Source organism: Ovis aries, chromosome 1 (genome assembly GCF_016772045.2).
Source record: "Ovis aries strain OAR_USU_Benz2616 breed Rambouillet chromosome 1, ARS-UI_Ramb_v3.0, whole genome shotgun sequence".
NCBI classification, from domain to species: Eukaryota; Metazoa; Chordata; class Mammalia; order Artiodactyla; family Bovidae; genus Ovis; species Ovis aries.
The window spans coordinates 112,011,077-112,155,255 of NC_056054.1; the positions used below are offsets into that span (position 1 = coordinate 112,011,077).

The following is a 144,179-nucleotide window of genomic DNA, read 5'->3' on the forward strand; positions in this document are numbered from 1 at the left end:
CCGCCATCTTTCCCTCCATTCAACATGATTATTCTTAAAGGTTAATACTTATTTCTCCTATATGCTAGTTATATTCATTATAAGGGCAGGGAATATGGAGATTTAGCAGCAAACATCAGCCCAACAAATGAAAACCCTTCACCAATGTTCCCCTTAAGATCTGTTTAGTCTTAAGATAGTGATAAAGTTACATTTTTACATAGCAAGGACACAGTGATTTATAACAAAGTACAGTGATCTATAACAAAAGAGAAAATTCATTAACTCAAAAAGTCTAGTATTGCTAACATCAAAAACTACTATATTTCCTTTTCTATATTCCAAATACATTAATATATTCCCAGGTGCCTAAGGATATGGAGGCCTGGCGGCAATCATTGACTCAACAATGAGAAAAGCCCTATGCTAATTAAGATTTTCAAAATACTCCAAACTCTCTGTGCTGTTTATGGCTGAGAGGCAGTAAACAATCATGTGCGTAGTGGCAGGAGTATGGATAATCCTGTCACACAAACTAGTCTGCCAGCAGAGAGGTTTGACCTGAGACACCCTTGTCACACCCAGGACAGGAAATATGGAGACTTAGCAATTATTGGCACCACAAATGAAAAACCCTTCACCAATATAATTCCTAACCAATCCGCTATACTAATAATTTCTAATTTCCCAAAAGAATCTGCCTTTAATAAGTCTAAAACATCTCATGCCTCTCACATTTGGAAGGCTGTAAACAATCACATGTGGCTGGACAAACCTGTACAGGCAGGCTAGAGGACCTTCAGAGGAGTTCGTAAGTTGAAACACTCTTGTCACGCCCAGGAATTTTTATTGACTTGGAGCTGTAACTCAACTCCTTCTCTGAGAGAGGTAATGGGGGTCAGCCCCCCATAAAGTCAGAGGTGTAGGTGAGAGCATGAAACAGTGAAGTAGGTGGACTCTGCTTTGGGGGGTAGATGCTCGGGAACAGGGGGTTTCCTGAGGCTCAATCCCACCTTTGCATAATGCCAAGCCTCCTTCCTCATGACCTTTGCCATGGGCGGAGTTCCTCACGCTGGCTCCCGGCAGATGGCATTGCCGACTCAATGGTTATGAGTTTGAGTAAGCTCTGGGAGTTGGTAATGGACAGGGAGGCCTGGTGTGCTGCAGTCCTTGGGGTTGCAAAAAGTCAGACACTATTGAGCAACTGAACTGAACTGAATGGAAGAAAGCAAAGAGGAACTAAACCTCTTGATGAGGGTGAAGGAGAGTGAAAACCCAGCTTAAAATTAAATATTAAAAAAACTAAGATCATGGCATCCAGCTCCATCATATCATGGCAAATAGAAGGGGAAAAGGTGGAAGCAGTGACAGATTTCCTCTTCTTGGGCTCTAAAATCACTGTGGATAGTGACTGCAGCCATGAAATCAGAAGATGGTTGTTTCTTGGCAGGAAAGCTATGACAAACCTAGACAGTATATTGAAAAGCGAAGACATCACTTTGCCAACAAAGGTCTGTACAGTCAAGGCTATCATCTCTTCAGTGGTCACATATAGTTATGAGAGCTGGACTATAAAGAAGGCAAAGCACCAAAGAATTGATGCCTTTGAAGTGTGATGCTGGAGAAGATTCTTGAGAGTTCCTTGGAGAACAAAGAGATAAAATCAGTCAATCTTAAAGGAAATCAACCCTGAATTCTCATTGGAAGGACTGATGCTGAGGCTGAAGTTCTAATATTTTTGTCACATGATGTGAACAGCTGACTCAATGGAAACGCTTGAGGGCAGAAGGAGAAGAGGAAGTCAGAGGATGAGATGGCTGGATGACATTGCTGATGCAATAGACATGAAGTTGGGCAAACTCCAGGAGAAGATGAAGGACAGAGAGGCCTGGTGTGCTACAATCCACAGGGTAGCAAAGAGTCGGACAAGACCAGGCAATTGAACAACAAGAACTTCAAATCTCACTATCAAGTGTTATATATTTAATTTCCTTTTAAAGGTTTGATCAACAAATAAGCCCTCCCAAATACTTATAGAAGGCTTGTAAATCTAACCTATTAAAGTTTTAATTATGGTAATTCTTAATTTGTTTTAAAATATTCAATACCTCATATATACTTGATAAGATTTCCAACTAAAATCCTAAATGTAAATCAATTACTCAACTACATAGTTCAAATCAGAACCACAAAGTTAACTATAACTTTAATAAGCTAAATTTCTCAAACAATGCATATACTTAAACAAATGTATTAATTAATAACTTGAACATGTCTATTCTGAATTCTTTGTCTTTCCAGGACTGAAAGATTCATAACTACAAAGGAAATAATAGTCTCAAGACCAGTTATTCCTTGGGGAACCTTCTCAGCCAAGTATTTTAGTCACTCAATCACATCCCACTCTTTGGAGTGGGACTGTGGCCTACTAGACTTGTCTGTCCTTGGGATTCTCCAGGCAAGAATACTGGAGTAGGTTGCCATTTCATTCTCCAGGGAATCTTCTTGACCCAGGGATCACAGCCGCATCTCCTGCATTGCAGGCAAATTCTTTTACCACTGAGCTATCAAGGAAGTCCTCTCAGCCAAAAGCAGTTGCTTAATGACCAAGCATCACTGAGAAGTTAGCTGAGGTTCTATTTACTTGCTTTGCTGATGCCCTCTAAAACGCTGGTCTCATAGCTTGTGTCCTCTAGACTCAACTTGCTCACTGTGGTGTTATCTAATTCTTCCCCTCCCTGCAATTACAGAACTTGATTTTTCTTTTGCATTTCTTTTGTTCTTAAGATATTTAACTCTATTTCCTTTTAGGTGTAAAGGGTTATGAACTTGTCAAAATTCTATACTCTTTTCATATTCTTCCAATCTTTAGGAGTTTATACATATTAAAACCCCACACAACATTAAAAGTAAAGTCCAAAAAAGTGCAGTTTTGTAAAATGCAGGGTCAGCCTAATTGCAGAATTCATGAAGAACTTACTAAGGGCTTATGGTGAGTCTATGCAACTAAATTTAGGGCTGTGGCTTCAGGATCCAAATCATAGCCCAGGCTGGGGTTTGATGCTCTCTGAGGGCAATGCGCAGTAGATAAAAGCCTATGACTGGCTGGATTCCAGGACAGCAGCAGGGATTCAAGACATTTTCCAGGCATTTTTACCCTTTGCTGGTTTGGTTCAAGGACACTGAGAAACTGGAGATGCTGGGACCAACCTCCCTCCTCTCTGCCTCCCAGCACTAGGTGCCTTTGCATTAACAGCCAAATGAGAACATTAGCCTTCCTGTATGTGCACAGGGGCTAGGAAAATACAAGACCCCATTTGCTGACTACATTATATCAAAATTCACATTACTTTAGATTTTTACTGTACTTAATTACTATACTTAAATGATACTTCATTTGGAGTCTGTGTATCACAAGACTCATCTATGTTCATAACTTCAAAAAAGGTCCTCCCAATGACATTTCCCTCAATAAGCCTCAGGTGGCTTCCCTGGTGGCTCAGATGGTAAAGCGTCTTCCTGCAATGCAGGAGACCTAGTTTTGATCCCTGGGTCAGGAAGATCCCCTGGAGAAGGAAATGGCGACCCACTCCAGTATTCTTGCCTGGGAAATTCCATGGATGGAGAAGCCCTGTAGGCTACAACCCATGGGATCGCAGAGTCGGACACGACTGAGCGACCTCACTTTCACTTTTCCTCATCTCTAAAATGCGGATATCAGGAGTATCAATGAAGTAGGGTTGATTTGAGAATTGAAAGAGAAAACATATTAAATTTTTGAGAGAAATTAAAGATAAAAAGAGAATTGAAAGAGAAAAGGAGAAAAAGCTCCAAGCACAAAGCCTTACCTATAGTAATTACTCAACAGATATTAGTGATTATTTTTATTATTATCAATACCTTTGTTCTCTCCTCCCACACAGGCTGTCATGCTCTTACCTGGGCTCCCTAAAAGCCCCTTACCTGTCTTCTCATACTGCAGTCTCATTCCTTCCATACACCTTTCACTACTGCTGTTGGAGTAAGCTTTCTACAAGTCCTTGAATCATGCCATTCCTCTGCTTAAAAACACATGCTAGGGCATTCTCTGCTGACTCAGTGGTAAGGAATCCATCTGCCAATGCAGGAGACATGGGTTTGATTTCTGATCCAGGAAGATGCCACGTGCTGCGGAGCAACGAAGCCCACGCACCACACCTACTGAACCCACATGCCGTGACTACTAAAGACCAAGCACTGTAGAGCCTGTGCTCCACAACAAGAGAAGCCAATGCAATAAGAAGTTTGTGCACCACAACTAGAGTAGCCTCCACTTGCCACACTGAGACAAAAAGTCCAAGGAACAATGAAGACCCAGCAGAGCCAAAAATAAATAAAGTTGTCTTTTTAAAAAAAAAAGAAAAACACCTGCTGGATCACCACTGCCTTTAACCTGTTGTCTTAGTCCATTTGGGCCTCTAAAACAAAAATACCATAGACTGGGTTCCTTATAAACAAGAAATTTACTTCTCACAGTTCTGGAAGCTAGGAAGTCAAGGTTTAAGTCACCAGCAGATGTGGTGTCTGGTGAGAGTCTACTTCCTGATTCATAGACAATCATCTCCTCATTGTGTCCTCACATGGCACAAACTCTGGGATCTCCTGTATAAGGATGCTAATCCCATTCTTGAGGGCTCCACTCTCTTGACCTCATCATCTCCCACTTCCTAATACCATCATATTTGGAGTTATATTTCAACACGTAAATGTTAAGGAGACCCAAACATTCAGTCCCTAGCTCCTAGGTTGTAAGACCCTTTATATGGGCTTGGCAACCATTCTTGGCCCCACATCCTGCAGCTCCTCTCTAGACAGCTATGTTTTAGCCACAGGGCCAGTACTAGAGTGAAGTGATAGAGGCACCTAGAGCAGGGGTTCCCCACCCCTGGGCCATGGCCTGTTAGGAACTGGGCCATACAGCAGGAGGTGAGCAGTGGGCAAGTAAGCAAAGCTTCATCCGAATTTGCAGCAGCTCCCCATCGCTCTCATTAACACCTGAGCTCCACCCCCTGTCAGGTCAGCAGTGGCATTAGATTCTCAAAGGAGTGCAAACCCTACTGCACTTGAATCACCCCAAAACCATCCCCCACCCCCCACTTTGCAGAAAAATTGTCTTTCACAAAAAAGATTGGGGACGACTGATCCCCAAATTTAAGGAGACACAAATTTAAGGAGACATTCTCTCTCTCTGGATTGCATCATCAGCATGACCAGCCTCTGGAGAAGCTCTCCATGGGCAGAGGCTGCTCTTCTAATTGTCCTCCCCTTCCTCTCCATCCTCTTAGACTTCCTAGGTTCAAATTCTCATTGACTACAAAACTCAGAGCGAGCTACTTAATCTCTTTGTACTTCAGTTTCCTGTTCTATTCAAGCTAAGTCACTTCAGTTGTGTGACTCTTTGCTACCCTATGGACTGTAGCCCACCAGGCTTCTCTGGCCATGGGACTTAGAGTGTTGACTCTGTCTATAGAGTAGAAATTATTTTTTAAAATAGCCATCTCATAAAGCTGTTGTGAGGACTAATGAATTAATACATGTCAAATATTGGAAGAGAACTCAGCACCCAAAAAGCACTCACTGAATGTTAACTAAAACTACACATTCCACCATCCTGAAGTTTTCAAGTCCTCTAATGTTCCAGCCTAAGTAAATATATGAATCTCAAGGTACAAGAAGTTACAGCTATTACACTGTCAGTTCAAAAGAAGCCAGCATCCCAAGGTAAGATAAAAGGAATTATGTCACCCCCAACCACCAGGACCCAGTGACTCCACAGAGACTGAGCCAGACCTGACTTTGAGTGTTTGAGTGTTTCCTGTGGAGGCACAGGTCAGCAGTGGCCTGCCACAGGGACAGGGGCTCTGGCTGCAGCAGACCTGGGACATGAAGCATGTGGCATAAGCCCTCTTGGAGGAGGTCACCATTAGCCCCACCATAAAGCCGCCAAGCAGATGATGCACAAACTGCAGAACAATTATATCAAAGAAATTCTCTCACTGTTAAGAAAGTTCTTAAGGACTCACAACAGATTTCCCATCCTGGGAATCTGGCAAAGGGGCTGAGAAATCTCAGGGAATTTGACCTTGGAGGCCAGTGAGATTTGATTACAGAACTCCCACAGGAATGGAGATACAGACTCTTGGAGAGCACAAGCAAAACCTTGTGTGTACCAGGAGCCAGGAGAAAGAAGCAGTGTCCCTATAAGAGACTGAGCCAGACTTGCCTGTGAGTGTCCAGGAGTCTCTAGCGAAGACATGGGTTGACAAGTGGCCTGCTGTGGGGTCAGGGGCACTGAATACAGCAGTACAGGAGTAAGTCCTTTTGAAAGAGGTCCCCATTACCTCCACCATAGTTTGGTCTCAGGCTAAACAACAGGGAGGGAACACAGACCAACCCATCAACAGAAAATTGATTAAAGGTTTACTGAACCCAGCCCATTAGAATAAGACACAGATTCTCCCACAGTCAGTCTCTCCAATCAGGAAGCTTCCATAAGCCTCTTATCCTTATCCATCAGAGGGCAGACAGAATGAAAACCACAATCACAGAAAACTAACCAAACTGATCACATGGATCACAGCCTTGTCTAACTCAATGAAACTATGAGCCATGCTGTGTAGGATCACTCAAGATGAACAGGTCGTGGCAAAAACTTCTGACAAAACGTGATCCAGTGGAGAAGGGAATAGCAAGCCATTTCAATATCGTTGCCTTGAGAACCCCATGAACAGCATGAAAAGGCAAAAAGATATGACACTGAAAGATGAACTCCCCAGGTTGGTAGGTGCCCAATATGCTACTGGAGAGCAGTGGAAAAATAACTCCAGAAAGAATGAAGAGATGGAGCCAAAGTGAAAACAACACCCAGTTGTGGATGTGACTGGTAATGAAAATAAAGTCTGATGCTGTAAAGGAAAATGATGCAGAGGCATCTGGAATGTCAGGTCCATGAATCAAGGCAAATTGGAAGTGGTCAAATAGGAGATGGCAAGAGTGAACATCGACATTTTAGGAATCAGTGAACTAAAATGGACTGGAACGGGCAAATTTAATTCAGATGACCATTGTGTATACTACTGTGGGAAAGAATCCCTCAGAAGAAATGGAGTAGCCCTCATAGTCAGCAAGAGTCTGAAATGCAGTACTTGGGTGCAGTCTCAAAAATGGCAAAATGACCTCTGTTCGTTTCCATTGTAAACCATTCAATATCACAGTAATCCAACTCTATGCCCCAACCACTAACGCTGAAGAAGCTGAAGCTGAATGGTCCTATGAAGACCTACAAGACCTTCTAGAACTAACACCAAAAAAATATGTCCTTTTCATCATAGGGGCCTGGAATGCAAAAGTAGTAAGTCAAGAGATACCTGGAGTTACAGGCACGTTTGGCCTTGGAGTACAAAATGAAGCAGCACAAAGGCTAACAGAGTTTTTCCAAGAGAATGCACTGGTCATAGCAAATGCCCTTTTCCAAATACACAAGAAATGACTCTACACATGGACATCACAGGATGGTCAACACTGAAATCAGATTGATTATATTCTTTGCAACCAAAAATGGAGAAGCTTTATATAGTCAGCAAAAAGAAGACCAGGAGCTGACTGTGGCTCAGATCATGAACTCCTTCCTGCAAAATTCAGACTTAAATTGAAGAAAGTAAGGATAACCTCTAGATCATTCGAGTATGACCTAAATCAAATCCCTTTAGGATTATACAATGGAAGAAACAAATGAATTCAAGGATTAGATCTGACAAACAGAGTACCTGAAGAACTATGGATGGAGGTTTGTGACATTGTACAGGAGGCAACTGTACATAGTCAAAAAAGTGATCAAAACTATCCATCCCCAAGAAAAAGAAATGCAAAAGGCAAAATGATTGCCTGAGGAGGCCTTACAAATAGTTGAGAAAAGAAGAGAAGCTAAAAGCAAAGGCAAAAAGAAAAGATATACCCATCTGAATATAAAGTTCCAAAGAATAGCAAGGAGAGATAAGAAAGCCTCCTAATGTGATCAATGCAAAGAAATAGAGGAAAATAATGGAATGGAAGACTAGAGATCTCTTCAAGAAAGTTAGAGATACCAGGGGAATATTTCATGCAAAGATGGGCACAATAAAGGACAAAAATGGTATGGACCTAATAGAAGCAGAAAATATTAAGAAGAGGTGGCAAGAATACACAGAAGAACTATACAAAAAAAAAAAAAATCCTAATGACTCAGATAACCATGATGGTGTGATCACTCATCTATAGCCAGACATCCTGGAACTCAAAGTCAACTGGGCCTTAGGAAGCATCACTACGAACAAAGATAGTGGAGGTGATGGAATTCCAGGTGAGCTCTTTCAAATCCTGAAAGATTATGCTATAAAGTGCTGTTGTAGCCACACCTTCCGGGAAACAAAGTCACTTCAGAAGGACGATGCAGATAGTGAAGAGCAGTTTATTACACCAGCGGGCCCAAGACAGAGTCTCCTCTTAGCCAAGGACCCTGACCAGCTTCTGTGAAAATCTTTTATACCCTTTGTGTAGGTGTTCAAACCCATCTCCCCAAATTCCTTGAAACCTGCGTAATCAAAGAGAGGTAGATCCAGTCACAATAGCCCCATCACTCATGTGTCATGTGCTTAAACAGTTAAACAACTGGTCATTAATCGATAAGCCCAAGGTTGCTGCTAAGTCACTTCAGTCGTGTCCGACTCTGTGCGACCTAATGGACTGCAGCCCACCAGGCTCCCCCGTCCCTGGAATTCTCCAGGCAAGAACACTGGAGTGGGTTGCCATTTTCCTTCTCCAATGCATGAAAGTGAAACGTGAAAGTGAAGTCACTCAGTTGTGTCCGACTCCATGCGACCCCATGGACTGCAGCCTACCAGGCTCCTCCATCCATGGGTTTTTCCAGGGAAGAGTACTGGAGTGGGGTGCCATTGCCTTCTCCAGGGAGAACATTATACGGAGCCATCAAGTCCCTCAAATACTTTTAAAATCCCCTGTTAGTAGTTTAGCCAAATCTACTAAAATCACACAGCAATGAGCCCTTTACTTTTTCCTAATAGTAGGATCACAAAGCACTGAAGAAAAAATTACTGTGATCAACACAAAGCAATGCAAAATGACTGAAGACAAATGTGTTCAGTTACTCTTTTAAAATCTAACAGTTGTTAATATTGTTTTAAAAACATCAGGTTTTAGATTTAAATCTCTTACACAAAATTGATGATTCTATCATGTCAGAGATGGATTAGAAAAATGCAAGAATTTAGTGCCTACATCCACTCTCATAGTCCTGTCTGGGAAACGATTCCCCTCCACCTTTTTTTTTTTTTTTTTTGGCCCTGCAGTAAGTTGTCCTGAGATTAATGATGAAACATTAGGTAAAATTAGCAAGCCTTTTTCTTCAAATTATATAAAATCACCATTTAAAATATTCTTTAAAAATATTAACAGCTGTTTTCTATCTTGTGCTTGATTCAGAAACAGGTATAAATTTGCTCCTTATAGATCAGAAAAACCCAATGTTACACTCTGATAAGTACAGAAAAAAAATTATGACCTGTCTGGAGATAGGGATGATTAGTAGATGTTTTCTCTTAGGTGACGAGTAATCTAGGTATGACTCTCAGGGTTCCTTTGTCCGGAGTGGGTCTTATCCTTCTGCTGGTGTGTCATTTCCATAGGCACTAAGCACAGAGTTCAGAGTCCATGGAAAAGGCAGCCGCACATGGCCAGCACTGAACAGGCCTAGGACAGAATCCAGGCCCTATGGTCTCCTCCTTCAGTGCTGCACTCAATATGCCAGCAAATCTGAAAAACTCAGCAGTGGCCACAGGACTGGAAAAGGTCAGTTTTCATTCCAATCCCAAAGAAGGTCAATGCCAAAGAATGTTCAAACTACCACACAGCTGCACTCATCTCACACGCTAGCAAAGTAATGCTCAAAATTCTCCAAGCCATACTTCAACAGTACATGAACTGAGAACTTCCAGATGTTCAAGTTGGATTTAGAAAAGGCAGAGGAACCAGAGATCGTATTGTCAACATCCATTGAATCTTAAAAAAAAAGAAAAGGCTGAGAGCTCCAGAAAAAATCTACTTCTGCTTTACTGACTATGTCAAAGCCTTTGACTGTGTGTATCACAACAAACTATGGAAAATTCTTCAAGAGATGGGAATACCAGAGCACCTGACCTGCCTCCTGAGAAATCTGTATGCAGGTCAAGAAGCACCAGTTAGCACTGGACATGGAACAACAGACTGGTTCCAAATTGGGAAAGGAGTATGTCAAGGCTGTATATTGTCACCCTGCTTATTTAACTTGTATAAGTCCATCTTGCAGAGTCCATCATGAGACATGCTGGACTAGATGAAGCACAAGCTGAAATCAAGATTGCCAGAAGAAATATCAATAATCTCAGATATGCAAATGACACCACTCTTATGGCAGAAACCAAAGAGGAACTAAAAAGCCTCCTGATAAAAGTGAAAGAGGAGAATGAAAAAGTTGGCTTAAAACTCAATAGTCAAAAAACTAAGATCATGGCATCTGATCCCATGACTTCATGGCAAATAGATGGGGAAATAATGGAAACAGTGACAGACTTTATTTTCTTGGACTCCAAAAGCACTGCAGATGCTGACTGTAGCCATGAAATTAAAAGAAGCTAGCACCTTGGAAGTAAAGCTATGACCAACCTAGACAGCATATTAAAAAGCAGAGAGACATCACTTTTCTGACAGAGGTCTGTCTAGTCAAAGCTATGGCTTTTCCAGTAGTCATGTTTGAATGGATGTGAGAGTTGGGCCATAAAGAAAGCTGAGCACTGAAGACTTGATGCTTTTGAACTGTGCTGTTGGAGAAGACTCTTGAGAGTCTTTTGGACTGCAAGGAGATTAAACCAGTCAATCCTAAAGGAAATCAGTCCTGAATGTTCAGGGGAGGGACTGATGCTGAAGCTGAAACTCCAGTCTTCTGGCCACCTGATGTGAAGAACTGACATCACTGACAGTATTGGAAAAGACCCTGATGCTGGGAAAGTTTGAAGGCAGGAGAAGGGAAAAACAGAGGATGAGATAGTTGGATGGCATCACAGACTCAATGGACATTAGTTTGAGCTAGCTCTGGGAGTTGGTGATGGACGTGTCCATGGGGGTCACAAAACGTGATTTTGTGACAACTGAGTGATTGAACTTACAACCTACCTTTTCAACTCAATTATACAACTGTCACTTACAATATCCATCCTAAGTGCAGTTTCCCTGGTGCTTTTTCCGGACTAGTTAAGTCTTTCAGTTGCATTGCCAGAAATTCAACACAAACTGGCTTAAGTAAAGTAGGGAATTTGTTGGGTCATAGTATTATTTGTCCATTGCTAGGTAATCAGTTATTACCGGGGACCAGCCCCAGTTGGATCCAGGGTATCCGAAGCGTGGACGACGTTGGCGATAAGAGAATTATTTATTTAGAGATATAGAAGGAGATAAGGAAAGAATGTTGCAGTTAAGAAAATAGAGGAGAGAAAGAGGCTGATATTCCTTGGTTTACACAGAAAGCCAATAAAGTCCCAAGACAAGGGACTTACACCGTTCACGTAGGCTACAGGGGCCTGCTTGAATAGCGGAGGGTGCCCCGCCTTGGGCTCCCTCTCGCAAGGGTCTTAGAAGCCTGGGCAGAGAAGTGAACACAGCGAGCCCCTGCACTCCAAGGGATCAGCCTGAAAAAGAGAGTAAAAGAGAGAAAGAAAGAAAAAGAGAATTGACACGGGGAGCCAAGCAATGATGAGGCGAGGCCCAAAATTTTATTTTTTCCAGGGAGCTTATATACCTTAAGCTGTACATAGAGAATAATGGAAAATACAAAGTCATGCAGGGTCAGCAGTCCTGACCCTTATCGAGACCAGGCTTTCTCTCTGCATACCTATCTGTATACACAGGTCTTAGGTGATTTACATCATCTTCTGGCCAGGAGGCCTATTAGCATTTTATGACCCTTTTCTGATAAAGGTCCGTCAACCAGAAAACTTATTTGCCCTAAAAGTGTTGTTCTTTCCAAAGTCTGGTGCCACTCTCAGAGCACTAAATAAAATTACATTCTTACATAGCAAGGATACAATGATTTATAACAAAGAAAGAGGAGTACAGTGATTTATAACAAAGAGAAAATCCATTAACTCAAAAGTCTAGTATTGCCAACATCAAAACTACTATATTCCTATTTCTGCATCCCAATTACATTGATTAATATCCTCCCAGGTGCCTAAAAGATAAAGGATATGGAGGCCTGGCAGCAATCATTAACTCAACAATGAAACCCTTCACCAATATAATTCTTAGCTCTTTAAGAGACTCTATATCTTTAAGACGTTTTAAGCTTCTGTGCCTCTCACAGTTGGGAGGCTGTAAACAATCACATGCATAGTTGTAAAAGTCTGGGGAAACCTGTCAGGCAAGTTAGAGAGCTATCAAAGGGGTTTGAGCTGAGACATCCTTTTATTTGTAAGGCTCCCCCAGACAGCCATTTTGCTTTTTTGCATTTCATTTCTGTGGGTATGGTCTTGATCCCTGTCTCCTGCACAATGTCACGAACCTCAGTCCATAGTTCATCAGGCATTCTACCTATCAGATCTAGGCCCTTAAGTCTATTTCTCACTTCCACTATATAATCATAAGGGATTTTATTTAGGTCATACCTGAATGGTCTAGTGGTTTTCCCTACTTTCTTCAATTTAAGTCTGAATTTGGTAATAAGGAGTTCATGATCTGAGCCACAGTCAGCTCCTGGTCTTGTTTTTGTTGACTGTATAGAGCTTCTCCATCTTTGGCTACAAAGAATATAATCTGTCTGATTTTGGTGTTCACCATCTGGTGATGTCCATGTGTAGAGTCTTCTCTTGTGTTGTTGGAAGAGGGTGTTTGCTATGACCAGTGCATTTTCTTGGCAAAACTCTATTAGTCTTTGCCCTGCTTCATTCCGCATTCCAAGGCCAAATTTGCCTGTTACTCCAGGTGTTTCTTGACTTCCTACTTTTGCATAAGAAGAGAAGCAAAAAGCCAAGGAGAAAAGGAAAGATATAAGCATCTGAATTCAGAATTCCAAAGAATAGCAAGAAGAGATAAGAAAGCCTGCCTCAGCCATCTATGCAAAGAAATAGAGGAAAACAACAGATTGGGAAAGACTAGAGATCTCTTCAAGAAAATTAGAGATACCAAGGGAACATTTCATGCAAAGATGGGCTCGATAAAGGACAGAAATGGTATGGACCTAACAGAAGCAGAAGATATTAAGAAGAGATGGCAAGAATACACAGAAGAACTGTACAAAAAAGATCTTCACAAAGCAGATAATCATGGTGGTGTGATCACTCACCTAGAGCCAGACATCCTGGAATGTGAAGTCAAGTGGGCCTTAGAAAGCATCACTACGAACAAAGCTAGTGGAGGTGATGGAATTCCAGTTGAGCTATTTCAAATCCTGAAAGATGATGCTGTGAAAGTGCTGCACTCAATATGCCAGCAAAGTTGGAAAACTCAGCAGTGGCCACAGGACTGGAAAAGGTCAGTTTTCATTCCATTCCCAAAGAAAGGCAATGCCAAAGAATGCTCAAACTACCACACAATTGCACTCATCTCACATGCTAGTAAAGTAATGCTCAAAATTCTCCAAGCCAGGCTTCAGCAATACGTGAACCGTGAACTTCCTGATGTTCAAGATGGCTTTAGAAAAGGCAGAGGAACCAGAGATCAAATTGCCAACATCCACTGGATCATGGAAAAAGCAAGAGTGCTCCAAAAAAATATTTATTTCTGCTTTATTGACTATGCCAGAGCTTTTGACTGTGTGGATCACAATAAACTGTGGAAAATTCTGAAAGAGATGGGAATTCCAGACCACCTGACCTGCCTCTTGAGAAATCTGTATGCAGTCCAGGAAGCAACAGTTAGAACTGGACATGGAACAACAGACTGGTTCCAAATAGGAAAAGGAGTACGTCAAGGCTGTATACTGTCACCCTGCTTATTTAACTTATATGCAGAGTACATCATGAGAAACGCTGGACTGGAAGAAACACAAGCTGGAATCAAGATTGCTGGCAGAAATATCAATAACCTCAGATATGCAAATGACACCACCCTTATGGCAGAAAGTGAAGAGAAACTAAAAGCCTCTTGATGAAAGTGAAAGAGGAGAGTGAAAAAGTTGGCTTAAAGCTCAACATTCAGAAAACGAAGATCATGGCATCTGGTCCCATCACTTCATGGGAAATAGATGGGGAAACAGTGGAAACAGTGTCAGACTTTATTTTTTGGGGCTCCAAAATCACTGCAGATGGTGACTGCAGCCATGAAATTAAAAGACGCTTACTCCTTGGAAGAAAAGTTATGACCAATCTAGATAGTATATTCAAAAGCAGAGACATTACTTTGCCGACTAAGGTCCGTCTAGTCAAGGCTATGGTTTTTCCAGTGGTCATGTATGACCACTGGATGTGAGAGCTGGACTGTAAAGAAGGCTGAGCGCCGAAGAATTGATGCTTTTGAACTGTGGTGTTGGAGAAAACTCTTAAGAGTCCCTTGGACTGCAAGGAGATCCAACCAGTCCATTCTGAAGATCAACCCTGGGATTTCTTTGGAAGGAATGATGCTAAAGCTGAAACTCCAGTACTTTGGCCACCTCATGCGAAGAGTTGACTCATTGGAAAAGTCTTTGATGCTGGGAGGGATTGGGGGTAGGAGAAGAAGGGGATGACAGAGGATGAGATGGCTGCATAACATCACTGACTCGATGGACGTGAGTCTGAGTGAACTCCGGGAGTTGGTGATGGACAGGGAGGCCTGGCGTGCTGTGTTTCATGGGGTCACAAAGAGTCAGACACGACTGAGCGACTGAACTGAACTGAACTCCTTTTATATGCAGGAGACTATTAACTGGAGTGCTAAGTTAACTTTTTCCAGAGAAAGGTGGTCGGGGATAGCCCCTGTTAATGTCAGAAGAGTGTAGTATAGCAGACAGTAAACAGACAGATTTTGGTTTCGGGGTAGATGCTCAAGCAGAGGACCCCTTGAGACCTGACTCATCTTTGCCTTTCAGGCCTCTTCCTCATGACCTTTGTCATTGGTGGGATCTCCCGTGCTGGCTCCCGGCAAATTATGAAACTTGGCAGCTTAAAACTGTAAACATTTATTATCTCACAGTTTCTATGGATCAAGAATTTAGGCACAGCTTAGCTGGGCGCCTCTGGCTCACAATCCCTCACTAAGCTACAGTCAAGGTGTCAGCCAGGACTACAGTCATTTCAAGGCCCTCCCAGGGGAGGATTCACTTCCAGTTTCACCTCCATGGCTCTTGGAAGGCCTCAAGTTCTCATCAACTATTGACATTAGTTCCTTGCTGGCTGGAGGCCATCCTTACAATGTAATAACCTATCTCCTTGCATGAGGTCAGGGAAGGATGGAGGTGTGAAGGGAGGGTAGAGAGGGTCAGCCCAAAATAGAAGCCACATCTCGTCCCTTCTGACACATTCTACTCACTAGAACCAAGTCACTAAATCCATCTCATACTCAAGAATAGTTCATTGCACCAGGGCATGTATTAGTTATCTCTGTCAGGAGGTAGAGATTTTTAAGGGGCATCTTCAGAGCCAAGTTTAGAACCTAATCCTCCTGAGACTGAAGCAAGTTATGCCAGTTATAGGTTTGCAAGTACCGTGAAGGTTAGTAATAGATTTGGGAGCTCTGCCCCAGCCTGAGCATATGGGAGGAGTCTGTGGTGCTTGGTATAAACAGCCCTCGCTGGGACACACACACACACACAGTTGCGGAAGCTGTGGTAAATGCTTCTTCCTTCAGCCCATGATCTGAAAGTAGATCATCATGGCGAGCCCAAGGAGACACACAGATGACTGGGCTCTGCAACCTTTCTCCAAAAAGCCACCGAAGAGTCAACCACACATATTCTCTCCCTACCGAAGAGTCAACCACACATATTCTCTCCCTATCTATGGACCCCTCTCCTCTTCTTGCTCATGGGTAAGTCCACACTGGGGCCACTGGTATTCCCATGAGGCTGGTCACATTTTTGCTGGGGATTCTAGTTATTTAAGGACTTCCCAGGTGGCACAGTGGTAAAGAATCTGCCTGCAAATGCAGGAGCTGCAGGAGCTGCGGGTTCCATCCCAGGGCTGGGAAGAGCTCCTAGAGGAGGATATGCCATCCCACTCCAGCATTCTTGCCTGAAAAACTCTGTGGACAGAGGAACCTGGTGGGCTACTGTCCTTGGGGTCTCAAAGATTCAGACATGACTGAGCAACTGAGCGTGGCACACAGCACTAATTGTTAAAAGCAGGAAACTGTCTTCTTTTGGTAATTTTTCTGTGGGTTCCACCTTACTGTGAGCTGTGTGTGTGTGTGTGTGTGTGTGAGAGAGAGAGAGAGAGAGAGAGAGTATACATAGTTACACACCATGAGTAGGTAAATTTCTAGCCCCAGACTCAAATAACCCCAGGTTCAGAGTCTATTCCTCTTGCTCTCACATTTTCAAGATAAGAAATGCTGCACGATGAGTTTGTTCCCTGTGCAATGTGGGTAAGACCTGCAGAGGGATACAGGAAAGTTGTCCTGATAACAAATCACCTACCAGTTTCCAAGGGAGGGATAGGACTGCTGCTGCTGCTGCTGCTGCTGCTGCTGCTGCTGTTGCTAAGTCACTTCAGTCGTGTCCAATTCTGTGCGACCCCATAGATGGCAACCCACTAGGCTCCTCTGTCCCTGGGATTCTTCAGGCAAGAACACTGGAGTGGGTTGCCATTTCCTTCTCCAATGCATGAAAGTGAAAAGTGAAAGTGAAGTCTCTCAGTCGTGCCCAACTCAGCAACTCCATGGACTGCAGCCTACAGGCTCCGCTGTCCATGGGATTTTCCAGGCAAAAGTACTGGTGTGAGGTGCCATTGCCTTCTCCGGATAGGACTGCTGGAGCTTCTTTTTATATCCTGCCTTGTTTATCACATGTTTGGAGGCTTCACTGGGGATCTGGAGATGGTCTGGTGGCCCTCAGCTAATTGGCTTCTATCTGAATATCCTTTCTTCCCAACATTCTAGCTCCCCCTGAAGGCCCAATTTCTGCTAGTTTCTGGGAACTTTTCTCAGGAACATGGCCTGAGCCACCTCTCTCCAGTGGGCAGAACTGACCCAGTACCTAGAAAGGGTCTCAACCACTGACACAGTGGCAGCTACTGTCCCTCTGGAATTCTGCTTCCTCATCAGGGATTTAGGGAGGATAATGCAGGACAGGGACCTGACAGCAGTAAGGATGAAGTTAGTGGCCAAGCAGTGAGGAGAACTCTAGAAAACTCTCAGATGCATATATAGGGTAGAGGGACCCTAGACCTCAGGCTGCATTTCAGTCTAACCTCTCTTCACTTTCTATTTCATCTTTGTTCACCATAAGAACACAGGTAGCAGCAAGGCTATTTATATTCACACTCAACTCTTGGGGTGCTTCCTGGTTGTGTTGGATAAACCTGGAATTAGCCACATTCAACAGCATCCAGATGGTCAACACAGTGAATTTCAAACAGTTTGGGGCAGAGAGACATCTCCCTCTGTCTGACATCACCAGTTAGGGTGACCTCAAACCTCACTGTTTTGGTCTAGAAGGCAGTTTTCTTGATGCTTCTGTGTTTCCAAGGAGTGATTTCAAGAACTTAGGAGGCAGTAGGGTGAACAAGTCCAAACCCCTGCCCCCAGCTTTAATATAAGGAATATTCAAAATTAAGTCCTTGTTTCATCATTTATCAGGTGTGTGAGATTCTATTTCTTAAGTGTAGAATACAAACAATAAAATGTACTATGCAAGACTGTTTTATAGATTAAGGATGTATGTGTAAATGCTTGGCATACAGTTGGTGGAAGCTATGTTTGTTATTATAATAATCACTGTTATAAGTACATTATTCAGAAAATATTAAAGGATGGGCAAGTCAAATTCAGTTATCACAATCTTTAAACCCTCCCTTTAATAATTTGGCAAACGATGTAGTTTAAGATAAGATGGATGATACCTGCAACTCCTGTATGGGACCTATGTAGCACTGCTTGCTGCTATAGGATCTGACCTGTGGGAACCACATCCTGCTCCTCCCACTGACATGTGTGTTTTTGTTTACCATTGTGTGTGAGGAGAGACAAGGTCAAGACACATTCATATGCTCCCAGCCAAGACCTACCACCTTCTGGGCTCCCAGGATGGGGTGTCAGTGCTCCCAGCCTCTATACCCCAGGGTATCATCTACCCAGAATCTGGGTTCTGCCACTGATCAACCCTGTAATCTCAGGCAAGTGGCTTAAACTCTCTAAATTTCAGCTCCTTGTCAGAAAAAAAGGGCTGCTTATGAGATTAATTTTGAGAATTCAAATGAATGATTTCTACAAAGTGCCTAACACACATAGCAATCATAAGCAGGGTCTTCCAGATCACAAGAGCTCTTTTCAGTTCAGTTCAGTTCAGTCGCTCAGTCGTGTCTGACTCTTTGCGACCCCATGAATCACAGCATGCCAGGCCTCCCTGTTCATCACCAAATCCCAGAGTTCACTCAGACTCACGTCCATCGAGTCCGTGATGCCATCCAGCCATCTCATCCTTGGTCATCCCCTTCTCCTCCTGCCCCCAATCTTTCCCAGCATCAGAGTCTTTTCTAATGAGTCAACTCTTCGCATGAGGTGGCCAAAGTACTGGAGTTTCAGCTTTAGCATCATTCCTTCCAAAGAAATCCCAGGGTTGATCTCCTTCCGAATGGACTGGTTGGATCTCCTCCCAGACCAAGGGACCCTCAAGAGTCTTCTCCAACACCACAGTTCAAACGCATCAATTCTTCGGCACTCAGCCTTCTTCACAGTCCAACTCTCACATCCATATGTGACCACAGGAAAAACCATAGCCTTGACTAGACAGAACTTAGTTGGCAAAGTAATGTCTCTGCTTTTGAATATACTATCTAGGTTGGTCATAACTTTGCTTCCAAGGAGTAAGCGTCTTTTAATTTCATGGCTGCAATCACCATCTGCAGTGATTTTGGAGCCCCCCAAAATGAAGTCTGACACTGTTTCCACTGTTTCCCCATCTATTTCCCATGAAGTGATGGGACCAGATGCCATGATCTTCGTTTTCTGAATGTTGAGCTTTAAGCCAACGTTTTCACTCTCCACTTTCACTTTCATCAAGAGGCTTTTTAGCTCCTCTTCACTTTTGGCCATAAGGGTGGTGTCATCTGCATATCTGAGGTTATTGATATTTCTCCCGGCAATCTTGATTCCAGCTTGTGTTTCTTCCAGTCCAGTGTTTCTCATGATGTAATCTGCATATATGTTAAGTAAGCAGGGTGACAATATACAGCCTTGACGTACTCCTTTTCCTATTTGGAACCAGTCTGTTGTTCCATGTCCAGTTCTAACTGTTGCTTCCTCACCTGCATACAGATTTCTCAAGAGGCAGGTTAGGTGGTCTGGTATTCCCATCTCATTCAGAATTTTCCACAGTTTATTGTGATCCACACTGTCAAAGGCTTTGATATAGTCAAGAAAGCAGAAATAGATGTTTTCTGGAACTCTCTTGCTTTTTCCATGATCCAGCGGATGTTGGCAATTTGACCTCTGGTTCCTCCACCTTTTCTAAAACCAGCTTGAACATCAGGGAGTTCACGGTTCATGTATTGCTGAAGCCTGGCTTGGAGAATTTTGAGCATTACTTTACTAGCATGTGAGATGAGTGCAATTGTGTTGTAGTTTGAGCATTCTTTTGCATTTCCTTTCTTTGGAATTGGAATGAAAACTGACCTTTTCCAGTCCTGTGGCCACTGCTGAGTTTTCCAACTTTGCTGGCATATTGAGTGCAGCACTTTCACAGCATCATCTTTCAGGATTTGAAACAGCTCAACTGGAATTCCATCACCTCCACTAGCTTTGTTTGTAGTGATGCTTTCTAAGACCCACTTGACTTCACATTCCAAGATGTCTGGCTCTAGATTAGTGATCACATCATCATGATTATCTCTTTTAGGCAACTTCAAATCACCACCACATCAGCTGAGCTTCTGTCTTCTGAATCTGCCCCAGAGTCTACCTGAACAGACCCTCTCACATCTAGGGTGTCTAGTCCTGTGTCCTCCCTGGCAGCCTCTCCAGAAGGTCCAAGTGCTCAGCTGATGGGGGTCTAGGCAGAGACCACTCCCTTGGCCTGCACCAGGCTCTACTCTGCATCTGTGTTTTCTGTGACCTTTAGGCTTTAAGAACACACTTCAAATTTTTCCCATCCTTCCCAGCTATTTTTTGGCCTCTCCACTCTCTCCAACATTCTCTACATATTTTTCTTTTTTTCTTTCTTTCTTTCGAATATAAATTTTATTTATTTTAATTGGAGGCCAATTACTTTACAATATTGTATTGGTTTGCCATACATCAACATGAATCCACCACGGTATACAGGTGTTCCCCATCCTGAACCCACCTCCCACCTCCCTCCCCATACCATCCCTCAGGGTCATCCCAGTGTACCAGCCCTGAGCATCCTGTATCATGCATCAGACCTGGACCGGCGATATGTTTCACATATGATATACATTTTTCAATGCCAGTCTCCCAAATCATCCCACCCTTGCCCTCTCCCACAGAGTTCAAAAGACTGTTCTATACATCTGTGTCTTTTTTGCCATCTCACACACAGGGCTATTGTTACCATCTTTCAAAATTTCATATATATGCATTAGTATACTGTATTGGTGTTTTTCTTTCTGGCTTACTTCACTCCTTATAATAGCCTCCAGTTTCATTCACCTCATTAGAACTGATTCAAATGCATTCTTTTTAATAGCTGAGTAATATTCCATTATGTATATGTACCACAGCTTTCTTATCCATTCGTCTGCTGATGGACATCTAGGCTGCTTCCATGTCTTGGCTATTATAAATGTGCTGCAATGAACACTGGGGTATATGAGTCTCTTTCAATTCTGGTTTCCCCAGTGTGTATGCCCAGCAGTGGGATTGCTGGGTCATATGGCAGTTATATTTCCAGTTTTCTAAGGAATCTCCACACTGTTCTCCATAGTGGCTGTACTAGTTTGCCTTCCCCCCAACAGTGTAAGACGGTTCCCTTTTCTCCACACCCTCTCCAGCATTTATTGCATGTAGACTTTTGGATAGCAGCCATTCTGACTGGTGTGAAATGGTACCTCATTGTGGTTTAGATTTGCATTTCTCTGATAATGAGTGATGTTGAGCATCTTTTCATGTGTTTATTAGCCATCTGTATGTCTTCTTTGGAGAAATGTCTGTTTAAGTCTTTGGGCCATTTTTTGATTGGGTCATTTATTTTTCTGGAGTTGAACTGCAGGAGTTGTTTGTATATTTTTGAGATTAATTATTTGTCAGTTGCTTCATTTGCTATTATTTTCTCCCATTCTGAAGGCTGTCTTTTCACCTTGCTTATAGTTTCCTTTGTTGTGCAGAAGCTTTTAATTTTAATTAGATCCCATTTGTTTATTTTTGCTTTGAGTTCCAATATTCTGGGAGGTGGGTCATGCTGTGATTTATGTCAGAGAATGTTTTGCCTATGTTCTCCTCTATGAATTTTATGGTTTTTTGTCAGATCCTTAATCCATTTGGAGTTTCTTTTTGTGTATGGTGTTAGAAAGTGTTCTAGTTTCATTCTTTTACAAGTGTTTAACCTGTTTTTCCAGCACCACTTGTTAAAGAGATTGTCTCTTCTCCATTGTATATTCTTGCCTCCTTTGTCAAAGATAAGGAGTCCATAGGTGCGTGGATGCCAGGGTCCTTCCCCGGTGGATCCAGGGTAATTTGAAGGTGGGGACAGAATTGGCCTCCTAGGAAAAAACTTATTTAATTACAGATAGAGAGAGATTAGAAAATTAGCGGAGCAAAAGAGGCTGAATAACTTGGTTTACATGGAATACCAATCACCACCTACATAGGCCACAGGCATCTTTCCATTCTCCCGAAGGAGAAGAGACACTGAAGCCTCCCCAATCTGATCTTAGAAGCCCAGGCAAAATTAGTAGGCTTGGTGAGTACCCACGTACCAGATGGGAATTTGGCCAGAAAATAGTAGGAGAGAAAAAGAGGCTGAATAACTTGGTTTACATGGAATACCAATAAAATTCCAAAGCAAGGAATTTGCACCATCTACGTTGGGCCACCAGTGCCACTTGAATATCGTAGGTGCCCCTCCTCGGGCTCCTTTTCGTATGGAACTTAAAATCCAGGGCAAGTAAGTAGACGTGGTGGGTACCCACGCTCCAGATGGGAATTCAGCCAGAAAAAGAAAGAAGCGACATGGGGGAATCAGTCTTTCCAGAAACTGATCCCATTTCTTTATTTTTTAGGTTTGCTTATATATCTTTTGTTACACATAGGGATGAATACAGAGTCACATGGGGGTCAGCAGTCCTGACCTTTATCAAAATCAGGTGCTTCACATAAATGTATTTTAAAAAGGTCTTAGGGGTTTTACAACATCTTCTGGCCATGAGGCCTGCTGACATTTTATGATTTTTTCTTTCTGATAACCAAAAACTTATTTTTTCCAAGGGTGTTTTTTCTTAAACCAGGCACCACCCTCCAAATAAAGTTGCATTCCTATAGGGTGAGGGTGTAGTGAGTTACAATCAAGAAAGGAGTTTATTTAACCCAAGGTTAACATGATTAATCTTAAAGGTTAATACTTATTTCTCCTATATGCTAGTTATATTCATTATAAGGGCAGAGAATATGGAGATTTAGCAGCAAACATCAGCCCAACAAATGAAAACCCTTCACCAATGTTCCCCTTAAGATCTATTTAGCCTTAAGATAGTGATAAAGTTAGATTTTTGCATAGCAAGGACACAGTGATTTATAACAAAGTACAGTGATCTATAACAAAAGAGAAAATTCATTAACTCAAAAAGTCTAGTATTGCTAACATCAAAAACTACTATATTTCCTTTTCTATATTCCAAATACATTGATTAATATATTCCCAGGTGCCTAAGGATATGGAGGCCTGGCAGCAATCTTGACTCAACAATGAGAAAAGCCCTATGCTAATTAAGACTTTCAAAATCCTCCAAACTCTCTGTGCTGTTTATGGTTGAGAGGTAGTAAACAATCATGTGCTTGGCAGGAGTATGGATAATCTTGTCACACAAGCTAGTCTGCTGGCAGAGGGATTTGACCTGAGACACCCTTGTCACACCCAGGGCAGGGAATTAGCAGCAATTATTGGCACAACAAATGAAAAACCCTTCACCAATATAATTCCTAACCAACCCACTATACTAGTAATTTCTAATTTCCCAAAAGAATCTGCCTTTAGTAAGTCTAAAACATATCGTGCCTCTCACGGTTGGGAGACTGTAAACAATCACGTGTGGCTGGACGAACCTGTACAGGCAGGCTAGATAACCTTCAGAGGAGTTCGTAAGTTGAAACACTCTTGTCACGCCCAGGAATTTTTATTGACTTGGAGCTGTAAGCTAACTCCTTCTCTGAGAGAGGTAATGGGGGTCAGACCCCATAAAGTCAGAGGTGTAGGTGAGAGCATGAAACAGTAAAGTAGGTAGACTCTGGTTTTGGGGGTAGATGCTCGGGAACAGGGGATTTCCTGAGGCTTGATCACGCCTTTGTGTATGCCGAAGCCTCCTTCCTCATGACCTTTGCCATGGGTGGAGTTCCTCACTCACATGGATTTATCTCTGGGCTTTCTATTTGGTTCCATTGATCTATATTTCTATCTTTGTGCTGATACCATACTCTCTTGATGACTGTGGCTATGTAGTAGAGCCTGAAGTCATGCAGGTTGATTCCTCCAGTTCCATTCTTCTTTCTCAAGATTGCTTTGGCCACTCGAGGTTTTTTTGTATTTCCATACAAATTGTGAAATTACTTGTTCTACCTCTGTGAAAAATACCATTGGTAGCTTGATATGGAATGCATTAAATCTATAGATTGCTTTGGGTAGCATACTCAACTTCACTATATTGATTCTTCCAATCCATGAACAAGGTATATTACTCCATCTATTAGTGTCCTCTTTGATTTTTTTCTATATATACGTCTTTTGTTTCTTTAGGTAGATATATTCCTAAGTATTTTATTCTTTTCGTTGCAATGGTGAATAGAACTGTTTCCTTAATTTCTCTTTCTATTTTTTCATTATTAGTGTGTAGGAATGCAAGAGATTTCTGTGTGTTGATTTTATATCCTGCAGGCTTGCTATATTCATTGATTAGCTCTAGTAATTTTCTGGTGGAGTCTTTAAGGTTTTCTATGCAGAGGATCATGTCATCTGCAAACAGTGAGAGATTTACTTCTTCTTTTCCAATTTGGATTCCTTTTACTTCTTTTTCTGCTCTGATTGCTGTGGCCAAAACTTCCAAAACTATGTCGAATAGTAGTGGTGAAAATGGGCACCATTGTCTTGTTCCAGACTTTAGGGGAAATGCTTTCCATTTTTCACCATTGAGGATAATATTTGCTGTGGGTTTGTCATATATAGCTTGGAGAAGGGAATGGCAAGCCACTTCAGTATTCTTACCTTGAGAACCCCATCAACAGTATGAAAAGGCAAAATGATAGGATACCAAAAGAGGAACTCCCCAGGTAAGTAGGTGCCCAATATGCTACTGCAGATCAGTGGAGAAATAACTCCAGAAAGAATGAAGGGATGGAGCCAAAGCAAAAACAATACCCAGTTGTGGATGTAACTGGTGATAGAAGCAAGATCCGATGCTGTAAAGAGCAATATTGCATAGGAACCTGGAATGTCAGGTCCATGAATCAAGGCAAATTGGAAAGGTCAAACAAGACATGGCAAGGGTGAACGTCGACATTCTAGGAATCAGCGAACTAAAATGGACTGGAATGGGTGAATTTAACTCAGATGACCATTATATCTACTACTGCAGGCAGGAATCCCTCAGAAGAAAAGAAGTAGCCATCATGGTCAACAAGAGTCCGAAATGCAGTACTTGGATGCAATCTCAAAAACAACAGAATGATCTCTGTTCGTCTCCAAGGCAAACCATTCAATATCACAGTAATCCAAGTCTATGCCCCAACCAGTAATGCTGAAGAAGCTGAAGTTGAATGGTTTTATGAAGACCTACAAGACCTTTTAGAACTAACACCCAAAAAAGATGTCCTTTTCATGATAGGGGACTGGAATGCAAAAGTAGGAAGTCAAGAAACACCTGGAGTAACAGGCAAATTTGGCCTTGGAATGCGGAATGAAGCAGGGCAAAGACTAATAGAGTTTTGCCAAGAAAATGCACTGGTCATAGCAAACACCCTCTTCCAACAACACAAGAGAAGACTCTACACATGGACATCACCAGATGGTCAACCCCAAAATCAGATTGATTATATTCTCTGCAGCCAAAGATGGAGAAGCACTATACAGTCAACAAAAACAAGACCAGGAGCTGACTGTGGCTCAGATCATGAACTCCTTATTGCCAAATTCAGACTTAAATTGAAGAAAGTAGGGAAAACCACTAGACCATTCAGGTATGACCTAAATCAAATCCCTTATGATTATACAGTGGAAGTGAGAAATAGATTTAAGGGCCTAGATCTGATAGATAGAGTGCCTGATGAAATATGGACTGAGGTTCGTGACATTGTACAGGAGACAGGGATCAAGACCTTCCCCATAGAAAAGAAATGCAAAAAAGCAAAATGGCTGTCAGGGAAGACCTTACAAATAGCTCTGAAAAGAAGAGATGTGAAAAGCAAAGGAGAAAAGGAAAGCTATAAGCATCTGAATGCAGAGTTCCAAAGAATAGCAAGAAGAGATAAGAAAGCCTTCTTCAGTGATCAGTGCAAAGAAACAGAGGAAAACAACAGAATGGGAAAGACTAGAGATCTCTTCAAGAAAATTAGAGATACCAAGAGAACGTTTCAAGCAAAGATGAGCTCGATAAAGGACAGCAATGGTATGGACCTAACAGAAGCAGAAGATATTAAGAAGAGGTGGCAGAAAAACGGAAGAACTGTACAAAAAACATCTTCATGACCCAGATAATCATGATGATGTGATCACTAATCTAGAGCCAGACATCTTGGGAAATGAAGTTAAGAGGGCCTTAGAAAGCATCACTACAAACAAAGCTAGCGGAGGTGATGGAATTCCAGTTGAGCTATTTCAAATCCTGAAAAATGATGCTGTGAAAGTGCTGCACTCAATATGCCAGCAAAGTTGGAAAACTCAGCAGTGGCCACAGGACTGGAAAGGTCAGTTTTCGTTCCAATTCCAAAGAAAGGAAATGCAAAAGAATGCTCTAACTACCGCACAATTGCACTCATCTCACATGCTAGTAAAGTAATGCTCAAAATTCTCCAAGCCAGGCTTCAGCAATACATGAACCGTGAACTCCCTGATGTTCAAGCTGGTTTTAGAAAAGGTGGAGGAACCAGAGATCAAATTGCCAACATCCGCTGGATCATGGAAAAAGCAAGAGAGTTCCAGAAAAACATCTATTTCTGCTTTATTGACTATGCCAAAGCCTTTGACTGTGTGGATCACAATAAACTGTGGAAAATTCTGAATGAGATGGGAATACCAGACCACCTAACCTGCCTCTTGAGAAATCTGTATGCAGGTCAGGAAGCAACAGTTAGAACTGGACATGGAACAACAGACTGGTTCCAAATAGGAAAAGGAGTACGTCAAGGCTGTATATTGTCACCCTGCTTACTTAACTTATATGCAGAGTACATCATGAGAAACACTGGACAGGAAGAAACACAAGCTGGAATCAAGATTGCCAGGAGAAATATCAATAACCTCAGATATGCAGATGACACCACCCTTACGGCCAAAAGTGAAGAGGAGCTAAAAAGCCTCTTGATGAAAGTGAAAGAGGAGAGTGAAAAAGTTGGCTTAAAGCTCAACATTCAGAAAACGAAGATCATGGCATCTGGTCCCATCACTTCATGGGAAATAGATGGGGAAACAGTGGAAACAGTGTCAGGCTTTATTTTGGGGGGCTCCAAAATCACTGCAGATGGGGATTGCAGCCATGAAATTAAAAGACGCTTACTCCTTGGAAGCAAAGTTATGACCAACCTAGATAGCATATTCAAAAGCAGAGACATTACTTTGCCGACTAAGGTCCGTCTAGTCAAGGCTATGGTTTTTCCTGTGGTCATGTATGGATGTGAGAGTTGGACTGTAAAGAAGGCTGAGCGCCGAAGAATCGATGCGTTTGAACTGTGGTGTTGGAGAAGACTCTTGAGAGTCCCTTGGACTGGGAGGAGATCCAACCAGTCCATTCGGAAGGAGATCAACCCTGGGATTTCTTTGGAAGGAATGATGCTGAAGCTGAAACTCCAGTACTTTGGCCACCTCATGCAAAGAGTTGACTCATTGGAAAAGACTCTGATGCTGGGAGGGATTGGGAGCAGGAGGAGAAGGGGACGACAGAGGATGAGATGGCTGGATGGTATCACAGACTCGATGGACGTGAGTCTGAGTGAACTCTGGGAGATGGTGATGGACAGGGAGGCCTGGCATGTTGCGATTCATGGGGTCACAAAGAGTTGGACACGACTCAGCGACTGAACAGAACTGGTGTTGAGGTATGTTCCTTCTATTTCTGCTTTCTGGAGAGTTTTTATCATAAATAGATGTTGAATTTTGTCATAAACTTTCTATGCATCTATTGAGATAATCATATGGTTTTTATTTTTCAATTTGTTAATGTGGTGTATTACATTGATTGATTTGTGGATATCGAAGAATCCTTGCATCCCTGGGATAAAGCCCACTTGGTCATGATGTATGATCTTTTTAATGTGTTGTTGGATTCTGATTGCTAGAATTTTTTTGAGGATTTTTGCATCTATGTTCATCAGTGATATTGGCCTGTAGTTTTCTTTTTTTGTGGCATCTTTGTCAGGTTTTGGTATTAGGGTGATGGTGGCCTCATAGAATGAGTTTGGAAGTTTACATTCCTCTGCAATTTTCTGGAAGAGTTTGAATAGAATAGATGTTAGCTCTTCTCTAAATTTTTGGTAGAATTCAGCTGTGAAGCCATCTGGACCTGGGCTTTTGTTTGCTGGAAGATTTCTGATTACAGTTTTGATTTCTGTGCTTGTGATGGGTCTGTTGAGATTTTCTATTTCTTCCTGGTTCAGTTTTGGAAAGTTGTACTTTTCTAAAAATTTGTCCATTTCTTCCGCGTTGTCCATTTTATTGGCATATAATTGCTGATAGTAGTCTCTTATGATCCTTTGTATTTCTGTGTTGTCTGTTGTGATCTCTCCATTTTCATTCCTAATTTTACTGATTTGATTTTTCTCCCTTTGTTTCTTGATGAGTCTGGCTAATGGTCTGTCACTTTTATTTATCCTTTCAAAGAACCAGCTTTTGGCTTTGTTGATTTTTGCTATAGTTTCTTTTGTTTCTTTTGCATTTGTTTCTGCCCTAATTTTAAAGATTTCTTTCATTCTACTAACCTTGGGATTCTTTATTTCTTCCTTTTCTAGTTGTATTAGGTGTAGAGTCAGGTTATTTATTTGACTTTTTTCTTGTTTCTTGAGGTATGCCTGTATTACTATGAACCTTCCCCTTAGCACTGCTTTTATAGTGTCCCACAGGTTTTGGGTCATTTTGCTTTCATTTTCATTCATTTCTATGCACATTTTGACTTATTTTTTTATTTCTTTTGTGATTTGTTGGTCATTCAGCAGCGTGTTGTTCATCCTCTATATGTTGGAATTTTTAATAGTTTTTCTCCTGTAACTGACATCTAATCTTACTGCATTGTGGTCAGAAAAGATGCTTGGAATGATTTCCATTTTTTAAAATTTACCAAGGCTTGATTTATGGCCCAGGATGTGATCTATCCTGGAGAAGGTTCCATGTGCGCTTGAGAAAAAGGTGAAATTCATTGTTTTGGGGTGAAATGTCCTATAGATATTAATTAGGTCTAACTGGTCTATTGTATCACTTAAAGTTTGTGTTTCCTTGTTAATTTTCTGTTTAGTTGATCTGTCCATAGATGTGAGTGGAGTATTAAAGTCTCCCACTATTATTGTGTTGTTGTTAATTTCCGCTTTCATACTTGTTAGCATTTGTCTTACATATTGTGGTGCTCCTATGTTGGGTGCATATATATTTATAATTGTTATATCTTCTTGGATTGTTCCTTTGATCATTATGTAGTGTCCTTCTTTGTCTCTTTTCACAGCCTTTCTTTTAAAGTCTATTTTATCTGATATGAGTATTGCTACTGCTGCTTTCTTCTGGTCTATGTTTGCATGGAATATCTTTTCCAGCCCTTCACTTTCAGTCTGTATGTTTCCCTTGTTTCGAGGTGGTTCTCTTGTAGACAATATACATAGGGGTCTTGTTTTTATATCCATTCAGCCAGTCTTTGTCTTTTTGTTGGGGCATTCAACCCATTTACATTTATGGTAATTATTGATAAGTATGATCCTGTTGCCATTTACTTTATTGTTTTGTACTTTATTCGAGTTTATATGCCCTTTTTGTGTTTCCTGTCTAGAGAAGATCCTTTAGAATTTGTTGGAGAGCTGGTTTGGTGGTGCTGAATTCTCTCAGTTTTTGCTTGTCTGTAAAGCTTTGATTTCTCCTTCATATTTGAATGAGATCCTTGCTGGGTACAGTAATCTGAGCTGTAGGTTATTTTCTTTCATCACTTTAAGTATGTCCTGACATTCCCTTCTGGCCTGAAGAGTTTCTATTGAAAGATCGGCTGTTATTCTTATGGGAATCGCCTTGTGTGATATTTGTTGTTTTCCCCTTGCTGCTTTTACTATTTGTTCTTTGTGTTTGATCTTTGTTAATTTGATTAATATGTGTCTTGGGGTGTTTCGCCTTGGGTTTATCCTATTTGGAACTCTCTGGGTTTCTTGGACTTGGGTGATTATTTCCTTCCCCATTTCAGGGAAGTTTTCAACTATTAACTCAAGTATTTTCTCATGGTCTTTCTTTTTGTCTTCTTCTTCTGGGACTCCTATGATTCGAATGTTGGAGTGTTTAATATTGTCCCAGAGGTCTCTGAGATTGTCTTCATTTCTTTTAATTCATTTTTATTTTTTCCTCTCTGCTTCATTTATTTCTACCATTCTATCTTCTACCTCACTAATCCTATCTTCTGCCTCCATTATTCTACTATTTGTTCCCTCCAGAGTGTTTTTGACCTCATTTATTGCATTATTCATTATATATTGACTCTTTTTTATTTCTTCTAGGTCCTTGTTAAACCTTTCTTGCATCTTCTCAATCCTTGTCTCCAGGCTATTTACCTGTGATTCCGTTTTATGTTCAAGATTTTGGATCATTTTCACTATCATTATTCGGAATTCTTTATCGTTTAGATTCCGTATCTCTTCCTCTTTTGTTTGGTTTGGTGGGCATTTCTCCTGTTCCTTTACCTGCTGGGTAGTCCTCTGTCTCTTCATCTTGTTTATACTGCTGTGTTTGGGGTGTCCTCTCTGTATTCTGGCAGTTTGTGGAGTTCTCTATATTGTGGAGTTTCCTCACTGTGGGTGGGGTTGTACGGGTGGCTTGTGAAGGTTTCCTGGTTAGGGAAGCTTGTTTTGGTGTTCTGGTGGGTGGAGCTGGATTTCTTCTCTCTGGAGTGCAATGAAGTGTCCAGTAATGAGTTATGAGATGTCAATGGGTTTGGAGTGATTTGGGGCAGCCTGTATATTGAAGCTCAGGTCTATGTTCCTGAGTTGCTGGAGAATTTGCGTGATATGTCTTGCTCTGGAACTTGTTGGCCCTTGGGTGGTGCTTGGTTTCAGTGTAGTTATGGAGGCATTTGATGAGCTCCTGTTGATTAGTGTTCCCTGGAGTCAGGAGTTTTCTGGTGTTCTCAGGATTTGGACTTAAGCCTCCTGCTTCTGGTTTTCAGTCTTATTTTTACCCTAACCTCAAGACTTCTCCATCTATACAGCACTGCTGATAAAACATCTAGGTTGAAGATGAAAAGTTTCTCCACAGTGAGGGACATTCAGAGAGGTTCACAGAGTTACATGGAGAAGAGAAGAGGGCGGAGGGAGATAGAGGTGACCAGGATGAGATGAGGTGGAATCAAAAGAGGAGACAGCAAGCTAGCCAGTAATCACTTCCTGATGTGCACTCTACAGTCTGGACTGCTCAGAGATGTTCACAAAGTTACACAGAGAAGAGAAGAGGGAGGAAGGAGACAGAGGTGGCCAGGAGGATAAAGAGGGGAATCAAAAGGAAAGAGACAGATCTAGCTAGTAACCAGTTACCTAAGTGTTCTCCACACCGCAGAACACACAAAGAGATTCACAGATTTGGGTAGAGAAGAGAAGGAGGAGGGAGGAGATAGAGACGACCTGGTGGAGAAAAAGGAGAGTCTATAGGAGGAGAGAGCAGTCAAGCCAATAATCTTGCTCCCAAGTAAAAACGGGTACTGAAGATTGGGTTCTTAAAGGTACAAAATTGATAACAAAATTGATAACAAATACCAAGCAAGATTAAAAATCTAGAGAAGAGGTTGGATTTTCAAAAATACAATATTAGAGAAAAAAAGTCACAAAAATTATTTTAAAATATATATGTGAAGTTTACTTTTAAAAATAGGGTCTCTCTCTCTCTCTCTCTTTTTTTTTTTTTTGCAAAGTAATAGTAGGTTATAAAAATGAAAATTAAAGCAATAATAAAGTGAAAGAAAGTGAAGTCGCTCAGTCATGTCTGACTCTTTGCGACCCCATGGACTGCAGCCTACCGGGTTCCTCCATGGGATTCTCCAGGCAAGAGTATTGGAGTGGGTTGCCATTATAGAGGACTTAAAATTTAAAAATATAAAAAATTAAAGAATGATAGTAAAAATATATCTAGACCTTTGTCTGGTGTTGTTGTGGGCAGTGTGGGGTCAGTTTATTTTTGGATAGTACCTTGAACTGGCTTATATTTCTCAAGATCTATAGGGCCCTTCCTATGTAGTTGGTACTAACTACAGGGTGTTTTTTAGTTTGTTTGTTTGTTTGTTTTAACTACAGTGTTTTAATCTATTGCACCTGTCACTTCCAAGGTGGTTCCCTCTGTTTTAGCTGCTTCTGTTTGCTGGTCTCTTCAGTGTCTAATTTCCACCCTGACACAAGGGGGGCGGTGGTGGACACTTTTTTTAAGGCTCATTTGTTCAGTCTTGCTGTGGGGAGGGAGGGACGCTTCAAACAAATAACACTGGCGTGTGCTTGCAGTGTCTCGGCCACAATGGGTTTGCCCCCACTTACCGCTTAGGCTTAGGCTCTAGGTTGCTCTGCTGGGAGCTGTCTAAAGCCAGCCCTGGGCTGCATACACCTCCCAGGTCTAAGCCGCTCAGTTTCAGGTACTGGGGTACTCCTCAGAGGCGCAGACTCGGCTGGGCCTGCGTTTTGTGCCCTTTCCAAGTCCGAGCAGCTCAGGTGACCAGGTTTTTGGCGAGCGCAGTTGCTGCAACTTATCGCCTCCTCCATCCCTGCCACTCCATTTTCTGGGTGTACATCCGGCACACCTTCTCAGGCGGATGTTGACCATCCAAAATCCCAAGAAATCTTGGTTAGCAAAGAAGCCTGCTTGCAGTTTGGTAGATAATGCCTCTCTGGGGCCACGATTGCCCGCTTCTGGCTCTGGCTGCCTGTCACCGGAGGGGGATGGTCTGCAACCGGCTAGCTCTGTTCAGTCTTTTGTTCTGTGAGCGGGCCTGGCGGTGTCTTAGGTTAGGGCTTTTCCCATCGTAGCTATCCCACAGTCTGGTTTGCTAGCCCAAGTTAGTTCGCTCTGATTACCCTCAGGGCATTCAGGCACGATCCTTACTCTAAGCAATGCAGCCCCCTCTTGCTAATGGCAGGTGCAGGAGTCTGTGCTGCTTCTCTGCTGGGGGAGTTACCATTGGGCACATAATCTGTGGGTTTTAATTTTTTATTTATTTTTCCTCCCGGTTATGTTGCCCTCTGTAGTTCCAAGGCTCATCACAAGCTTGGCAGTGAGAATGTTTCCTGGTGTTTGGAAATGTCTCTCTTTTTTAAGACTCCCTTCCCGGGATGGAGCTCCATCCCTACCTCTTTTGTTTCTCTTTTTATCTTTTATATTTTTTACTGCCTCCTTACAAAGACAACGAGCTTCTTTTCTGGGTCCCTGATGTCTTCTTCCAGCATTCAGGAGTTGTTTTGTAGAATTTACTCAGCGTTCAAATGTTCTTTTGATGAATTTGTGGGGGAGAAAGTGGTCTCCCCGTCCTCTTCCTCCCCCATCTAAGGACCGCCCCCTCTCTACATATTTTTCTACCCAAAATTCCTGGTGGGAACAGCCTGAGTCCTGAACCCATCTGGTTTAGTCTAGGGTTTGCAGAGCACTCTTGAGAGCCGTAGAAGCCTGGAATCTGAGAATCCAAGCTGGAGTCACCCAGCAGAATGCACAAGGCCTCTCCAAGGAAATAAGCTGCTGTAGCCAAACGTCAGGCCTCTGGAAGCCTTGGAAACAATGGTTATCCATGACCTGAGTCTTTCCTGAGAAGAGGAAATCAGGTGCTTAATCAATGCTACCTACTATTCCCAACCCCAAGTCTTTTTCCTAAGGATAGACCAGATTTTCCTGGCCTTGCCAAAGTTAAGTAGAGATTCCCTGGACACTGAGGAAAAGGTAAGATGAAAGGTGAGAAGATGTTTTTTTTGTTCCCAATATTTTATTATGAAAACTCTCAAACATATAGAAAACTGGAAAGAATTTTGCAGTGAACACTCAGATACCTCCCATCTCAGTTCTCCCATTGGGGTTTTACTCTTCTTGCTATATCACACGCCTATTCATCTATCCACTGGTTTAGTCATCCATCAATACATCTTGGTTTTTTAAAGGTGCTGCTTTTTTACTTCTTTAGTTCTTTATGATTTACAGCAACCTGGTTTTATTTCATCTCTAACACATTTCTGGAAGAAGATGGTACAGGTGGGACATTTCTAGCTTATAGATGAGTAAACTCATTCTCAGGGAAATTCAGAAATTCATCCAAAGTCACTATTCTCATTTCCTTGTGGAATGGAGGACTATAAAGTCTTTTGTACTGATTATTATAGATACATTCATGATAGAAAATGTCAGGTGAGTGAATGAATAACTTTGCTAAGCAATGGACCTAGAGGGAGGATGGCCAAAATATCATCTCATTTCTCAACATCTAGCATTTATTATCAACATGTGTTTTTACGATGAATGAATGACTGCATGCATGAATAAACAAACAAATGAATGAATGCTGGCTAGAGGATCCCAGCTGCTTCTCCAAGTCCCTCTTTTGTCTCTGCAGGGCAAGGAGCCTCTGAAAAGGACTCAGCCTCAACAGTGGTGAAAGGCTTTGTAGGGGGTTCAGTGATTCTCTCCCTGAACATTTCAGTGGATGCAGAAATTGAGCACATCACCTGGAGTGGTCCCAAAGAAGCTTTTGCTTTAGCACTCCCAAGTGGAAAGATTTTTTGGTTAGACAAAAACTACCAAGGGCGAATAAACATCCCAGAAAGCAACTATTTGTCTATTAACAATCTGACTCTGAAAGATGCTGGTTCATACAAAGCCCGGATAAACCAAAAGGGATCTAAAGACATCGATGAGAGATTCATCTTATATATCTATGGTGAGTTCTAAAGAGCATGTGTGAGCTTTGACCTTTTATTTTTAAAAGCAGTCTTTTTTCCTCTCCAGGAATTTATCTAAGATGAAGAGAGCAATGATGTTGGCCATTTTCACCCAATTCCATAAATACAGATGTTAAGAGCGAAAAACAACCAAAATATGGTTAAGAGCCATTTAGAGTCTCTCTCTGTTAATATACTTTATCCATCTTGTTAGAGTTGCCATAACAAAATATCACAGACTGGGTCACTTAAACAACTGGAATTCATTTTTCTCACAGTTCTGGAGGGTTGAAGCCCGAGATCAAGGTGTCAGCAAGCTTGATTTCTTCCGAGCCTCACTGCTTGGCTTGCAGATGGCCAGCACTTCAGCATGTCCTCACATGGTGGTCCCTCTGTCCGCACTTAGTCTCCTCTCTTTACAAGGACACCAGTCATACTGGGTTAAGGCCCACATTACAACCCCACTTTAACTTAATTATCTCTTTAAAGGCTCTGTCTCCAAATACAGCCACATTCTGAGGCACTAGGGATTATGACTTCAACATAGGAATTTTTATTCAGCCCACTGAATAAAAATAAAGATAGCACTGTGGTCTCTGGCCCCCCAAAACTCTTGTTTTTGTCACAAAATACATTAACCTCATCTCAATAGCCCCCAAAGTCTTAACTCATTCCATCATCAAATTCAAAATCTTATCTAGGTATCATCTAAATCATATGTATGTGAGATGTGAGGCAAAATTCCTCTCCAGTTATGGACCTGTGAAACCAGACAAGTTACCTGCTTTCATGTTGGCACAGGGACACAATAGACATTTACATTCCAAAAGGGAGAAATTGGAAAGAAAAAAGGGGTCACAGGTCCCAAGGAAGTCTAACCCTATTAAGGCAAATTCCATTAGGTTTTTAAAAAAATTTTATTGGGGTATAGTTGATTTACAATGTAGTGTTAGTTTCAGATGTACTGCATAGTAAATCTGTTACACATGTGTGTATATCCACTCTTTCTTAGATTCTTTTCCCATATAGGCCATTACAGAATATTGAGTAGAGTCCCTGTGCTATGCACAGGGACCTATACAGTAGTTCCCTGTGCTATACAGTAGGTCCCTATTAGTTAATCTGTTTTATATGTAGTACTGTGTATATGTCAATACCAATCTCCTAATTTCTCCTTCTCCTTCTCTAGTAACCAGTTTATTTTTTACATATGTAACTCTATTTCTGTTTTACAGATGTTTATTTTTAAGATTCCATGTATAAGCAATATCATATGATGTCTTTCTCTGTTTGACTTACTTCACTCTGTTCGACAATCTCTAGGCCCATTCATGTTGCTATAAACGGAATTCTTTCTTTTTTTATGACTGAGCACTGCATCTTTTTAAGGTTCAAGAACCACCCCCACCAACACGCCCTGGGCCTACATCCTTTAGGCCCATGATGCCAGTGGCAGACCCGTGGGGGGTCTGAACTTCCCGTGGGGTCATTCTTCCCTTTTCCTGAAGGATAAGGGATGATCTCAGCTGGATATCTCTACTGGCTCATTCTTGAAAATCCCCCAAATCAGATCTCCTTCCTTCATTTAGTGCCATCTGTGTCTGTTTAGTCCAAGCTGGCAGAATTTCTACGTAGATAGTTGATTGGATCCATGCATCACACCATTGTCTATCCATACTCTCAGTGTTTTCTTCAGACACAAATTCTCATTTTTTGCAATATAGATAGACGGAGACTTTTCCAAATCTTCAAATTCTGGTTTCTTCTTGCTTAACAATTCCTTCCTCAATTTATCTTTCCTTTCTGACATTTTACTAGTAGTAAAAGGAGAAAACAGGCTTCTGGGGTAGTTCAGTTGGTAAAGAATCCACCTGCGATGCAGGAGACCTGGGTTCAATCCCTGGGTTGGGAACATCCCCTGGAGGAGGGCATGGCAACCCACTCCAGTATTCTTGCCTGAAGAATTCCACAAACAGAGGAGCCTGGCAGCCTACGGTCCATGGGGTCACAAAGAATTGGGCTCAACTGAGCGACTAAGCACAGCACAAAAGGAGAAAACAAGTAGTGCCCTCAGCGCTTTGCTTGGAGATCTCCTTAACTGAACAATAAGTTCATCACTTAAATGTTCAAAAGTAGAACTCAATTTGTCTAAGTTTTTTGCTGCTTTATAGTAAGTATCACTTTTCCTCCAATAACATGTTCTTCATTTTCAACAAATACTTTACCAGGAACACCGTTAATGTTTATATTTCTACCAATGTTATGTTGATGATAATACGTCTATCTCTGAGATAATAGAGGCTTTCTCTACAGCTGTCTTCTTTCCTTTTAAACTCTTACCAGAATCACCTTTAACATCCCTATTTTTATGAACAGTCTCTTGAAGACAATCTAGGCTTTTTCTCATATGCATCTTAAAACTCTTCCAGCTTCTATCCATTAACCAGTTCCAAAGTCACTTCAACATTTTTGGGAATTTGTCACAGTAGCACCCCAGGTCTGGTGCAAAAGTGTATTGGTTGGCTAGGGCTGTCATAACAAAACAGAACAGACTGAGTGACTTAAACAAGAAAGATTTATTTTTTTCACAAGTCAGAAGGCTAGTTAAGATGTCAGCAGGTTTGGTTTCTTCTGAGGCCTCTTTCCTTGGCTTGCACACGGTCACCTTCTTTCCCTGTGTCCTCAGATGGTTGTCTCTGTCTGTGTTGTCTTTATCTCAGTCTCCTTTTTTGTTTTTGTTTTTTGTTTGTTTTTTAATTTTAATTTATTTATTTATTTTAATTGGAGGCTAATAACTTTACAATATTGTAGTGGTTTTTGCCAAACATCGACATGAATCAGCCACAGGCCCACATGTGTTCCCCATCCAGAACCCTCCTCCCACCTCCCTCCCCATCCCATCCCTCTGGATCATCCCAGTGCACTGACCCTGAGCACCCTGTCTCATGCATCGAACCTGGACCAGTGGTCCACTTCACACATGATAATATACACATTTCAATGCTACCCTCTCAAATCATCCCACCCTCACCTTCTCCCACAGTCCAAAAGACTGTTCTTTACATCTGTGTCTCTTTTGCTGTCTTGCTTATAGGGTTATCATTACCATCTTTCTAAATTCCATATATATGTGTTAGTATACTGTATTGATGTTTTTCTTTCTGACTTACTTCACTCTGTATAATAGGCTCTAGTTTCATCCACCTCATTAGAACTGATTCAAATGTATTCTTTTTAATACCTGAGTAATATTCCATTGTGTATATGTACCACAGCTTTCTTATCCATTCGTCTGCCAATGGACATCTAGGTTGCTTCCATGTCCTGGCTATTGTAAACAGTGCTGCGATGAACACTGGGGTAACATGGGTCTCTTTCAATTCTGGTTTCCTCGGTGTGTATGCCCAGTAGTGGGATCGATGGGTTGTATGGCAGTTCTATTTCCAGATTTTTAAGGAATCTCCACACTGTTCTCCATAGCGGCTGTACTAGTTTGCATTCCCACCAACAGTGTAGGAGGGTTCCCTTTTCTCCACACCCTCTCCAGCATTTATTGCTTGCAGATTTTTGGATCGCAGCCATTCTGACTGGTGTGAAGTGGTACCTCATTGTGGTTTTGATTTGCATTTCTCTAATAATGAGTGATGTGGAGCATCTTTTCATGTGTTTGTTAGCCATCTGTATGTCTTCTTTGGAGAAATGTCTGTTTAAGTCTTTGGGCCATTTTTTGATTGGGTCATTTATTTTTCTGGAGTTGAACTGCAGGAGTTGTTTGTATATTTTTAAGATTAATTCTTTGTCAGTTACTTTATTTGCTATTATTTTCTCCCATTCTGAAGGCTGTCTTTAAACCTTGCTTATAATTTCCTTCATTGTACAAAAGCTTTTAAGTTTAATTAGGTCCGATTTGTTTATTTTTGCTTTTACTTCCATTATTCTAGGAGGTGGGTCATAGAGGATCCTGCTGTGATTTATGTCAGAGAATGTTTTGCCTATGTTTTCCTCTAAGAATTTTATAGTTTCTGGTCTTAAATTTAGATCTTTAATCCATTTTGAGTTTATTTTTGTGTATGGTGTTAGAAAGTGTTCTAGTTTCATTCTTTTACAAGTGGTTGACCAGTTTTCCCAGCACCACTTGTTAAAGAGTTTGTCTTTTCCCCATTGTATATTCTTGCCTCTTTTGTCAAAGATAAGGCGTCCATATGTGTGTGGATTTATCTCTGGGCTTACTATTTTGTTCCATTGATCTATATTTCTGTCTTTGTGCCAGTACCATACTGTCTTAATGACTGTGGCTTTGTAGTAGAGCCTGAAGTCATGCAGGTTGATTCCTCCAGTTCCATTCTTCTTTCTCAGGATTGCTTTAGCTATTTGAGGTGTTTTTTTTTTTTTTTTGTATTTCCATACAAATTGTGAAATTATTTGTTCTAGTTCTCTTAAAAATACCATTGGTAGCTTGATAGGGACTGCATTAAATCTATAGATTGCTTTGGGTAGGATACTCATTTTCACTATATTGATTTTTCTGATCCATGAACATGGTATATTTCTCCATCTCTTTGTGTCCTCTTTGATTTCTTTCATCAGTGTTTTATAGTTTTCTATATATAGGTCTTTTGTTTCTTTAGGTAGATATATTCCTAAGTATTCTATTCTTTTTGTTGCAATGGTGAATGGAATTGTTTCCTTAATTTCTCTTTTTGTTTTCTCATTGTTAGTGTATAGGAATGCAAGGGATTTCTGTGTGTTAATTTTATATCCTGCAACCTTTTTTTAGGACATCAATCATGTTGGACTAGGGACCATCCTAATGACCTGATTTTAAATTAATTACCTTTGTTTCCAAATACAGTCCTATATTCAATCACACTCCGAGGTACTAGGGGTTTAAGACTTTAACATATGCATTTGTGGGGGGGACAAAATTAAGCCTATCGCTTAATTTTTCTATCATATTGTTTGACCTGCTTTTCTGATTCATAGGGAGCTCTGTGTATATCAAGGAAGTGGAATTCTATGCTGTTAAGAGAAACAGAAATAACCAACTTAATATTTACTAATATACAACAATTTCTAAAATATATTATTAAAAATTTTATAAGCTTCAGGACTATGTATAATATGCTATCATACATGTGTCTATAACTAGAATATCTCTGAAAAGATCAACAAGAAATTCATAACACTAATTCCCTCCAGGAACAATAATTCCTAAGGAGAAAAATTAGGTGGCTAGGGGCAAAAGAGCTTGTTTCTTTGTGTGTGTATGTATACCTTTTGTATCTTTGCAATTTCAATTTTATATATTGCCTATTCCAAAAAAAAAAAAGTGAACTTACACACACACACATGCACACACACACACTGTGAACAGAGGAGATGGAACAAAAGGGAAGGAGAGGACCAGGAAGAAAGTCTGAAAGCAAAATGGATTCCAAATTTAGACCAAAAGGCAAGGGCAACTCAAATTATATAGGTAGAGCTTCCAACTCCCTAGAGTCTGAGGCTAGCTCAATTCATTCATTTATTAATAATTACCAACAATTCATGAGTGCCTTTTATGGGTCAAGCAGATGCTGGATGTTCAGGTATGGATACTGGCTCTGTCTTTAAGGAATTCACAGACTGGTTGGGGCGGGGGGGGGAGAGTATTCAGACTATTGTCATGTAGTCACAGTGATAACACCTGTAGAGGGTACTAGGAAAGCAGAGGAAAGGCACTCAACCGTTGTGGGAAACTATGTAAAAAAAAAAAAAGAAAAACTTCCCACAGGAACAGACAATGCTGGCCTCTCCCTTCCGCCCTCTGCTCTTCTACCATCCCCTTCTTTTTCCCTTAGCCCTTTCCTACTGGGGAAGCAGTCAGAGTATTTTCATTGCCATTGTCCTTGCAGAACAGCTGCAGGAGCCCCAAGTCACCATACAGTCTGTGAACATGTCTGAGAACGCCTCCTGTACCATCACCCTGGTATGCTCTGTGGAGGGGGGAGGGGGAGATATTCAGTACAAATGGACTTCGAGGGATCCTCATGCTTCTGAATCCTGGGGGCACCCTACTCTCACCATCTCTTGATTGCCCTGTGACGCAGACCTACCATACACCTGCACAGCCAAGAACCCGGTCAGCCAGAGCAGCTCCCACCCTGTCCATGTTTCACAGTTCTGTACAGGTAACTGGCTCCACTAAGACCCAAAAATAGTCTAAGCAGCTATAGAGTCTAAACCCCAGGATTCTGGCAGGACACATATGAAGTAGTGAGGTAAGAGAATAGACTTGCAGATTCCTTTTTCTCTACCCTCAAGAGGCTAAGAGAGACTGACAGGGGACTTAGGCACTCCCAGGGCACTGTGAAACCCTAAGAGTCTGCAGAGAGAGGGAAAGAAAGTATGGATGCAGAAATCTAGATTGCTCTTTGCTGGGGTAGGGGTGTCTCCTAGGATGTCCTCAAAAGGGCAGAGAGGCAGGAGAGGCCTAGGGATGCACTAGGCAGAGCCAGGTGCTTACTCGGCATGACATGTGAAAGCAGCAGGTATGCTTCATCAGAAAAGCGGGGAAGGGATCCTGGGCAGGAGGGTTTCTGGGACTTCAGTCCCTTCAGGCAGGCTGAGGGTCAAAGGGTCAGGACCAGTAGCTGAAATTGCAATATCTCATCTCTGACTACAGATCTAGGAGCCTCCCAAGGAGGACAAATGGGGGAGATGGTGCTGGGGGTCCTGGGGGAGCCAATCACCCTGTCCCTGGCACTCCTAGACAGTCAGCACATAGACAATGTTGTCTGGATGTTTAACACGTCTATTATCAGCAAAGAGTAGAGAGAAGAAGCAACAGCCAATCAGCTCGTTGAGTTCAAGGATCTGGATCAGAACACAGTGTGGGTCTCGAGCCAAGACTACTCTCTAAAGATTGTCCAGCTGAAGATGGAGCACACTGACATCTACCACGCCTATGTGAGCTCAAATGCCACAGTTGCCAGTGTGAAGCACATCAATCTGTGCATTTACCGTGAGTTTCTGAGTTGAGCACCCATCATTAGATTCCTTTCCTGAAAGATTTCTCTCTTTCCTTCCTATCCCACCTCCCTCCTCCTACAAAATGCCTCAGACCACTAGGACGACTACTCAGTTCACACCAGTCAGTTCACAGGAGGACAATACAACCAGCAGATGGGCAAAATCTCCCTGCTCAGAACCCCCTTCTTCTAGGTTTCCAGTTAAGCCTCAACCAAGCAACTTTTGGTACTTGCCCTGTCCTCCTGCATTGATTATTGGGTAGGACCAGGAACTCTCCAACATGTATTTTTACAGAACATTGCAATTTTGTATAAAGGCAAAGCTGGCTGGGATAAAATCATAGAAGACTGTGGACAAAGTCTTTAATATCCTGTGAGCTTCAAGAGCTTGGAAGGGTACTCACCTTCCCTAAGTGTGAGGTACAGAACTCACACTATCCCTCCTCCACCTTGGGCTTCATTGGAGCTTTGCTGGACACTCTGTATGATTTATATTTGCCAGGTCCTTCACCTGTGCCATTCAGACATAGTCGACCTGTTTCCTGCCTGGGCGTGTTGGTGTCTCAGTACTTGGGAAAGGAGTCATAATCCATGATCCTGTAAAAATATGTAAGTCAGCTAGTTCACATCTATTGTTGCCTACTGTGACTCAAATATCAAAGAACCAGGAAGAAAACCAAGCAAAAGGAACAAGAAACTGGGAACAAAGGGTGCCAGCCATACGTTGCTTTTAAAATTGCTAGCACTTATTAAGTACTTACTCTGCAACAGTGCTCTGCTCTCCTTTCTGTGTTCCTTTTCTTGTGTAAGTAAACAAATTAGATGATGGGACCTCAGAGTGTAAGCCTTGGAGGGTCTCAGGGCAGGTGGAAGCATTGTGCTTATCTGCACTGAATGGTTTGCTTGTTCTTCACGATATACAATATAGAATGATGCAGCATGTTTTTTCACCTCTCATTAACTCCTCTATTTCACATATCTGAGCATCAAGTGGTAAGCTGAGATCTCATAGCAACCAAAGGAAAGGCCAGATGAACCTTCCCAGCCCTAAGGCAGTGTCAACACACAACTTCATGAATATGTTTTGAATGGCCCCTGCCCAGTGGGCGGGCCTGACTCCACATCTGGTCTGCCTTTCTCCTCACACAGAGAGGCTGAAGAAGCCAAAAGTCACAAGGAGCCTCGGGCTCACAAAGGATGGCATCTGCAAAGTCAGCCTGACATGCTCAGTGGAGGACAGTGGACACAATGTAACACATGGATAGACCCCTCTGCCTAAAGGAGCTGTCATTTCCCAAGGGGGAGCTCACCTCAGCATCTCCTGGAGAAGTGGAGAAAAACACCCCAACTTCACCTGCACAGCCAGCAACCCTGTCAGCAACAGCTCCCAGCAGTTTCTTTCTAGGGACCTCTGTCCAGGTTGCTCCCCATCTCTGTTCAGCCAGACCTCAGAGCCTTGGGTCCTTGGACCCAAGAGTTTTCCTTCCGAGTGGTTCTGTATGAAGTGCAGCAAGCAGAGTGAGAGTCTTTAGAGCAGCACATGCCAATAGAAATATAACAGAAGTCACATAGGTAATTTAAACTTTTAAGTCATATGGAAAAGGTAAAATTAATTTTAATCATATATTTTATTTTACCCAACATATCCAAAATATCATCCTTCAACATGTAATCAATACAAAGAATTAATTCATGACATAATTTGCATTTCAGTTTGTATGAAGCTTTTGAAATCCAGGATGTACTTTACCCTTATGGCACATCTCAATGAAGATGCTAAATTCTCATGGGAAGTACTTGATCTGTATTCAAATTTAATAAAACTTGACGTTGAAAAAATATATTTATATCCAACTTGTTCCAAATATACTTAACAGTTTTTCAATTAGGAATTGAGTAACTATTTTTAAATTTAAATTTTAATTAATTGAAATTAAATAGTTTAATTCCTCAGTCATACTAACCAAGATCACACAGCAAAAGCATAATTGAGATTCAACATTCTGTGCTCTGCTCTTCCCTAGGGAGAAGTAGAGGGGAAAAAAAAAAGGAAGGTCATCCAGGGTGTGAAAATGCTGAGTCAGGCTGTGACTGGCAAATGAGTTTAGAGCCCTGATCAATAGTAATCTGGACCTAGAACTACCAACCTAGAACTCTCCTTATGCCATTTTTAGAGAAGGGCAGTGGCGTGATGGATAAGGGTGTTTTAGAGTCTGGCAGCCTGCATTCAAGTCCCAGCTCCAGTTCTCTGTGACGCTGGCCAAATAAACCTCACCATCAGGGATGGCGCCTGCCTTACTGCTATAATTTCTTGCTTAGAGGATGACTGCTCAATACACAGCTGTAGAATGAATGAATGAAAAGGAATATTTTCTGCAATAGTGTGGGATTGTAAGAGGCAGGTAGGATGCCCATTTTGTTCTGTCCACAGTTTTCCCTAACTCTCTTGTTATTACTTATACTAATATCCCCCATTTCCTCTTCACAGGACCTGAGAGAAGCACAGAGTTTTGGATCGGGCTCTCCCTGGTGGTTCTTTTCATCCTTCTGGGCTTTGGGATCTCTGGCTGGTGCTTTTGGAAGCAACAAAGACGATGGAGTTTCTGAGATCAGGGACATCTGCCAGCACTAGGCCATTTCCTTGGAACCTTTAGAGACGTCCTTGTCCTCTTATAATCCCCTCCTACTCCTTCTCTCTCAAGACCTCATTTCTTCTCAGAGTGATCAGGGAGGGGTGTCAGTGAGGACTCTTTAGTTGAAACCCAACTCAAACTAGCTTAGACAAAAAAGGGTGAGGAGAAGCGTAAGGGGAGTGAGTTGTTATCTGAGGGCTCATATGGTCAATCTTTGGGGAAGGAAAGGAAGAGCTGGCCTAGAGACAAATATCACCAGAGACTCAAAAGTCACTAGAGCGCTCCATCTTTCATCCCTATCTTTCCCTTTGAGCCAGCTTAGCTCTCTTTCCTCAGCCAGCTGAAGGGCAGGGTGGGTAAAATGTACCAAACAGAGCAGCTAGCAGCTCCAGAAGCACATGTACTAGTAGTTCAGACACCAGGAGGGGGGGAAAGATGTTTCCCCACCAACTCCAGTTTGCAGGACCTTAGAAACCTGATTGGCTCCACTTAAGTCATGTGACCTTTGCTTGGACTAATCACTGTGGGCAATAGGATGAACTTTTGTGATTGGCAGCTCTTTCTGGAATATTGAAGGGAGATGGAACAGTTTCAGGAAGAACAGATTGGTTAGAACACAGGGTCCCTGAAGAATTACTGTGAGTCAGCAAACCAAACAGATAAGTGGCTACCACAGAAGGATTATAGCTCTCCCTTCCACAGAGATGGCAGGAGCCTGCAGAGCATTCTCCTCAGCTGAAAATGACCCTAGACTCTGGCCATCCCTTCCTGTGGGCTTGTACTCACATCAGGGTTCACCCTCCTCCCAAAAGCCTTTTCCCTGTCTACATCTTCAGAAATCTCTCTCCCTCTCCTCTGACTCACACAAAATCAGAGACTCTCTCCTCTCACAGCCCTATTGACACTCCTTCTCTAACTTGGTTTCCCAGGTTCAGCCCCAGCTTTCAGTTCCAGTCAAGCTGAGGCATCAGTGAACACACCAGGTAATGTGTCACCAATGACACAGGCTATGGGGTCCCAGGCCACACGGAAGCTCCAGAGCATGACTACACAGAGTGTGATCTGCATGTGAGACCAGCAACATGAGTATCCCCAGGAGCTTGTTAAAAATGCAAATCTTGGGCACCACCCCGTAATACTGAACATGAATCTGTATTTTAACGAGATCTGTAGGTGAGTCACAAGACTGTTAAAGGTTGAGAAGCAATGTGTTAAAGGAAGGTGATTTGGGGAACAAAAGACCCAAGGAGGCTGGACTCCTGAAAGATGGTAACCGGAGCTAGGAGAAGTAGTCTGTCCTCTGGGATCTCTAGGATTCCTCAGGTATTGACTGTCATCACTGCAGTGCGCCCCATGATGAGGAGGAAGTTACTGGCTCCACTCCAAGAATGGAGACACAAAGACCAGATGCAATAGTGGATCTGTGACAGAAGGAAAATTAACACTTCACTGAAATTAAAATTCATAAGACTTTCTAGTTGCCTATTACCCAGGAGTATTACTGAAGCAGTGGTTTTCAGATTTTTGAAAAAGCTAAGGAATGCTTTCTTCAAACAAAATATTATGCAACACCCCAAAAGTACAATGCATGTAAAGTGGAGCTGTTCTGCTGAGCTTTGGGATGGAGAGCTGAGATGCCTGCACCCTACTCTCCCACTCCGGAATCTCAGTGTTCTAAACTGCCACCTTGAACTCTGGAGCTCTGGCATTCTAAGGAATCCCCAAACCCTGACCACTCAGTCAAACCCTTCTTTTAAAAATATCCTGTGTTACCTCTCATGGAGGGGATGCCCCAAGGAGGTAGAATAGGAAGAGGGCCTGCTGTGGGAGTCAGGGGCTCAGTGTCTATTTGTAGCCTTTTCTGAAAGGAAAGTGCAACCAAGAAAAAAGGGGCAAGAAATGGAAATAAACCTGGACTTTGGAGACTCCCCCCAGCTTCCTCCTTAGAGATGGCAGGACAGACCCTGGTCTCCGCTAGCCTGAAGTCCCCTTCCTTGGCATCCTGGGCACAAGAGGAAGAGTGAAAAAGTATTGCGGATACCACTGTCATCCGTGGCCCTCCTGCCTCCCTCAGCACCTCTCCCCAGTGCCTAAGTCCTGATTTCTCCACTATCCCTTCAGCTTCCTTTTCTCGAAAGACTGCCACTGCCTGAGTTCATGCTGTCACCAATTTTTTGTTTTATTGAATAGGTTCTTTTTTTTTTTTTCATTGAAAAGTCAAATACTCACATGGTATAAATTAAAAATAATCCCCTCCTTCCAAATCCCAATGCCCAGGTATTTCCCTGAAAAGACCTCCATTGTTAAGATATGCATATGTTTACACCCTTTGAGAGCATTTTCATGCATTTACAAGCTATACATTTTTCCTTTGATCACATATGCGAGAGTAATCTATTACATTTTTCTGAGTCTGCTTTTTTAACTTAATTGTAGATTAAGACTGACTCTCATTTATTCCATTCTACAGATATACCTTAACAAGTCTTTATTAACAGACATTCCCATTCCTTGTAACTTCCTCTCTAAAATACTATAATAGTTTCCTAACTAGCCATTCCCTCTCCAGATTTTCTCCTTTTTAACCCTTCTGATCCCACTTTGCAAAGCCCAATTATGACTATTCTATAAACATCAACGGCTCCTTGTGGTCTTTGTCTGTTACTCAAAAGGCAAGATAACCTAGTGGTCATGTGTGTAAATTCTTTAATATTTATTTATGTATTTATTTTTGGCTGCATTCAGTCTTAGTTGCAGACGCTGGATCTTCGTTGTGGCACACAGGCTGCTCTCTAGCTGTGGCGCAGGCTCCAGAGCATGTGGGCTCTGTGGTTTGTGGTATGCAGGCTCTCTAGTTGAGGAGCATGGGCTCAGGAGTTGCGGTGCACAGGCTTAGATGCCCTGCGGCCTGTGGGATCTTAGTTTCCCGACCAGGGATCCAACCTGCATCCCCTGGTTGGAAGACAGATTCTTAACCACTGGACCACCAGGGAACTCCCAGGTGTATAAGATCTGAGGTCAGATAATTCTGTGTTTCAATCTTAGCTCTCCTCCTTTGTAGTGATCTTGGGCATTTCAGTCTCTAAACCTTAGTTACCTTACTTTGCAAAATGAGGGCACCAACCTCTCAGCATTGCTGTGAGGACTGCAAGGGACAACAGGGAGTCCACAGTATACACTCAATAGGAGATAACTCTGTGTGTCAGAGCAGGGAGGCTCAGACATGTCCAACTCTTTGTGACCCCATGGACACAGAAGCCCACCAGGCTTCCTCTGTCCATGGGATTCTCCAGGTAAGAATACTGGACTGAAAAAAAAAAAAAAAAAACAACAACAACAAAAAAAAACAAAAAAAAAAGAATACTGGACTGGCTTGACATTTCCTTCTCCAGGGGATCTTCCTGACCCGGGGATCGAACCTGCATGTCTTATGTCTCCTGCATTGGCAGACACGTTCTTTACCACTAGCACTACCTGGCTTCCCAGGTAGATAAGTACTATTATCACTCAATATTGGGCCAGGTCACCTTTAGTCTACTTTTTTCTTATGTAAAAGTCACAGGGGGCAGTACTGAGTATCAGGTAAGAACATCAGGGAGCAGACTACTTGCATTCAAATCCTGGCTCTCCCACTTAAACTTGGGCAAATATTCAACCTTAATGTGCTCCGTTTCTTAACCTGTGAAACATAAATAAGGATAGTTATTATCTATGCTTAATGGGGTTTTATGCAAGTTGAATGAATTTATTCATGACAAGCATTGTTTTTAGAACAGTGCCTGACACCACAGTTGGCACCTAAAAAAGTGTAAGCCATTATTATTCTACATGTAGATCAAATGGGCTGATTGATATGCCCCAAAGGCAGTAGAGGTCCACCCAGTTGTTTAAAGCAGCCACCCATTCTGATTGTCCTATGCCCAAACCAGGTGGTTGCTAAATATTTTAAATATCAACCTTTCCCAAAAGAGAGGGTGCCTCAAGTTTCATACCTGCCTTTAATCATGCTGTTCTCTCCGCCAAGAATCCACTTTCACTCATCGAAGTCCCAGTGTGAAGGCCCACCTTAATTCCGTCCTTTCATAAGCTCTTCTCTGCTTCTGAACTGGAGGCTATGTCCTCTCACTGATGCACTTTCCTCCTAGATTTCCTGTGACATTGTCGGAGCTGGCCTGACATAATTTGATTTATGTATGTATCTGACTCCCAGCTAGACAGTGTACTCCTTCAACACCAGGTCTAATTCACCTTTATGTTTCCCCAGAATACCTAGTTTACTTTATTCAACAAGGTCAGTTTTGCTCACTGAGAGATGCTAAGCCCATCACATGTCACACTCGATGAATGTTTATCAAATGAATGAATAAGTGAGTGCTTGAAAGAGAGGAGGAAGGGGGAGGGGAAGGGGAATGGAGCCCCATGAGGGAAGACAGGAAAACACCTTCCTTCTCCTCCAGCTTTCTAGGCCTCATCTGGGGTAGGAGTCAAAGCAGCCTGAATCCTTACACAAAGCAAGAGAGAGGGGGCTGCTGGTACATCCTTTACCAACCCTGAACAATGTGTTCCAGAGCCCACTGCTGGTCACACACCATACTCCATTTTTTCCCAAGGGTATGAGAAGCTGGACACTCTCCCTAAGACTGCCAGGCACGCCTCCGACAGCAGCTCTGACAGCAATGGGACGACTGAGGAGGATGAGGAGAGGACAGGGATGCACCAGCCCGTCAATGGAAGAGACCGGATGTGTGACTCGGTCACTAAGGAAGAAGCCGGACTTGACTTGGACTCTGAGGGCCAAGCAGAGTATGATCTCGTCACTCCAGATGACATGGCACCAGCGCTTGTCGTTGAAGGGGAAACGGTGTACACACACGTATTCCTTAATTTGCAGGTGAGCTCTTTTGATCAGTACACCTTCTCTCACCCTTCCCTTCAAGGACCATCCAATATTCTGGAAGGCTAATCCCTCCAAACTGGGGGACAGGCACAGTGACGCATGGGTAGAGAATTGTGATTCTATCCATGTTTACCAACCTCAGGGACCCTCAAAGCAAAGGAACCCATCCCTCAGCTCCCAATCTTCTGCCATAAATAAGGGAGGTGCTGGGAAAAGAGAGGTGCTGTCTCCACTGCACTAAGGCAGGGCCACTCTCTGTGTGAAATCAGAATCTGGTGAGATGTTCCTTCACCTCAAGGACTGAGGGCGAACCTCTGGAAAACTCTTTTTGGGTGATTATGGACAGTCTGGCGTTGATCCGTTACAGGGAAAGACTCCAGTTCCTCAGAAGAAAGAGGATTCAGCCACACTCTACTGCTCTATACAGAGAACAATTTGCTCTGTATCCTGAGGTCCATAAAGTGAGACCCAGACCATTTTAACTGAAAGAGAGGAACTTAAGCTCCACCTACTGTGCACCCCCTGACACACTCCTTGGTCCTTAGAAACAATTATTCCTGATTTACATCTGTGCAGCCAAAAACTGAACATTTCTAATTAATTTAATAATATCTTATATTGCTTGGTCTTAACACTGACGAAAATAAGTCTGTAAACACAAACACTATATGGTCCATATATGTTTCTAAATCTATCTCTCATCCATCAAAATGGAAACTTTCCAAAACAATTGGAATATAACCAACAGTATAATGTCAAGATTTTTTTGAAAATGTGCTATTAATTAGAGCACATTGGTCTCATTATAGTGTTAAAAGATCCCTTAAGCATAGAAATGGAGAAGGAAATGGCAACCCACTCCAGCATTCTTGTCTGGAGAATCCCATGGACAGAGGAGCTTGGGGGGGGGGGGGGGGGGGGGGGGCAGGGGTACTGTCCTTGGGGTCGCACAGAGTCAGACACAATTGAGTGACTGAGCACTAAACATAGAAATTCCCATTAATCATAAGTTTATATGAACTTTTATAGTTTATAAAACATTAACAAACATAGTCTCATCTGATCCTTTTAATACCTCTGTAAGTGTGCTATTGTGCAAATTTTATAGCCAGGGAAGCTGAGATTGAGGAAACTAAGTTTGCCTAAGTACACAGAGCTAGTGGTTAGGAAACCAGAGAGTTTTTAATTAATCCAGAAAACTCTTAAACGATTAACTTTGATCTGAATCTGGCTGTCTGTTCCACTTTCATTTTCCTGAAAATATTGGGCCCATTCATACTTTCGCTTTAAAGTCTCCCCCAGAATTCCCTCCCTGTAAAATGTTCAAATAAGATTTTATTTTTTAGCTCTCAAAGTTTTTCAGTTATGCTCCTTTTCCATAGTTGATGAATCAAACAGTAGATATTTACTGAATACCTTTTGTTTGCCCAGAACTGGGCTGAGTGCTCTGGGGATTCAGATATGTTTAAGGCACTAGCCTTGACTTTTACGACTTGTTATATTATCTATCTTTAATGTAGGAGAGTTGGAGTGATTTAGTAACTTGGATGGGGAGAAACAATACTCCACATGACCACATATTATGTATGCAGTTTCCAAGGGTTTTTCATACATTGGAAACGGTAGATAGCACTACACAGAGGTAGACAGGAACGACTTCATGGAAAAAATAATTTGGACTAGACCTTAAAGGGCTGATAGAATTTGCTTGGTAAACACTTGTGCAACTATATAGTTTGATTCAACCATCTTCTGCCTCACGTCCTGATTTCTAGAGCATGGCCTAATGCTTAATCAGCTAAGAACTTTATCTTTGGCCTTGAACCCAAATCTGTAGTATTCACCGTTCCCAAAGCTGCTTGGGCCTGGCCCTTTGTGTTTACATCAATACTAGTCAATCTTAAAGTCATGAACATCAGTCAGTCCCTGCTCCGAGTTTCAGACAGGTCATGAGACCCCCTTTGTCTGGTCAGTCCTGAATGACTCCTACACCACTCTAGGAACTTAAGGTCCCTAAAAGCACCCTCACCCACAATATAAGTGAAAAATCAATTCATTTCCTGAGCCAACCTCCAGATCAAATTTATTCTTTACCTTCAGAATTTTAAGGAATCCTAGTTCTGGGTTTCCTAAAGCCACTATTTCCCACTTGATCAGGAAATCCTCAAGCCTTCTTTAGTTATTATTTTCTAACACTTGTACCCACATGATATCTCAAAGAAGGCTGTGCTATTCCCAAGCTGTTGCTGGTACCTGACCTCCTCTCTGGGCTTCCCAGGTGGCTCAGTGATAAAGAATTCACCTACAATGCAGGAGACTCAGGTATGATCCCTTGATCGGGAAGATTCCCTGGAGGAGGAAATAGCAACCCACCCCAATATTCTTGCCTGGAAAATCCCATGAACAGAGGAGCCAGGCGGGCTACAGCCCATGGGGTGGCAAAAGAATGGACACGACTTAGTGACTAAAGAACAACAGACCTTCCCTCTGCCTCAGCTTATGTCTCATCCACTCTTTTGAGCCTTTCCTGAACACTCATAAACAAGGGATTCCTAGAACCCTTGGAACATGAAGGTCTAATGGTTTGGACTATTACTATGGAACTCAACCTCTAAAACTTGAATTATCTTTATAAATGTTTCTCTCGCTAGGGTGAAGATTGGGATCCTAAATGGAACCTTCTTGAGAGCAAGGCCTTTTATTGTCATTTATGAACCCCCTCAACTTGTTGCACAAAACTGTCCTAAATCTCCCTTCCAGAGAGCCTGGCACATAGCGCTTACCATTAGGAGATTTTCCATAAATGCTAATCATCAGCTTGAATGACTGCTCCAACCCTAGGCCAATCCATATGACCTTACTTCTATAGGATGGACCAATCATAGCCTTGCCTCACCTTCCTCTTTCCTCCCAGCACAAGGCTGAGAAAATTGGTACCCTCCAGGCTTTATTAACCATATCCTTGTGTGTCTTTTGGCTCACAGGTTGTGCCACCACTGCAACAGAATGACCTTAAGTCTCCTGAAATACCTACCTATGAAAATGTCCCCTGAAAAGAAAAGCAGCTACCTCCCTCAGTGAGGTTGGAGAGGCTGCTAGACCTAATAAGACCTGGGCCCCTGCAGACAGAAGAACTTCAGAATTTCCTTCATTGTCTCAGAATTGCCTGGATTTGTGCCTCCTCTTTTTCTCACACCTCATGAATTCCCACATCCATTAACAAATCAGACAGCCTCTGGGCTCCGTTTGTCTCCTTCTGTGCTCATATTGTACAACCTCTCAGCTCAGATGCATGCCTCAAAATTCTGCCAAGGCTTGACATGTCGTCGAAGGGGACCAGGATCTTCACACGGTCCGATAAGCAGCTGCTAAAATAAATCCAACAGGTAGTCTCACTTATGAACACAAAGATCTAAGTGAAATCATGACCACTGTAGTATTTTTTCAAATAAAAGATTAGAAATAACCTAAGTGTCCATTTAGTAGGAATCTGATTAGACACATGAAAGTGTACCCATGCAATGGCAAAGCCTGCCACCTTTTTAAAGAAGGAAAGTAGAGACTAATATGTCCTGCTATAGAAGGAGCTCTAAGATACATCATTTGATGGACAGAACAAAGTCCTGGACAGTGTGTATCATATGTCACCAGTTGAACAAAAAAGAAATAGATAGCTGTATGTTCACATAAAGAAAAATTCTGAAAGGAAATGCAAAAAAATTATCAGTGGCTGCCTCTGGGAGGAAGCTGGGTTGGTTTGGGGATTTTTTTTTTTTTTACTGCATATATTTTGTACAGTTGGATTTTTTAAACCATTTGTGTGTATTACTCTTTTTAACCAGTATGCTTGGGCTTCCTTTGTGGCTCAGCTGGTAAAGAATCTACCTGCAAAGCAGGAGACCTGGGTTTGATCCCTGGATTGGGGAGATTCCCTGGAGAAGAGAAAGGCTACCCACTCCGGTATTCTGGTCTGGAGAAGTCCACGGGGTTGCAGAGTCAGAAACGGCTGAATGACTTTCACTTTCAAATTACTCTATTTATATATTTTTAAGCACTTAAAAGTGATGGAATTTCAGATGAGCTATTTCAAATTCTAAAAGATGAGCTGTGAAATTGCTGCACTCAATATGTCAGCAAATTTGGAAAACTCAGCTGTGGCCACAGGGCTGGAAATGGTCAATTTTCATTCCAATCTCAAAGAAAGGCAATGCCAAAGAATGCTCAAACTACTGCACAATTGCACTCATCTCATACACTAGTTAAGTAAGGCTCAAAATTCTCCAAGCCAGACTTCAGCAATATGTGAACTGTGAACTTCCAGATGTTCAAGCTGGTTTTAGAAAAGGCAGAGGAACCACAGATCAAATTACCAACATCTGCTCGATCATGAAAAAAGCAAGAGAGTTCCAGAAAAACATCTATGTCTGCTTTATTGACTATGCCAAAGCCTTTGACTGTGTAGTTCACAATAAACTGAGGAAAATTCTGAAAGAGATGGGAATACCAGACCACCTGACCTGCCTCTTGAGAAACCTGTATACATGTCAGGAAGCAACAGTTAGAACTGGACATGGAACAACAGACTGGTTCCAAATAGGAAAAGGAGTACGTCAAGGCTGTACATTGTCACCCTACATATTTAACTTCTATGCAGTGTACATCATGAGAAATGCTGGGCTGGAGGAAGCACAAGCTGGAATCAAGATTGCTGGGAGAAATATCAATAACCTTAGATATGCAGATGACACCACCCTTATGGCCGAAAGTGAAGAAGAACTAAACAGCCTCTTGGTGAAAGTGAAAGAAGAGAGTAAAAAGTTGGCTTATAGCTCAACATTCAGAAAACTAAGATCATGGCATCTGGTCCCATCACTTCATGAGAAATAGACAGGGAAACAGTGGCTGACTTTATTTTTCTGGGCTCCAAAATCACTGCAGATGGTCACCTCAGCCATGAAATTAAAAGACGCTTGCTCCTTGGAAGGAAAGTTATGACCAACCTAGACAGCCTATTAAAAAGCAGAGACACTACTTTGCCAACAAAGGTCCGTCTAGTCAAGGCTATGGTTTTTGCAGTGGTCATACACGGATGTGAGAGTTGGACTATGAAGAAAGCTGAGCGCCGAAGAATTGATGCTTTTGAACTGTGGTGTTGGAGAAGACTCTTAAGAGTCCCTTGGACTGCAAGGAGATCCAGCCAGTCCATCCTAAAGGAGATCAGTCCTGGGTGTTCATTGGAAGGACTGATGTTGAAGCTGAAACTCCAATACTTTGGCCACCTGATGCAGAGAGCTGACTCATGGGAAAGATCCTGATGGTGGGAAAGATTGAGGGCAGGAGGAGAAGGGGACAACTGAGGATGAGATGGCTGGATGGCATCACTGACACAATGGGCATGGGTTTGGGTGGTCTCTGGGAGTTGGTGATGGACAGGGAGGCCTGGCATGCTGCGATTCATGGGGTTGCAAAGAGTCAGACACAACTGAGCGACTGAACTGAACTGAAGCGCTTAAAATGCCCCTTCTGTATAAGATTCCCGTATTTACCCAAAGGGATTTTCCTCCTTTTTGTCATGTCCAGATGCATAAGAGCCATATCTCTCTTCTGCCCCAAACAGTCACCTCCATCTTATCTCCCTGCCTAAGGCTGTATATTGTCAACCTGCTTATTTAACTTATATGCAGAGTACATCATGAGAAACACTGGACTGGAAGAAAAACAAGCTGGAATCAAGATTGCCGGGAGAAATATCAATAACCTCAGGTATGCAGATGACACCACCCCTTATGGCAGAAAGTGAAGAGGAGCTAAAAAGCCTCTTGATGAAAGTGAAAGAGGAGAGTGAAAAAGTTGGCTTAAAGCTCAACATTCAGAAAACGAAGATCATGGCATCTGGTCCCATCACTTCATGGGAAATAGATGGGGAAACAGTAGAAACAGTGTCAGACTTTATTGTTTTGGGCTCCAAAATTACTGCAGATGGTGACTGCAGGCATGAAATTAAAAGACGCTTACTCCTTGGAAGAAAAGTTATGACCAACCTAGATAGCATATTAAAAAGCAGAGACATTACTTTGCCGATTAAGGTCCGTCTAGTCAAGGCTATGGTTTTTCCAGTGGTCATGTATGGATGTGAGAGTTGGACTGTGAAGAAGGCTGAGTGCCAAAGAATTGATGCGTTTGAACTGTGGTGTTGGAGAAGACTCTTGAGAGTCCCTTGGACTGCGAGGAGATCCAACCAGTCCATTCTGAAGGAGATCAGCCTTGGGATTTCTTTGGAAGGAATGATGCTAAAGCTGCAGCTCCAGTACTTTGGCCACCTCATGCGAAGAGTTGACTCATTGGAAAAGACTCTGATGCTGGGAGGGATTGGGGGCAGGAGGGAGAAGGGATGAGATGGCTGGATGGCATCACTGACTCGATGGATGTGAGTCTGAGTGAACTCCGGGAGATGGTGATGGACAGGGAGGCCTGGCATGCGGCGATTCATGAGGTCACAAAGAGTCAGACACAACTGAGCAACTGAGCTGGACTGAACTGAACTGACTTACATTCATGATACTCTTGTGTGCACTTGTGTTACTTCCGCTTTGCGGCCCATTTGTGTTTTTTAATATTGTGCTTCCTCTGTCATTTGCCCCAGCACATGGTCTGTGGAATCAGAATGTCCTCTGTGGCCTGCAGTGGGTACTCCCGGGGAGCCAGGCAGTGCTTCATACACAGCAGGAGCTTAACTACTGCTTTGTTCATTGGCTGGCCATTGCATGGATAATTTTTTTTAAAATTTTATTTATTTGGTTGCTGCCAGGAGCCAGCACAGGAGATCCCACCCATGACAAGGTCATGCGGAAGAGCCTGACAAGGCAAGGTGGATCAGGTCTCAAGGGGTCCCCTGGATCTGCTTGAGCAACTACCCCGAAACCAAAATTTGTCTGTTTACTGTCTGCTATACTATACTCTTCTGACATTAACAGGGGGCTAAACCCGACCACCTTTCTTTGGAAAATTAACTTAGAGCTCCAGTTAATAGTCTCCTGCATATAAAAGGAGTGTCTCAGCTCAAACCCCTCTGATGGCTCTCTAACTCGCCTGACAGGTTTACCCGGACTTTTGCAACTACACATGTGATTGTTCACAACCTCCCAACCATGAGAGGCACGGGAAGCTTAAAACATCTTAAAGATATAGAGCCTTTTAAAGAGCTAAGAATTATATTGGTGAAGGGTTTCATTGTTGAGTTAATGATTGCTGCCAGGCCTCCATATCCTTTATCTTTTAGGCACCTGGAAGGATATTAATCAATGTAATTGGGATGCAAAAATAGGAATATAGTAATTTTGATGTTAGCAATACTAGATTTTGAGTTAATGAATTTTCTCTTTGTTATAAATCACTGTACTCCTCTTTCTTTGTTATAAATCGTTGTATCCTTGCTATGTAAGAATGTAACTTTATTTAGTGCTTTCTGAGAGTGGCACCAGACTTTGGAAAGAACAACACTTTTAGGGCAAATAAGTTTTCTGGTTGATGGACCCTTATCAGAAAAGGGTCATAAAATGCTAATAGGTCTTCTGGCCAGAAGATGATGTAAATCACCTAAGACCTGTGTATACAGATAGGTATGCAGAGAGAAAGCCTGGTCTCGATCAGAGTCAGAGCTGCTAACCCTGCATGACTCTGTTTCTTATGTTTATCTCTATGTACAACCCAAAGTATAAAAGCTTCCCTGAAAAATAAAGTGACGGACCGGTTCCACGAAAGCCTGGTTCCCCCCATGTCAATTCTTTCTTTCTTTCTTTCTTTCTTTCTCTCTTACTTTCTTTTTCAGGCTGATCCCTTGGAGCACAGGGGCCCTCCGTCTTCACTTATCTGGCTAGACCTCTAAGACCTGAACGGGAAGGTGCTCTGCGTCTTCACTCCCTCGGGAGACTGGGAGGGTGCCTGTGGCCTACGTGAACGGTGCAAGTCCCTTGTCTTGGGGCTTCATTGGCTTTCTGTGTAAACCAAAGAATATCAGCCTCTTTCTCTCCTCTATTTTCTTAACTATAACATTCTTTTCTTATCTTTCTATATCTCTAAATAAATCTCAGTTGCCAACGCAGTGATGCTTCGGATACCTTGGATCCAACCGGGTCTGGACCCCGGTAGGCTGCGTTGAGTCTTAGTTGTGGCATGTGGGATCTTTTGTTGTGGTGCATGGGCTTCATTTCCAGCGGCATGTGGGATCTTAGTTCCTGGACCAGGGATTGAATTCAGGTATTCTGCATTGCAAGATGGATTCTTAACCACTGGACAGTCAGGGAAGTCCTGAATTCCAGTATTTTAAATGGAAATTTTGACTATACTTCACTTTTGCTTTCTGCATGCATTTTGCAACTGCATTCCCTGACTATGAGTTGACTCCATTATAGAAGACCGTGGCCATGTGACCCCTTTCATAAAATAAAGAACAAAAACCTGGCAACTCAAAGGTCTGTAAAGCCTCTGATGACCATTGGTAAGTAGATGCTGGTGTCAAGTGCCTCAGACATCAAACATACAGAAAAGTGTCCCAGGTTCATTTTCAATTTGAATAATTCAATACATTTCCATTTGTTTCAATAAGTTGAAATAAGTTTCCATTTAAACAATTCAACATGAAGCTTTCTTGCTTCCAACTCAAAACCCGTGTCAGCCCAGCACCATACACAGAAAAGAACATAAATCCAACTCCATAAAGCACTGAGGAGTAATAACTAATGTTTTCATTCTGTTTTTTTTTTTTTTTAATGAGGCTACAGAAGAGGTGGAGGGTGCACAGTCACAAACACATTCAGATTTCCTACCACTCTCTGTAGCTATCGTTCATCTTGAAGGTTCTGTAGTCACTCCAAACTCCTTCCCTTTCTGCTCAGACTTTTCCCTCTTCCTCCTCAGTTACCCATCCTGCCCCTAGTCTTCTTTCTTCCATGCATCTCATGACATTTGTAGATCAGTGATGACTAAGGTAGATCAATGAAGCTTTTCTAGTTGCGTTTGTTTTTTTTTTTTTTTTTGACAACAATCTTGCTTCCACACTGGGCACGATAAAGGGGAAGAAGAGGCAAGGAGAATTTTCCTCTCCCTCAGGCACAGGCCAGGCTCCTCCATTTCTGGTTGTTGTTTAGTCACTCAGTCGTGTCTTTTTGCAACCCCATGGACTATAGCCCACCAGGCTCCTCTATCCATCGGTTTCCCAGGCAAGAATATTGGAGTGGGTTGCCATTTCCTTCTCCAATAATTATCTTTTTAAGACATTATCACAGAGTTCAACAAAGGCATACAAGACGATAATGATAATCATTATTATACCCCAGAATAGAGCATCCTAGAAGTCCCTAGACCCATAGGATCTCTTCTGATCCTTAAATAAATCCGCCCAATTCCAGATCTATGCAATTCGGGACATGTAAAAGGCCAGGAGTAGGCAATGGTTAGTATCTCTGCTGTTCATCTCAATTGCTGTGACCCCTATAATTTGCTACTGCTTCTTCTCACGAAACTCCTGACTCAGCTGCTCAGCTGCCCACAATTGCCTTGGATCTTCTCCCCATCCTTTTGCATATATCCTCCAATTTGTACCCCAACACTTTCTCCCAGATGTGGTCTATGGACTATTCTCCAGGAAGAACCTAGCTTGACCAATCACACACCCACAGGAGAGAAGGATCTGAGGGGCATGAGCAAGTGGCTATCCCCCAACCTTAAGTGACCCCTGGGATCTGGGGACCCTAGAATCTGCTGTTCCAGTGTGAACAGGGCTAGGAGACAACTGACAGCTCACCAGGAGTCCAGACTCCTCTCCAGCAGGAGTTAAACAGCGTGTGTTTATTGATGGCCTACAAGTGCCCTTTGGCTGGGAGAGGAAAAGTACAGAGTAGGGAAGAGACCCTTTTACATTTTCTGTCCTAAATTTCAGAAAAGAAATTTAGACTGCCTTTAAGTAATAGCACAGTAATAGTTCTATATTAAATTCATACCTTAAGCACAGAGTGGGGCAATTGAAAAATCAGGCTCCATGCAATGTTACCTTTTGGGGTCTCTGACCAGGCCCTCTTCCAGTTCCCCCTTTCCTGGGCTCAGCTAGACTTTCAGCTTGCTCCCCACAGTCTTGTGGAAGAGTCTGGCTTGAAGGGTCAGGGGAGCCCAGCAAGGTGACTGGTCCCTAAGCGCTCAGCTGCCTGAGCCCTCCCTCCAGTGTTTGCCATGGGGAGCATCAGGACTCAGAACTTAAATGATACTGTTTCTAAAACTGAGGAATGTGTAAATAAGCTAAAATAGATGTCTAATAATGTGTTTTTGTAAATCAAACATCATTCTGCAGGCAAAGCTGCTTCCGCTGCCCGATTGTTAGGATGGCATGGACTCTGGGTGGTTTTCCCACTCAGCGATGGGCTTGATTTGCATCATCTACTCTTGCTCCTGCCCACACCCCTTTGTGACCAGATGGCTAGAGGTAAAGTTTAATATGTAGTGGGGAAGTTTTTCCTCTGTATTTGAATATAGCCCAGGCCTGGCCTCCTTGGAGAACTTGCCAGTGGCTTAGGGCTCTTCAGTATACCTTCACAGAGAGACCTCTTTCTTCTCCTCTGAGCCCCTGCTATCTTTCCTTCCTTTTTGGAAGATGGGTCTGGGCCAAGGAAGGGTCTAGAAATGTGGTCATCACTGATTAGGGAAGAGTGAAGATGAGTCACCAGGGGAAAACCAGGGAAACAGAATCTTAATGTGATAGTAACACCACCACACATTTGCATAGCACTTGAAGATGACCAGCACTGGGACATGCTGTGTCGTCTTTTGGAAACTACCCAACATCTCTATCTGTTCTTGTCTGGTCTGTGAGTTGAGATATTATTTAACAGCCTTGCTCTTAAAGCAGCTGTTAGAAATCATTTTCAAATAAATAAAGTTATATTTTTTAAAAATACAAGTAATGTTTAAAAAAAAAAGAAATCATTTTCAAAACAGATATAGACCATGCACAAACTCTTATATCATCTCCAGACTAGGAACCACTCTGCAGAGAATGATGTGGCATCACCCATTGTGCTAATTCCCAAAGCAGAAGTTGGGCTGTAAGAGGGGTGAGAACAGCCGTGGCAACTAGGAATATATCCAGAAGTTCTCCAGCTCCCTACGACTCAGTCGAGCAGGGTTCTCAGCTTTGGAAGTTCTTTTTCCAACCTGCAGAAGAAAAGAAGAATTTCAGACTCTCCCACTAAGAGATCCTTTTAAGAGCCCTGTGGGCTATGGATTATTATCCCCATTCACCATTCATAGCAAAAGGAAGCTCAGCCAGGTAAGGGAAATAACTCAAGGTCAACAACCAGTAAGAAGTAAGAGGCTTGAATCCAATTCTTCTGGCTCCATTCCTAGCGCTTTTTAACGACACCATGCTTCTTCATGACCCACTTTGCCTTGGCCCACACAGTGTCCTCTACAAACCTTGACTGTCCAGCTGGCTTTAATGTGGGGCCGCAGCTCAAGTGCCAGAAATTCCAGCAGGCACCCATCCACACTCTCCCTTGTGACCCGTGGCAACATCTTTATCAGGCCACAGGTAAAAGCTCAGGTGTTACATGAGGCTGATGAGTGGGGTGCTTTTCATGCCTTAAATTCTCTGGGTATAAATAGGAAGTGTAATTATACTACCTCATAGCTTTCTGTGAAGATTAGATGAGATAGTGTACATGAAGCCGCTGGCAGGCTACCACTGATACAGTGCCTACTTTCCATTCCCTAAAAGGCTTGATGAGAATCAATCCAGCCACCAGGCTCAATGGTCACCATTGTGCAGTGTCCATCCCAGCAGCAGCTGACAATTATATGTGTCCTGGAGTGATGCCCTATTACTTGCTAACTTGGGGAAATCATTAAGATTCATTTATCCTCCCTTCTCTGCTCCCCACTTCCCAACACACACATATCCATGGAGGAGAGAGAGGTCCAATGTGTGGCCCACAGCCAGGAAACCAGTCTGGGGACATCCCTAGTTTAAAACTCAGTCTTGGGGACTTCCCTGGTGGTCCAGTGGCTAAGACTCCACATTCCCAATGCAGCAGGCTGGAGTTCGAATCTTGGTCAGGGAACTAGATCCCACATGCCACAACTAAGAGTTCATATGCTGCAAATAAAGATATCACATGCAGCAGCGAAGATTGAAGATCCCACATGCCACAAATAAGACCTGGAGCAGCCAAATAAATAAACAAATAGTGGGGAAAGACCTCCCCAAAAGGAGTCAAATCCACAAAATATGATAAGATCTTAGGTTAGACCATAGCTCTTCCTGAACCTCCACCTCCTCATTTCTAACATGAAGATTCACATTAGAAGATCCCTAATGCTGCTGCTGCTGCTGCTGCTGCTAAGTCACTTCAGTCATGTCCGACTCTGTGTGACCTCATAGACCGCAGCCCACCAGGCTCCCCCGTCCCTGGGATTCTCCAGGCAAGAACACTGGAGTGGGTTGCCATTTCCTTCTCCAGTGCATGAAAGTGAAAAGTGAAAGTGAAGTCGCTCAGTCATGTCCGACCCACAGCGACCCCATGGACTGCAGCCTTCCAGGCTCCTCCGTCCATGGGATTTTCCAGCAAGAGTACTGGAGTGGGATGCCATTGCCTTCTCTGAGAAGATCCCTGAAATCCCTCCAACTCTGAGATACTATGGATGACTTTTCTCTCATGTGATTTCAGGGCTCTGCTGTGAGCACTAAACCCATTCAGAAAGAATTCCAGAATCTTACCTCTTCATAGATAGTTTTACTGAAGGACGGGCTTCGTTTCGTCTTCTTGGATCCAGTCTGAAATTTCAGAGGGGAAAGAGTGCTTAACTTCAAGTTAAGAAATATCTTACTTTTAACTGATGTGAGAGGTCCCAAAGGAGACTCAGAACCTAGAAAGTCCCTGAAGTTTTCTCACCCAGAATTGTCTAGAATTTTCTACCCCAGGAGTAAACAATGGTGCTCATGGTTTCCAAGAAGGCACAAGACACACTTGCCTATGATATGATATTTCTGAACCAAAGTCAACCACACTCACATACCCCTGAAATCCACACATACACATATTCCCAGCACCCACACAGACACACACCCTTCAGACAAATCTAATTCAAATACTGCCTCAAACTGTGTATCTTTTCAACACATAACATACATACACATGGTTCATGTAAACAATTCTGCCACACACTTAAGTACCAGTCTGAGCGCATACTCTGAACACAGAGAAACACTGGAGACATGGGAACTCAGAAGCTTTCTCAGCAGTATACGGAACTTTCAAAACCTGATACCAAAGCATATGATCACGATGTCTGTGACTGCATGTTCATAAACTACAGTGTGTAATTTAAATATGGGCTTCCCTCATGGCCCAGCAGTGAAGAACCCACTTGCCAATGCAGGAGATGAGGATTTGATCCCTGGATTGGGAAGATCCCCTGGAGAAGGAAATGGCAACCCACTCCAGTATTTTTGCCTGATAAGTCCCATGGACAGATGAGCCTGGTGGGCTACAGTTCTTGGGGTCACAAAAGAGTCAGGCATGATTTAACAAGAAAACAACAACATAATTTAAATATAAATATCTCTCATGAAATCTGGGCTTCCCAGGTGCCACTGGTGGTAGAGAACCTGCCAGTACAGGAGACATTAGAGATGCAGGTTCAATCCCTGGGTCAAGAAGATCCCTTGAAGGAGGGCATGGCAACCCACTCCAGTATTCTTGCCTGGAGAATCCCATGGTCGGAGGACCCTGTAGTCCATAGGGTCACAGAGTCAGACAGGCCTGAAACAACTTAGTACACATGCATGGTAGAATCCAAGTTGACTTAAAGACTTATTAGAACAGGAGTGAATGAAAATTCTAAAGAACTTCCAAAACCCTCTCCTCCATTTGACACAAACACAGGAGCCTTGGCCCATATGAGTGCAACACTCCCACAGTTTGGCAGATTCCCGACTTCCACACTACAGTGGCAAGGTTTTGGCTTCATATTCTGACTCCAGCCTTGGACTTAACATTCTTCCCACACCCTTTCTTCCAAGGTAGAAATATGACCAGGGGCATTAAGATGCCCTACTTTATGGTCCCAGGCACAGTAACAGCCATGAGCTCAGCTTGGAGTGGGTTTCCAGGGGACTGTGATGGGTTACCTCAGTCTAGAGACCACCAGCAGCAGGTGACTGGCCAGAACCTTCATCCGAAAGTCAACACTGTGTCTCTCTTGGCCCAGTCTACTCCTCCAGCTGTAGATTATATGCCCCTGCCTTGAAAACCTCTCCAGGATCTCTCAGCATAGCCTCAGCTGGCCTAATGAGGACTCCTTGGTCCTTCTGAACAAAGCACCTCCTCTCTGTCTTTGATGATCTGCTGCCTCTCACAGAAACTCACAGAGAATCCAACTCTCCTCCTAATCTCAGAGCTGTTCTTTTTCTCCAAACAGAACCAGAAAGGCATTTCTAGTTGATCCATTAACATTTAAACAGCCATTTCACACAAGCTGCTCAGATACACACAGTGGAAGACAACTCACTTAGAAGTACGCCCACGCAGACACACAACACACCGTCTGCAAACACACACCTGCATATGCACGCAGCCCATGGAGAAGACTTACCTTGCGGGGAGTCTGTACCAATGAATACAGTGTATTTGCATTATCTTGTGACGTGGAAGCAGAAGCCTAAAGAGAACAGAAACAAAGCCATTTCAGAAGCAACAGCCAGCACAATCCTAGGGAGGCAGGCATCTATCTCCTCCATTCCTCGCCCTCAATCTTCCCCAGATGGAAGCTCGAGATGTTAGTGAAAAGAACCCCAGACTATCTGGGAGGTCAGACAACCTGAATGCTAGTCCTGCTTTGCCATTAAAGACAGCTGCTAGTTGCTGAGTGCTTACTCTGTATGTGCATCCTCCCCTAACCCTTATAACAAGCCTACAGAATAAGAATGCTCAAAAGTCACCCCATTCTACAGATGATACTCCAAAAGGGTAAATAACCCAATCAGACAGTGTGCTCGCAGTAGAAGCAGAATTTAAACCTCAGACTCTCCAAGCTTCTCTCTTCCACACCTCAGTAGCTCCCTTTGACATCACGCCTTCCCTCTCTGGACCTGACCCAGGTGTTCTCAAAGGCAGGTAACCACCCTCTTTTTGCTCAGAGGAGAAAGCTCATTCTCACCAGCATCTCAGTCTGAGAGGAGCTCTTCTCTTGCATTTATTTAAATTCCTCTTGTTATAATTCAGAGTGGCTGAAGCCAGAAGTTGTCCTTACATCTCTCTTTGACACACTCTGACCCAGCAAATCACATCATCTTAAGAGGAACAAGAGAAAGCAACAACCAGCTTGGGAATTCCAGAATGGCTCTGAGTGGTCGGGTGCCTCCCTCCCTCCTTTCCTCTTTCTTTTCCATTTCTCTCTTTCTCTCCTTGGATTGCCTCTCCTTGTCCTCTTCCCCTTCCCTTTCTTCTCTTCCTTCTTTTCTTGATCTTCCTCGGAAGCTTATCACCATTCCCTAAGAGTTTTCTTTGCCCTGCAGCCTAGCCACGAAGCTAAAGAGTTTGCTGCTTGAAGTCTTAGTGTAAAAAAAAAAAAAAAAAAAAAAAGTCATTTTTATCAGAAATTTTCATCACTGGCCACCAGGAGGCAGCATTTCTTTTGAAAAAGATGCCCCAATCCGGGTTATCAATAGTCACTTTAGCAGTGAATTTTAGAGGTTGCCTCTCTAGTCTATCAACGAAGTCCTACAATCCCAAAATGTTAAAGATGAAGTAGGTAGAGGTAGAGAGAAGGCTCGAAAGTCATTTGGCTCAGCTTTGTCACAGCAGAGCTATGTGGCCTTCAGCACATTTAGTTAGACTTTGAGTCTGTTTCCTCATCTACGAAATGAGGTTTCTATTAGACCTATTTCATGAGGTTGTTTTGTGAGATTCAGTAAGAAAATGGCATGTTACGTGCTTAGTAACTGTTATTATTAAGTCGTAATTAGATAAAAGAACAACACAGATGCATTCTCTCCTAAAAACAGGTATAGTTAAGGGCAAGAATGAAAAGTACCAAGTCCCCAAGTACGGGGAGCATCAGGAAGAGAAAACAGAAGTTGAGCCCCCTGAGAAGTTTCCTCCTCCCACTGGACCACCCTTGCTACCAAGCATGGAAGAGAAAAGAATGTCTGTGTCCGACTTTCCAGTCCTGTTCAGCTGTCAAGACATTCCAGAACCGCACTCATCTATACAAACAATGTAACACAACTGAGGCCAAGCTGTCTTCCAGACTCCAGGAGCACCAAGGGTGTGAGTTTCTAGGGTGGCATTAGGAAACCCTAATGGCATGAAATGGATTCTAAAAACCAGAGTGATACCTGGGACTGGATCATGGAGTAGATGGTATTCCCTTCTCCAGGGGGTTTCTGCTCCTGCACAAAAGATAGTAAAGAGACATATGGTGACGTGAGCAGACAGCTGTGTCTGTCTGGACTTGAATTGACTGGGGAGAAACAGGATAAGAAATGGGGCTCCGGGGAGCATGGGAAGGAAGTGGTCCTTGCACATCTCAGGATGGGGACAGATACTCACCATGCAGCAGTTAGTGTCAGGAGTGAGAAACCACCCAGGTGTGAAAGAATTGCACCAAATGACCCTGCCCAAGGGAGTCTCCTGTAACTTGCTTTACTTTGGTAACTTAGAAACTTGCCTTTGCTGACATTCTGATTAAATTTGCAGTGTAATTATTGACAATGGGCTGAGCTTTGGGTGGGGCTCTAATCTGAGCCTTACCTATTAAGAAGGGGCTTCCCTGGTGGCTCAGATGATAAATAATCTGCCTTCAATGCAGGAGACCCGGGTTCGATCCCTGGGTCAGGAAGATCCCCAATAGAAGAAAATGGCAACCCACTCCAAAGGACACAAATTTGGGGACCCTAATTGTTCCAAATCCCCCTCTCTAGACCCAGCTTTGGTGGCCAGCTTGCCCTTGGCCTCAATCCAGCCCCATGCAGCTGTGGTGCTGAGTGGAGCCCTGGCCAAGACCCAGGGCAGGGAGCACACTGCCTCCCTGCTCCCCTCTTCAGCCCTGCCCCACAGGAGACTGGGGCTTGTGGCATTTCATGGTCCCTGAGTACACACTGCCAGGTCTGGCCCGGGGAGAGCCCATGGAGCCCGTTACAGTCGACTAGACAAGGAACAAGCTGAGCTCCCCGGAAGCAGGACAGCACTAAGAGAAGCAGGAAACAGCCATCCTCGGAGGCTAGACTCAAGGCATCTGGCAAGAAACAGAAGTTTATGCTTTTCTCTTCTGCCCAGACCTGACTGAAGTATCTCCAGAAAGGTCAAAGCCAGGACCACCTGAAGCTTGAGATATAAGCCTTCAAGCAGAACCCTGGGGACTCTAGGGACAGGCTGTGGAGAGATGGGGCCACAGAAGGAGAAAGACCTGAGTCAGAAGCAGAGTAAGACTTCAATCCCCAACAGGTCTCTTTCACTCTAAATAGTTACTTTCCCCTGTGTTCTCCTTTTACCTAATTTAAAGTCATCTTTATTCTGCTGGGGAGGAAAGGCTATTTTTACCGAGTATTTGGGCATCAGTGACTGTTGGAAGATGCACTTGCTCCCAGGAACTGTACCAGCATCCAGTAGTGATGGGAGAGATAAAGTCTCCTGCAGTTTTTCATGCCCCATTATTCCAAGGAAAGAGGCCAGGGGAGCTGCTCTAATTTCAAGTTCCCTCATTCCAAAGCCTAGACCTTTAGGAAGCTGCTTCTCTGTTCTGTGAGGCCTCACAGGGCCTCACACTGGTCACCAAGAGGAGCCCCACTGCAGTGACTTCCTCCTGAAGTGAAGCATCAGTAATGGGAGTGGGAAGAGGGCCCTTCCTGCCTATACCCATCACCCTTCCCTCCTGGCATTTCAGCTGGGTACTGCCTTTCCCCAGGGCCTGTCCCCACAACCTGCCCTGCTCAGGGGCAGTGCAGCCCCTGCAGTTTCCTCCTTGACAGCCCTGGACAACAGGCGGAGTTGGCCACAGCCTGCAGATACTGACTGGCCAGAGAGGTTCCCAGGGGAACTAACCTTTGCTCCAACCTGGTTGCTTTTTAGCACCTCAGCCAGACTCTGGCATCTTCTTCCAAAAATACCATGAGCATAGGTCACGGAGCCAGCTATGAAACTGCTGTGCTTTGTCTAGTCAGGCTGGCATCCTTCCCAGCCTGGGCAATGATTAAGGGACCTACAAAAATAAACTCGGATTTGCAAGGACCTATCGTGAGTTTGAGTGAACTCTGGGAGTTGGTGATGGACAGGGAGGCCTGGCATGCTGCAATTCATGGGGTCTCAAAGAGTCAGACACAACTGAGTGACTGAACTGAACTGAACTGAAGAATTTGTGGTCAGACACAAAAAGCAAGCAGGCTGGACTCTTCCTGGAGCTTATCTTGGCTGGTGAGACCAGGCAGAAATGAGGATACCAGGGCACCATCCCTTCCCAGGGGGTAAAATTCTGCACCAAGATCCCCTTCTGCTTCTTTTGTCTTCTCTGCCCCCTGATTTTCCTCTTCTCCTCCATGGCCAGAGCTAAGAGGCTAACAGAGAGAGAAGATGCATGGAGAGAACTGAGGACAATTGTCTGGTCCTCACTCTCCCCCTGCCCAGAATGGCCGTCCTCCAAAAAATATCTTTCAGATTAGCTGAGAGAAATCCCAGCCCCTAGCATGTCGTACTTGATTCCTCCTGGTTCGCATGGTGTTGACATCTTCATAGACTGTCAGAACTTCTGGGATTGTCCCTGTTAGAGGAGGGAAGCAAAGAAAAGAGCTGCAGAGATCTCCAGAAGATGTTCCACCCAGGCTTCCACTTCCAGCAGCCCCATCTCCATCCCATATGACTTAGACCCTGAGGAAAGTTCTAGAAAGGAGGCAAGTTACTGTTTTTCCCAGGATACCTGAAGAGCACAGTGGCAGCAACCTCGCCTGACATACCCATTCTATCAGGCCAGGCAGACTGTAGGCACATTTGCAAGTTGGGGAATGGGCTGTAGGCATCCAGCATCTACCCCAGAGGGGAAGAACAGAAAGAGGGCCCAGCGGCCACTGCCACGCCTCCACCAACCATACACACACACACACACACACACACACACACACACACACACACACACACACACACTGCTCAATTTACTGGGGGCCCAGGCACATGCCACCGGGGATGTCAAATCAGGCGACACATCTAGGGATTCTGCACTTACGTGACTGTTTCCTCTTCCTCCTCCACACACAGAAGCAGGTGAGGGTGCCCAGGAACAGTGCCACGAGGAGAATCACGATGCTCACCAAAATGAACAGAAAGGTGAAACCTGAGGGAGATGGAAGACACAAGCCTTGAGCGCTAAGCCCTCTCTCTTCTCCCTTCCCATCTGTCTGCTGTGGAATCTGTTTCAGAACCACACTCCCCTCTCAGGTGGCTGGTCTCCTCCCTCCCTGTGAATTCACCATCAAAGTCACCTCCCTGCTCATTTGGGCGACCTCCCTTGAGTGATGCTAAATCATGAGTATTAGTATCTCACAGACCTAGCTCCATTCTAATTCTATAGACTCCGTGCTCCTGGGTAATGTCCTTAACCTCTCTGAGCCTGTTTTCTCACTTAGAGAAAAGAGATAGTGTTAACTACACATGGGGGTTAATTATGACTTTAATATATGTAAAACATCTGGCACAGCAAATGTTACATCCATTCTTTTGTTTTTAACTCAACAAACATTTGTTGGACACCTACTATGTGCCAGGCAAGTCTTCCACTTCACCTTCTGTTATTCCTGCCTTCACTGCTCTTCTTCATTCAAACGTTAACATTTGTGTCACAAATGAAGCCTGATACATACCCAACCAACATGGGGAGAAGGGAAATGAATTAATGTTCCAGGTGCCAGCTGACTAGGCTCTTTACAAACATAATCTTAATCTTAACAGCACTCCTGTGAGATACTTATTACTATCATCTCTAGTTTAGTCAAAAGAAAAGCTGAGGTTCAGAGAGGTAATGAATCAGCTTGGGATCTGAGAGCTGGTGAATGATGAAGCCACAGCTGGCATGAACAAAACTCCAGGGTCCTTGTCACTCCATATTCCTTCAGCTTGTTTCTTTTTTGCTCATGAGTGTTTAGTTTGCTGCTGTGTTTGGTTAGAAGTTCCTTGAGAACGGGGACAGCAGGTTTTTTCCTGTATCCCCTATGCTGATACCTATGCTGATGGCACATTACGTTTTTGTTTATATAATGAAAAATGGTATAAACTTAACTCAGAAAAAAAAGGAAAAATAAAACTTAACTCAGGATAGCTCTTAGAATGAGCATAAGCAAAAAGAGAAAAGAAACAAGAACTCTACTAAGTACCCCCAAGATGATCCTGATGACCACGTGACCCAGAGCACAGTGTACAGCATAGTTACCTCTTGGGAAACTATATGGCCTGGGGGAGTTATCACTCAGGAGGAGGAAGGAGGTCTCCATCAGTCTCTCAGAAAAAGAATGTAATGATCAGCACCCACGTCAGGGCAGTGACTCATCAAACAACTAAGCATTCCCTATACGAAGGAGAAACTCACATCTCCCGAAAGGAAGTTCTTTATGGGGATAAAATTCTTCCCTGACCAAGACAGCCCTGGTTTTACAGGGACTGTATGCCTAGAGGACAAGGCTTACCTGGGGAAGGGCTGCAAAGCTCTGTGGGAGTCAGTCAGGGGATCTCTTATCAAGTCTCCTTTGCAATGAGCCTGGCTGTGGGGCTCCACACCTTCAGCCCCTCTTATATCCCAAAGTGCTCCACTTACCTTGGTGGTCTCTCTGACAGCCCTGCGTTAGCTGGAGGCTATGGTTTGCCCAACTGACTAGATTGCTGACATTGCAGGTATATAAGTGCAAACCATTGACATCAACGTTCTCCACCAGTTCTGTGATGTTCCCAGGTATCTGGATCAGATTACTCCCTTTATACCAAGCATAGCTCACATCACCACCTCTGGTGACTAAGCAGGACAGAGTCACTTGACAAACGCCCCCATCCAGGACCTTCCACTTCTCCACCAGGTGGGGCTTCTCAACACGATCTAGAAGCAGAGATTCTGATCAGAAAGATGCTGGAAATACAAGCCCTGCAAGAGTTACAGGGGCAAGATGAACTGTCCTGAGGACTCACCAAATATAGAAACCTGGAACTTGTGTTCCCAGAATTTCCCAGAGTGATCGGTGACCTCCAGGATGTAGAGGCCACTGTCCTGTGGCTGAGCTGCCTTGATGAGAAGAGTGAAGTCCTTGCTTGTAACACTGAATCTTTGGTTGAAATGATTTAAAGTCTGATTCAAAGTTCCCCTTTCTTCAGTCCAGCCAGAACCATTCTTCCAAGACGGCATAAAATTATTACTTGAATTTGAATATGAGGGCATCTTCCATTTAACAGAGTATATATTTGTTTGTAAGCTGGGGGCGCGTAACTGCACAGGCTCTCCTGAGATTCCAAACACATCATCAGCAGAACCTAGGAATTACAGGAAAGAGAACCCATGCTGGAGCTGGAAGGAAGGGTATCAAGCCTGAGCAATGTGGGTTGTTGAATGTGAGCTCCCTTAAACCAAGAGGATGGAAATGCATATGAAGAGCCTGGAGTCTAAGAAAACCTGAAAGTCTATCTCCCTTATCTGCCTCCCCTACCCCATGCTCTGTGCCCTCATCTGAAGAGCCCACAAACCAGTAACAACAATGAAAATCTCCTGAGTGCCTATTATGGGACAGGAAGATTTTAAACACTTAACATATTTTTTACTTTTTCACTTTACAATGACTCAAAAATGGTCTTAGCCCCATTTTAGAGATGAGGAAACTGAGTTAGAAAGAACTTAAAAGTAATTGGACCAAGTTACACAGAGAAAGATGAATCTAAAATCCAGTCAGTCTGGCTTTAGAGGACAAATCTTTAACCAATATGTTGTAAATATCGTATATGAAGTCTCTCTTTCCCTGTAGTGCTGAGGTAAGCAACAGTGGCCAGCAGTGACTACTGGAAATTCTTTTTATTTTTTAATTTTTAGTTTTAATGGAGGATAATTGCTTTACAATACTGTGTTGGTTTCTGCCATGTATTAACATGTATCAGTCATAGGTATACTTACATGTCCACTTCCTCTTGAACCTCCCTCCCATCTCCCACCCCATCTCACCTCTCTAAGTTGTTACAGAGCACTGGGGTTGAGCTCTTCGCCTCATACAGCAAATTCCCATAATCTATTTTACATATGGTAACGTACATGTTTTAATGTTACTCTTTTTCAATTCATCTCCTGCTCCGTCCCCCACTGTGTCCATAAGTCTGTTCTCTAGGTCTGCATCTCCCTTAACACTCTGCAAATAGGTTCATCGGTTTCATGTTTCTAGATTTCATATACATATGTAATTATGTGTTTTTCTCTTTCTGACCTACTTAACTCTGTATAAATAGGCTCTAGGTTCATTAACATTGACTCAGATATGTTCTTTTTTATGGCTGAGTACAAGCTGGAGTCAAGATTGCCAGGAGAAATATTAATAACCTCAGATATGCAGATGACACCACCCTTATGGCAGAAAGTGAAGAGGAACTAAAGAGCCTCTTGATGAAAGTGAAAGAGAAGAGTGAAAATGTTGGCTTAAAGTTCGACATTCAGAAAACAAAAATCATGGCATCTGGTCCCATCACTTCATGGGGAATAGATGGGGAAACAGTGGAAACAGTGTCAGACTTTATATTCTGGGGCTCCAAAATCACTGCAGATGGTGACTGCAGCCATGAAATTAAAAGACGCTTACTCCTTGGAAGAAAAGTCATGACTAACCTAGATAGTATATTCAAAAGCAGAGATATTACTTACGCCAACTAAGGTCTGTCTAGTCAAGGCTATGGTTTTTCCTGTGGTCATGTATGGATGTGAGAGTTGGACTGTGAAGAAGGCAGAGCACCGAAGAATTGATGCTTTTGAACTGCAGTGTTGGAGAAGACTCTTGAGAGTCCCTTGGACTGGGAGGAGATCCAACCAGTCCATTCTGAAGGAGATCAGCCCTGGCATTTCTTTGGAAGGAATGATGCTGAAGCTGAAACTCCAGTACTTTGGCCACCTCATGCGAAGAGTTGACTCATTGGAAAAGACTCTGATGCTGGGAGGTATTGGGGGCAGGAGGAAAAGGGGACAACAGAGGATGAGATGGCTGGATAACATCACTGACTCGATGGATGCGAGTCTGAGTGAACTCCGGGAGTTGGTGATAGACAGGGAGGCCTGGCGTGCTGCAATTCATGGGGCCGCAAACAGTCAGACACGACTGAGCGACTGAACTGAACTGAACTGAATATTCCATTGTATATATGCACCACAACTTCTTTACCCATTTATCTGTTGATGGACATCTAGGTTGCTCCCATGTCCTAGTTATTGTAAACAGTGCTGCAGCGAATATGTGTACATGTGTCTTTTTCAATTATGGTTTCATATGACCAGACCCAGTAAGGTTAACTCCTCAAGCTGAACTCATGGCTCCCTCATCTGTCCTCCCATAGAACTAGAACTAGATTCATAATCCTTTCTTTTAGCACTTAAAGTGTTCATTTTAGGACTGTGATCATTATTCATTAAGGTTTGCCAATTTTTTAGTTACCAGAAATTATCCACAGGATTGTTCCATAGAAAACAAATTAAGAGAGAAAAATAAAACTATACTTCCAAAGCGTATCCCAGTACATCCCTCCCAAAGGACAAAGAAGGGGACTAATGAACATAGAAGTGTGACCTAGAGCTGCTTGTCATTGCCTATGCTAAAGCACCCCACTGAGATCAGTGTAAACAAGTGGAAATTCCTGTGGCCATTTTTGTCAGGGAAGCTATGTGGCATGGCCCAGTGAATGCAGAGACAGGTGGATGCCTGTTTGAGTGGGCTGAAAAGGGTCAGGGAGAATCTGGAGGAGAGAACAGAAGATGGAGGTAGTTATACAAACATATTTTTTCAAATGGAGAACATTGAGAGTAGAGCAATGGACAGAGATTTCTAGATGTCCACATGCATTATAAACATTCATTCCTAACCATACATTCACACTGGCATTTTCTCAAGAGACTAAGTAAATAATTAAAGGACTTGTAATTGCTATTTGGTGGAGATAATATGTTTCTCTGATTTGACACTCCTAAAAGGAAAACACATGGAGTTCCTATTCATATTCTTATGACTTGAAATGGCTCTGCTCATTACCAGACCAAAAGCAGAGACTGTGCTATACGCCTCTGCGACTGTCTCTTGAGATCCTGCCCCTATCTAAAGATCTTGAGAACAAGGGTGAACAATAAAATAATTACTAAACCTATGAAAAGGACGTGCACTGTGCTCACCAATTATACAGCCTTTACCCAGGGCCCTAAAAAGGCAGAGCCTCTTCATGAATAAGATATGATTCTTGATGCTAGAGAATTTGTGATCTAGAGAATTTGGAAATAGAACATGTTTTCATTCTGCAGCACACACTTCAACATTGAGATAAATAATCATCTAAGCAATTCTAATTCCAATAATGGAAGACTAGACTAAGACATACAGCCAATACTTCCACTGAAAATAACTAGAAAAATGAGCAAAATATAAATATATGTTGTTAACAGCATCAGAGAGCTAATAAAGTCATATAAAGTTATATGTCCAAGATCTGTAAGAAGGAAATTCAGAGAAGTGAGGCCAGCATTTTTGACTCCTGCTCCTTAGAAGCATCTTCTGAGTCCATAAAAAGCAGCTGAAAAGCTGAGAATTTGAGCAGAGTTTACAGTAAACTCAAGGACCTAAAAGAACATGGAGTTCAGGAATATCTTGCTAAGAAGTGAGTGCACCTAAAATTCATCATATTTAGGGTTGGTACCACAAAGAGGTGCACAGTAAAAGTAAGGATGAATAAGGAATAGGCCAGCTCTTGTAGAGATTATAGCCCAATTTTGAATAATCTCAACCCTGGATTGGATTAACATTATAAAAAATCTCCAGTATTTCTAATCTGGCTGCCTATTAGAGACAAATATAAATTATTCTTGTAGGAAAATAACAAAAGCCAGCACATTAAATATTTCTAAAATTTTTCATACAACAATGTCCAAAATGAAATAAAAAATAAACAGACATAGGAAGAAGAAACATGTCCATAAACCAAGAGAACTAGGCCCAAGGGACATTTAAATAATAATGTTATCAATCATAAGCTTTAAAGTAATTTTGTTTAACGTGTTTAAGGAAATAAAATATGCTTGAGAATTATAGCAACAAACAAGTGCGATAGAAAGCAAAAGCGGCCATGCTCTCTGCAGTGTGACTTTGTAGCTCCTTCCATCATCAAGAGATAGAGTTCCCTTTCCCATCTCTGTAACCAGGCTGGCCTTCTGAAGAGAATGCAGCAAAAATTAGGTTCTGTTAGTTCTAAGCCTAAATCTACACAGGCATTGCACATGCCTCTTGGAATGTGCCTTTACACGTTCTCTTGAAACCTGTCTAGATGGCATACAAACAAGACTCAGATAGCCTTCTGGAGGATGAGAGCTCACATGGGGCAAGCTAAGACCATCTTAGATTCGCCATCCCCAGCCAATCTGGCAGCTGACCATATTTGCATAAATGGTGCAAGCTGAAATGAAAAGAATAACTCAGTTGACCTCTGCCCAAATTGCCAACTAGTGGAATCATTGACTAAATAAGTGGTGATAGTTTTAAACTACTAAGATTGGAGGTGCTTCATTGTACAGCAATAATTAACCTGAAAAAATGAAATTTTTTAGGTTCTGTTAGTTCTAAGCCTAAGATCTGAGAGCCAAATGAAAATGAGCCAACTCATTAGAAAAGACCCTGATGCTGGGAAGTATTGAAGGCAGCAGGAGAAGGGGACGACAGAGGACAAGATGGTTGGATGGCATCACTGACTCAATGGACATGAGTCTGAGCTCTGGGAGATGGTGAAGGACAGGGAAGGCTGGCATGCTGCAGTCCATGGGGTTACAAAGAGTTGGACATTGACTGAGTGATTGAACAACAGCAAAAATGAAAATTGTAGAAATAAAACATAAAATAACTGAAAAATTAACTCAATTGAGAACTTTTCTGATTACAACAGTATGAAACTGTTTGAAACTGTAACAGTATGAAACCTGTTTCTTTTTTCACAGAAAGAAAAATAAGAAAAGAACAAACGTATGGAGACTAAACATCATGCTACTAAAAAGCCAATGGGTCAACAGTGAAATCAAAAAAGAAATCAGAAAAAGCCAGACTGTGTTTTATAACATAGATTATAACAAAGATTATAACCTCATGAGATAACCTTATGAGTTATCAAAGATAATGATATCATAACCTTATGAGTTAACAAATTTATGAGATGCAGCAAAAGCAGTTCTAAGAGGGAAGTTCATAGCAATATAGGCCCACCTCAAAAAAATAAGAAAAATCTCAAACAAGCTACCTATAGCCTAGAAGAATTAGAAAAAGAACAAACAAAACCCAAGTCAGCATAAGGAAGAAAATAATGAAGATCAGAGAGAAAATAGAGATCAAAAAACAATAGAAAAGACTACTAAGTCTAAGAGTTAATTTTTTGAAAAGGTGAACAAAATCAACAAATCTCTAGCCAGGCTCACCAAGAAGAAAAGAGAGAGGACCCAAATAAACAAAATAAGAAATGTAACAGAAGACATTTTAACCACTAAAACCACAAAGAAAAAACATTTTTTAAAGACTGAGAACACAGTGAATAGTTATATGCAAGCAAGTTGGACAACCTGGAAGAAATTAACAAGTTTTTAGAAACAGATAGCCAGCTAAAACTGAGTCAAGAAGAAACAGATCATTTAAACAGACTGAACACTATAAGTGAAATAGAATCTGTAATTTAACAAAACTCCCTGCAAACAAAAATCCAAGACTGGACAGCTTTACTAAGGAATTCTACCAACATACCAAAAAGAACTTCTACCTATCCTTCTCAAACTATTCCAAAAAATTTAAGAGGAGGAAACACTCCCAAATTTATTCTGCAAAGCCACCATAATGCTGATACCAAAACCAGCTAACAACAAAACCAAGACACAACAAAAGAAAATTACAAGCCAATAAAGCCAATATTTTTAATGAATGTAGATGCAAAAATCCTTAATAAAATATTAGCAAACTGAGTCCAACATTACATAAAAAGGGATCATACACTATGACCAAGTTGCTTTCATTCCAGCGTCACAAGGATGGTTCAACATACATAAATCAATCAATGTGATACACCACATTCACACAAGGAAAGATAAAACATGATTATCTCAATAGACACAGGAAATGCATTTGACAAAATTCAACATCCACTCATGATATTTAAACAAACAAACAAACAAAAAAACCCTTACCAAACTGGTTATAGAGGGAACGTATCTCAACATAATAAAAGTCATTTATGACAATGCCATAGTCAACATAATACTCAATGGTGAAAAGCTGAAAGTCTCCCCACTAAAATTTGGGATAGGAAAGAATTCTGATTTTCCACAGTTCTATTCAATATAGTATTGGAAGTTCTAGACACAGCAATCCAACAAGAAAAAGAAATAAAAGGTATCCAAATTGGAAAGAAAGATGTAAAATTGTTAGCAGATGACAAAATACAGAAATATAGGAAACCCTAAAGACTCCACACAAAAACAATTAGAACTAACAGATGAATTTAGCAAGGTAACAGAATATAAGAGTAATACACAGAAATAAGTTACATTTCTTTACACTAACAATGAAATACCAGAAAGGGAATGTAAAAAAGAAAAAACAATACCTGTTAAAATCACCCCCCCACACACACAGACACACACACAAATACTTAGGAATAAACCTGACCAACGAGGTAAAAGACTTATATGCTGAGAACTATAAAACATTAACAAAGGAAATTAAAGATAATTCAAAGAAATGGAAAGATATCTCATAATCTTAGATTAATTAATTAAAAATATTAATTATTGTTAAACTGGCCATATTACCCAAAGCAATCTACAGATTTAATACAATCTCTACCAAATTACTCATGACACTTTTCACCAAACTAGAACAAATAATCTTAAAATTTATATGGGATCATAAAAGACCCAGAAAGGAAAAAGCAATACTCAGGAAAAAGAACAAAGCAAGAGGCATAACCCTCCCATGCTTCAGATAAACACTACAAAGCTACAGTAATCAGAACAGTGTGGTATTGTCACAAAAACAGACATATGGATCAACGGAACAGACTAGAAAGCCCAGAAATAAATCTACATATCTTCAGTCAATTAATCTTCAACAAAGAAGGCAAGAATATAGAATGGGAAAAAGACAGCTTCTTCAGTAAGTGGTACAGAGAAATTTTGACAGTTAAATGCAAATCAATGAAGTTAGAGCACACCTTCACACTGCCATGCACATCAGAGTAGTCTCCACTCAGATGGGGGTTAGTGGGTTAGAGAATGGGAGTCAGGCTCTGCCACATGGATTGACTCTTCCTTTAACAAATGATTTTTCTGTAGCAGGCAAGGCTGTTCGATAGCATTTTAACCACAGTAGAACTTCTTCCAAAATTGAAGTCAGTCCATTCAAACTCTGCTGCTTCTTTATCAACTAAATTTATGTAATATTCTGAATCCTTTGCTGTCATTTTAACAATTGATTACATTCACCATCTCTTATGAGTGCAGTTTGTGGCAACCCAAAAGAATTGCAATAATGACATCAAAGATCACTGATCACAGATCATCATCACAAATATAATAATAATGAAAACATCTGAAATATTGAGGGAATTACCCAAATGTGACAAGGAGACACAGACTGGCAGGCAGGCACTTGACAAAAACCTGATACTCAATTGGCAAACAAGCAGCAAAAAGATTCCCAACATTGTTGGGAATCAAAAAATGATGAGACCACTATATCTGCACCAAAATGGCTAAAAGACTGAAAATTCCAAGTGTTGGTAGGGATGAGATGCAATTGAGGCTCTCATTCATTGCTAGGGAGAGTCCAAATTGGCACAATCACTTTGGAAAACTAACAATATCTTTTAAAACTAAAGTTACATATGCCCTATGGCCCACAAGAGTATTTCTTGTGAATACTCAAGAAAATGTATACAAGAAAGCTCATAATGGCTTTATTCATAATAATTCAAGAAGGGGGAAAATCCCAAATGCCAGTCATCGTTAGCTTAGTAAATAAATCATGTTATATTCATATGATGAAAAATTACACAGCAATGAAAAAGAATAAACTACTCTACAAGCAAAAATGTGGATGCATCTTATCAACATTGTTATTAATAAAGAAGTGTTTTACTTCTTGAGATGGGTGGTGGTTACATGTACATATATATGTAAAAGTTCATCTACATGTAAAAGAATGAAATTAGAATACTCCCTAACACCATACATAAGAAGAAACTCAAAATGGATTAAAGACCTAAATGTAAGGCCAGACACTATAAAACTCAGAGTTTAACACAGGCAGAACACTGTCTGACAGAAATGACAGCAAGATCTTTTTTCACCCACCACCTAAAGTAATGAATATATTAAATAAAAATAAACAAATGAGAGCCAACCAAACTTAAAAGTTTTTGCACAACAAAGGAAACCATAAACAAGACAAATGAAAATCATCAGGATGGGAGAAAATACTTTCATATGAAGCAACTGACAAGGGATTAATTTCCAATACATAAAATCATTGTTTAATATTAAAAAATCCAATCAATAATCAATAATGGGTGGAAGACCTAAATAGACATTTCTCCAAAGAAAACATACAGATGGACAATAAACACATGAAAAGATGCTCAACATCATTAATTATTCAGTTCAGTTCAGTTCAGTCGCTCAGTCATGTCCGACTCTTTGTGACCCCATGAATCGCAGCATACCAGGCCTCCCTGTCTATCACCAACTCCTGGAATTCACTCAAACTCTCATCCATCAAGTCGATGATGCCATCCAGCCATCTCATCCTCTGTCGTCCCCTTCTCCTCCTGCCCCCAATCCCTCCCAGCATCAAAGTCATTTCCAATGAGTCAACTCTTCGCATGAGGTGGCCAAAGTACTGGAGCTTCAGCTTCAGCATCATTCCTTCCAAAGAAATCCCAGGGCTGATCTCCTTCAGAATGGACTGGTTGGATCTCCTTGCAGTCCAAGGGACCCTCAAGAGTCTTCTCCAACACCACAGTTCAAAAGCATCAATTCTTCGGCACTCAGCTTTCTTCACAGTCCAACTCTCACATCCATACATGACCACTGGGAAAACCATAGCCTTGACTAGACGGACCTTAGTTGGCAATGTCTCTGCTTTTCAATATGCTATCTAGGTTGGTCATAACTTTTCTTCCATTAATTATTAGAGAAACACAAATCGAAACTATAGTGAGTTACCACCTCACACTGATCAGAATGGCCATCATCAAAATATCTACAAACAATAAATGCTGGAGAGGATGTGGAGAAGAGGGAATCCTCTTACACTGTTGGTGGGAAGGTGGTGTAGCCACTATGAAGAATGGTATGGAAGTTCTTAATAAGGCTGCCACGTGACCCAGCAATCCCACTTCTGTGCATATACCTGAGTAAACCATAATCCCAAAAGACACATGCACCCAATGTTTACTGAAGCACTGTTTACAATAGTCAGGATATGGAAGCAAACTAAATGTCCATCAACAGAGGAATGGATAAAGAGGATGAGGCATGTATATACAATGCCGTATTACTCAGCCATAAAAAGGAATGAAATTGTGCCATTTCGACAGACGGCACAGATGTGGATGGACCTAGAGACTGTCATACAGAGTGAAGTGAGTCGGAAAGAAAAAAAACAAATATCATATACTAACACACATACTAACATGTTTCACATATATTTGAAATCTAGAAAAATTACACAGATGAACCTATTTTCAAAGCAGAAAGAGACACAGATGTAGAGAACAAATGTATGGACACTAAGCAGGGAAAGGGAGAGAGGAATGAATTGGGAGATTAGGATTGACATACAGACACTTCTGATGTTATGTATAAAACAGATAACTAATGAGAGCCTACTGTATAGCACAGGGAGCCCTTCTCACTGTCTGTGGTGACCAAATGGGAAGGAAATTAAATAAAGGAGGGGGGTAAATGTATCCTTATGGCTGATTCACTTTGCTGCACAGCAGATAATAATATAACGTTGTAATATAAAATTTTTTAACTTTATCAAGCTGTTTGCTTAAGCTTTTTGTATATTACTATACCTTATATTTTGATAAAATATTAAAAAGGAGTAATTACTACCCTTCAGAGAGCTCTTTTGATCATTTAACTTGTACATTTAATATGTGCAAGTTATGTACAAGTTCTTACCAAAGTACATTTGTAATATGTACAAGCTCTTGTAATATGTACAAGCTCTTATCAAAGTACATTTAATATGTACCCAAATAAACAAAGTACATTTAATATGTACTTTGATAAGAGCAAAGTGTGATATTGCCACTTGTGGAAACATTATCAGAGCAAGAGTGGAAAAATAGGAGATTTCTAAATCTCCTTTTAACTAATTATTAGAAAAGTCTTCCTGATACTTAACTCAAATGACAACCAGAAATCAGTGGATCAGAAACTTTCACAGGTAAAACAGACTAGAAAGTAGGCTAGGTAAATTTACAGATTGATGAAGATTTCCTAAACCCATGGTACATCTATAAAAATCAGTGAGCTCCTTTGAGGCAATGAGAAGACTATTCACTCCTGTACTCAACAAGTATTTACTGAATATTCTCTATGAGTCAGACATTGTTCTAGGGAAGATATGTTAATCTCAACAGTTGATCTTTGAGGCCTGTTAATTCCCTGTTGCAGGGGACAGGGGAGACAGCCTGTGAATCATAAAGATATGTAATATCATCCCTGGCGTCTGCCCACTAGATGCCAGCACCCCTACCCCAGTCATGACAACAACGACAAAAAAAATTTTTTTCGACATTTCCAATTGTTCTTTGGGGGGCAAAATTGAGACCCACTGTACAGGGGCATTGAACTAGAAAAGTGAGCAAGAGACAAGATCCCTGCACTTGTGAAGCTTACACTTCAGTTACACACTATAAATAAGAGAAAAATGAAACAAGATCTTTTCAGAGAAGCATAAGTGCCATGAAAGTAGTTTTAAAAGATAATGTAACGGAGTGATTGGTAGATTCATGGCCAGAGAAAGTGGCATTTGAGCTAAGAAATGAAAGATGTGAAGAATTCAGTCAGGAGGAGAACTATAGAAAAAGCATTCCAAGTAGGGGGAACCACAGCTTCAAGGGCCCTCTGGAGACAGGGAATCAAGCAGAAGGTCCAGCCCTTACGCAGAATATTAGAGATAGAATTAGAGATAGAATTAAGAGAGATGGAAATACATATATATCATAAGTCTTAATTTTCTAGAAACAGGACATCACCTTCACAGACTATGGAAACAGGAGACAATTTTTTTATAAAATTACATCCAAGAGATTAGCCCAGGCAAGTAGAGTTGGGGGGAATTGTGAATAGAATGGTACAGGGAAAGATGGAAATGCCCCAGTACATCACAAGCAAGTGCTAAAGGAAGGGCTGCCCGGGTGGCTCAGTGGCAAAGAATCCTCCTGCCAATGCAGGAGATGTGAGTTCAGTCCCTGGATAAGGAAGATCTTCTGGAGGAGGAAATGACAACCCACTCCAGTATTGCTGCCTAAAAAAAATCCCATGGACAGAGGAGCCTGGCAGGCCATAGTCCACGAGGTTGCAAAGAAGCAGACATGACTGAGTACACACACAGACATGCACAAAGGAAGATATGGAACTCCCCAGACTGGTTAACTGACAGCAGTAGTATCCGTCAAATGAAGGGTAAAGGGTAAGACCCAGTGGAGAGGGAACCACATCAATAGATACACATTTTACTGGCCAGGCACTGGGCTAAGTAATGGGTATCCAAATTTCCACCCCACCTAAGGTGGTAAAGGGCTTCTCAGCTGGCGCTAGCGGTAAAGAATCCATCTGCCAGTGCAGGAGACAGAAAAGTCCCGGGTTTGACCCCTGAGTGGGGAAGATCTCCCGGAGGAGGGCATGGCAACCCACTCCAGTATTCTTGTCTGGAGAGTCCCATGGACAGAGGAAACTGTCAGGCTCCAGTCCAGAGAGTCGCAGAGAGTCAGACGTGACTGAAGCAACTGGGCACACACTCAAGGCAGTAAAGAGCTCAGGCTGCAGATGGCTCCTGAGTATTCCATGGGTGGTAACTCCAAGAGCAATAATAAAAGCCGAGTTTGGGACTTTTCTGGTGGTCCAGTGGTTAAGAGTTAGCTGTCCAGTGCAGGGAATGTGGGTTTGATCCCTGGTGAGGGAACTAAGATCGCACACACCATGGGGCAACTAAGCCCATGGGCCACTAGAGAAGCCCGGGAGCCACAAGGAAGGGTCTCACATACCTCAACTGAGACCCGATACAGCCAAAAAAGAAAAAAAAACAAGTTCAAGGGCTCTCAAGGAGGGGTGCCAGAAGTCCTTGATACAAAACCAAAATTTATAGGGCAGGGCATGATTTTAAATAAGGAATGAAAGCCAAATAGTAAGAAGAGAACAGGACCAAAACAGAAGCATGTACAGATAATATGGAAGCTGTGAAGACCCACAGTTGCTAGTGCATGCATGGAGGCATCTTACTGGCCCAAAGGCAGGGAAGAAGTTCAGCCAATACACCAAAGAAAGCTGTCTAGGTTTTGCTCAGAGCTGGCATCTGTTATGATTACTGTTGCTCATATCATATCTGCGAGTAGATATTTGCAATATTGCTCCTATTTTAGAGAATAGGATTGTTAAGGGTATTGGGCAAAGACATAAAAGAAAAGTTACAATCTCTGTTTTCCTATGCATACAGTCTAGAGGAATATAGACCTAAAAGAGCCAAAGACTTGATGTGAGCTGTGCTATGAGGGTATGCCCAAGGCGTGACACAAGCATAAGGAAAGCCTGCGTTATTTTTCCCTGGGGCATTAAGAATGGCTTCCCAGAGGAGGTGACCTAGCTGTTGCCTAGGGCATCCACACCTGCCAGGGATATAGCGAAAGGTGAATAGAATAGGGCATCAGAGACAGAGCAGCCGCACATGTGTGGACACCCATGTCTCTGACTTACAGGTCTGCTAAGGATGGGCCAAAGGCTCTCTCCAACAGGTTTGGATAGTGGAGTGATAGAACATAAGTTTAATTTTAGAGGGTTGTGATGGTTTTATTTTACTTTTACCTTTTTTAAAATTGAGAGGTAGCACAAACATCAAAGTGTGCCTAAGATATAAACATAACATAATGAATAATTATAAATTCCTGTATAATCACCACCAGATCAAAACATAGAGTCTTCAGGACTTGCTGGTTGCACAGTGGAATAAGAGTTCACCTGCCAATGCAGGGGTCACAGGTCTGATCCCAGATCCTGGAAGATCCCGCATGATGAGGAGCAACGGAGCCGGTGCACCACAGCTACTGAAGCTTGCAAGCTCTAGGGCCCATGAGCCACAGCTGAGACCCTGTGCCACAACTCCTGAAGCCCACGTGCCCTAGAACCAGCAAGTCGCAGCTGCTGAGCCGGCGTTCTGCAACTGCTGAAGCCTGTGCTCCTACAGCCCATGCTCTGCAACAAGAGAAGCCACCACAATGGGAAGGCTGCATACCGAAACTAGAGAATAGCCCCCACCCTGCACAGTTAGAGAAAGCCCACAAGCTCAAAGAAGAGCCAGCGCAGCCAAAAATGAAAAAATAAAATAAATGTAAAATAAATAAATAAATAACTGTGTTTGACAGTGTGTGCAAGTCAAAATTAAAATAAATTAAGGAAATAGAGCCTTCATTCTAGTTCTCCTTCATTGCGACAAAATTGAATAGAAAGTACACAAGGAGTGATAAAGCTATAGACTAGACTGTTAAATACTTAAGGAATCGAATGTGTGATCTACACTTCTGATGCTATGCTGCCTTTGTGGTCATTTTTAAATTACACTATTCTATTTTCTTTTACTTTCATGTGAATTGCACCAGTTTGTACACTTACAAAGAGTCTGTCTCCAAATAAAAAGGGGCTAGGAAAGAAACTACCAGAGGAAGAACATCAGGTGTTATTTTGCTTTGTTGGTTTGGTTTTTCTGAGGTAATGGAAATATACACATATGGACAGTATATATATTTATATACACATATATGTGTCATTTTTATATACATAAAAGTCTCTCTCCACTCCCCATTCCTGGCACAGAGTTTCTGATCCTTATAATTTCCCAGTGATAAAGGCATCTTTTGCTTTAGCATTTAGTCTTTGACCCCATCCCTGACACAGGGCTCCTAAAACCTTTGTAAATTCCTTAGTAAGAAGAGCACCAGAACATCCTTTGTTTTATTAAAATGACTCTGGGGACTTGCCTGGTGGTCCAGCGGTTAAGAATCCACCTGCCAACGCAGTGGGCACAGATCAACCCCTACTCAGGTAAGATCTCACATGCTGCAGGACGACTAAGGCCACGCGCAACAACTACCGAGGCCCACACACTCTAGACCCCATGCTCTGCAACAAGAGAAGGCACTGCAGTGAGAAGCCTCACACTGCAACTAGAGAGCATCCTCCACTCTCCACAACTAGAGAAAAGCCTGCAGGTAGCAACAAAGACCCAGTGCAGCCAGAAAGTAAGTTAAATAAATAATTTTTAAAAAATATATTTTAAAGGTGACTCAGGGTGGACTCAGGTGGGAGGGACTGGGCAAAAAAAAAAAAAAAAGGCCAAGCCATGATTAAAAGCTTGAAATTTTCAGCCACATTCCCCATTCTTCAGAGGAGGGACAGAGAATGGAAATGGAGTTAATAGGAGCTAATAGTTAAAAACTGACCACATCTAAGTGAAGAAGCCCTCACAAAATCCCAATAGAATGAGTTTAGTGGAGCTTCCCGCTTGGTGAACGTCAACTCCAAGAGAACAGAAGCTCCCTTTCAGACCTTGCCCTGTGTATCTCTTCATCTGGCTGTTCATCTGTACCTTTTTTCATATTATTTAATAAACTGGGAAATATGTTTCCTTGAGTTCTATGAACTGCTCTAGCAAATTAATTGAACCAGAGGACGAGATCACTGGAACCTCTGATCTACAACCTGGGCTTGAGACTGGTGTCTGTAATACCAGGGGGAGGCAATCTTGTGGAAACACAGCCCTTAACCTCTGAGCTCTAACTCTGTCTCTGGGCAGATGGTGTCAGAACTGAGTCAAATTGTAGGACACACAGCTGGTGTCACAGAAGATTCCTTGGTGTGGGGAAAAAAATCACAAACACATTCAGTGACCAGAGGTACCAGAAGGAAAGTGTCCTGTATGAGTAGTAAAAGAGACACTTGGGAAAGAAAAACACAGGAGAGGAAAGCTGGGTGGTATTCCAACACAGATTTTCAAATGGCAGGATAATGAACTAAGAGCGGAGAACCAATAGAAAAGGAACAGTTGAAGAAAGATCAGAGATATCATGGACTGGGCAGGTCCCAGATGTTCTCCCAGAAGAAGGCATGATGACCTTGGACAGGGACTGACCAAGGACGGGAGGAGAGCTCCCAAACACGGAGCAGAGGCGAGTGTGGTCACCTAAAGGAGATAAGGTGAGGTCAGCTAACATTAAGGGATTGTTGATGGAGTTGGCAGAATCCCTAACTGGGATCTCCATTTCCTTGGAGGAGAGTGTAGGCCAATAGAGGCTGTGATGATGGAATAGGATCTTGAAGAGACAGTGAAGGTTCGGAATCACCCCTCTGGAGAATGGGGAAAGCTGTAGATCAAAAACAAGGATTCCCAGGACACCTGTGGACCCAGCTGAAATTGAAGACCTTCAGTCTGTAGCTGCTCTTTGTTGAATATTCTTCTGCAGCCCTCAACAGCCCAGTGTGGGGGAAAGGAAGATATTTCAGGGTGAGGCAGGGCTGGACAGGGAGGCAGATAGGGTGAGGTTGCCGTGGGAGCGATACAGCAATAAGGTGACTCGGAGTGTAATTGATGCAGAAAGACCTGGTCCCTGTCCCTGAGGGCCGTGCGTGCCAAAGAGAGAGACAATAAACGCCAGTGCGGAAAGGTAACTCAACAGAAGTTCTCACTTGCTTAGTGAGAGGTAGAGGTGGCCGCGACAAGTGGCGGGGTGTTCAGAGGGGAGAGGCCGCAGCAAGTTCCGGTGGCCAGAGGAGGCCCCGGGGCTGCAGCCGCCCCCGCTGTTAGCGCTCAGCAACTTTGAGGCCCCTTTTCCGGTGGTTAAGAAAGAATGGGGTAAAACAACTTTGCAAAGGGAGGGCAGAGCTGCTGCCTCCAGAGCCACGCAGTGTCCACAATCAGCCCAGCTTCCTCTGATGTGGACGTGCTGATCTGAGGAAGGGGAGGTGGGAGGAAGGGGAGGTGGGAGGAAGGGTGTGGCCTGAGCCCCGGGAGAGGGGGCAGGAGAGAGAAAATACAACTTTCAGAAAAGTATAACTTCCCCTACCCAGCAAAGGATGTTGAGGTTTTCTCAGTTCTGAGTTATGACACCAGACTTGGGGTGAGGCAACAGAAGGGGTTCCTGATGTGGACTGAGTGGATAAAGCTCAGTGAGTTCCCCAAAGTGCTGGGGCAGGTCTGGCTCTAGTTACGGCAAAAGTACATAAAATACCCTCCAGGTCCACAACCCACTTTATCACCTCTCTTCTTCTCAGCCTAGCCCCTCCCTTGGGAGCTTCCTACTGACTGCTCCTCTTAGATAAAGCAACTTCTCCTTCCCCCCCCCCCCCCCCCCCCCCCCCCCCCCCCCCCCCCCCCCCCCCCCCACCCCCACCTCCACCCCCCCCCCCCCTCCCCCCCCCCCCCCACCCCCACTCCCACCCCCACCCCACCTCCACCCCCCCCCCCACTCCCACCCCCACCCCTACCCCCACCCCCACCCCCACCCCCACCCCACGTCAAATTTATCTAGCCTAGGTCCCACTCATTGTATCAGTTAACTGAATCATGCCATTTGTAATACTGTCTTTCTCCAAGATAAATGTGTGTTTGTTTCTCATGTTTCCTTGTTCAAATCTGTGTTTTCCCTCCTGTTTTGGCTCTTCCCTCTGCCTATCTTGTCCTACCTTACTCCTCTCTCCTGAATTCTTATTATTATTATTTTTTTTTTTTTATTTTTTTATTTTCGGCTGTGCTAGGTCTTTGTTCCTATGCTCAGGCTTTCTCTAGCTGTGTTGAGGGTGGGCCACTCTCCATTGTAGAATGCAGGCTTCTCACTGCAGCGGCTTCTCGTATTACAGATCATGAGCTCTAGGTGCTCAGGCTTCAGTAGTTGTGGCACAGGACCTTGGTTGCTCTCTGTCATGTGGGATCTTCCCAGACCAGGAATCGAACTTGTGTCTTTTGCATTGCAAGGCAAACTCTTAACCACAGGACCACCAGAGAAGTCTCATCCTGAACTCTTGCTTATCCTTTAAGGCCACTTCCCCAGTGTCCCAACCTAGAAGGAATTTCCATCTTCTTTGCACCCTTTGTGCTTGGGATTAATCTGCCTGTCAGTGACACGTAGTATTTTCTGTCTTCCCTTAGAGTTGATATTATACAGGCCTATTTTCCCCTGTCTGAAAGATTCATAAGGATGGAACCAAATTGTGTTTCATCTTTTGTTTCCTCTACAAAATCTTACATAGTTCTTGGAACATAGGAAAGGTTTAATGAAATGTTCAGTTGATTAAATAATTAATTAAATTCAGTTCCCAGAAATGACTCTTTGTAGGAATCTCGTGCAGAATACCAGGGACGCCACAGATATGTGGTTCCCCTGGCTTTGACTTTCACCTTTCAGGCGTCACAGCCCTGCGCTTTCATTTCCCATTTGCAGGTCTAGAGAACACAAAGGCAGTGACCCTGAAGCTACTTGGAACTCTCACACACTGCTTGGTTCAGCCACTTTGGAAAAGAGTTTGCCAGCATCTGCTAGATGTATATATACACACCCAGGGATTCTACCCCCAGAGATACACCCAACAGACGTGCGTGCACAAAAAGGCCCATAGGGGACTTCCCTAGCTGTCCAGCGGTTTAGATTTTGTACTTCCACTGCAGAAGGTGCAAATTTGATCCCTGGTCGAGAACTAAGATCCTGAGTTCCACACAGCACAGCCAAAGAAAGAAGAAATAAAAATGGCTCATAGCAGTGTGATTATAATAGGGAAAATACTTTGGGAACAACCCAAAGGTTCATCAATAGTAGAATACATGAATAAACTATTGTACAGCCATGAAAACAACCAGCTACAAGTGAAAACAGAGATAAATCTCATCAGATGTTGAGCAAAAGAAGCCAAATGCAAGAGTACATAATTATGATTCCATTTATATACAGGCAAAACTAACCTATGATGTTAGAAGTCAAAAGAGTAGTTATATTTGTGGAAGACATAGGGAGAGAGCGTGTAGTAGATACATGGGTGTATTCACTTAATAACTCATTACCGTGTATGTTTATAGTTTTGTGCACTTCTCTGCACACATATCATGAAGACAATGGTCCAGCTACCTCTGGAGATATTTCTACAGAATTGGTTCCCTCTGGTAGTGCTGCAGCCCTGAGTTTCCTGAGTCCTCATCTCTCTCCTATACACAGGAACTTCATTGTTCATGCTTTGTTTGAGGGGAAGTACAAAGAGGAAAAGATGGACAAAAATGAATCCAGTCTTCTTAGAACTTACCTGGATCCCAGCCAAAGCATTTGCAATCAGTGACTCCCACCTGAGAAGTGAAAGTTTCAACACAACCTACAGGAATAGTCTGCAGCCTTCAGAGCTGTCTGTAAGATGCTGTCCCTGCCCTTATTTATTTATTTTTTTGTCCAGCACATCTCACCCCAAACTTTGCAGCTCCTGGGCATTGAGTCTCTGGTGTGTCCTTTAGAGTTTCCTCAGAATGCATAGCCAAAATCTGAATTTAGGGTTCAAAGTGAGCTTTAGGGCTCAAGTCCACTCTTATGAGCGGTGATTTGAAGTTCCTTGCTCCCCAACACATCTGACCCAAAAATCATCCCAGTTGTCCTCTAAGATGTCTGAAAATAATTCATTTATTTTCTCAACTAACATGTTTTGACCACTTGCTGTGTTAGGCACTTTGTTGTGCGCTAACCACAACTGTAATTGTATGTTCACTGATGTAAATGGTGTAGGCTCTGTGAATGAAGGAGTTGTGTGCTGATTCACATCTGAATCCTCAGTTTCTAGCCCAGCACCTGGTGCAGAGCTGTTCAAAGCATATCAAGGGAAGGAATGCAAAAAGAGAGGGAAGACGCTATTGTGAAAACAGACTGTTTTACAATACAGTATAATCACGTGCTTCAATGTCTTGAATACATGTTGCCTTAAGATAAAAATATTGACATCTATATATGCATACTTATAACTGATTCAAGTTGTACAGCAGAAACTAACACATTGTAAAGAAATTATCCTCCAATTTAAAAGTCAAAGAGAGAAGCAAGTGATACAAACTGCTAAAACATTTTCCAAAAAAATTCAACATGGTAGCTATCTAGAAGGCATATAAAATTGATAAATTGTCGAAACTTTAAGAGAATAAAAACACAAATTTACAGAGCATACCTGCATATGAAATTATATATACAGGACTCTATGAGAAATAAATGCATTAGTCATTTTTTGAATAACAAATGCCTGTGCACTGCTTATCTGTGTGTTATTTTGATGAAAACTCAAGCTTTAATAAATACTTGTTTTAATAAAATAAAACATAAAACTTCTCTTAAGACTGTGCAATATCAATCTATCCATCCAATTCAAAGATCTTTATCTCAAAAATATTTTCATATACCAATAGTAAAAGAAAAAATGTTGAAGTCTCCCTAAGATCTTGGTTATGACAACAAGAAACCCTCAGAAAAGGGTCACACCTAAAACTTTATCATCTTATCTCAACATGCTCTAACTCACTTTCTATTCAATTAATTAGAGTTCAACAAAGGATTACCAAATAATCTCTCTCTTCTTAACTCTGACTACAAAACTAAGTGAAATATATGCCTTGCTTCCAAAGAGCTGAATAACATGAACTTTCAGTTTGGAGTTCTTGTAATAACTCACCATTTCTCTAAGCACTTTATATACTATATCTCATCTAATCCTCACACATCCCCTCGGAAGCAGACACCACTGTTAATTTCATGATTTGAATGAAAAATTGAGAAACAAGAGGTTGGTTAACTTCCTCAAGGCCACAGAGATAGTACATGCTTTAAAATTTAAACAGTTTTCCCAATGAAACTTTCTGGTAGGCCAATAAACTCACTTTATTCTATGGATTATTTAAAGTATTCATTCATTCAATAAATATTTATTGAGGATATACTTGTGCCAGATACTGCTCAAGATGCTGGAGATAGAGGAGTGAACAAAACAAAAGCCCTGCCTTCATGGATCTTACATTCTAATAAGGTGAAGTGGAAACTGGGAGACAGAAAATAAAACGAAAATAAACATGTAGTATGTAAAATGGAGACGAGCATGCAGAGAGAAATAAGCCAAGAGGGAGACAAGGAGGTGCAAGATGGAGGGGCTATTTTTAGTGGAAAAGACATCATTGCGGAGGTAGTACCTGAGCAGAATAAGGAAACAAACCTCACAGAAAATGAGGAGGAAGCAGCATTCCATGTAGAAAACAGTGCAAAGGCCCAGTGAAATAAGTGTGAGGGCCATAGGTCAGCGAGACTGAAACGCAGTGAGAGGAGCAGAGGAGAAGCAATGGCCGGGGGGGGGGGGGGGGGGGGGGGGCTGGATCACACGCACCACGGTGAAATGTATGGCTTTTCTTCTGTGAGAAGTGAGAGAGCTTTGGAAGACTTGTGCAAAGCATAACATGAACTTCTTACACATATGTGATGCGTACTGAATTCTTCAGTAAACCAAGTTTTAGAAAAAAATGTTTCACTCTCATTGTGTCTCCAGATTGGATACACTGAAAAAGACGTGATGTGACTTTTGTGGTATTCCTGCCAAAAATGCTTGCCCTGAATCTTATGACCAAATGTCAGACAAACTCAGATTGTAGAACTCTCTGGAAAACAACTGACTTGTACTCCAAAAATGTTGATGTTATAAAATATGCAGAAAGTTTAGGGAATGACTGTAGATTAAAGATGACCAAAAAGACACAGCAACTGGAACTTCCCTGGTCCAGTGGTTAAGAATCTGCCTTGCAATGCAGGTGATACAGGTGTGATCCTTGGTTGAGGAACTAAGATACCACGTACCTTGGAGCAACTAAGCCTGCATGTCTCCGATACTGAAACCCGAGAGACCCAACTGCTAGTAGAGAGTTTAGTCCATGCACTGCAATGAAAGATCCACGTGAAGCGAAGAAGATCCTTTGCACCACAAGTGAGACCCAATACAGCCAAATAAACAAATAATTTAAAAAACAGACATAATAACAATGCAATATGTGATCCTGGTTGGATTCTGGATGGGAAAAAAAAGATGTTATATCACACATCTGGGGCTTCCCAGGTGGTTCCAATAGTAAAGAACCCGCCTGCCAATACAGGAGACTAGGAGATGTGGGTTCAACCCCTAGGTTGGGAAGATCCCCTGAAGGAGGGCATGGCAACCCACTCCAGTATTCTTGCCTTGAGAATCTCATGGACAGACAAACCCAATGGGCTATGTCTATAGGGTCACACAGAGTAGGACACGACTTAAGCGACTTAGCAAGCATGCACACAGCACTGGGGGGACATTTGGTAATATTTAAATATGTATTATATATTTGATTGCATTGATGTTAAATTTACTAAATTTTATAACTGTGCTGATATCATGATATGGGGACATTCTTGGTTTTTGAAGATGTGTGCTAAAATAGTTAAGAGTAAAAGGGGGTGATGTCTGCAATTTACCCTTGAATATTCCACAAAAAATTATTATTATTATACAGCTATTCACACATGCATATATTTGGAGAGAAAGAGAAATACAGCAAATGTGATAAAATGTTAACAACTGGTGAATCTAGATGAAGGAAATACAAGAATTCTTTGTACTATTCTTGCAACTTCCCTGAAATGTCAAAATTATTTTAAACTAAGACGTTTAAAAATTGAAACAAATAACTATAGCAGTTTCAGTCAACTTACTCAAGGCCAGCCCCACAGACACAGTGTATAGTAAGAAGAGAGAAAAGTTCCGTAAGGCCCAAGTCCATCCTTTCCAGTGCTCAAAGAATCGCCACCTGGCTTCCCCCTGCAATGGATTTGGCATGGCCGTGCCCAGAGACAGTGCCACAAGGATGGAGGGAGCATCATGTAGGCTCATGATCTCAGAGTCAGCCCGGACCTTCTGTTCCTGCACTCCCAAAGCCAGGCATCAAACCCTGTGGGTCCTACCTTGGCTTTCAAGGTTCTAATCTAGCTTTCTTGCCTGGGATCCTGTATCTTTGGATCCCCGCCTAGCCCACATACATGATCCCCAGGCTCCAGACTTCTCTCTCTGCTCCCTGTTCCTCATCACACCATGCCCTACTCCACCTGTACTCATGCAAATGCCGGAGCCTAGAATCTTCTTCTTGAAGGATATCTGAGTGCCAGGGGCTCAGTGATTGAACTGGGTACCCAGGGACAGCTTGTAACAGGCCCTAAACAAACACTTCCCTGTGCCTCAGTTTCCTCCCTTTGCAACCAAGTGTGCCTTCCTCTCATTCCACCTCCATTCACCATGCCCTGCAAAGAGTTACTGATTTAAAATGCAGGCTCCAAGTTTCAGAGCATCCTAGACAAGGTTGGAGAGAAAGGGGGAGCACCCCTCATTGAGATTCCCTACCCCCTCATTTGTTGGCTCAGGGCCCACCTGAGAGTTTTCAGTTTGTGATGGAACTTCCTAATAGTGTCTCCTTCTCTTCCCTTCCCCGCCCCCTGCCCCCAGCCAAAGTGAAAGTGTTAGTCACTCAGTCATGTTCAACTCTTGGTGATCCCATGGACTTCTGCCTGCCAGGCTCCTCTGTGCACAAAACGCTGCAGGCAGGAATACTGGAGTAGGTAGCCATTCCCTTCTCTTGAGGATCTTCCCAACCCAGGAATCAAACCCCAGTCTCCCTCATTGCTGGCAGATTCTTTACCATCTGAGCCACTAGGAAAGCCCCCAGTCAACATTTCCCTAATAATTCTCAGGCTCACTTGGCCTCTGGGCTGCTGACAGAGTTGATGGAGAGGGACCAGCTCTTGCAAGTAAAGCCTCTGTTCAGGCCTTCATCTCACGCCTCCTATCCCCCTCCCCCACTCCACACCGCCTATCACTTGCCAGGGCTCAACTTTCCTGCCTCAGAGAATAATCTGTCAGTCTCTGAGCTTCAGAACCACTCGACTTCCTTTGAGAAAGTTCATGGCCGCTTCTTCTCTCTTTTGGCAACTGCACCAAATGAGAGGATATTTCATTCTTACAGCCAGCAGAGAGGACACTTTCTCCCCCCTAGACAGAAAGGAAAACTGAAGCTGGTGCGAAGGACTCACCTTGCCAAGGTGGCCTGGATTGTTGATGGCATGGCCAGATGCACACTTCTCAAAGACCTCCCAACCCACTGCCAGCCTTTGCTGTCTGACCCAGCCTGCCCAGAGCTGCAGGGAGCTGCTCCGAGTCACAGGTTCAGGTGACCAGGTAAGCAGCACAATCCGGAGGCTCACATCCTGATTTCCCTGAAGGCCACAGCTCCTGGTCCATGCCAGCCCACCCCTACCAGGCTGGGCCTCCTTACCTTGGCCCTGATGTCCCTTGATGAGCAGGAGGAGTGTGAGGGCAAGCACTTGCCCCAGCATGCCCACAGAACAAATGTAAGAAGCTCACAGAGGGGTCAAGCCAGCTCCCCTCCCACCAGATACTCTGCCCTGCACAAGCTCAGCAGCCACCCATCAGCAGAAGGGTGACAGGGAGCAGAACTCTGTCAGGCTTCAGCCACAATTTCCTCAGCTTGAGGATGTTCTCATCAGCTGAACGCTAGCAGGGTTGTTGAGGAAGCCCCAGTCCCTGGACCTGGTCTGATAGTTCCCACAAGCTAAACTTGCGAAGTTCGCCTCAAGTGGGCGGATGCTCAGAATACACAGTGACTCACAAAACCAACTTAGAAATCTTGTCCTGAGCTCTGCCCCAGCCCAGCTGCTTTGTTTAAAGGACAGATGCCCAAGAAAGTTCCCAATTCTCTGCATCCTACTGGCAATATAGAGAAAACTATATGGGGACCAAACAGCCATTGTGTAAGCCTGTCCAATCCCAACAGACATTGTGAAGATGAAGGACAGAGGGTTTGGGAAGGATGTAGATTGAAAAGTGGATCACTATATAAATAGGTGAAATGCCAAAGGAGACAAGTAAAGGCACTGGAAAAATCTAGCAGCCTGGGGGTTTTCTGAAGGTTGATACCAAAGTTTCAACCTTAAGCACATCCAAATTAAAATGTTTCCATAATAATATCCTTTTGCCTAGCTTCCGATGTACTTTTAAATTCCTTCCCATCCTCTTTTTCTACTTTCCCGTAATAGTTCTTTCTTCTCAGCTTCTCCCACCCAGACTGCATGTAGACCCATTTTTGCTGCCCCCCCCCAACACACACTTTGATCCCACCTTCCAGAAAGGCCAGGCAGCCTTTGACTCTTCACACTGCCATGGAGGGGTGGAGGCATCCCACTTTCCCCAGAACTCAATAGCTTTGAGACCGCACCCAGAGTTCTTTGCCCTTCTTTTTCTTCTGCTTTCCCCTCAGCAGAAAATATTTTCAGTTCCCTTCAGTTCAGCCTTTCTTCTCCTTTTCCATCTGTTGATCCATTTCCAGTCACTGTGTCTGAAGTTGGGCTGAGGGGAGGCAGAATGCAAGACTTGCCTGCCAAAAAAAAAAAAAAAGGCAGCAATGATTTTCTGGGTTGAACACTGGATTTGCAGTCAAGAATGTAGAATTCCCAGGTAGCACTAGTGGTAAAGATTCCACCTGCCAATGCAGGAGACCTAAGAGACACAAATTTGATCCATGGGTAGGGAAGATCCCCTGGAGGAGGTCAATATTCTTGCCTGGAGAATCCCATGCACAGAGGAGCCTGGCAGGCTACAGTCCATAGGGTCGCACAGAGTTGGACACGACTGAAGCGACTGGCACACACACGCATGTAGACTTGAGTTCCAGTTCAGCAACTCACAGCCTGTGCGATCCTGACCAAATTATTTTCTGAGCCTGTGGGGCCAACAGTTGGCTCCCAACAGCACTTGGCTCTCATCCTTCACAAGGTATTTTTCAGAATCAAATTAGGTGTATAATCTCCATTAATTGAAGTAAAGAAAAACAAGCAGGTGAACAAGTTATTTTGATATGTATATGCATATTACACAAACAAATGTATTTTTTTAAAGAATCAAATTAAAAACTGTACCTGAGAGTATGCATAGTAAAAACTCTGAACAATAAAGTTTTTTTTTTTTTTAATGCAGACCTACATAGATTTTTCCTGTTGATCTAATGGTTATCATTTCTTCTTTTTTTTTCCCCTCCCAAGAGGCAGCCCTTTAGCCCTGGGAAGTTTCCTCAGAGTTGATCTGGCAGTGCCCCTGACCTTGAGATGGTGCTCAAGGCATGATACAGTAGGAAGGACAAATTTCCTCCCATGAAAGATGGAATAGTCCCAGTTCTGAGACTAATTGTAAATTTGGGATCCCTAAGACTACCTTCAATTTTGGTAATTTACTAGAAGGCAATTTAACAGAAATCATTACTGTCTTAAATATATATGCTCTGGGACTTCCCTGGTGGTTCAGTAGTTGGGAGTCTGCCTGCCAATGCAGGGGACACAGATTCAGTCTCTAAGATCTCACATGCCATGGGGCAATTAAGCCAGTGCACCACAAGTATTGAGCCCATATTCTAGAGCCCGCGTGCTACAACTGCTGAAGCCCTAGAGCCTGTGTTCCATGAGAAGAGAACCAAACTCGATGAGAGGCCCATGCACCGCAACTAGAGGGTAGCCCCTGCTCACCAAGACGAGAGAAAATCTGTGCACAGCAGTGAAGAACCTGTGCACTGCAACAAACACAGCCAAAAAAGAAAAAGCGGCCCTTTCAACTAGCAATACCCACTCTTTGAGTTTATCCACAGATATACTATCATTAATGCATGAAAATATTTTCATAAATGCTCAAAGTTTCTTCCTTATAGCATTGATAAGTAAAAAATCAGAAATAATCTATATGTTAATCATAGGGAACAATTTTATAAATATGGTATATTCATTCTATATTATAGTATATTAAAAAGCCTTCTAAAAGAGTAAACTCTGTAACAGCCTCAAGAGGTAGGGTGTGGAAGGAGGTGGCAGGGAGGTTCAAGGGGGAGGGAACATATATATGCTTATGGCTGATTCATGTTGATGTTTGGCAGAAATGAACACAACACTGTAAAGTAATTATCCTTCAATTAAAAACAAAAAAAATGAAAGAGTAAAATAAATGTCTGCATATTCATATGAAAAGAGCTCTAAGACATTCACAAAACCATCTGCATAATATAATTCTGTTTAGGTGGACAAAACGAATGTATGTATATTTATGTTCTCTGAATGGTTGTAAATGTAGGGAAACATGCCTGGGGAAAAAAATATTCACGATGATAACTTTTAGATAAAGAAACAGAATTTTGAGTAGAGGTAAGTGAGAGAGTGAGTTTTACTTTTTATTCCACATATGCTTCCTGTTCAGAACTTTTTTTTTTTTCATTTTTTCACTTGTATTTATTTTCTAAGAGAAGAATATGAACTTATGAGGGCGCTCTGATAACTGAAAATTACACCATGGGACACTACCTGTTTAGCAAAAAGAGACTAATTGACATTTGAACAATAATAATATATAGCTTACGGTCTGCTTTTTTGAAAGTTAATAAGCAAAAATATATTGATTTGTATCAAACTTTCTTGGGTAAAGCCCACACAAACTAACAGATAAAGTACACTAATTTTACAAGCAAAAAGTAGGAAGAGCAGCAGATGAAAATTATGACCAACTCACAGCACTGCTGACGTATTGTTTCAGACAGCAGTTCATTCGAAAATTGTAGGAATTCTAACTATCTGCCTCTGCTCATTAATTGTGGGAGCTCAACAACCTGCCAAGCCCTATGCAGCTGCCAGTCTTCCTGTGGAATTCTAATTTGGAATCTTCATATATCAAGGTCAATTCATGTATTAGGCACAGTAGACACAGTGCCTAGGGTACAGGATGTTTCAGGAGCCCACAAATGCCTTGATTTCTTTTAAAATAAGAAAATAAATAAAACAAGAATGGATATACAATAATGAATCTTCCTGGATTACATTTGTCTTTATATCAGTGCAGTCATAGAATAGAATTACAAATTTTTTTCTTATTTTTTTAATGGAGGAAGAGGTCTACAAAGGCAGAAGTGCCTAGGGCTCTCTGAAATCATGGTAAAACTTTTATTGTAAGCTCTAATACTCTGCTAATGTTGCTTATGGATACCACATTTTCATGGATCTTAATAATTCACAATAGCAATTAATGCTATATGAAATTCTATGGAGCTGTTCGTCATGTGGTAAGAACTAAAGAAAGAATGTGTGTTTCAGCATCTGAGTTGGAGGATCCTCATAGTCCACCCATGAACACAGGGCCGTAATTCAGTGACCGCAGCTCTCCCTGATGTAGGCAACAGAAAGGAATGTGTTAGAGATTCTGAACCCGAGGCCCTAGTCAGCCTTGCTAATCAGAATGTGCATTTTTTTTTTACTGCAAATATTTATCTATTTTTCTTTTTTTATTTTTTTACATTTTTTAATTTTATTTTTACTTTATTTTACTTTACGATACTGTATTGGTTTTGCCATATATTGACATGAATCCACCACGGGTGTATACGAGCTCCCAATCCTGAATCCCCCTCCCACCTTCCACCCCATATCATCTCTCTGGATCATCCCCATGCACCAGCTCCAAGCATCCTGCATCCTGTATCCTGCATCAAACATAGACTGGCACTTCGTTTCTTACATGATAGTATACATGCTTCAATGCCGTTCTCCCAAATCATCCCACCCTCTCCCTCTCCCTCAGAGTTCAAAAGTCCGTTCTATACATCTGTGTCTCTTTTGCTGTCTCACAAACAGGGTCATCATTACCATCTTTCTAAATTCCGTATATATGTGTCAGTATACTGTATTGGTGTTTTTCTTTCTGGCTTACTTCACTCTGTATAATCGGCTCCAGTTTCATCCATCTCATTAGAACTGATTCAAATGTATTCTTTTTAATGGCTGAGTAATACTCCATTGTGTATATGTACCACAGCTTTCTTATCCATTCGTCTGCTGATGGACATCTAGGTTGTTTCCATGTCCTGGCTATTATAAACAGTGCTGCAATGAACATTGGGGTACATGTGTCTCTTCCAATTCTGGTTTCCTCGGTGTGTATGCCCAGCAGTGGGATTGCTGGGTCATAAGGCAATGTTCAGAACTTTTTACAATGACTAGATTACATGTGCAATGATTTAAAATATCAGCTCTCAGGCTGCCCTAGGTGTTCCAATGGTTAAGACTCCACAAGGGCTCCATGGCTGGTGGGGGAACTAAGATACCACATGCCTTGAGGTGTGGTCAAAACAAAAAAGAATGTAAAAAATATGTGTATAATATATCAGTTCCCCAGGTTTCTAGATTTTCACGTACATAACATAAGATCAATGTATTCATGGAACTTTCTAAACAAGCAGAACCAATACAAGATATATAGACATAGGGAGATAGAGATAGAAATAGAGATAAAGAGAACAGATTCAACAAGGTACAGAGACTGACAAATCCAAAATCTGCCAAGCTAATGACAGTTTGAAGGTCCTCAGGCAGGAGAATTTGAAGGAGAGTAAACCTTCCCCCAACCCCTGCCCCATTACAAAGGTGCTACTGTACATGATCCGTGACTGGTTGAATCTATGAATGTAGAACTGCCTGAATGGAGGGGCAGCTATAAAGTTACACTCAGATTTTAGACTGGTGGGGACAGAATTAGCACCATTCACCCCGACATTGTTCATTTTTCAAGGGTCATCTGTATAGAAAGCAAAATCTGATTTAGCATAAATTATATACTTAAATTGTTACATTTTACAAAAATGAAGAGAAAATATGACTCTAGGTGCCCTGCCACCAGTTTGTGAACTACATCTATTTTGTGAATTATAAATTTAGGAGATCAAAATTGAATGATAAGGCAATTTGTGCAAGACAATGTTCCCTTTTCTTATTAAAACTGTGCTCACTTGTTGCTGTTCAGTCGCTCAGGCATGTCTGACTCTTTGTGACCCCATGGATTGCAGCACACCAGGCCTCCTGTCCTTCACTACCTCCATTAGGTGGCCAAATTATTGGTGCTTCAACTTCAGCATTAGTCCTTCCAATGAATATCCAGGGTTGATTTCCTTTAGGATTGACTGATTTGAACTTCTTACTGTCTAGAGACTCAAGAGTCATTCCCAGCACCACAGTTTGAAAGCATGAATTCCTCAGTTCTCAGCCTTTTTTATGGTCCCACTCTCAGATTCATACAACAACTATTCATTCATAGATTTCACTACACAGACCTTTGTCAGCAAAGTGATGGCTCTGCTTTTTAACACTCTGTCTAGGTTTGTCATAGCTTTTCTTTCAAGGAGCAAGCATCTTCTAATTTCATGGCTGCAGTTACAATCTGCAGTGATTCTGGAACCCAAGAAAATAAAGTCTGTCACTGTTTCCATTGCTTCCCCATCTATTTGCCATGAAGTGATGGGACTGCATGCTGTGATCTTAGTTTTTTATGTTGAGTTTTAAGTCAGCTTTTTCACTCTCTCCTTTCACCTTCATCAAGAGACTCTTTAGTTGCTCTTCGCTTTCTGTGAAGCAGTGTCATGTTTCTGTGAAACAGTGTCGTCTGCATATCTGAAGTTGTTGATATTTCACCTGGAAATCTTGATTCCAGCCTGTGATTTCTACAGCCCAACAATTTGCATGATGTACTCTGCATAGAAGTTAAATAAGTAGTGTGACATTATACAGCATTGATCTACTCCTTTCTCAATTTGAACCAGTCCATTCTTCCACGTCCAGTTCTAACTGTTGCTTCTTAACCTGCATACAAGTTTCTCAGGAGGCAGGTAGGGTGGTCTGTATTCCCATCTCTTGAAGAATTTTTCACAGTTTGTTGTGATCCACACAGTCAAAGGCTTTCATGTAGTCAGTGAAGCAGAAGTAGGTGGTTTTTCTGGAACTCTCTTGCATTTTTGATGATCCAGCGAACATTGGCAACTTGAACTCTGGTTCCTCTGCCTTTTCTAAATCCAGCTTGTATGTCTTGAAGTTCTCTGTTTATGTACTGTTGAAGTCTAGCTTGAAGGATTTTGAGCATTCAGTTCAGTTCAGTCGCTCAGTCATGTCTGACTCTTTGTGACCCCATGAATCACAGCACGCCAGGCCTCCCTGTCCATCACCAACTCCCAGAGTTCACTTAGATTCACATCCATCGAGTCAGTGATGCCATCCAGCCATCTCATCCTCTGCCATCCCCTTCTCCTCCTGCCCCCAATCCCTCCCAGCATCAGAGTCTTTTCCAATGAGGCAACTCTTTTCATGAGGTGGCCAAAGTACTGGAGTTTCACCTTTGAGCATTGCCTTACTAGCAAGTGAATTAAGCCCAATTGTGCAGTAGTTTGAACTACAATCTTTTGGCATTGCCTTTCTTTGAGATTGGAATGAAAACATCTTTTTCAGTCCTGCGGTCACTGCTGAGTTGTCCAAAATTGTCGGCATATTGAGTGCAGCACTTTCACACCATCATCTCTTAGGATTTGAAATAGTTCAAATGGAATCCCGATACCTCCACTAGCTTTGTTTGTAGTGGTGCTTCCTAAGGCCCACTTAACTTCATACTCCAAGATGTCTGGCTCCAAGTGAACGATCACACCATTGTGGTTATCTGAGTTATTAAGATCTTTTTGTACAATTTTTCTTTGTATTCTTGCCACTTCTTCTTAGTATCTTCTGCTTCTGTTAGGTCCATACCATTTTTGTCCTTTATTGTGCCCATCTTTGCATGAAATATTCCCATGGTATCTCTAATTTTCTTGAAGAGATCTCTAGTCTTTCCAATCCTATTGTTTTCCTCTATTTCTTTGCATTGTTCACTTAAGAAGGCTTTCTTATGTCTCCTTGCTATTCTTTGTAACTGCATTCAGATGGCTATATCTCTCCTTTTCTCCTTTTCTTTTCACTTCTCTTCTTTTCTCAGCTATTTGAAAGCCTTTTCAGACAACCATTTTGCACTGTTGCATTTCTTTGGGGGGGTATGGTTTTGGTCACCACATTCTATACAACGTTATAAACCTCCATCTATAGTTCTTCAGGAACTCTCTCTATCAGATCTAACCCTTGAATCTATTTGTCACTTCCACCATATAATTATAAAGGATTTGATTTAGGTCATATCTGAATGGTCTAGTGATTTTCCCCTACCTTCTTCATTTTAAGCCTGAATTTTGAAATATGGAGCTCATGATCTGAGTCAGAGTCAGCTTCCAGTCTTGTTTTTGCTTACTGTATAGAGTTTCTCCATCTTCGGCTGCAAAGAATATAATCAATCTGATTTCAGTGTTGAGCATCTGATGTCCATGTGTAGTGTCATCTCTTGTGTTGTTGGAAGAGAATGTTTGCTATGGCCAGTGTGTTCTCTTGGCAAAACTCTGCTAGCCTTTGACTGGCTTCATTTTGTACTCCAAGGTCAAATCTGTCTATTACTCCAGTATCTCTTGACTCCTACTTTTGCATTCCAGTCCCCTAGGATGAAAAAGACATCTTTTTTTGGTGTTAATGCTAGAAGGTTTTGTATGTCTTTTAGAAGATCTTCATCTCCTTCTGTGCTAGTGGTTGGGGTACAGACTTGGATTGCTGTGACACTGAACGGATCGCCACACTGTCACTTTTGAAAACAAATGCATGTAATCAAAGTTTCAACTTGCAGTTCGAAGCTTACAGCCAAGTTATCTTATCATTTTAATGACATGAGCATTCATTAACCAATTAATCATAAATGAAATTTTCTTGATTTGATAAACTCTGTTCTGGAATATTTTCTTTTCTTCACATTGTTGTTTGTCTGTCATGTATAATCCATATCGGTGTTGACAGATTCCCTGATTCTTTGTGCAGTTGTATCGACCACATGGGTTTCACATGCCCACATACCCACTCACTAGACCACAAAAAAATGAAGAGCCTAGATCGGATATCCCAATCCCCGGGAGTTCCCCTTTTCTCTACCTTCCCCCCCAATACCACCTCCCTACATAACTCTCACGAACTCTCTCAGTCTTTCTGGCAGACTGTTCTAGCTGTCTCTGCTGGTATTTCTCAGCAGGTCTATGTGCTTTCTTCTTGTGAGGACGGAGTCTTGGGGATCACAGGCTGGGGCCTCCCCTTGCCCCAATCTCTTATCTGATACTTTGTTCCATCTCCTATCCCAGTCAGGGCAGTCCCGCAACAAGCTCAGGCAGCTAGGCACATCATTAAGAGTCTAAAAGTACACCAGTCTCATTCCAACTGATGGTTTTAAAGTATCATTTCAGATTTATAAATCTTAAGTGGAGACTTTTGCTGTCTTGTGTCTTAATATTAACAGTTCTTACCAGCCTATATCAAAGGATAACTTTTGACTCTTGGACCCCATAGATTTTACTCCTATTCACTTCCTCGAGTCTGAAAAAATACCATTTTATTTTTCATATCTAGCCCCTTTTGATTAATTAAAACTTCCACCCCACTAGTGGGAAAAACAAGTTGGAATTCCACCAGTCTGAATCTTTAGATATTATCAATGAAATAACAGTATCTACAGGTAATGCTTAAAGAAAGACAATAAAATTTCCTCTTTTTCTACCATTTCAACCATTAGTAGCTTTCCAATTTAGTTGTATATTTACCTCATGAAGAATGAAAGCTGTGGGGTTTTGCCTGGAGGGAGTAGTTTAGAGAAGTCATGTAAGAGAATCATAGAAGTACAATCTTGATGAGTTGGGTTTTTTTCCCATTGTCTATGGAATTTGCTATAGGATCCTATAGTTAATCACTTCCTTGAAATTTCAAAACAATGTAAATGAGACACTCGCATCCTTTCATTTTCTTTCTCACCTTCCCTATGATCCCAAGATTTCAAGCTTTCTTTAAGTGAACTTGGTATATCAATCACCAACATATTTACCTAACCTCTTTTCCTCTGAATCATCAAAATCTTGAGAAATATGGAATGAACTATTCTGACAATCAGAATTTTTCATATGAAAAATCATAGCAAATTCTTCAAGGGACCAGCAAAAGATCTTGAGCACAGGAAATAATAGCAATTAATACAGACTATAACACCTTTCTTATTTCCTAATTCTATGCTCATCATAAAAGGATGGATTGAAAATCTTTGACACTGAAAACTTCCTTAAAACATACTATTACTAAAGTAAAAATACATGATACACATTAAAAGAACATATTTGTAACATGTATAACCAACAAAAGGTTAGTATTAACCACCCTTATGACAGAAAGTGAAGAGGAACTAAAAAGCCTCTTGATGAAAGTGAAAGAGAAGAATGAAAAAGTTGGCTTAAAGCTCAACATTCAGAAAACTAAGATCATGGCATTTGGTCCCACCACTTTGTGGGAAATAAATGGGGAAAACAGTGGAAACAGTGTCAGACTTTATTTTGAGGGGGCTCCAAAATCACTGCAGATAGTGATTGCAGCCATGAAATTAAAAGATGCTTACTCCTTGGGAGGAAAGTTATGGCCAACCTAGATTAGCATATTCAAAAGCAGAGACATTACTTTGCCAACAAAGGTCCGTCTAGTCAAGGCTATGGTTTTTCCAGTAGTCATGTATGGATGTGAGAGTTGGACTGTGAAGAAAGCTGAGCGCCGAAGAATTGGTGCTTTTGAACTATGGTGTTGGAGAAGACTCTTGAGAGTCCCATGGACTGCAAGGAGATTCAACCAGTCCATTTTAAAGGAGATCAGTCCTGGGTGTTCTTTGTAAGGAATGATGCTAAGCTGAAACGCTAGTACTTTGGCCACTTCATGTGAAGAGTTGACTCATTGGAAAAGTCTCTGATGCTGGGAGGGATTGCGGACAGGAGGAAAACGGGACGACAGAGGATGAGATGGCTGGATGGCATCACCAACTCGATGGCGGTGAGTCTGAGTGAACTCCGAGAACTGGTGATGGACTGGGAGGACTGGCGTGCTGCAATTCATGGGGTTGGAAAGAGTCGTACACGACTGAGTGACTGAACTGAACTGATTATATAAAGAAATTTTATTAATCAATCAATTAATAAAAGGATGAACAATCTAATAGGAAAATTTGCAAAATATATGAACAAGGATTTTACAGAAAAAGAGATACATATAGGCAATAAACACATGAAGATTTATTCAACCTCACTAGGAATGAGAAAATTCAAATTATGAATATTTAATTCATAAAAAATAAAGTCTGATAATACCAAGTATTCAAGAAGATAGGTACTGATTGAAATTGTTATATATGCTGATGGAAATATAAATTGGTACACTTGGGAGGGCGAAGACTATTATCTTGAAAAGTTGAATATTCGCAAACTCTGATGACACAGAAATTTGAATTCTAGTCATATCCTTAAGAGAACTTTAGCACATATGTACCCAGAGACACATACAACAATGTTCTTGGCAGCATAGTTCTTAATTGGAAAAACGAAACAAATGCTCAATAATGAGACAGTAGAAATATAAATTGTGGCATATGCATACAAGGGCTTCCCTGGCAGCTCAGATGGTAAAGAATTCACCTCCGGTGCAGAAGACCCAAGTTTAATCCCTGAGTTAGGAACATCCCCTGGAGAAGGGAATGGCAACCCACACCAGTATTCTCACCTGGAGAAACCCAGGGACAGAGGATCCTGGTGGGCTACTGTCCTTGGGTTCACGAAGAGTCAGACACAACTGAGTGACTAAGCACGTACACATATCCATACAATGGAACATCAATAACATTACAAATAAGTGAACTGTACAACAACATAGAAGAATCATAGAAATATAACTTAGGAAAAAAGTATGCTCCCAAAAGACAACATATGATATGATTTTATACAGTCTGAAAACAGAAATTAAACAGTGATTTGCTAAAGAATCCACCTGCAATGCAGGAGACCCCAGTTTGATTCCTGGGTCAGGAAGATCTGCTGCAGAAGGGATAGGCTACTCACTCCAGTATTCTTGGGCTTCCCTTGCAGCTCAGCTGGTAAAGAATCTGCTTGCAATGTGGAGACCAGGGCTTGATCCCTGGTTAGGAAGATCCCTGGGGAAGGGAAAGGCTACCCACCTCAGTAGCCTGGCCTGGAGAATCCCATGAGGTCTCAGAAAGATGTCTGAGAGGTTTTCACTTTCATGATTGCCAGCATGTGAGTGTGAGCGTTAAGAGTAATTTAATCAACAAAATGAGACTTTCTGTTACTTCCTTTATCTGTTAATATCTGTTTTATGTATTTTAGTGCTCCTATGTTGGATGTGTATATATTTACAGCTGTTACATCTTCTTGGATTGATCCTTTGATCATTAGGTAATGGTTTGTCTCAGGTTATAGTCTTTGTTTTAAAATATACTTAGACATAAGTATTGCTACCCCAGTTTTCTTTTGATTTCCATGTGCATGGAATACATTTCCCCATCCACTCACTTTCAGTCTGGGTGTGCCCTTAGATCAGCATAGGCAGCATACACATGAGCCTTGTTTTGGTATCCATTCAGCCATTCTATATCTTTTAATTGGACCATTTAGACCATTTAAACATTTAAAGTAATTATTGATAGGTATGTAGGGCCACCCAAGATGGGCAGGTCATGGTGGAAAGTTCTGACAAAACATGGTCCACTGGAGAAGGGAATGGCAAACCACTTCAGTATTCTTGCCTTGAGAACCCCATGAACAGTATGAAAAGGCAAAAATATAGGACGCTGAAAGATTAACTCCCCAGGTCGATAGGTGCCCAAAATGCTGCTGGAGATCAGTGGAGAACTAACTCCAGAAAGAGTGAAGAGATGGAGCCAAAGCAAAAACAACACCCAGTTATGGACATGACTGGTGATGGAAGTAAAGTCTGATGCTGTAAAGAGTAATATCACATAGGAACCTGAAACGCTGGGTCCATGAATCAAGGCAAATTGGAAGTGGTCAAGCAAGAGATGGCAAGAGTGAACATCAACATTTTAGGAATCAGTGAACTAAAATGGACTGGAATGGGTGGATTTAACTCAGATGACCACTATATCTACTACTGTGGGCAAGAATCCCTTATAAATGGAGTAGCCATCATAGTCAACAAGAGATTCTGAAATGCAGTACTTGGATGCAATTTCAAAAACGACAGAATGATCTCTGTTCCTTTCCAAGGCAAAGCATTCAATATTACAGAAATCCAGGTCTATGACCCAACTAGTAATGCTGAAGAAGCTGAAGTTGAATGGGTCTATGAAGACTTACAAGGCCTTCTAGAACTAACAAATGAAAGAAATGTCCTTTTCATTATAGGGGACTGGAATGCAAAAGTAGGAAGTCAAGAAATACTTGGAGTAATGGACAAATTTGGCCTTGGAATACAGAATGAAGCAGGGCAAAGGCTAACAGAGTTTTGCCAAAAGAACACACCAGTCATAGCAAACACCCTCTTCCAATAAAACAACAGAGGACTCTACACATGGATATCACCAGATGGTCAATACTGAAATCAGATTGATTACATTCTTTGAAGCCAAAAATGGAGAACCTCTATACAGTCAGCAAAAACAAGACCAGGAGCTGACTGTGGCTCACATCATGAACTCCTTATTGCCAAATTCAGACTTAAATTGAAGAAAGTAGGGAAAACCACTAGACCATTCAGGTATGACCTAAATCAAACCTCTTATGATTATACAGTGGAAATGACAAATAGATTCAAGGGTTAGATCTGAGTGCCTGAAGAACTATGGACAAAGGTTCATGACATTATATAGGAGGCAGAGATCAAGACCATCCCCAAGAAAAAGAAATCAAAAAGGCAAAATGGTTGTCTGAGGAGGCCTCACAAACAGCAATGAAAATAAGAGAAGCAAAAGGCAAAGGAGAGGAAGAAAGATATACCCATTTGAATGCAGAGTTCCAAAGAATAGCAAAGAGCAATAAGAAAGCTTTCTTAAGTGAATAATGCAAAGAAATAGAGGAAAACAAGAGAATGGGAAAGGCAAGATATCTCTTCAAGAAAACTAGAGGTACCAAGGGAACATTTCATGGAAGATGGGCACTATAAAGGACAGAAATGGTATGGACCTAACAGAAGCAGAAGATATTAAGAAGAGGTGGCAAGAATACACAGAAGAACTATGCAAAAAAGATCTTCATGACCCAGATAATCACCATGGTGTGATCACTCACCTAGAGCCAGACATCCTGGAATGTGAAGTCCGGTGGGCCTTAGGAAGCATCACTACAAACAAAGCTAGTGGAGGTATTGGAATTGCAGTTGAGCTATTTCAAATCCTAAAAGATGATGCTGTAAAAGTGCTGCACTCAATATGCCAGCAAATTTGGAAAACTCAGCAGTGGCCACAGAACTGGAAATGATCAGCTTTCATTCCAATCCCAAAGAAAGGAAATGCCAAAGAATGCTCAAACTACTGCACAATTGTACTCATCTCACATGCTAGCAAAGTAATGCTCAAAATTCTCTTAGCCAGGCTTCAAAAGTACATGAATTGTGAACTTCCAGATGTTCAAGCTGGATTTAGAAAAGGTAGAAGAACCAGAGATCAAATTGTCAACATCTGTTGGATCATTAATAAAGCAAGAGAGTTCCAGAAAAACATCTACTTCTGCTTTATTAACTGCACCAAAGTCTTTGACTGTGTGGATCACAACAAACTGAAAAATTCTGAAAGAGATGGGAATACCAGACCACCTGACATGCCTCCTGAGAAATCTGTATGCAGGTCAAGAAGGAACAGTTAGAACTGGACATGGAACAACAGATTGGTTCCAAATAGGAAAAGGAGTACGTCAAGGCTGTATATTGTCACCCTGCTGATTTAACTTCTATGCAGAGTACATCATGAGAGACGCTGGGCTGGAAGAAGCACAAGCTGGAATCAAGGTTGCTGGGAGAAATATAAATAACCTCAGATATGCAGATGACACCACCCTTATGGCAGAAAGTGAAGAGGAACTAAAGAGCCTCTTGATGAAAGTTAAAAAGGAGAGTGAAAAAGTCGGCTTAAAGCTCAACATTCAGAAAACTAAGATCATGGCATCCAGTCCATCACTTCATGGCAAATAGATGGGGGAAAGTGTGGAAACAGTGGCAGACTTTATTTGGGGGGGGGCTCCTAAATCACTGCAGATGGTGATTGCAGCCATGAAATCAAAAGATGCTTGTTCCTTGGAGGAAAAGTTATGAGCAACCTAGACAGCTTATTAAAAAGCAGGGACATTACTTTGCCAAGAAAGGTCCATATAGTCAAAGCTATGATGTTCCCAGGAGTCATGTATGGATGTGAGAGTTGGACTATAAAGAAAGCTGAGCGCTGAAGAATTGATGCTTTTCAACTGTGGTGTTGAAGAAAACTCTTGAGAGTCCCTTGGACAGCAAGGAGATCCAACCAGTCCATCCTAAACAAAATCAGTTCTGAATGTTCATTGGAAGGACTGATACTGAAGCTGAAACTCCAATACTTTGGCCACCTGATGCAAAGAACTGATCTTGGAAAAGACCCTGATGCTGGGAAAGATTGAAGGTGGGAGGAGAAGGGGACAGCAGAGGATGAGATGGTTGGATAGCATCATCGACTCAATGGAGATGACTGAGTAAATTCTGGGAGCTCATGATGGACAGGGAGGCAAAGAGTCAGCACAACTGAGCAACTGAACTGAACTGAACTGATGTACTTATTGTCATTTTGTTCATTGTTTTGGGGTTGTTTTTGTTGTTCTTTTTTGTTCCTTACTTCTTTTGTTCTCTGAGTTATCAATAGAAACAATTTCAGAAGGCTTGGCTCTTTTAAGTGTGGAGACTGTCACAACAGGCTGGCTCCATATGACATCTGTCTGTATGCTTTGTTGCTATTTTCACCCTAGTTATTCTAAGACTGAACCACTTTTCTCCTTAAAATATCTCAATGTTCATAGTTTTGTCATCTAGATCTCACATATTACTAGTTAAATTTATCCCCAAATATCTTTTTTTTAATTTTTATCATGAATGGAATATTTTCATCCATTATGTTTTTAACTTGTTATTTAAATAAAAGGGAGAGTTACTGATTTCCATACATACAGTTTTGTCTCATGTCCACTGTGATGGGTTGCAGTTTTTTCTTGATTCTAAAGGAATAGAAATAATATACAAAGAAGAGAGTATTCCTTCTCTAAGATTCCAAGAGAGCGGAACCAGAAACCCAACTCTGTTGCAAGCCTAACATATGAAGGAAGACAAAGGCATCTTACAGTTAAAAAATGGCTGAGTCCAGAACAGGATTGGGGAAAAGGAAAGAACAAAATTGCCTGTGAAAAGGCTTAATGTGTTGCTGAGTGAATTGCTCACCCATGTGGAGACTAATGTATATGAGACCTATTATGGGTTGAATTGTGTCCCCCCAAAAGATGCTGAAGTACCAATCCCTAGTACCTCAGGATAGGACCTTATTCAGAAACAGAGTCTTTGGAGAAAATCACATTAAGATATGTCTTTAGGGTAAGCCCAAATCCAATATGACTGATATCCTTATGAAAACGGAAAATTTGGACACAGAGACAGGTACATCTTGTGAAGTGGGAGGTGAAATCTCAGTGATGCATCTACAAGTTAAGGGATGCCCAAGTTTGGTGGCAAACAACCAAAAGTTAGGGGAGAGGCATAGGACAGATTTTCCCTCACACCCTTCAGAAGGAACTGCTGCTGCTGCTAAGTCACTTCAGTCATGTCCGATCTGGGCAACCCCATAGACGGCAGCCCACCAGGCTCCCCCATCCCTGGGATTCTCCAGGCAAGAACATTGGAGTGGGTTGCCATTTCCTTTTCCAATGCATGAAAGTGAAAAGTGAAAGTGAATTCACTCAGTCGTGTCCGACTCTTCGCGACCCCATGGACTGAAGCCTATCAGGCTCCTCCGTCCATGGACTTTTCCAGGCAAGAGTACTGGAGTGGGCTGCCATTGCCTTCTCCGTCAGAGGGAACTAGCCCTTCTGAAATCTTGATCTTAGACTTTCAGATTCCAGAACGATGAAACAACACATACACACTAGTCACTCAGTCGTGTTCAACTCTTTGAAACCTCATGAACTGTAGCACATCAGGCTCCCATCCATGGAATTTTCCAGGCAAGAATACTGGTGCGGGCTGCCATTTCCTTTTCCAAGGGATCTTCCTGACCTAGGGATCGAACCCAGGTCTCCTGCATTGCAGGCAAATTCTTCACCATCTCAGCCACTGTCTGCTGTCTGAGCCCCCAGTTTGTGGTGTTTTTCTACAGCAGCTCCAACAATCTGATACAAGATCCTCACTATAGAAAAGAAATTGTTCTCAAAGTGTAAGTGCTTCCAAGACCAGCAGCATCAGAATCACCTGGAACTTGCTACAAAAGCAAACTCCTGGGTCCTCCTCTATATCTGCTGAATCAGCAACCCTGGGATGTTCTAAATCACCTTCTACATTATTCTGATGCACTACAGTTTGAGAACCACAGCTCTGGAAAAATTCCACATTCCTGGGCAGTGGAAGGACTCTGAAAAATGGGAATCTGAAGCTGTTGGAATACACATAACAAAATTTACCATCTTTGGCCACCTCATGTGAAGAGTTGACTCATTGGAAAAGACTTTGATGCTGGGAGGGATTGGGGGCAGGAGGAGAAGGGGACGACAGAGGATGAGATGGCTGGATGGCATCGCTGACTTGATGGACGTGAATCTGAGTGAACTCCAGGAGCTGGTGTTGGACAGGGAGGCCTGGCGTGCTGCAATTCATGGGGTCGCAAAGAGTCGGACGCGACTGAGCGACTGAACTGAACTGAACTGGAACATTTTAAGAGTGTATTTCAGTGGTATTAATTACATTCTTACTGCTGTACAACAGTCAGCACTGTTTGTCTTGCAACACTGAAATTCTATACGTATTAAATAATAACTCTCCATTTCATCCTCCTTCCAATCCCCAGGAACTGCCATTCTACTTTCTGTCTCTATGATTTAAACACATTTAAGTACCTAAGCAAAACTGTACAGAATTTTTTCTTTTCTTCACTGGCTTACATTACTTCACACGATGTCCCCAAGGTTCATCTATGTTGTAGCATTTCAGAATTTCCTTCCGTTTAAAGGTTGAGTAATATTCCGTTATCTGTATTTACCACATTCTTGCTAATTCATTTATCTATCAGTGGACATTTGGTTGTGTTCCTGTTTTGGCTACTGTGCAGAACGCTTCTATGGACAAGATGTACATATGTCTTCAAGACCCTGCTTTCAATTCCTTGGGGTATATACCTAAAAGTAGAATTGCTATATCATATGGTAATTCTACCAATATTCTTTTGAGGAACTGCCATATTTTGTTCCATAGGGGCCATACCATTTTTTTTTTTTTACTTTATTTTACTTTACAATACTGTATTGGTTTTGCCATACATAAACATGAACCTGCCACGGGTGTATACGAGCTCCCAATCCCGAATCCCCTTCCCACCTCCCACCATATATCGTCTCTCTGGATCATCCCCGTGCACCAGCCCCAAGCATCCTGCATCCTGCATTGAACATAGACTGGCGCCTCGTTTCCTACATGATAGTATACATCTTTCAATGCCATTCTCCCAAATCATCCCACCCTCTCCCTCTCCCTCACAGTCCAAAAGTCTATTCTATACATCTGTGTCTCTTTTGCTGTCTCGCATACAAGGTCATCATTACCATCTTTCTTAATTCCGTATATATGGGTCAGTATACTGTATTGGTGTTTTTCTTTCTGGCTTACTTCACTCTGTATAATCGGCTCCAGTTTCATCCATCTCATTAGAACTGATTCAAATGTATTTCTTTTTAACGGCTGAGTAATACTCCATTGTGTATATGTACCACAGCTCTCTTATCGATTCGTCTGCTGATGGACATCTAGGTTGTTTCCATGTCCTGGCTATTCTAAACAGTGCTGCAGTGAACATTGGGGTACATGGGTCTCTTTCAATTCTGGTTTCCTCAGTGTGTATGCCCAGCAGTGGGATTGCTGGGTCATAAGACAGTTCTATTTGCAGTTTTTTAAGGAATCTCCACACTGTTTTCCATAGTGGCAGTACTAGTTTGCATTTCCATGAACAGTGTAAGAGGGTTCCCTTTTCTCCACACCCTCTCCAGCATTCATTGCTTGCAGATTTTTGATTCACAGCCATTCTGACTGGTGTGAAGCGGTACCTCATTGTGGTTTTGATTTGCATTTCTCTAATAATGAGTGATGTTGAGCATCTTTTCATGTGTTTGTTAGCCATCTGTATGTCTTCTTTGGAGAAATGTGTATTTAGTTCTTTGGCCCATTTTTTGATTGGGTCGTTTATTTTTCTGGAGTTGAGCTGCATAAGTTGCTTGTATATTTTTGAGATTAGTTGTTTGTCAGTTGCTTCATTTGCTGTTGTTTTCTCCCATTCAGAAGGCTGTCTTCTCACCTTCTTATATTTTCCTTTGTTGTGCAGAAGCTTTTAATTTTAATTAGATCCCATTTGTTTATTTTTGCTTTTATTTCCAGAATTCTGGGAGGTGGGTCATAGAGGATCCTGCTGTGATTTATGTCGGAGAGTGTTTTGCCTATGTTCTCCTCTAGGAGTTTTATAGTTTCTGGTCTTACATTTAGATCTTTAATCCATATTGAGTTTACTTTTGTGTGCGGTGTTAGAAAGTGATCTACTTTCATTTTTTACAAGTGGTTAACCAGTTTTCGAAGCACAACTTGTTAAAGAGATTGTCTTTACTCCATTGTATATTCTTGCCTCCTTTGTCAAAGATAAGGTGTCCATATGTGTGTGGATTTATCTCTGGGCTTTCTATTTTGTTCCATTGATCTATAGGTTTATCTTTGCACCAGTACCATACTGTTTTCATGAATGTGGCTTTGTAGTAGAGCCTGAAGTCAGGCAAGTTGATTCCTCCAGTTCCATTCTTCTTTCTCAGGATTGCTTTGGCTATTCGAGGTTTTTTGTATTTCCATAAAAATCTTGAAATTATTTGTTCTAGTTCTCTGAAAAATATGGCTGGTAGCTTGATAGGGATTGCATTGAATATGTAAATTGCTTTGGGTAGTACACTCATTTTCACTATATTGATCCTTCCGATCCATGAACATGGTATATTTCTCCACCTATTAGCGTCCTCCTTGATTTCTTTCATCAGTGTTTTATAGTTTTCTATATATAGGTCTTTAGTTTCTTTAGGTAGATATATTCCTAAGTATTTTATTCTTTTCGTTGCAATGGTGAATGGAATTGTTTCCTTAATTTCTTTTTCTACTTTCTCATTATTCGTGTATAGGAATGCAAGGGATTTCTGTGTGTTGATTTTATATCCTGCAACTTTACTATATTCATTGATGAGCTCTAGTAATTTTCTGGTGGAGTCTTTAGGGTTTTCCATGTAGAGGATCATGTCATCTGCAAACAGTGAGAGTTTTACTTCTTCTTTTCCAATTTGGATTCCTTTTATTTCTTTTTCTGCTCTGATTGCTGTGGCCAAAACTTCCAGAACTATGTTGAATAGTAGTGGGGAAAGTGGGCACCCTTGTCTTGTTCCTGACTTTAGGGGAAATGCTTTCAATTTTTCACCATTGAGGATAATGTTTGCTGTGGGTTTGTCATATATAGCTTTTATTATGTTGAGGTATGTTCCTTCTATTCCTGCTTTCTGGAGAGTTTTTATCATAAATGGATGTTGAATTTTGTCAAGGCCTTCTCTGCATCTATTGAGATAATCATATGGCTTTTATTTTTCAATTTGTTAATGTGGTGTATTACATTGATTGATTTGCGGATATTGAAGAATCCTTGCATCCCTGGGATAAAGCCCACTTGGTCATGGTGTATGATCTTTTTAATGTGTTGTTGGATTCTGATTGCTACAATTTTATTGAGGATTTTTGCATCTATGTTCATCAGTGATATTGGCCTGTAGTTTTCTTTTTTTGTGGCATCTTTGTCAGGTTTTGGTATTAGGGTGATGGTGGCCTCATAGAATGAGTTTGGAAGTTTACCTTCCTCTGCAATTTTCTGGAAGAGTTTGAGTAGGATAGGTGTTAGCTCTTCTCGAAATTTTTGGTAGAATTCAGCTGTGAAGCCAGCTGGACCTGGGCTTTTGTTTGCTGGAAGATTTCTGATTACAGTTTCAATTTCCGTGCTTGTGATGGGTCTGTTAAGATTTTCTATTTCTTCCTGGTTCAGCTTTGGAAAATTGTACTTTTCTAAGAATTTGTCCATTTCTTCCATGTTGTCCATTATATTGGCGTACAACTGCTGATAGTAGTCTCTTATGATCCTTTGTATTTCTGTGTTGTCTGTTGTGATCTCTCCATTTTCATTTCTAATTTTATTGATTTGATTTTTCTCTCTTTGCTTCTTGATGAGTCTGGCTAATGGTTTGTCAATTTTATTTACCCTTTCCAAGAACCAGCTTTTGGCTTTGTTGATTTTTGCTATGGTCTCTTTTGTTTCTTTTGCATTTATTTCTGCCCTAATTGTTAAGATTTCTTTCCTTCTACTAACTCTGGGGTCCTCCAATTCTTCCTTTTCTAGTTGCTTTAGTTGTAGAGTTAGGTTATTTATTCGACTTTTTTCTTGTTTCTTGAAGTATGCCTGTATTGCTACGAACTTTCCTCTTAGCACTGCTTTTATAGTGTCCCACAGGTGTTGGGTTGTTGTGTTTTCATTTTCATTAGTTTCTATGCATATTTTGATTTCTTTTTGATTTCTTCTGTGATTTGCTGGTTATTCAGAAGTGTTGTTCAGGAGGTTGTTCAACCTCCATATGTTGGCATTTATAATAGTTTTTCTCCTGTAATTGAGATCTAATCTTAATGCATCGTGGTCAGAAAAGATACTTGGAATGATTTTGATTTTTTCTTAATTTATCAAGGTTAGATTTATGGCCCAGGATGTGATCTATCCTGGAGAAGGTTCCATGAGCACTTGAAAAAAGGTGAAATTCATTGTTTGGGGGTGAAATGTCCTATAGATATTAATTAGGTCTAACTGATCTAATGTATCATTTAAAGTTTGCGTTTCTCTTAATTTTCTGTTCAGTTGATCTGTCCATAGGTGTGAGTGGGTATTAAAGTCTCCCACTATTATTGTGTTATTGTTGATTTCCCCTTTCATACTTGTTAGCATTTGTCTTTTTTTTTTTTTTTAATTTTAAAATCTTTAATCCTTACATGCATTCTCAAACATGAACCTCCCTCCCACCTCCCTCCCCATAACATCTTTCTGGGTCATCCCCATGCACCAGCCCCAAGCATGCTGCATCCTGCGTCAGACATAGACTGGCGATTCAATTCACATGATACTATACATGTTAGAATGTCATTCTCCCAAATCATCCCACCCTCTCCCTCTCCCTCTGAGTCCAAAAGTCCATTATACACATCTGTGTCTCTTTCCCTGTCTTGCATACAGGGTCGTCATTGCCTTCTTCCTAAATTCCATATATATGTGTTAGTATACTGTATTGGTGTTTTTCTTTCTGGCTTACTTCACTCTGTATAGTCGGCTCCAGTTTCATCCATCTCAACAGAACTGATTCAAATGAATTGTTTTTAATGGCTGAGTAATACTCCATTGTGTATATGTACCACAGCTTTCTTATCCATTCACTGCTGATGGACATCTAGGTTGTTTCCATGTCCTGGCTATTATAAACAGTGCTGCGATGAACATTGGGGTACAGTTGTCTCTTTCAATTCTGGTTTCCTCGGTGTGTATGCCCAGAAGTGGGATTGCTGGGTCATAAGTTAGTTCTATTTGCAATTTTTTAAGGAATCTCCACACTGTTCTCCATAGTGGCTGTACTAGTTTGCATTCCCACCAACAGTGTAGGAGGGTTCCCTTTTCTCCACACCCTCTCCAGCATTTATTGCTTGTAGATTTTTGGATCGCAGCCATTCTGACTGGTGTGAAGTGGTACCTCATTGTGATTTTGATTTGCATTTCTCTAATAATGAGTGATGTTGAGCATCTTTTCATGTGTTTGTTAGCCATCCGTATGTCTTCCTTGGAGAAATGTCTATTTAGTTCTTTGGCCCATTTTTTTTTTATTTTATTTTTTAAATTTTAAAATCTTTAATTCTTACATGCATTCCCAAACATGAACCCCCCTCCCACCTCCCTCCCCATAACATCTTTCTGGGTCATCCCCATGCACCAGCCCCAAGCATGCTGCATCCTGCGTCAGACATAGACTGGCGATTCAATTCACATGATAGTATACATGTTAGAATGTCATTCTCCCAAATCATCCCACCCTCTCCCTCTCCCTCGGAGTCCAAAAGTCCGTTATACACATCTGTGTCTCTTTCCCTGTCTTGCATACAGGGTCGTCATTGCCATCTTCCTAAATTCCATATATATGTGTTAGTATACTGTATTGGTGTTTTTCTTTCTGGCTTACTTCACTCTGTATAATCGGCTCCAGTTTCACCCATCTCATCAGAACTGATTCAAATGAATTCTTTTTAACGGCTGAGTAATACTCCATTGTGTATATGTACCACAGCTTTCTTATCCATTCATCTGCTGATGGACATCTAGGTTGTTTCCATGTCCTGGCTATTATAAACAGTGCTGCAGTGAACATTGGGGTACATGTGTCTCTTTCAATTCTGGTTTCCTCGGTGTGTATGCCCAGAAGTGGGATTGCTGGGTCATAAGGTAGTTCTATTTGCAATTTTTTAAGGAATCTCCACACTGTTTTCCATAGTGGCTGTACTAGTTTGCATTCCCACCAACTGTGTAGGAGGGTTCCCTTTTCTCCACACCCTCTCCAGCATTTATTGCTTGCAGATTTTTGGATCACAGCCATTCTGACTGGTGTGAAGTGGTACCTCATTGTGGTTTTGATTTGCATTTCTCTAATAATGAGTGATGTTGAGCATCTTTTCATGTGTTTGTTAGCCATCCATATGTCTTTGGAGAAATGTCTATTTAGTTCTTTGGCCCATTTTTTGATTGGGTCGTTTATTTTTCTGGAGTTGAGCTGCAGAAGTTGCTTGTATATTTTTGAGATTAGTTGTTTGTCAGTTGCTTCATTTGCTATTATTTTCTCCCATTCAGAAGGCTGTCTTTTCACCTTGCTTATATTTTCCTTTGTTGTGCAGAAGCTTTTAATTTTAATTAGATCCCATTTGTTTATTTTTGCTTTTATTTCCAGAATTCTGGGAGGTGGATCATAGAGGATCCTGCTGTGATTTATGTCTGAGAGTGTTTTGCCTATGTTCTCCTCTAGGAGTTTTATAGTTTCTGATCTTACATTTAGATCTTTAATCCATTTTGAGTTTATTTTTGTGTGCGGTGTTAGAAAGTGATCTAGTTTCATTCTTTTACATGTGGTTGACCAGTTTTCCCAGCACCACTTGTTAAAGAGATTGTCTTTACTCCATTGTATATTCTTGCCTCCTTTGTCAAAGATAAGGTGTCCATATGTGTGTGGATTTATCTCTGGGCTTTCTATTTTGTTCCATTGATCTATATGTCTGTCTTTGTGCCAGTACCATACTGTCTTGATGACTGTGGCTTTGTAGTAGAGCCTGAAGTCAGGCAAGTTGATTCCTCCAGTTCCATTCTTCTTTCTCAGGATTGCTTTGGCTATTCGAGGTTTTTGTATTTCCATACAAATCTTGAAATTATTTGTTCTAGTTCTCTGAAAAATGTGGCTGGTAGCTTGATAGGGATTGCATTGAATTTGTAAATTGCTTTGGGTAGTACACTCATTTTCACTATATTGATTCTTCCAATCCATGAACATGGTATATTTCTCCATCTATTAGTGTCCTCCTTGATTTCTTTCATCAGTGTTTTATAGTTTTCCATATATAGGTCTTTAGTTTCTTTAGGAAGATATATTCCTAAGTATTTTATTCTTTTCGTTGCAATGGTGAATGGAATTGTTTCCTTAATTTCTTTTTCTACTTTCTCATTATTAGTGTATAGGAATGCAAGGGATTTCTGTGTGTTGATTTTATATCCTGCAACTTTACTATATTCATTGATGAGCTCTAGTAATTTTCTGGTGGAGTCTTTAGGGTTTTCCATGTAGAGGATCATGTCATCTGCAAACAGTGAGAGTTCTACTTCTTCTTTTCCAATTTGGATTCCTTTTATTTCTTTTTCTGCTCTGATTGCTGTGGCCAAAACTTCCAGAACTATGTTGAATAGTAGCGGTGAAAGTGGACACCCTTGTCTTGTTCCTGACTTTAGGGGAAATGCTTTCAATTTTTCACCATTGAGGATAATGTTTGCTGTGGGTTTGTCATAGATAGCTTTTATTATGTTGAGGTATGTTCCTTCTATTCCTGCTTTCTGGAGAGTTTTTATCATAAATGGATGTTGAATTTTGTCAAAGGCCTTCTCTGCATCTATTGAGATAATCATATGGTTTTATTGATTTGCGGATATTGAAGAATCCTTGCATCCCTGGGATAAAGCCCACTTGGTCATGGTGTATGATCTTTTTAATGTGTTGTTGGATTCTGATTGCTAGAATTTTATTGAGGATTTTTGCATCTATGTTCATCAGAGATATTGGCCTGTAGTTTTCTTTTTTTGTGACATCTTTGTCAGGTTTTGGTATTAGGGTGATGGTGGCCTCATAGAATGAGTTTGGAAGTTTACCTTCCTCTGCAATTTTCTGGAAGAGTTTGAGTAGGATAGGTGTTAGCTCTTCTCGAAATTTTTGGTAGAATTCAGCTGTGAAGCCGTCTGGACCTGGGCTTTTGTTTGCTGGAAGATTTCTGATTACAGTATCAATTTCCGTGCTTGTGATGGATCTGTTAAGATTTTCTATTTCTTCCTGGTTCAGTTTTGGAAAATTGTACTTTTCTAAGAATTTTTTTTTTAATTTTAGTTTTTTATTTTTTAAATTTTAAAATCTTTAATTCTTACATGCATTCCCAAACATGAACCCCCCCTCCCACCTCCCTCCCCATAACATCTTTCTGGGTCATCCCCATGCACCAGCCCCAAGCATGCTGCATCCTGCGTCAGACATAGACTGGCGATTCAATTCACTTGATAATATACATGTTAGAATGTCATTCTCCCAAATCATCCCACCCTCTCCCTCTCCCTCTGAGTCCAAAAGTCCGTTATACACATCTGTGTCTCTTTCCTGTCTTGCATACAGGGCCGTCATTGCCATCTTCCTAAATTCCATATATATGTGTTAGTATACTGTATTGGTGTTTTTCTTTCTGGCTTACTTCACTCTGTATAATCGGCTCCAGTTTCATCCATCTCATCAGAACTGATTCAAATGAATTCTTTTTAATGGCTGAGTAATACTCCATTGTGTATATGTACCACAGCTTTCTTATCCATTCATCTGCTGATGGACATCTAGGTTGTTTCCATGTCCTGGCTATTATAAACAGTGCTGCGATGAACATTGGGGTACATGTGTCTCTTTCAATTCTGGTTTCCTCGGTGTGTATGCCCAGAAGTGGGATTGCTGGGTCATAAGGTAGTTCTATTTGCAATTTTTAAGGAATCTCCACACTGTTCTCCATAGTGCCTGTACTAGTTTGCATTCCCACCAAAGAAGACATACGGATGGCTAACAAACACATGAAAAGATGCTCAACATCACTCATTATTAGAGAAATGCAAATCAAAACCACAATGAGGTACCACTTCACACCAGTCAGAATGGCTGCAATCCAAAAATCTGCAAGCAATAAATGCTGGAGAGGGTGTGGAGAAAAGGGAACCCTCCTACACTTTTCTAAGAATTTGTCCATTTCTTCCACGTTGTCCATTTTATTGGCATACAACTGCTGATAGTAGTCTCTTATGATCCTTTGTATTTCTGTGTTGTCTGTTGTGATCTCTCCATTTTCATTTCTAATTTTATTGATTTGATTTTTCTCTCTTTGCTTCTTGATGAGTCTGGCTAATGGTTTGTCAATTTTATTTATCCTTTCAAAGAACCAGCTTTTGGCTTTGTTGATTTTTGCTATGGTCTCTTTTGTTTCTTTTGCATTTATTTCTGCCCTAATTGTTAAGATTTCTTTCCTTCTACTAACTCTGGGGTTCTCCAACTCTTCCTTTTCTAGTTGCTTTAGTTGTAGAATTAGGTTATTTATTCGACTTTTTTCTTGTTTCTTGAGGTATGCCTGTATTGCTATGAACTTTCCTCTTAGCACTGCTTTTATAGTGTCCCACAGGTTTTGGGTTGTTGTGTTTTCATTTTCATTAGTTTCTATGCATATTTTGATTTCTTTTTGATTTCTTCTGTGATTTGTTGGTTATTCAGAAGTGTGGTGTTCAACCTCCATATGTTGGAATTTTTAATAGTTTTTCTCCTTTAATTGAGATCTAATCTTAATGCATTGTGGTCAGAAAAGATGCTTGGAATGATTTCGATTTTTTGAATTTATCAAGTTTAGATTTATGGCCCAGGATGTGATCTATCCTGGAGAAGGTTCCATGAGCACTTGAAAAAAAGGTGAAATTCGTTGTTTTGGGGTGAAATGTCCTATAGATATCAATTAGGTCCAACTGATCTAATGTATCATTTAAAGTTTGCGTTTCTTTGTTACTTTTCTGTTTAGTTGATCTGTCCATAGGTGTGAGTGGGGTATTAAAGTCTCCCACTATTATTGTGTTATTGTTGATTTCCCCTTTCATGCTTGTTAGCATTTGTCTTACATATTGCGGTGCTCCTATATTGGGTGCATATATATTTATAATTGTTATATCTTCTTCTTGGATTGTTCCTTTGATCATTATGTAGTGGCCTTCTTTCTCTCTTTTCACAGCCTTTGTTTTAAAGTCTATTTTATCGGATATGAGTATTGCCACTCCTGCTTTCTTTTGGTCTCTATTCGCGTGGTATATCTTTTTCCAGCCCTTCACTTTCAGTCTGTATGTGTCCCTTGTTTTGAGGTGGGTCTCTTGTAAGCAGCATATAGACGGGTCTTGTTTTGTATCCATTCTGCCAGTCTTTGTCTTTTGGTTGGGGCGTTCAACCCATTTACGTTTAAGGTAATTATTGATAAGTATGATCCCGTTGCCATTTACTTTATTGTTTTGGGTTCGGGTTTATACACCCATTTCATGTTTCCTGTCTAGAGGATATCCTTTAGAATTTGTTGGAGAGCTGGTTTGGTGGTGCTGAATTCTCTCAGCTTTTGCTTGTCTGTAAAGCTTTTGATTTCTCCTTCGTATTTGAATGAGATCCTTGCTGGGTACAGTAATCTGGGCTGTAGGTTATTGTCTTTCATCACTTTAAGTATGTCTTGCCATTCCCTCCTGGCCTGAAGAGTTTCTATTGACAGATCAGCTGTTATCCTTATGGGAATCCCCTTGTGTGTTATTTGTTGTTTTTCCTTGCTGCTTTTAATATTTGTTCTTTGTGTTTGATCTTTGTTAATTTGATTAATATGTGTCTTGGGGTGTTTCGCCTTGGGTTTATCCTATTTGGGACTCTCTGTGTTTCTTGGACTTGGGTGATTATTTCCTTCCCCATTTTGGGGAAGTTTTCAACTATTACCTCCTCAAGGATTTTCTCATGATCTTTCTTTCTGTCTTCTTCTTCTGGGACTCCTATAATTCGAATGTTGGAGCGTTTCATATTGTCCTGGAGGTCTCTGAGATTGTCCTCATTTCTTTTAATTCGTTTTTCTTGTTTCCTCTCTGATTCATTTATTTCTACCATTCTATCTTCTATTTCACTAATCCTATCTTCTGCCTCCATTATTCTACCATTTGTTGCCTCCAGAGTGTTTCTTATCTCATTTATTGTGTTATTCATTATATTTTGACTCTTTTTATTTCTTCTAGGTCCTTGTTAAACCTTTCTTGCATCTTCTCAATCCTTGTCTCTAGGCTATTTATCTGTGTTTCCATTTTGATTTCAAGATTTTGGATCATTTTCACTATCAATATTTGGAATTCCTTCTCCGGTAGATTCCCTACTTCTTCCTCTTTTGTTTGGTTTGGTGAGCAACTCTCCTGTTCCTTTACCTGCTGAGTATTCCTCTGTCTCTTCATCTTGGTTATATTGCTGCGTTTGGGGTGGCCTTTTTATATTCTGATAATTTGTGGAGTTCTCTTTATTATGGAGCTTCCTCACTGTGGGTGGGGTTCTATCAGTGGCTTGTCAAGGTTTCCTGGTTAGGGAGGCTTGTGTTGGAGTTTTGGTGGGTGGAGCTGGGTGTCTTCTCTCTGGAGTGCAGTGGAGTGACCCGTAATGGGTTATGAGACATCAAAGGTTTTGGGATAATTTTGAGCTGCCTGTATATTGAGGCTCAGGGGAGTGTTCCTGTGTTGCTGGAGAATTTGGGTGGTATGTCTTGTTTTGGAACTTGTTGGCCCTTGGGTGGAGCTTGGTTTCAGTGTAGGTATGAAGGCATTTGATGAGCTCCTATTGCTTAATGTTCCCTGAATTCAAGAGTTCTCTAATGTTTTCAGGCTTTGGATTTAAGCTTCCTGCTTCTGGTTTTCAGTTTTATTTTTACAGTAGCCTCTAGACTTCTCCATCTATACAGCACTGATGATAAAACATCTAGGTTAAAGATGAAAAGTTTCTCCACATTGAGGGACACTCAGAGAGGTTCACTGAGTTACAAGGAGAAGAGAAGATGGAGGGGTAGTTAGAGGTAACTGGAATGAGATGCGGTGAGATCAAGAGAGGAGAGAGCAAGCTAGCCAGTAGTCACTTCCTTATGTGCGCTCTATAGTCTGGACCGCTCAGAGGTATTTACAGAGTTATACGGGGAAGAGGAGATGGAGGAAGTAGACAGAGGTGACCAGGAGGATAAGAGAGAGGAATGAGTAGGAGAGAGACAAATCCTGCCAGTAACCAGTTCCTTAGGTGTTGTCTACCGTCTGGAACACACAGAGATTCACAGAGTTGGATAGAGAAGAGATGGGGAGAAAAGAGACAGAGGCCACCTGGTGAAGAGAAAGGAGAGGCCAGAGGAGGAGAGAGTGGTCAAGCCAGTAATCTCGCTCTCAGGTAAACTTGGGTAGTGAAGTTTGGGTTTTTAAATGTACAAAATTGACAACAAAAACCTAAGAGCAAAGATTAAAAATCTGGAGTAGAGGTTGGATTTTCAAAGATACAATATTAAAGAAAAGCAGAAGGAAAAAGGAAGAAAGAGAGAGAGAAAAAAAGAATTATTAAAAAACAAACAAACAAAAAAAAAAACAAAACAAAACAAAACACCAACAACCATCCAAAGAGTATATATGGTGTTTGCCTTTAAAAAAAAAAGTCTTTTTTTTAAAATAGTAATACTAGGTTATAGAAATAAAAATTAGAGGAGAAATAGAAGACTTAACAATTTAAAAAAAGTTAGAAAGAAAAAAGAAAAAAATAACAAAAAAATAAACAAACCAAAAAAAAAGGAATGATTTTAAAAATAGTAAAAATATATCTTGCCCTTCTCTAATGTTGTGGGCCGTGTGGGATCACTTCCAAAGTGGTTCCCTCTGTTTAACTTCTTCTGTTTGCTGGTTGTTTAGGCTCACTAGTTCAGTCGCCTTGTGGGGAGGGGGGATGCTGCAAACAAATAGCACTGTCCTCTGCACATAGTGTCTCAGCCCTGCTTGACCTGTCCCTTCTTGCGGCGCACAAACAGCTCCGGCTCTACGATGCTCAGCCGGGAACCGTCTGGGGCCGGCCCTAGGCTGCGTGCACTTCCCCAGTCCAAGCTGCTCAGGTTCAGCGCTTAGGCAGCCCTCAGAGGCACAGAGTCGGCTGGGACTGCGCTTTGTGCCCTTCCCAGGTCCGAGTAGCTCAGGAGTTTGGCGAGCACGATCGCCGCAGCTTGTCACCTTTTCTGCCGCTGCTGCTCAGCTTTCTGGGTGGACCACTGGCGCCCCCCGTGAGGCAGATTGTGACTGTCCAGCACCCCCCAGAAGTCTTAGCAAAGAAGCCTACTTGCAGTTAGGTAAGTAAAGTCTCTCCGGGTCTGCAATTGCCCCTTTCCAGTCCTTACAGCTCTGGCTGCCTGTCCCTGGTGGGGGATGGTCTGTAGCCGGCTTATTCCCTTCTGTCCTTTGTTCTGTGTTCGGTCCTGGCGGTGTCTTATGTTCGAGCTTTTCATGCGGTAGCTATCCCACAGTCTGGTTTGCTAGCCCAAGTTAGATCGTTCTGGTTGCACGTGGGGCGTTCCTGCCCGATTCTTACAAAGCACTGCAGCCCGCGCCTCCCGCGCTACCCTGCCCTGCCCCCACTAGCTTGTGGCGGATGCAGGCGTCTGTGCTGCTTTTCCGCTGGGGGAGTTACTGTTGGGCTTGTAATCTGTTGGGTTTAATCATTTATTTATTTTTGCCTTCCTGTTATGTTGCCTTCTGTGTTTCCAAGGCTCGCCACAGACTCGGCAGGGAGAGTGTTTCCTGGTGTTTGGAAACCTCTCTTCTTAAAATTCCCTTCCCGGGACGGGCTTCCCTTCCTGGGACGGAGCTTCCTCCCCACCTCCTTTGTCTCCTTTTTCGTCTTTTATATTTTTTCCTACCTGTTTTTGAAGACAATGGTCTGCTTTTCTGGTTGCCTGATGTCCTCTGCCAGCCTACAGAAGTTGTTTTGCAGAGTTTGCTCAGCGTTGAAATGTTCTTTCGAGGAATTTGTGAGGAAGAAAGTGGTCTTCCCATCCTATTCCTCCACCATCTTTACAGTTCTCAACACTATTTTAATTCCTTAATTTTTTTTTTTACCTGACCTTGGGTAGTTTCCTCCAAGCATACACTTTTCAGTCCTCAGCTGAATGCTTATAGAAGACCATCTTTTGGTCTCTGGATCTCTCTCACTGTGCAGCACACCCTTCTCCAGGACTCTCCTCTGTAACTCTAGCTGCCTACATCTCCAGCACTTAGCTTCAGCCACTCAGCTCCACAAGTCCACCAGGCTTCACCTCTGGGCTTTCTATTTTGTTCCATTGATCTATATTTCTGTCTTTGTGCCAGTACCATACTGTCTTGATGACTGTGGCTTTGTAGTAGAGCCTAAAGTCAGGCAGGTTGATTCCTCCAGTTCCATTCTTCTTTCTCAAGATTGCTTTGGCTATTCGAGGTTTTTTGTATTTCCATGCAAATCTTGAAATTATTTGTTCTAGTTCTGTGAAAAATACCACTGGTAGCTTGATAGGGATTGCATTGAATCTGTAGATTGCTTTGGGTAGTATACTCATTTTCACTATATTGATTCTTCCCATCCATGAACATGGTATATTTCTCCATCTATTAGTGTCCTCTTTGATTTCTTTCATCAGTGTTTTATAGTTTTCTATATATAGGTCTTTAGTTTCTTTAGGAAGATATATTCCTAAGTATTTTATTCTTTTCGTTGCAATGGTGAATGGAATTGTTTCCTTAATTTCTTTTTCTACTTTCTCATTATTCGTGTATAGGAATGCAAGGGATTTCTGTGTGTTGATTTTATATCCTGGAAATTTACTATATTCATTGATTAGGTTTAGTAATTTTCTGGCGGAGTCTTTAGGATTTTCTATGTAGAGGTTCATGTCATCTGCAAACAGTGAGAGTTTTACTTCTTATTTTCCAATTTAGATTCCGTTTCTTTCTTTTTCTGCTCTGATTGCTGTGGCCAAAACTTCCAGAACTATGTTGAATAGTAGCGGTGAAAGTGGACACCCTTGTCTTGTTCCTGACTTTAGGGGAAATGCTTTCAATTTTTCACCATTGAGGATAATGTTTGCTGTGGGTTTGTCATAGATAGCTTTTATTATGTTGAGGTATGTTCCTTCTATTCCTGCTTTCTGGAGAGTTTTTATCATAAATGGATGTTGAATTTTGTCAAGGCCTTCTCTGCATCTATTGAGATAATCATATGGCTTTTATTTTTCAATTTGTTAATGTGGTGTATTACATTGATTGATTTGCGGATATTGAAGAATCCTTGCATCCCTGGGATAAAGCCCACTTGGTCATGGTGTATGATCTTTTTAATATGTTGTTGGATTCTGATTGCTAGAATTTTGTTGAGGATTTTTGCATCTATGTTCATCAGTGATATTGGCCTATAGTTTTCTTTTTTGGTGGCATCTTTGTCAGGTTTTGGTATTAGGGTGATGGTGGCCTCATAGAATGAGTTTGGAAGTTTACCTTCCTCTGCAATTTTCTGGAAGAGTTTGAGTAGGATTGGTGTTAGCTCTTCTCGAAATTTTTGGTAGAATTCAGCTGTGAAGCCGTCTGGACCTGGGCTTTTGCTTGCTGGAAGATTTCTGATTTCAATTTCCGTGCTTGTGATGGGTCTGTTAAGATTTTCTATTTCTTCCTGGTTCAGTTTTGGAAAATTGTACTTTCCTAAGGATTTGTCCATTTCTTCCACGTTGTCCATTTTATTGGCATATAATTGCTGATAGTAGTCTCTTATGATCCTTTGTATTTCTGTGTTGTCTGTTGTGATCTCTCCATTTTCATTTCTAATTTTATTGATTTGATTTTTATCTCTTTGCTTCATGATGAGTCTTGCTAATAGTTTGTCAATTTTATTTACCCTTTCCAAGAACCAGCTTTTGGCTTTGTTGATTTTTGCTATGGTCTCTTTTGTTTCTTTTGCATTTATTTCTGCCCTAATTGTTAAGATTTCTTTCCTTTTACTAACTCTGGGGTTCTCCATTTCTTCCTTTTCTAGTTGCTTTAGGTGTAGAGTTAGGCTATTTATTTGACTTTTTTCTTATTTCTTGAAGTATGCCTGTATTGCTATGAACTTTCCTCTTAGCACTGCTTTTATAGTGTCCCACAGGTTTTGGGGTTGTTGTGTTTTCATTTTCATTAGTTTCTATGCATATTTTGATTTCTTTTTGATTTCTTCTGTGATTTGTTGGTTATTCAGCAGCGTGTTGTTCAGCCTCCATATGTTGGAATTTTTAATAGTTTTTCTCCTGTAATTGAGATCTAATCTTAATGCATTATGGTCAGAAAAGATGCTTGGGATGATTTCGATTTTTTTGAATTTATCAAGTTTAGATTTATGGTCCAGGATGTGATCTATCCTGGAAAAGGTTCCTTGAGCACTTGAAAAAAAGGTGAAATTCATTGTTTTGGGGTGAAATGTCCTATAGATATCAATTAGGTCTAACTGGTCTATTGTATCATTTAAAGTTTGCGTTCTTTGTTAATTTTCTGTTTAGTTGATCTGTCCATAGGTGTGAGTGGGGTATTAAAGTCTCCCACTATTATTGTGTTATTCTAAATTTCCCCTTTCATACTTGTTAGCATTTGTCTTACATATTGTGGTGCTCCTATGTTGGGTGCATATACATTTATAATTGTTATATCTTCTTTTTGGATTGATCCTTTGATCATTAAGTAGTGACCTTCTTTGTCTCTTTTCACAGCCTTTGTTTTAAAGTCTATTTTATCTGGTATGAGTATTGCTACTCCTGCTTTCTTTTGGTCTCTATTTGCGTGGAATATCTTTTCCAGCCCTTCACTTTCAGTCTGTATGTGTCCCTTGTTTTGAGGTGGGTCTCTTGCAGGCAGCATATATAAGGATCTTGTTTTTGTATCCATTCAGCCAATCTTTGTCTTTTGGTTGGGGCATTCAACCCATTTACATTTAAGGTAATTATTGATAAGTATGATCCCATTGCCATTTACTTTATTGTTTTGGATTCGGGTTTATACGCCCTTTTTGTGTTTCCTGTCTAAAGAATATCCTTTAGCATTTGATGGATAGCTCGTTTGGTGGTGCTGAATTCTCTCAGCTTTTGCTTGTCTGTAAAGCTTTTTATTTCTCCTCCATATTTGAATGAGATCCTTGCTAGGTACAGTAATCTGGGCTGTAGGTTATTTTCTTTCATCACTTTAAGTATGTCTTGCCATTCCTTCCTGGCCTGAAGAGTCTCTATAGGAAGATCTGCAGTTATCCTTATGGGAATTGCCTTGTGTATTATTTGTTGTTTTTCCCTTGCTGCTTTTAATATTTGTTCTTTGTGTTTGGTCTTTGTTAATTTGATTAATATATGTCTTGGGATGTTTTACCTTGGGTTTATCCTGTTTGGAACTCTCAGGTGTTCTTGGACTTGGATGATTATTTTCTTCCCCATTTTAGGGAAGTTTTCAAATATTAACTCCTCAAGTATTTTCTCATGGTCTTTCTTTTTGTCTTCTTCTTCTGGGACTCCTATAATTCAAATGTTGGAGCGTTTCATATTGTCCTGGAGGTCTCTTGAGGTTGTCCTCATTTCTTTTAATTCGTTTTTCTTTTTTTCCTCTCTGATTCATTTATTTCTACCATTCTATTTTCTATTTCACTAATCCTATCTTCTGCCTCCATTATTCTACTTTTTATTGCCTCCAGAGTGTTTCTGATCACATTTATTGCATTATTCATTATATATTGACTCTTTTTTATTTCTTCTAGGTCCTTGTTAAACCTTTCTTGCATCTCTCAGTCCTTGTCTCCAGGCTATTTATCTGTGATTCCATTCTGATTTCAAGATTTTGGATCATTTTCACTATCAATATTTGGAATTCTTCCTCGGGTAGATTCCCTATCTCTTCCTCTTTTGTTTGGTTTGGTGGGCATTTATCCTGTTCCTTTACCTTCTGAGTATTCCTCTGTCTCTTCATCTTGGTTATATTGCTGCGTTTGGGGTGGCCTTTCTATATTCTGGGAATTTGTGACTGTTCCTTTACCTGCTGGGTATTCCTCTGTCTCTTCATCTTGGTTATATTGCTGCATTTAGGGTGGCCTTTCTATATTCTGGGAATTTGTGGAGTTCTCTTTATTATGGAGTTTCTTCACTGTGGGTGGGGTTGTATCAGTGGCTTGACAAGGTTTCTTGGTTAGGGAGGCTTGTGTTGGAGTTCTGGTGGGTGGAGCTGGATTTCTTCTCTCTGGAGTGCTATGAAGTGTCCAGTAATGGGTTATGAGATGTCAATGGTTTTGGAGTAGTTTTGAGCTGCCTGTATATTGAAGCTCAGGGCTATGTTCCTGTGTTCCTGGAGAATTTGCGTGGTATGTCTTGGTCTGGAACTTGTTGGCCCTTGGGTGGTGCTTGGTTTCAGTGTAGGTATGGAGGTGTTTGATGAGTTCCTATCGAATAATGTTCCCTGGATTCAGGAGTTCTTTGGTGTCCTGAGGATTTAGACTAAAGCCTCCTGTTTCTGGTTTTCAGTTTTATTTTTACAATAGCCTCAAGACTGCTCCATCTATACAGCACTGATGATAAAACATCTAGGTTAAAGATGAAATGTTTCTCCACATTGAGGGTCACCCATAGAGGTTCACTGAGTTACATGGAGAAGAGAAGAGGGAGGGGGTAGTTAGAGGTGACTGGAATGAGATGAGGCAGGATCAAAAGAGGAGAGAGCAAGCTAGCCAGTAATCACTTCCTTATGTGCACTCCACAGTCTAGACCGCTCAGAGGTATTCACAGAGTTATACAGGGAAGAGAAGAGAGAGGAAGTAAACAGAGGTGGCCAAGAGGATAAAAGAGGGAAATGAAAAGGAGAGAGACAGATCCGGCCAGTAACCCAGTTCCCTGAGTGTCCTCCACCGTCTGAAACACACAGAAATTCACAGAGTTGGGTAGAGAAGAGAAGGGGAAGGGAAGAGACAGAGGCCACCTGGTGGAGAAAAAGGAGAGTCCAAAGGAGGAGAGAGTGGTCAAGGTAGTAATCTCGCTCTCAGGTAAAATTGGGTACTGAAGATTGGGTTTTTAAATGTACAAAATTGACAACAAATACCAAAAAGCAAGGATTAAAAATCTGGAGTAGGGGGGAGGGAAAGATGGCGGAGGAATAAGACGGGAAGATCACTTTCTCCCTCACAAATTCCTCAAAAGAACATTTCAACGCCCAGCAAACTCCACAAAACAACTTCTGTAGGCTGGCAGAGGACATCAGGCAACCAGAAAAGCAGACCATTGTCTTCAAAAACAGGTAGGAAAAAATATAAAAGACAAAAACGGAGACAAAGGAGGTGGGGAGGGAGCTCCGTCCCGGGAAGGGAAGCCCGTCCCGGGAAGGGAATTTTAAGAAGAGAGGTTTCCAAACACCAGGAAACACTCTCCCTGCCGAGTCTGTGGCGAGCCTTGGAAACACAGAGGCAACATAACAGGAAGGAAAAATAGATAAATAATTAAAACAAAGAGATTATAAGCCCACCAGTAACTCCCCCAGCGGAAAAGCAGCACAGATGCCTGCATCCGCCATTGGGAAGTGGGGGCAGGGCAGGGACGCGCAGGAGGCGCGGGCTGCAGTGCTTTGCAAGAATCGGGCAGGAACGCCCCACGTGCAACCAGAACGATCTAACTTGGGCTAGCAAACCAGACTGTGGGATAGCTACCACGCGAAAAGCTTGAACATAAAATACCGCCAGGACCGAGCACAGAACAAAGGACGGAACGGAAAAGCCGGCTGCAGACCATCCCCCGCTGGGGACAGGCAGCCAGAGCCGTAAGGACTGGAAAGGGGCAATTGCAGACCCGGAGAGACTTTATGTACCTAACTGCAAGCAGGCTCCTTTGCTAAGACTTCTGGGGGTGCTGGACAGTCACAGTCTGCCTCACGGGGTGTGCCAGCAGTCCACCCAGAGAGCTGACCGGCAGCGGCGGAAAAGGTGACAAGCCGCGGCGATTGCGCTCGCCAAACTCCTGAGCTACTCGGACCTGGGAAGGGCACAAAGCGCAGTCCCAGCCGCATTTGTGCCTCTGAGGGCTGCCTGAGCGCCGAACCTGAGCAGCTTGGACCGGGGAAGTGCACGCAGCCTAGGGCCGGCCCCAGACGGTTCCCGGCTGAGCATCGTAGAGCCGGAGCGGTTTGTGCACCGCGAGAAAGGACAGTTCAAGCGGGGCAGAGATACTGTGTACACACGACAGTGCTATTTGTTTGTAGCATCCCCCCTCCCCACAGCGTGACTGAACTAGTGAGCTAAAAAACCAGCAAACAGAAGAAGTTAAACAGAGGGAACCACCTTGGAAGTGAGCCCACACAGCCCATAACATCAGAGAAGAGCCAGATATATTTTTAATATTTTTAAAATCATTCTTTTTTTTTTTTGCTTTTTGTTTTTTTTTCTTTTTTTCCGAGCTTTTTTTAAATTGTTAAGTCTCCTATTTCTCCTCTAATTTTCATTTCTATGACCTAGTATTACTATTTTTAAAAAAAGAAAGACTTTTTTTTTTTTTAAGGCAAACACCATATATACTCTTTGGATGGTTGTTGGTGTCTTGTTTTGTTTTCTTTTGTTTTTGTTTGTTTGTTTTTTAATAATTCTTTTTTTTTCTTTCTTCCTTTTTCCTTCTGCTTTTCTTTAATATTGTATCTTTGAAAATCCAACCTCTACTCCAGATTTTTAATCTTTGCTCTTAAGTTTTTGTTGTCAATTTTGTACATTTAAAAACCCAAACTTCACTACCCAAGTTTACCTGAGAGCGAGATTACTGGTTTGACCACTCTCTCCTCCTCTGGACTCTCCTTTTTCTCCACCAGGTGGCCTCTGTCTCTTTTCTCCCCCATCTCTTCTCTATCCAACTCTGTGAATCTCTGTGTGTTCCAGACGGTAGACAACACCTAAGGAACTGGTTACTGGCAGGATTTGTCTCTCTCCTACTCATTCCTCTCTCTTATCCTCCTGGTCACCTCTGTCTACTTCCTCCATCTCCTCTTCCCCGTATAACTCTGTAAATACCTCTGAGCGGTCCAGACTATAGAGCGCACATAAGGAAGTGACTACTGGCTAGCTTGCTCTCTCCTCTCTTGATCTCACCGCATCTCATTCCAGTTACCTCTAACTACCCCCTTCATCTTCCCTTCTCCTTGTAACTAAGTGAACCTCTCTGAGTGTCCCTCAATGTGGAGAAACTTTTCATCTTTAACCTAGATGTTTTATCATTGGTGCTGTATAGATGGAGAAGTCTAGAGGCTACTGTAAAAATAAAACTGAAAACCAGAAGCAGGAGGCTTAAATCCAAAGCCTGAAAACATTAGAGAACTCTTGAATTCAGGGAACATTAAGCAATAGGAGCTCATCAAATGCCTTCATACCTACACTGAAACCAAGCTCCACCCAAGGGCCAACAAGTTCCAAAACAAGACATACCACCCAAATTCTCCAGCAACACAGGAGCACTCCCCTGAACTTCAATATACAGGCAGCTCAAAATTATCCCAAAACCTTTGATGTCTCATAACCCATTACGGGTCACTCCACTGCACTCCAGAGAGAAGAAACCCAGCTCCACCCACCAAAACTCCAACACAAGCCTCCCTAACCAAGAAACCTTGACAAGCCACTGATAGAACCCCACCCACAGTGAGGAAGCTCCATAATAAAGAGAACTCCACAAATTCCCAGAATATAAAAAGGCCACCCCAAACGCAGCAATATAACCAAGATGAAGAGACAGAGGAATACTCAGCAGGTAAAGGAACAGGAGAGTTGCCCACCAAACCAAACAAAAGAGGAAGAAGTAGGGAATCTACCGGAGAAGGAATTCCGAATATTGATAGTGAAAATGATCCAAAATCTTGAAATCAAAATGGAAACACAGATAAATAGCCTAGAGACAAGGATTGAGAAGATGCAAGAAAGGTTTAACAAGGACCTAGAAGAAATAAAAAGAGTCAAAATATAATGAATAATGCAATAAATGAGATCAGAAACACTCTGGAGGCAACAAATGGTAGAATAACGGAGGCAGAAGATAGGATTAGTGAAATAGAAGATAGAATGGTAGAAATAAATGAATCAGAGAGGAAACAAGAAAAACAAATTAAAAGAAACGAGGACAATCTCAGAGACCTCCAGGACAATATGAAACGCTCCAACATTCGGAATTATAGGAGTCCCAGAAGAAGAAGACAGAAAGAAAGATCATGAGAAAATCCTTGAGGAGATAATAGTTGAAAACTTCCCTAAAATGGGGAAGGAAATAATCACCCAAGTCCAAGAAACCCAGAGAGTTCCAAATAGGATAAACCCAAGGCGAAACACCCCAAGACACATATTAATCAAATTAACAAAGATCAAACACAAAGAACAAATATTAAAAGCAGCAAGTGAAAAACAACAAATAACACACAAGGGGATTCCCATAAGGATAACAGCTGATCTGTCAATAGAAACTCTTCAGGCCAGGAGGGAATGGCAAGACATACTTAAAGTGATGAAAGACAATAACCTACAGCCCAGATTACTGTACCCAGCAAGGATCTCATTCAAATACGAAGGAGAAATCAAAAGCTTTACAGACAAGCAAAAGCTGAGAGAATTCAGCACCACCAAACCAGCTCTCCAACAAATTCTAAAGGATATCCTCTAGACAGGAAACACGAAAAGGGTGTATAAACCCGAACCCAAAACAATAAAGTAAATGGTAACGGGATCATACTTATCAATAATTACCTTAAACGTAAATGGGTTGAACGCCCCAACCAAAAGACAAAGACTGGCCGAATGGATACAAAAACAAGACCCTCTATATGCTGCTTACAAGAGACCCACCTCAAAATAAGGGACACATACAGACTGAAAGTGAAGGGCTGGAAAAAGATATACCACGCGAATAGAGACCAAAAGAAAGCAGGAGTGGCAATACTCATATCCGATAAAATAGACTTTAAAACAAAGCTGTGAAAAGAGACAAAGAAGGCCACTACATAATGATCAAAGGAACAATCCAAGAAGAAGATATAACAATTATAAATATATATGCACCCAATATAGGAGCCCCAGAATATGTAAGACAAATGCTAACAAGTATGAAAGGGGAAATCAACAATAACACAATAATATTGGGAGACTTTAATACCCCACTCACACCTATGGACAGATCAACTAAACAGAAAATTAACAAAGAAACGCAAACTTTAAATGATACATTAGATCAGTTAGACCTAATTGATATCTATAGGACATTTCACCCCAAAACAACGAATTTCACCTTTTTTTCAAGTGCTCATGGAACCTTCTCCAGGATAGATCACATCCTGGGCCATAAATCTAAACTTGATAAATTCAAAAAAATCGAAATCATTCCAAGCATCTTTTCTGACCATAATGCATTAAGATTAGATCTCAATTACAGGAGAAAAACTATTAAAAATTCCAACATATGGAGGTTGAACAACACACTTCTGAATAACCAACAAATCACAGAAGAAATCAAAAAAGAAATCAAAATATGCATAGAAACTAATGAAAATGAAAACACAACAACCCAAAACCTGTGGGACACTATAAAAGCAGTGCTAAGAGGAAAGTTCGTAGCAATACAGGCATACCTCAAGAAACAAGAAAAAAGTCGAATAAATAACCTAACTCTACAACTCAAGCAACTAGAAAAGGAAGAGTTGAAGAACCCCAGAGTTAGTAGAAGGAAAGAAATCTTAACAATTAGGGCAGAAATAAATGCAAAAGAAACAAAAGAGACCATAGCAAAAATCAACAAAGCCAAAAGCTGGTTCTTTGAAAGGATAAATAAAATTGACAAACCATTAGCCAGACTCATCAAGAAGCAAAGAGAGAAAAATCAAATCAATAAAATTAGAAATGAAAATGGAGAGATCACAACAGACAACACAGAAATACAAAGGATCATAAGAGACTACTATCAGCAATTATATGCCAATAAAATGGACAACGTGGAAGAAATGGACAAATTCTTAGAAAAGTACAATTTTCCAAAACTGAACCAGGAAGAAATAGAAAATCTTAACAGACCCATCACAAGCACAGAAATTGAAACTGTAATCAGAAATCTTCCAGCAAACAAAAGCCCAGGTCCAGACGGCTTCACAGCTGAATTCTATCAAAAATTTCGAGAAGAGCTAACACCTATCCTACTGAAACTGTTCCAGAAAATTGCAGAGGAAGGTAAACTTCCAAACTCATTCTATGAGGCCACCATCACCCTAATACCAAAACCTGACAAAGATGTCACAAAAAAAGAAAACTACAGGCCGATATCACTGATGAACATAGATGCAAAATTCCTCAACAAAATTCTAGCAATCAGAATCCAACAACGCATTAAAAAGATCATACACCATGACCAAGTGGGCTTTATCCCAGGGATGCAAGGATTCTTCAATATCCGCAAATCAATCAATGTAATTCACCACATTAACAAATTGAAAAATAAAAGCCATATGATTATCTCAATAGATGCAGAGAAGGCCTTTGACAAAATTCAACATCCATTTATGATAAAAACTCTCCAGAAAGCAGGAATAGAAGGAACATACCTCAACATAATAAAAGCTATCTATGACAAGCCCACAGCAAACATTATCCTCAATGGTAAAAAATTGAAAGCATTTCCCCTAAAGTCAGGAACAAGACAAGGGTGCCCACTTTCACCGCTACTATTCAACATAGTTCTGGAAGTTTTGGCCACAGCAATCAGAGCAGAAAAAGAAATAAAAGGAATCCAAATTGGAAAAGAAGAAGTAAAACTCTCACTGTTTGCAGATGACATGATCCTCTACATGGAAAACCCTAAAGACTCCACCAGAAAATTACTAGAGCTAATCAATGAATATAGTAAAGTTGCAGGATATAAAATCAACAGTCAGAAATCCCTTGCATTCCTATACACTAATAATGAGAAAGTAGAAAAAGAAATTAAGGAAACAATTCCATTCACCATTGCAATGAAAAGAATAAAATTCTTAGGAATACATCTACCTAAAGAAACTAAAGACCTATATATAGAAAACTATAAAACACTGATGAAAGAAATCAAAGAGGACACTAATAGATGGAGAAATATACCATGTTCATGGATCGGAAGGATCAATATAGTGAAAATGAGTGTACTACCCAAACCAATTTACAAATTCAATGTAATCCCTATCAAGCTATCAGTCACATTTTTCACAGAACTAGAACAAATAATTTCAAGATTTGTATGGAAATACAAAAAACCTCGAAGAGCCAAAGCAATCTTGAGAAAGAAGAATGGAACTGGAGGAATCAACTTGCCTGACTTCAGGCTCTACTACAAAGCCACAGTCATCAAGACAGTATGGTACTGGCACAAAGACAGACATATAGATCAATGGAACAAAATAGAAAGCCCAGAGATAAATCCACACACATATGGACACCTTATCTTTGACAAAGGAGGCAAGAATATACAATGGAGTAAAGACAATCTCTTTAACAAGTGGTGCTGGGAAAACTGGTCAACCACTTGTAAAACAATGAAACTAGATCATTTCCTAACACCGCACACAAAAGTAAACTCAAAATGGATTAAAGATCTAAATGTAAGATCAGAAACTATAAAACTCCTAGAGGAGAACATAGGCAAAACACTCTCAGACATAAATCACAGCAGGATCCTCTATGATCCACCTCCCAGAATTCTGGAAATAAAAGCAAAAATAAACAAATGGGATCTAATTAAAATTAAAAGCTTCTGCACAACAAAGGAAAATATAAGCAAGGTGAAAAGACAGCCTTCTGAATGGGAGAAAATAATAGCAAATGAAGCAACTGACAAACAACTAATCTCAAAAATATACAAGCAACTTATGCAGCTCAATTCCAGAAAAATAAACGACCCAATCAAAAAATGGGCCAAAGAACTAAATAGACATTTCTCCAAAGACATATGGATGGCTAACAAACACATGAAAAGATGCTCAACATCACTCATTATTAGAGAAATGCAAATCAAAACCACAATGAGGTACCACTTCACACCAGTCAGAATGGCTGCGATCCAAAAATCTGCAAGCAATAAATGCTGGAGAGGGTGTGGAGAAAAGGGAACCCTCCTACACTGTTGGTGGGAATGCAAACTAGTACAGCCACTATGGAGAACAGTGTGGAGATTCCTTAAAAAATTGCAAATAGAACTACCTTATGACCCAGCAATCCCACTGCTGGGCATACACACCAAGGAAACCAGAATTGAAAGAGACACATGTACCCCAATGTTCATCGCAGCACTGTTTATAATAGCCAGGACATGGAAACAACCTAGATGTCCATCAGCAGATGAATGGATAAGAAAGCTGTGGTACATATACACAATGGAGTATTACTCAGCCGTTAAAAAGAATTCATTTGAATCAGTTCTGATGAGATGGATGAAACTGGAGCCGATTATACAGAGTGAAGTAAGCCAGAAAGAAAAACACCAATACAGTATACTAACACATATATATGGAATTTAGAAGATGGCAATGACGACCCTGTATGCAAGACAGGGAAAGAGACACAGATGTGTATAATGGACTTTTGGACTCAGAGGGAGAGGGAGAGGGTGGGATGATTTGGGAGAATGACATTCTAACATATATACTATCATGTGAATTGAATCGCCAGTCTATGTCTGACACAGGATGCAGCATGCTTGGGGCTGGTGCATGGGGATGACCCAGAGAGATGTTATGGGGAGGGAGGTGGGAGGGGGTTCATGTTTGGGAACGCATGTAAGAATTAAAGATTTTAAAATTTAAAAAAAAATAAAATAAAATAAATAAAAATAAAAATCTGGAGTAGAGATTGGATTTTCAAAAATACAATATTAAAGAAAAGAAGAAGAAGAAAAATAAAAAACAAACAAACAAACAGCCACAAGAATTATTAAACAACAACAACCACAAAAAGACTATATACAGTGTTTGCTTTAAAAATAGGGGGGTTTTTTGAGTAATAATAGATTATAAAAATAATAATTAGAGAAATAGAGAACTTAAAAATTTAATAAAGTTAAAAGAAGAAGAAGAAACAATCACGCAACCGCATCAATTCAACAAAAAACAAGTTATCGTAAAAGTAGTAAAAGTATATCTGGCCCTTTCTCTGGTGTTGTGGGCTGTGTGGGGTCACTTCCAAGGCGGTTCCCTCTGTTTAACTTCCTCTGTTTGCTGGTCTCTTCAGTGTCTGATTTCCATCTTGACACAGGGAGGGTGGTGGTGGACACTTTTTTTTTTTTAGGCTCACTGTTCAGTCGCGCTTTAGGGAGGGAGGGATGCTGCAAACAAATACTACTGGTGTGTGCCTGCAGTATCTCATCCAGGCTGGGCTTGCCCCTGCTCGCAGCACACACTGCTCAGGCTCTACATTGCTCCGCCGGGGAACTGTCTGAGGCTGGCCCTAGGCTGCATGCACCTCCCTGGTCGGTCTTAGCCTCTCAGGCTCGGCGCTCAGGAAGCCCTCAGAGGCGCAGATTTGGTTGGGCCTGCATTTTGTGTCCTTCCCAGGTCCGAGTAGCACAGGAGTTTGGCGAGCGCAATCGCTGCGACTTATGGCCATAAGGTCCATACCATTTAACATCCTCACCAACGGTGCATAAGGGTTCAACTTCTCCACGTTTTTTTCATCATTTATTATTTTCTTCTTTTTTAATAAAGATCATCCTAAAGATATGAGGTGATATCTCATTATAGTTTTGATTAGCATTATCCTAGTGATTAGTTGTGTAGGACATTTTTTCTTGTGCTTAATCAGATTTTTATATCTTCTTTAGAGAAATGTCTGTTCAAGTCTTATGCCAATCTTTGAATTGAGTTTGTTATTGTTGTTGCTGTTATTTAGGAGTTCTCTGTATATTGGACATTAATCTGATGTCAAATATAAGATTTGCAAATATTTTTCCCATTCTGACTTTTTTTGCTCTGTTAACAGTCTTATATAATTTTTTTTAATTTTCATGAAGTACAATTTGTCTACTTCTTTTTTTTGCCTGTTCCTTTAGTATTATATCCAAGAAATCATTGCCAAATTCAGCATTGTGAAGCTTTTGCCCTATAAACTCATATACATCTCTCAGCACTCAGCTCAGAAGTGCTGTGGTCACCAGCCCTTATACTCCAGCAGAATTAGGTGTCATGTAGCCCCTCAGTAATATTTCAGTTATACCTAAGATCCTTCATATTATCCTTCTGTTTTTGTGTGAAAGTCTGTCCTGCCAGACACTGAACAAAGCATGTGCAATCTTTGTGTCTCCCATACCAGCAGAGTGTAGCTGCTCCTTGCATGCTTGTTAAAGCGCATGGAGGTACATGTGCACACAATTTCACATCTGCTTTGAACCATGGTTGGAAGGAGCTATGGAGACCAGGCTGTCACGGGGAGGAGGAATGCACACGAATTTGGCTCCAGACTCTTTATTCCCCAACTTCAGCCCCTTGGTGACTTGTTAAGACCAGCCTGGAGTCATGTGCACAGAGCAGAATAACCAGCCCAATGGAGAAACCGGTTTATTTCTATTTTAATGGGTAATAGTTTATTTCACAGAAGTTGGCAGCATAATATCCTTCATGAGGGATGCCACACGTGCATCACTGCCCCATCAGACCTGAGTTTCCCCCTGACAGGTGAGCTGCCTCATCTTGCCTGGGAGAGAGACAAGCTGAGGAGGAAGAAGAGACAGGATCTCAGCATCACATGTCAGCAGCTAAGGACACTTGTCTCAGACTGTACACTTGTGGAGGGATGGGTCCTAAGTAAACTCACTTACTCTTGACAACTCAGACCCTGAGCAGCCCAAGGGCTTCCTGCCTCTGGCCATGAGACATCCCACAGCGACTAGGAAAAAAAGGAGTTGAGTGATGTCTGGCCTGGGCAGACGCAAAGGCTGCCACAGGTGAGAGCTGAGCCCACCTGCTCGTGGCATCAGGGCACACTGTGACTGACAACCAGAGAGAGAGCACACGGTCGGGAGGAGGGTGGCCTGAGTGAGGCCAGGGCTGTCCAGGATTCTTCCAATAAGCCCCCGACCCAGTGAGAATCTGTGCAGACACTGGTCAGGAAGGAACAGGTCAAGTTTTGCTCTGAAAAGCTAAACCTTGGATCAAATATGACAACATCTTGTGTTTCTCAAGCAATCTCAGCTCCAAAAGTTTTCCACAGGATGCTCCTGCACCCAAGCCTCACCCAGCTCACGCAACTGAGCAGCTTATCCCAAGGTTGAGCAAAAACAGTCGTGCTTCTGAAGCCCCAACCCTTCCAGTTCAGTCCTCAAAGGTACATGATGTCAGTGCCTGGACAGAGGATCCTATAGCCCTGGCCCCGGAGACCCAGCAAGGAGTAAAGGAAATCACATTCCCACACACATTCACACCATGGTCATACCATACTCACACACACACAGACACCCCGAAGCACCCAGTGAGCCCCTCAAGGATTCACATGATCCACATTACACCTGGCGACTCTGCCTCCAGCACACAAGGCTCTGACTACTCTCTCATTACTACATACATGCACTAGACAAATCCATAGTGAATTCCTGTGAAAACAAGAGGCAGAAAACAGTATTAAGAAATGTGCTAGAAACAGCCTCTTTAGGTCACCTTAGAGATTCTGTGCCCAGTACTCCAGCCTGACTTGGAACAATTCACTCCGTGGACAATGGTGGTGTATTTGGCCTCAGACTTGGACTGTTTCCCACCCTGAGACCAAGAACCAGTCCTCAGAGAGGGCCCCTGGTCTGCCAGAAGCTTGAAAGGAGAAACTCACGTGTACAGGAAGAATATCCCCAAACACCTATGAAGGCGCCGTGACCATGTTAGCAGGTTTACTCACTCTGACCCTGTCCACACTTTTCTTGTTCCCCTTTAAAGCTTCAGATTCTCAACAATAAATTATGACTGCTTTGCATATTATATCAAAGGCTCAGCCCCCAAGAAGGATATTATGCTGCCTACTTCTGGTTCACTGAAATTAACTATCACTCATTACAATAGAAATAAACCTGTCTCTCCATTGGGCTGGTTATTCTGCTCTGTGCACATGACTCCAGGCTGGTCTTAACAAGTTACCAAGGGACTGAAGGTGAGGAATAAGGAGTCTGGAGCCAAATTTCTTCATTCCAAACCACGACTCTCCCATGTATACACTGGGATGTGGGATGAGGTTCCTGAACCTCACAGTGCTTCAGCTTCTTCATCTATAAAATGGATCTGGTAAAAGCTCAGAGGACAAGAGTAGATTAAATGAGACAATACACATATACCCATAGAGGAGAATCAGGCTGTAGTAAAATAAATGTTACCTAACATAACTGAATTTTATGCCTTTTCTATTATGAGTTCAGAAGGGCAAAATGACTCGCAATCACCAAGGGGTAAGTAAAAAGATGCAGCTTTCTGGGCATCACAAAATCAGACCACAGGTATTGCCAGGCTGTGGTCAGTACATTTCCTCCCACATTTCACAGGGAGTTTTTACGAGGTACCAGTAAGTCATTACATGAGACCCTAGCTTTCATTCTCTGATACATTCTGCCATTCTTTGAGGGAAAAAAGGGGAAACAGTGCTTGCTCTGTAACTGATACCATTTCAAGACCAGTCAAAGTAAGATCTTTCCCTTTTCCTGGATTCAGTCACTTAGCAGCTCTGCATTCCCAACAGCCTAGGGCACCATATATGCTCTTACTCATCCTCAGCATGCTCTCTCTCTCCCCAACCCCCAGCCTCCACTGAATGCTTCTCTCTCGCAGGTCTCTTCCCTTGCCTGGCTCAGAATTTCAAAGAGAAGCAGGACAGGAGCCATCAGAGAATCTAGGTCAGGGGAACACGGACCATAGGACCACATGCCCAGCCTTAGTCATTTCCTCAGTCTCTACACTCAGGAAATCACCCCCAGCCAGCAGCCCCATGTACCTGAGAGAACCAAACAGATTATGCCCCAGTCTCTGGAAGAAGCCCATGTTGGTGTGGTACCTCAGCAGGGAGCTGTTCCTCCAGTGCTGCAGGGGGGACTTGTTGGGCACGTGCCAGATGCCCAGGTCCTGGGCCTGGATGTCATAGTAGCCAGGGTTCTGCAGAGGGACACACACTCAGCCTTACTGACCTGGGAGGTGCCACCAGCCAAAGACCCACACACACAGCCCTCACTTGAGCTGAGAGCTCAGGGTTCCAGGGGAGCAGGTGACAGCAGTGGCGGATACCCACCCTCCTCTAGCAGACAAGGAGACTGCACCATCCAAACAGCCTTGGTGGGAGGAAGCTGTGATCCAAGACTTGGACTTCTGTCTTTCTTCTTCTCCAGCCCTACCTCCACATCCCCATCTCCCACCCTCCCTTCCACACGCTCTGTTCCAGCCGCACCCTGCTCCCCATCCTCTCTACCTGGAAACTCAGTCCACCCACCTTGTAGTCATCGCTGGTGGCTGCTTCTGCAGACCCAAACGTGTTGTAGTTGGCCTAGTTTCTGTCACCCTCTGGGTAGTCAACCCTGTTGCCCTGCTGACTGGACCAGCGATTGCCCAATGTGCATTTCCCACGCATGTTGTTCTCATAGACGCTGGCCACCAGGGTCCAGCCGCCACCCCCAGAGGTCATATCACAGAAGGTCTGGTAGATAACACCATTCTCAGTGTGGAGGTGATACAAGCCATCTGCAGAGGGAACGAGCCCAGAGAACCCCTGTCTGAGAGCACAGGGTTCATCTCAGGCCCACAACCAAATGATCCAGCAAACCAGAAACATGGCCAAAAGGTTCCTCTACTGAGTCTTATCACTGAGTGTCCCTACTGGCACAAGAGTTTCCCTGAGTTCAGAAGACCATACCCCATGACTGAGGCAGAGCATAGAGCTATCAAAACTTCCAGTGATATTCCTCAACAACTTAAACATGGAAACCCAGCAATTCCACTCCTAGATATAGACCCAAGGCAATTGAAAACAGCAACTGACATGCTTGTACACCAGTGTTCACTGCAGCATTATTCACAACAAGAACCCACCAACAGATGAGTGGATAAAAAAGCTGTGGTGTATACATACAATGCATAGGAAGGAGGACTTCCCTGGTCATACAGTGGATAAGAATCCCCCTGCCAATATAGGGGACACAGGTTCAATTCCTGGTCTGGGAAGATTCCATATGTTGTTGTTGTTCAGTCACTAAGTTCTGTCCGATTCTTTGTGACCCCATGGACTGCAGCACACCAGGCTTTCCTGTCCTTCACTGTCTCCGGGAGTTTGTCAGACTCAGGTCCATTGAGCTGATGATGCCATCCAACCATGTCATCCTCTGTTGCCCCCCTTTTCCTCCTGCCTTCAATCTTTCCCAGCATCAGGGTCTTTTCCAGTGAGTCAGCTCTTTGCATCAGGTGGCCAAAGTATTGGAGCTTCAGCTTCAGTATCAATCTTTCCAATGATTTTCTTTGGGATTGACTGGTTTGATCTCCTTGCTGTTCAAGGGACCCTCAAGAGTTTTCTCCAACACCACAGTTCAAAAGCATCAAGATTCCACATAGCACAGAGCAACTAGGCCCATGTACCACAACTACTGAAGCCCAGACACCCAGAGCGTGTGCTCCACAACGAAAGAAGCCACCGCAGTGAAGAGCAGGCCCACTTGCCACAGCTAGATAAAATCTGCGCAGCAACAGAGACCCAGCGCAATCAAAAGCAAATAAATAAATTATTTTTTAAAAGGAATGAGGTTCTGACACTGCTACATGGATAAGCCTTGAAAACATGAAGTAAAATGAGACATTAAAAGCAAGTATTAGTCACTCAGTCGTGTCCAATTCTTTGTGACCCCATGGACTATA

At 41.8% G+C, this 144,179-nt stretch overlaps 2 protein-coding genes and 1 pseudogene across 4 annotated transcripts; 1 reads left to right on the forward strand and 2 right to left on the reverse strand.

Annotated features, from left to right (window-relative positions):
- Nucleotides 1-15,888: 15,888 nt before the first annotated feature.
- LOC101121646 (T-lymphocyte surface antigen Ly-9) lies at nucleotides 15,889-56,977 on the forward strand. Its single transcript, XM_042243422.2, is given in 12 exon segments — nucleotides 15,889-15,966; nucleotides 15,999-16,044; nucleotides 34,353-34,676; nucleotides 40,572-40,847; nucleotides 41,342-41,680; nucleotides 42,837-43,106; nucleotides 44,176-44,283; nucleotides 45,250-45,303; nucleotides 48,889-49,211; nucleotides 49,258-49,309; nucleotides 49,523-49,659; nucleotides 52,202-56,977. Coding segments are annotated over 12 exon segments (2,076 nt in total). The 3' UTR covers nucleotides 52,271-56,977.
- A 962-nt stretch (nucleotides 56,978-57,939) lies between these two features.
- CD244 (CD244 molecule) lies at nucleotides 57,940-94,392 on the reverse strand. Of its 3 annotated transcripts, XM_042256635.2 has the most exons (10): nucleotides 94,111-94,392; nucleotides 91,619-91,697; nucleotides 70,424-70,762; nucleotides 70,059-70,349; nucleotides 68,478-68,585; nucleotides 67,954-68,018; nucleotides 65,602-65,655; nucleotides 63,858-63,923; nucleotides 61,981-62,037; nucleotides 57,940-60,419 (listed from the first exon to the last, which is right to left on the reverse strand). In XM_042256635.2, exons 3-10 carry the CDS (start codon nucleotides 70,668-70,670, stop codon nucleotides 60,339-60,341), a joined length of 969 nt encoding a protein of 322 aa, XP_042112569.1. In that variant the 5' UTR covers nucleotides 70,671-70,762; nucleotides 91,619-91,697; nucleotides 94,111-94,392; the 3' UTR covers nucleotides 57,940-60,338. The 3 variants fall into 3 exon arrangements, with proteins under 3 accessions (XP_042112569.1, XP_012039927.2, XP_042112562.1); XM_012184537.5 differs by lacking the exon at nucleotides 91,619-91,697 and having other exon boundaries at nucleotides 70,059-70,334; XM_042256628.2 differs by lacking the exon at nucleotides 91,619-91,697.
- Nucleotides 94,393-140,879: 46,487 nt separating this feature from the next.
- LOC105614557 (intelectin-1a-like) overlaps nucleotides 140,880-144,179 on the reverse strand; it is an 8,541-nt pseudogene continuing 5,241 nt past the window's right edge.

Coding starts and splice junctions, on each gene's coding strand:
- CD244 (XM_042256628.2), bottom strand. CDS start 94,171: ATGCTGGGGCAAGTGCTTGCCCTCACACTCCTCCTGCTCATCAAGGGA. Junction 65,656..67,953: donor TGCGAACCAGGAGGAATCAA/GTACGACATGCT, acceptor TCTTTTGTGCAG/GAGCAGAAACCCCCTGGAGA. Junction 60,420..61,980: donor GTAAAACTATCTATGAAGAG/GTAAGATTCTGG, acceptor TTTCTTCTGCAG/GTTGGAAAAAGAACTTCCAA.